The sequence below is a fragment of the Corvus moneduloides genome, chromosome 3 (assembly GCF_009650955.1).
Source record: "Corvus moneduloides isolate bCorMon1 chromosome 3, bCorMon1.pri, whole genome shotgun sequence".
In the NCBI taxonomy this organism is placed as follows: domain Eukaryota; kingdom Metazoa; phylum Chordata; class Aves; order Passeriformes; family Corvidae; genus Corvus; species Corvus moneduloides.
In genome coordinates, this window is record NC_045478.1 from 52,671,660 (window position 1) to 52,815,838 (window position 144,179).

The window sequence follows — 144,179 nt, forward strand, 5'->3', positions numbered from 1 at the left end:
AAAATAAAATTTTTCCCAGTTTCCTCTGGTTGTTTTTTTGGCATTGTATTTTGGGTTGGTTTTGGGACTTTTTTTTTTTGGCTGGCTTTTGGTTTGAACAGACTGATAAGGTTGCTGACTGTGGAAGATATGGTAATAGTGCTTCTTAACATTCAGATGCCTACTAGTAAAAAAACAATGGGCACACCTTTCACTGAATAGGTAAATGTAGGGATCACTGTCTTCATATGCCTGTTCAGTTATTCATTCTGTATGTAAAAATGCACAAATGAAGTTGGGAATGGGAGAAGGCAGCTGATCCCTTGCAAAGCATCCAAGAAAAAATACGCAACACTCATTTCAGAACATTATAACAAAATGATCTAGTGAATTTTATTTTGGGTAACAGCCAAGAAATCTGACATTTTGCCCAATATGGCTTTCTTCTAAAATTAAAAAGTTGCATATACTTACAGTTGAGTCCACCAGCTACAGAAAATCTGTTGTATACATTTTTAATCCATGGCAGCATCACCAGAATACAGCTTTCAGTGGTGTTTTCAAGGTGAATTATATGATAGAAGTTTTGAAATGTGCATTTAGAAGATTTTTATATTGTTTATATGAAAACATACAAATTTTTCATTTATACATATAGTACATATAAAACTCATTGTAATTAGCAAGTATCTTCATCTGGGTATTTACCTCTGTGCATATAGCAAAAAAAGGATGCAGTTTAGGGCTTTAGATGAAATATTAAAGTTCAAAATCTTTGTATACGCTAACTAGAACCTTATTCAAATAACTCAAACATATTTTTTCCTGCTTTTAAAAGATAAGAGATTCAGCTTAAAAATACATTCATAAAACAAAGACAATATTCTCCCTGAGACTACCAGTGTGAGTTAATTTGTGGTAATCTTTGAATGAAAAAATATAAAAAAGACAATAAGCTCTGGTTTTCTCTATGCTGCAACAAATTTCTTGAGCAACACTGACATCATAAAAGGTACAGATTGCGGAATCATGCTCACGAGCTGAAAAACAGTTTCATATATCAGTTTAAGAAAAATTCAATATAGACAAGGGAAGGTAACTAAGTTTTAATGAAAAATCTGTATCTGTAGTATGTATTAATGGGAAAAAGTTGTGTAGTTGGTTTTTGTTCATTTGTGGCATCTGGTTTTTTTCATTTCAGACATGAATTTTATCCAAAGCAAGACTATATGCTCAAACTGTAGATTCTTGATTTATACAGAGATACCTAGAACAGTTTTCTAAATATTTCAAGCATTTGTTTTTGTTAATATTCATAAAAGAAATACAGAACCTGTGGGAACAGTTTCTGCTTAAATTTAATGATAAAATGTTTGATTATAACTAGATGGTGAAGTCTCATAAGCAATAGGTGAGGAGTCAGCCCCCCTCCCCAACAAACAGCTCCTGGTTTGTGGCTTTTTTCATCTTCTATCAGAATCAATCTGCTCTGAAGGCCAGCAGCTACACTAGTTTTATTTAGCATTCTTCCTTTTAAATGTTAGCCAGAGAGGGTTTTTAAACTGCTACAAAGTAACAGAATCGGGATGCATTAAATATATCCTGCCCAAATTGGAGAGAGTGAGAGACACATATTTTTTCTTTTACAATTCAAGATGTATTTATAGTAACCATGCAATTATGTTATTTGGGGGAAAAGCCTTACCTGAAATCAAAGAAAACACATTTATAGGAAAAAGGGGGAAAGCATTATTTTTGTTCTACCAAAATTTATTATGTAGTAATTACAAAGTTTAAAGATTCTTCCATTTTAAATAAAAATAATAGTTATAATTACATATATTGTATAGTACCATGTCAGGTGATTCCAACAAATATAACATGTAATACAGTGCAGTTTCAAATCAGAAAGACAAATACCTCCTCATTCACAGTGTTTGACAAATTACAGGAAAGCTTGTTCACATGAGGGTTTACTTAAGGTCATGCTCTTATAAACAGTCCACATCACGCTGTGCCACAAAAACAAATCATCTCTCAGAACGTGAAGTATCGGGCAAACCACTCCTGGCGTTGTGGATCTGGTGAAGCCACTGGTGAGGCATCAGTCTGAGGAGGGCTAAATTCACAGAAAGAAAAAGAACAATTATCCTACAACTACATGAAAAGTACAACTGCTAGGAGAAGAAAAAAAAAAATCACAGAGAATATTCGGTAAGGAACACAGTCTGTTTTTCCATGGCTTAATTATCAGTGTGCCTTAGGACGTGATTTAATGTCTCCCTATAGAATCTGTGATCATCCACTCCATTGGAGAGCATCAGCAGCATGGACAAGTCAGTTCAGAAGCCACATTACGGGGCGGGCAAGTAATATTTTGGAAAACATAATTTTAAATCTCATAAATAGCTGTAGTTTTCAGGAAGAATAAAAAGTTTTCTTGGAAAAGCACGACTGTAGAAGGTCCTCTTTTAGCATCCTTTTCCTGTGGTAAAGTTAATTTTGAAAAATATGATGTGAACATCATATTTGTAGACATGTGCTCACAAAGACTGGCTGGCAACTGAATAGAAATACACACTGTTGTAGTACTTAACACCTATCACAAATACCACTTGCAATTGTTCATGCACACACTTAAAATATGCCAAAATACTGGGAAAAACGAACTGCTGCACTGCAAACAGCATTTGGCTCCTCTTTGAACACTTAACATTCTCACAAAATGAGCAGGAAAGAATAATTTAAATTTAATTATACAAGTTCCTTTATCAGTAAAAATTGGTAATAAAATAACCTCTACTACAGGAGAATACAGAGCACAAAACAATCTGGAGTGAAAACTCCAGCATCACGGTCCATGGGGTCATGCACATGCATGTTTATAGGTACCTGAGCATACTCATGCACATAACATGCACAGGAAAAAAAAATAGCAACAGTACTTTTTTTTTCTTTAAAAAAAAAGGTTTTCTTGAAAAATACTGTTTTTCCTTTTCTATTTTAGATTCTTTCATTTGTTTCCCTTTATAAGTAGCAGTTGCTAGGTATGTGATCTTTTGCATAAAACCAAAGGAGAGAGCAAACAACCAGCTGTAGGACCAGTAATTACAAGTCACTTTAAGTTGGCAACTTAGAGGCAAGAGATCAGCACCTACTAGATACAAAGTACAGCACTTCAGTGTATTTAGTATGTGCACGTATCAAGCTAAAAGATTACAATCCTGCCTCTAAAACGCCATTTTTAAGTTATTCAATTCCATATATTATTTTGTGAGAGAATTACTTGAGACTTTAATGCTGGTTTTGATTACTGGAAGCTCAGCATTAAGCGCCCAAGCCTATACATTTCCTGTTGCTGTAGTAAGGTTACTCCTATGAAACAATTTCATATAGGTGAGGAAAGAGGAAACACAAAACATTCACCTAGCACGGAAAATAATTTTCTTATATAAAAATCTTTATCACATAATACTAAATAAAAAAACCTCCGTGCTAGTATCAATTCCTAAATGAAAATCAGTAAATAACACAAACATCTAAAACAATTGTTCATATATGTAAACAATTGGAAGCACATGAATTCTGTTAAGGTATTTAAAAGGTTTTCAAAGTTCAAGGCTCAGAAAAAAGTGAGAGAATACTTCACATTTCAACAAGGTCTACAATAAAAAGGAATACTATAAAGAGGTTATAATTATAATGTAAAAATTTAAAATGCTGTAAGAGTACTTGTACCTCTGAAAGGCTGATAAAGCAAATGGGATTCAGCTCAATAAGAATGCAAAATTTTCCTAAGTTAAGGAAAAAAAAAAAAAAAAAAGATTGGTGAGGCAGTGCTCACCTCAAAAACGTCTTGGGCTCTTTGGGTGGCATTGGCTGTGGTAGTGGTTTGCTGCTGTTGAACTCAATATCGTGGATGGGTGAGTTAGGAATGGGGTCCAGGCGGTTTGGATGTCCATTGCCCACCACTCCGCTAGATTCCAGAGCACTTAGATTGGGGACACTCACAAACCTGTTTGTTGCTTTATCGTTCTTCTTCTTTTGCTGCATTAAAAATAACAAACATAAGGAAGGCTTCTTGCACCAGGACAGACGAGGACATTGGCTAACGTAGAAGTTTTAGTAATGGCTGGTTTGGAGGTTTTTTTGAAGGAGAGGAATTGGGACAGATTAGGCTCTTTTTCCAATTCCAGTTTTCTGTTTGCTTTGACCTGAACACCACAAATTTTCACAGAAAAATCGAATTTCTAATCAAGATGATTAAGTTATTATGACTTAGTGCAGTAATCAAAGAGTATATCACATGAGTATATGATCTTTCAATATAACATTTTGGTTATATTGAAACACTAGGTTCTATCTAAACATACATCGGCTCTATTTAAAAATTGGAGACTGACAATCTTGTGGAAGATTTCCTTTCAGTCTGTTCAACCTTTCATGTTTACTTAAATCTTTTCTTAATATCTGTGAAACAGCTCTGCTATCAAATGCAATTACAGCAAATTTCAATGATAAAAAAAGTGGGTCTCTCCACCACATTTCACCCCATCACCAAGGCACATTTTGGTAACTGGACCATGCAACCCAGAAAAGCACCTACACTTCTTTCACAGCAATTACACCCTCACAGTCAGCAAAGCATTACAGCAATACAGCTAAAGATAAAAATATTACCATACAGGAGTCCAGTTTCTTGCACAAAGAAAAGGCCTGGATTTGATGCTAATACAGCTGCCACTTCTAGACACCAGATGGCACAACTGAACAGGCTTCTTTTTATAATACTCTCTGTACTTCTCTTGATAGTATTTCAAGGGACTCAAAATATTGAGGAAATCTATTTTTATATCACTGTTTTACATTCCAGAACACATTATACAAGGGAGTCAGTATTCATCCTCTCTGATTTCATAGATATTTTAATGCAGAAGGATGTTTCAAGTAATTCTATCACTTTTTTTTAAATGGCTGCCTGACATGGTGTGTATGTTCTGACTTCTATCATATTTTTCATGTCCACAATAAAATACTAAAATTAAAAGCGCCTGATTTCCAAAAATAAGAAGTTTTGACATACCCAGAGCAATGGAAAAATCCCTTGCTCAGAAATACAATGAATTATGTATTATTTGAATATATAATAAATATAATAAATAATTTCTTTCAATTACTTATACGCAACCCTAACAAAGCAGCTAGGAGAAAAACCCCTTACGGGCTTATAAACTACATACATTTGAACTAAATAAAGGGAAGGACAAGTGGAATCTCATGTTGTTTGTATATAATACTTTCCAGCAGAATTCCACCTGAAACAGGAGAGCTGCTCTATTTGAGGGTGGGCACGAGTTCAGACGGAGACAGACAGAGTCCTATTGTTTGTTTGCACTTTCTTCTCTTAGGCTCTCTTCTAGCTTTGATTTCAGTGCCTGACCTCTCCAGAGTTGGCAGATGCAAATGATACTAATTGCAGACACATACTCGTGGGTGTGTTTGTCAACACACAGTTAAAATACCCCAGCAATTTAACAGAAAACTATAACAGAAAAAGGTGGGTTTTAAGCATCACAGTGAACGATCATCACTTACAAAGGATTAAACTAAGATTGTCTCATATATGTCTGCTGTAGTAGCTGAAGGAGCAAGAAATAAGAAGAAATAGTTTGGTAAAAGTAACCAACTGTATGTAAAAAATACACCTGCAAGACAATACATGGTGTAATTAAAAGTGTGTTAAACAAACTGTAGTTAAATCCGTGTGCTCTACAGGTGGCTCATTTCTGGAAAATGTACGGTATCCACATAAGTGCTTAGAAAAATACTATGATTTATATAATAGTCTCTATAAAACAATCTTCTGAAGCAGTCAAATCTGGAGAGAGAAAACTGTGTCTATTTTTTCCATGAAATTCATGCAAAGTATTAAGAAATTTTAGATGTAAGAATGTAATACTACACTAAACAGATCCATTGTAGAAATTAGAGAAGCTCTAACACATACTGCAATGGCTGTAATTTTGCATTAATATGCAAAGCCTGTATAACTCATAATTTATGTCTTTTTTTTTTACCAAAAAAAGAAAAGAGAATGAGATTTTCAGTTTCTTTGTAATTCATTCTCCGATAACACAGTATGTGCTTTGACAAAATAAAATAACATAGTCCACAACTCATGAAATGAAAGATCAGAATGTTCTGGCATACAAGACACTTATAAAGTCTAAACATTTTAAGTGACAGAAGCATATTATAAAAATATATGAATTATCACTATGGAAATCTGATGCTGAAGTACTTTTCCCAAACACTTCAGATTTCACACAAAACACAAGGTTATATAATAGATGGTTACATTTCACATCTTTATAAATGAATGGTTCAGACAGACTTCCAATATTTTCAAACAACCATTGAAATTGTATCTGGAAGTCCTGATATTGTCTCTAATGGGCCCACAGTAATTTCTTTTATGCAGTTAGCATAAAAATTAGGCATCCAGATAAGGTTGTGAGAGCTGCTGGGCTTGTAAAAATCATAGGAGAATATTGACATTTTGCAGCAGATTTTGTGCAGAAGTGTGAAATATGCTGATCTGATGTGAAACTGCAGTAAGGCTGGCTAAATAACACAGCCTGATCTCAAATAATGGAGCCAGACCTCCTTTTAAATAACATGAGCCTGAACCTTGATTACTGAAGCTCTTGAGCATCTGAGCTGCTCAGGCTGTGCCCCTTGGGTTTTAGCCTCTGCTTCAGTACCTTCCCAACTTCTTCTATCTCTACAGCTGGGAAAAATCTCTTCCCCTTCCACTCCAAGTGAAATAATCTATGTGTTATCACAAGGAGGAAGGAAATGTCAGAGGACGCACTCCTGAAGTGGTGAAAAGAAACAGTATTTTTAGTTTCCGAACCACAGTCTATTCACATTCCTCATGAAGGAATGCTGCTGGCTTTTTAAGTTGCAGGAAGGCTACTATCCCTGTGTGTACAGTAGCCTTCCCTGGCTGCTCTTCAGCAGGATGGAGAGAACTGGCAAAGGTTGCTACTGAAGTGCTTACACTTGTATAGGTGGTGACAGTAACTGAGAAGGCTAGAGACTGACTTCTGTCTCTTGCAGCCTCCACTGTCCATACTGGTTCGTCACTCCACTTCTCCAATCTTACTCTATGTCTTTCCCCCTTCAGACTCATTCCATGCCCTTCTGACACACTTCCCCTTTTTACCCTTATTCCATTCCTTTTAGTGTCCTCTCTCCCTCTGTCTTTCTAATTCTCTTCCACCCTGAGTGCTTCCCAAAAAGTGCAAAGTGCCCTTGCACTTTCCATAATAACCAAGAAAAATTACAAAACTAAAACCAGTTAGGGGTGTCCCTGCTCTCTATGGCATGATACAGTTCTGCCCTCCATTGCTTTTCTGTCATGTTTCCATTTTAAATTTGCAGTTTTGTGATAAGGAACTGTGTTCTATGTCACGCACGTCAAGCAAACCAGGGCAATAGCATCAGTGGATCTCTCAACAACACAAAAGAAACAAACCTACACAAAAATAAGTAGACAAATGGAAAACTATGTTCCTTGTTTGGAACATGTTTGTTAAGAGTGATTTATGTATAGATGCAGGCGCACACACACACATACACATGTATCTTTTCTTTTTACTATTATCTTAAGTTTAGATTTCTTTTTCTTTACTTTAGCAATGAAGTCCATGGAACATACCTTCACCAATGGATTAATAACACCAACATTAGGGCTTGCATTAAACATTTTGTTGTAGTTAGTCTCCCTGTTTACTAGTTCCAGCTGATAGAACTTTTTGTCCTCCTAAAAAGAACAACAGATAGAAACCTCTTTTTATGCATTTTCAATCAGTTAGTGGCCAAATCTGCCCGTAAAATTTTCTCAAATAAATTTATGTTTACATTTTAAAATAATCTGGTAATTCTAAAAATTTGATTTCATGTTTATATATTATTATATGGAATAATCTATATAATTTCTATTTATGCAGTTCTAAGGTCCTGAGAGTGAGCACAGCCTAATGGATTAGGTACTGCAAAAGGCTCAGTATAGTTAAATTCTGATCTTTAATCAACTTTGATTTCCTCATTCCTTCTTGCTTCTTAATTGGGATGTAATCAGACTAACCCAAGTCAGGGTGTTGTGCTTTGAATTTGGGAAGCTCAGTGGGTCAGGATCTTGGTCTTAGAAACCTTGCAGAAGAGACTATTACTTATATGGCTTGTCCCAGGATTGGAGGCAGGAGATATCTGATAAAGGACGTACCAAAATACTTCTTGTAATAATGTCTTATGCTTGATTTTGGAAAACACTCTGTATCTAATTAGTTCTACTATTATGAGTCATTGAAACCAGAGGAATAATGTGTTAAAGGATATGAATAACGTGCTAGCAGGATTGGGTCTTTAAATACATTTCAAACACTTTGAATCAGATTAACTTTTGTATTTGTCAAGATATTACACCAAGAGAGAATAGAAGTCTTACAATCAATTTCTTTATGAGTTGGTCCCGCTCTGCAATTAGATCTTTCAGTTCTGAGATAAGCTGCAAGTCTTCTGGTCTTGATTCTCTGTTTTTGTATTTTTCTTCCATTTCTTCTAAACTTTATAGAAAAGAAGAATACCCCCTTTAGCCTGATCCAGTATTAAATGATGAGTGAATAGTCACATTTTTGCTAAGTACAAAAGAGAGCTCAGGGAGTAAAAACAGAGGATGACTTTCTTATCACCTTGAAGGAAATTAATTTCTATGTTCTCCTTCCACTTTAGATAGTAAAGAAACAAAACAAACAAAAAAAACCCAATAACCATAACTTTTGCTCCAGCAGCTAATAATCTAGGGAACATTCTAAAAACTTAACATCCTTCCTGTGCATGCACTACTACATTTTTGGAAAAGGCCACTTGGAAATCAGGCTGAAAAAAAAGCATTCAAAACCACAATATGAAGAGCATAATTACAGAAGACATAGCTAAAATTGGTTCTTACATAAAATATAGGGACTACATAGCATTATATTTAATACTAATGTAAATTTTAAAAGCTGGCAATTCACTTTCCTAATGAGGGAAACCAAAAGTATCTTTTTTAAAATTTATTTTAATAGAAGACTACTCTGAATAAAGATGCATTTTTGTGACACTGGAGAAACTGGATAGACAGAAAAAGCTGGCAGCATTTCCTCAGTTCATGTGGAACATACTGGAACAAAAGATACCCAAGAACACTGGAGACTAATAGGTAACTAACTCCTCTCCACAAAAGCTATTTAGTACCATTAGAGATGAAATAAAGGAATGAGCAGCAAAACAAAAGGAGTAACACTTGGATATTAGGATATCTAATGTAACAACTGAAAAAAAAACCTAAGAAGAAATTTGAGATGCCTGGTGGGAAAGCATTAAAGGAGAGAAGTGAAATAAGCCAACTGAGAGAGGAATTGTATGAGTAACTGCATAAATATCCCTTTTTCTTAAAGAACAAGTTTCAAAGACACGACAATTTCAAGAGATTGTGTCTCTTTTAAACTAATAACATGCTCATGATGCTAAATATAGTTTCAAAGGCAAGTACCAAAATATGTGTCTCACATATTCAGCCCTCATGTAGATTAGAGAACCAAGTATCAGAACAGGTTCAGGAAATTTAACAAACTTAGTGAAAAAAAGAAAAAAAATCCCAATCAAATGCTGAGAAAAATCTATTAATTCAATTGAATCTAAATCAGGTCAAGCTTAATTCCACAAGAATTAAACAAACTGGAAGCAGACATAATTTTTCACTTCAGATAAATATTTTCTCTTTGTAAGAGAAACTTATGTGATTTTTACTTTGATTTGCAGCTGAAAAAGCAGTTAATATTAAATTATATAGATAATTTAATAACCTTCAAATAACCTGTAAATATTCTGAGGAGATTATATAATGTATTTACATAAAACAATATGAATGAGAACAACGTCATTGTTTTTACTTGCAGAGAAGGCATTTGACTCAGCAGAACAGAAATAGCCTCAGCTGGCTTAATTTTTGTGTATACACTTTATGCTGGGTTAAGCTATTGTATATAGATCCCCAGAGTATAGTACATAGTTACACACAGCTGTCATTTTATTTTCAGATACTTCCGAGAACTGGGATTTCTTCTGTTTCAAATAGATAATTTGTACTTTAAGGACTTCAGTTGTAGAGCCTAATTAATGACACCCACTCTCAACTATTTGAAGACAGATTCTCCATTTCACAAACACTCATGAGGCCACGCTTTAGGTGAGGCTGAACCTCGGAACAGTTACTTGAGAAACAGATACATAAAACTTCTCTGAGTTGGTGGGGGGGGGGGGGGTGTTGGTCTTTTGGGGTTTGCTTTTTGTTTGGTTTTTTCTTGTTTAGGCTTTTTGTTGTTTGTTTTGGTTTTTTGCTTTGTTTTTGTTGTTTGTTTGTTTTGGTTTCAGTTTGTTTTTTAAAATTTGTTAGCTTTTCTACATAGTTTCCTCTTTGGACACCTTCTTGCTTCAGTGTAAATAGAGAAAAAACACACTGAAAGCCAGCTTAGGGCTCCCTGGATGATGCTTGCTGTTTTAGGCCAGTGGCTGCCTCCTCAAAGCTCTAAATCGAGCAAGAGCAAGGTGAAGAAAACCTAAATTCAGAAAAAGCTAAATTCAGAAAATTCCTGGACACTGAGAAGCAAACAACTTAATATGAAAAACATTTGGGGTAAACAGTTCCAAAACAGTTCTGGTGGCTGCTCATAGGCCTGTTTCTCATACAAGATAAATGCAGCAAACAAGAGGTAGCTTAGACCTAATTTACTGAATGGCAAGGTACCACGTTTATCAGGGCATAAGAATGTGCATGTGGACAACTACAAGGGAGTGAGAACTAGAATTTTATAGCCATTTTATTTGAAGACAGTTTCTGAGGGCTCATTATCCAGAAAAAGCTAGATGCATTTTGGCTTTACTGTCCATTTGTAACTGATACTTAGAAAAGCTTTCTATCAAAAACTTAGAACCAATTCTTCTCCCTGCCATAAATCTTCTGTGCTGCAAATACAAATCCCTCAGTGACAACTTTGTGGCAGGAAGCCCTCAATGTGCTATGAAACCTGAGCCAGAAACTGTGACCAAATGGGTAACATCACAGAGATAGAGAATGAAGGATGTGGAAAACAGTGGTTGGTGACATATTATTACATCACTTCTGCCACCATTAGGTGGTCTACTCCCTGGTGGCATTTTGGCTCAAGAGAAACTCTTAAGCCTTCTGTTATTGTTATGCTCATACAATCCATTTCAGACACTAATTTTCCTTATGCTACCAAATCTGAAAATGTTTGCATCACTCATGTTACAATCTCACTTCTTAGTAGTAGTAAACAGTACAGTAAAAAACCATACTGTTTATAAACTTGTTGAAGAAATTCTTGTGTTCTCAAAAAAGATATATTAAAGTTTGAGAAAGAAACCATTTGAAATCATGTGTTCTCCAACTTTCTAGGAACTACACAGATTTAGTATCTTTCCTACCTGAAATTTTTTGGTCTCAAACCCTTAACAATTTACCTCCTAAATTCCCCTACAGATTATAGAATTGTGTTGCCTAAAGAATGCAAGATTAGGCCCCCTGCTTTATTGAGGTATTTGTACGTCTGCATCTCTGCAGTATCTTCAGGAACTTACGGACACCAGAATAAACTATTCACTCAAATGCAGCTACATACAATTTTTTTTAATGCAACAAAACTTACGAAATTTGTAAAGCTGAATTAATTTCCTTGAGCAGCTCTTGGGTCTTATTAAAATCTGCCAGCATGCTTTGTTTCTCTCTGATGTGATCTGCTGTCAAGACATCCAGCTCTTTCTCATGTTTCTTGCTTAAATCTTGCTCATGCATCCTGTTTAATTTAGTTTTTGTTAAAAAAAGAGTTATTCTAAAATCAGACTTTTTTGTTCATCATGATTTTCTGCCATGCTTCTAACGGCTTTTACATAATATCAGACAACACAGAAGGAATTACTGATTCATCAAAATCCACTACTTACTGTTCTCCAATCTTCTAGCTTATTTCATGGAAAATGCATCTCCTTTAATGCTTTTTAAAATAAACCAACATAATGAATTTGAAAAAAAACCCACCAAAATCCAACACTTGAGTGAACTGCTACTAAAATATGCCAAAATGTGTCACTGAAATGCCACTTAACTGCACAGCATAGTCACTCACTTTACTAGTAAAGGGCATAGCTTTACTGAAGAAGACTAAATGGTATGTGTAACATGACTTGATTAAGAGGATAAATTTAAAACTGAAAATGGTAATCTTTTTTCGAAGTAAAAGAGTAAGTGAAACAATACAGGTTTGAATTTAGAGTGGAAAAATTCATACCTGATCTGTTGGTTGGATTCACTGTGTATTCTAAGAATTTCTTTCCCTTTAAACTCTAATTCCTTTGTCAATGCACTTATATTTTCATGAAGATGCAGAATCTCTTTGTCCAGTTCAGCTATATGATGGTCTCGGTGTCTAAGTTCATCTTGTAGATCTGATATTCGGCATAAAAATTCTTTTTCCTATGATATAAGTAGCAGCAGCAAAAAATATTTTAGATAGGCTTGTTTCTCAGAAGTGATGCCTACAATACCTGCTTTTGGAAGACAATTCAGCTGAGCAGAATTTTCCATCCAATACACAATTTTTTCAGCTTTTGATGCTGACACAAATTATAATCAAAGCAAAGGGCTTTTTTATTGTGTACAAGTATAAAGAAAGAAGAAATCAAAGTTATGTAATAAATGATTTCCACTTGCAAGGAAAGTTAAAACCCATGATTACCATTGCCTGTTAAATTTGGTGTAGCTCATCACATTTTCCTTTTGCCCACACGAACAAGAAAAAATCCCAGGTACCACTAAGATCCAGGGCCTGGGCATTTCCTTTTCCTTGCCTCGTCAGCTTACAATCCAGAGAAACTTTTTTCCCTTACAGCCCCATTCAATGGGAGAAAATTGCTCAAGATGTATGCCCAGCACAAACAAAAACTAATTCAGAAGTCTCCTATCTTCCAAATATATACAAGGGTCATAAATATCTTGCAGCAGAATATGTGCTAAATAGTTTATGTTATATTTATATGGTGTCCAATAAATCAAGAAAAGTCTTTTTTTTTTTTGCATAACAAATTCCAGTGAGGTTAATAGCTGGGAAACTCAGCTGGAGCCCATTCCAATGGCTTTGATAATGAGTCTGCTTGGTTTAGAAATGCCTGTAATGAAAACAGCTTTTTCAGAGTTTTCGATTTTCATTTATTCCACTTCTTACAGTTTCACAATAATTAATGACTGTATAGTTTGCACAGAGAAAATCAGCAGATATTCCAAAGTAGTTTTATGTATAATTGTGTTTTGTGCCTTCATGCCTCCAGGAAATGCAAATATATCCTAGTGCACGAATTTCATAGGGCATCTTTAAGAGCAGACCATTAAAAATAACTATGTATCTCCCTATATAAAGACTATGTTAAATTTATAAGAAAAAGCAAAGGAAAAATTAACATCTACACATTTAAATATTTCAAAAAGTAGCAAATATAATCACCCTGATCAGACCACTCTGCATCTCATTCAACTCTGATCCTGTGAACTGATGAGCATTCTAACACAGGAAACATCAGTAATTGCTTTGCCCTTAGTACAACCAAAGCTCGTGTTTAGCAGATCATTATACTGAGGCAAAAAGTACACACTATTTGGTTGGATCGAACACCAGCTCTTGTAATTTAAACTTTTTTTCTCTAACATTTCATTCAAGTGCCAGACCCTGGACTTAAAACAACACATGACTGAAACTATATCCTCCAAAGCATGACAGCACCATGTTTTTGCCTTTGGTGCTCACACTGTTAAACCAGCAAGGAATAGCTAAAAAATGGCTCACCTTCGACTGTCTCTGGTTTTGGGTAAAGGCTATGTCCAACAAACCCTGTTTCCTCTGTTAATATATTTCTAAACCTACTCCTCGTTGGTGCTGGAGTATCAGTAAATCAGTCTTGAAAAGCCTATTATACAGGCAAATAAAGAAGTAATTTTCCACTCCTCTTATTTCCAGGAGCCTGTCTTTCAATAGACCTTAAACTTTGAATTTTTAACTACTAGCAGAAAAACTGATTGTGTATAAAATGAAAAATAAAACTTCAGTTTGCTGCTGAAAGTAAAGGCAGTTCATACTGGCTTTGGGGGTTTGCTTTTGGTGGGGTTTTTTTGTGTACGTTTTTCTTCAGTTTGAAGCAATCATTTGATTATAAACAACCACTTCTTTTGCCATCTCTTAGGCTTCAAAGAGAAACAGCTTTTTCCTTCCTGCTGGCAGCTGAGGATGAGTACATTTTGCAAGAATGGGCACTTGCCTCCCATGGCAAGCCAAGGTGCTCCCAGATGGCTGCACAGTTCTGAGAGGAAACTACCTTAATTCAGGAGCCTTTTCTAGGCTTTGAACGAGGTTTGTGGAAGGCAGAAAAAGCTAAGCAAGGAAGGTTAGGAAACTGGTAGGAATGCATTAGCTGCTGGTGCCAGATGATTTTGAAGGATTACATGTTTGTTGTTTGTTCACAACAGTTCTTGCCTCCAGCAAAGGGAAAAATGAATATTGATCATGCCATTTCACAGCCAGTTGCCAGCCATGCCTCCTACCTGTCGCCTGCCGAGTTCTATGCTTCTTTCAAGCTCCATTTTTGCAGCTACCAGTTCTTGCTGATGGTTGTGCCTCAGCTGGTCAATTGCTGCTGCATGTTGGTGATTGAGCTCTGAGCGCAAGGAAGCTGGTTACCATAAACAAAGAGAAAAGTTTATTGTGGACGTGTTTACATTAATTAACAGTAACAGTCCAGCTCCATCTAGTATTGCTGCTGACCTAAAACACACTTTACATCAGCTAAGTAATTGTCCTGTATTCTGTTCCTGCTGCTTTTTGAAAACATCAGTTCTCCATCAGGAACTTTGGTTGCTTACTCCTTCCAAAAGAGCCTTAGGGGTGAGATATTTCAAAAGTGAAGAGTCTAGGCTTACCTGTTAAAGATTATAGTGATTTTAAGAGGAACACTTAGGTCAACACGGAATGACTCTGAGAGACACTTCAGTGTTATAATACACACAAACACACACACGTACATGTATATTTGCATGAGTAGAAATAATGGTTTTGGACCCATTTTCAGATTTGAAAATAGTATACCTAACATAGCTTTTCCTTCATCCTCCAGCTCAAATCGTAGAGTCTGAAGTTCCTGTTCCATCTCCAATTTAAAGCCTTCCATGGCTTGTTTGTGTGTTTCTTTCAGTGCATGAAGTTCTTCCGAATGCTTCTGTTGTAAACGTTCTTCTAATTCCTATTAAATTGAAATTGACAAAATTTGTTCTATACCAACTCTGAGAATTTATAAAACATTCTACAATAAACAACTGGAAACAAAAAGCAGGCATTGACATACTCTAGAAAAGAAATGCACTAGTATTACTCATATTTTCTAATCGCCCTACTGTATTATTTCTTTTCAGTGGTTGATGGTTACCAAGATTACCTGTGCACAAAACCCGTTTGGCTCACAGCTGGAAAAGAGAAAAAAAATCAATCCATGGATATATCTACAATAGCAAGCAATGTAATAGGGTGCAGATTCATAGATGGGTTTAATGTGCACACAATACACATTTGGGGACTTCTGCTCCCTAAGGGCACCCATGTTTACTCCCTATGGAATTGTATGAAGCATAATGTTCCGGGTACACATCTTCTGATTTCATTTAGAACAAAAGGAGTGCACTTTGTTTGCTCCAAGACCAGTCTATGATGTGAACCAAAGTACAGTAAGGGCACACAGTGGGGAAAACTGATTGCAAAGGCACACTCTGGAGCTGAACTTAAAAAACCTTAAGAACCACCCCCATTACGTACCATGCGCTACCAAAATTGCAGTTTTAAAGCTGGTTTCATCAAAGTTTTAAAAAAAGTATCTTGTGTGGGGCATGAAAATTATCTTGCAAGTCACAGAACATATCTTATACAATTTTCAACATAATGAAAATATAAAATACACTGCAAAGGAGTCTATTGACAGAAAATACACGCAAAATTAACTATAATGGCAAATTTCTACTCAAAATCAGAACAAGAATATAATATTAAATGTAACAGTGTCAATCTACTGTAAAGAAATGCATGTGTTGATAATAATTTTACATATATACACACACCCCCCCCTATATACGTGCATATAACTCAAGACACGAAACAACGCCAGTATTAGAAAAATTTTCACTATGTCTTGTTCAGATTGAACTGGATAACAGTATTACTGTAATACATCAGCTGAAAAGGAAATTTAGTAGTTATGCAGATACATTCTTTACTAATTGCAACTGTGTACGTAAAAGGCTAACATAGCAATATTCTCTGCAGAGTTTGGAATAACCATATAAACATGCCTTTTGTTCTTGCTCTTTTGTTTCTTCCATGTTTTGAAAGGCAAGGATATGAGCTTCCTGAAGTGACTTATGCCTTTGCTGATGCTCTTCTTCTAATTCCTGGATCTCCTGAGTCAGCCTCTGTCGCTCCTGGCTGAACTGGGCTTGTAGCTGTTGCAAAGAGCTCTGTGACTGGGAAAGCTGCATCTCCAGATTCTGCTTCAGTAAGGAGATCTAACCCACAACAGAACAGCAAATATTCATTAGTCATTGATACTAACATCAGCTGCAAAGAAGACATTCAGAAGAAGAAAACATTTGAAATTTTAGAGCCAGAGCATTAGCTAAAAGACAAGCAATGTCATCCATCTACTGAATTTGTTGTTAATGTTATATTCTATTTAATATAATAATTACATTTTAATGGTTTTGTAAGGGTTATCATATTGGTCAGTTCATACTGCAGCACTACTTGTAACACAATTTTTAAAGGCCAAATTATCAAAAATTATTTAGGTTTTATGTAAAAGATCAATAAAAATGACACTATCAAGGCCTGAAATCAAACACTTGATTGTTAAACTGTCTTTCAGGGGAACACCCATTCTGCAAGGATAATCTTGCACTTGGAATAGGGGAGGACAGCCTGTGACATCTACATTGATTTTCAAATCTTTTCATACGTCATGGTCCTACCTTACTAGTGGTTTTCTCATTTAAAAAGAAATGGTACCACTCAACATCACAAATAAAAAGTAACACTTGATGGATTTCCCATCACACACTTTTTTGTTAGTTCAGTAAGACTATGAGAGTGATTTTTATGCTTGTTTCCAAGATCTAAACAATATGAATCACAAATAACTCATTTTCTTAGAAATACCTGCTTTTACAAACGATGCTTTTCATCCAACAAGTATTATAGTACACTATATTCCTTTTTTGGTCCCATTTTCTTTTTATAATACTACTATACTTTGTTCTTCACATCAGATAGAATATTTTCAGACTGAAAGTACTAAACCTATTTTCCCTTTAAAGCCAAACATGAGAGATACCCTCCAATTCTGGAAACAAGATTTAACCAAAAGAGAATTTTGCTACAGTGACTCAAAGGAAGGAAAATAAAATTGGCAAGTGACAAAGAATTTGAATCAGTAAGGATACTTTTCAAGCCTCAGAACATTACATAATAGGGAATTATAAATGAAAGTCTGATAGTGTCATTTGATTCAGTATATCTTAAAATTAATGATGTCAAATTCGTAACGACATTGCACATCAAGTTTTTGAGTTAAAGAACATTTAAACCCACCAATTAGCAAAAATTAATAGCAGCATACCAAGTACAACTTGTAGCACGAACATTGTTGCTGAACATATGGGTTAAGGTTTTTTTTTTTCAGAAAGACACAGCTTAAGCAGATTTGAAAGAAAAAAGCTACAGAAAAAAAATTAGCAGTAAAACAAACAAAAGAAAACAAAAATCAAACTAATTTAAATGAAATAAGCATAGCTCGTTGTATTTCAGATTCACCAGGTCTTTGTGTCTGGGAAGCTACACTCTAATGTACACTGTATAAACACTATTGTACTTCAGATACCTTTGAAAGAGATTAGCTACAATTAAAGGAGGGTACTGAAGGCCTACACTACATTCTGCAAAACTTTTTACTAAGTACATTAAATATAAATTTCACATACAAATTGTACAGTGTCAGACCAAAGTTTTGTCTGATCTCTGGTTCTGCCTCCAGAAAGGGCTAACCAGGATTACCCTAGAAAAAAAAAGCCAAGACATAAATGTAGGGAGCTTGACTGTAATCCACCTGGAACTGGCAATCTTTCTTAAACCAGAAGAGGTATTTGGGAGCAGATTTATAGAAGAAATAATAACAACTATTATCTGAGCCCATAAAAGCTTTTAGTATCCACAATATCCTGTGTCAGGTTCCATGTAGACTTGCCAATTTGACATGGTGATCTCCAATACTTGCAATGGAAAGGAATCAAGAGAAGTTCCCTTTTCACGTGCTGTATTCTACTCATGTTTCCATAGCTCTCCATCATTTCCCTCCTTACACCCTTTGCCATACTAAACTGCTTTGGCTCAGTGAGTTGCTCCTTGTAGGAACTTAACTTCATATCTATGATCACATTTCTCTACTTTTACCCCTTTTCTACTATTTCTTTTTTAAGATTAGGAGTCCAAAACAGCACAAGGTATTTGAAATGTGAGTAAACTCTATTTTTACATACTGATTTATATGGTTTTACATGTTACGTTCTCTGTTTCTCTCCTACATTCCTAAAGTTTTATCTGCTTTTGTGACTCCTACTGAGCTCTGAGGTGATGTTTTCATGGAATATCACAGTCTCCAAACCTACCTTCTAGTTGTAACAGGTCAAGGTGAGGCTCATCATTTTACAGAAAAAGAGACAATTTTTTTCCTTATGTATCACTTTGCATTTATCTACACTGAATTTCATCTGCCATTTTATTGCCAAGCCCCTTGGCCTTTTGCAGCTATTCTATGTTGAATAAGCTTTTATAAGCCACAAAGCTTCCTACCTTACTCTTTTATCAACAAGCTGTAAAAGAAAATATTTTGAGCATCAGTGTAACTCCACTGATAATGTACCTTCACTGTGGTAACACTTTATTTAATACCTATATATAATATATACTGTATTTTTTCTCTTCACCCCTAGAAACTCAGCCTGAAGTGGTGTGTTTGCACCATATACCTGCCAGCATGGCCAGCTCTGAATTTTCATATATGCATCATCTTCTAGTACTGCAATGTGCTATTGTCTTCCCTCTCCAGGAAAAAAATAAGCTATTTTGCCTAAACTTCCCTTTGGTCTACTCACATCCCCATCTACTCTAATTCAACTCACGTTTACTGCTGGGCCCTTTTCTCCTTTCTGTAACCTCATACCTACCCGGTCCTTCTCTTCATTTGTAAGCCTATTCTCACTTGTCCCTTTCACCTTGTTTCTGTCCCTCAGGTTTCTCACCATTGTCCTGTCCCATTCACCCTGGCCACCAGGAGGTACAATTCTAGGGGAAGTCCTGCTCAGTCCTGCAGAACCTCAGGTAAATGTAATGATCACACTCTAACACACCTTTCATGATAACAGTCAAATGGAGTCAGCCATGGTAACTTAGGCAAATTTTTATTAAGATGACATAAAAAAGAAGTATTTTTGGCTTGAAGTTAAATCAGTCTCTCACTTAAGTTCCTGCTCCAAATTCTGACAATTATCAGTATATAATTTATAAACATGTTGAGCATGGGCCAAGGGCAAAACGATTTTTTCATTTCTGTCTTGGAAATGCAGAAAACATTTTAACTGAGATGACCAAGACAAGTCTGACATCTGGCCAAGAAGCCGTCTTCGAAGAGATCAGGAATAAGCAGGAGCAGTTCATCCTTCCACCAGATTAAAGTGACGGCAAAACCACAGCCTGAAATGAGTCAATGTCTGGAGATGTCTATTTGCATCAATAGACTATACAGAAAATAAAGGACAATGAGGATTAAATGATTCCAGCAAGCAAGTCAGATTAGTCCCCCCTTCTAATAATTTGTTTTGACGTTGGAAAGTACAAAAAAAGTTAGAAATATGACTCTTTTCAGAAGAGCATGTGATTTTAAATATTATTTTGATTATTCAGTGCATATATTGATATCCTTAAGAGCATGTTTTTGAGAACATTAGTGCCTCTTTTTGTATGTCTTTGGACCACCATTTCTGTACACCTCTGTACTAAGGATTTAAAAGAAAACAGCTCTGAACACTATTCTCTGAACTTCCAATACTTTTATCCCAGGTTTTCAGCACATTAAAAACCTCAGTGAGAATTAGAAAAAAAAAAAAATAGAAAGAGTAGTTTGGCTACAATTATGACTCACACTGCAAAACCGCAAATTATAATAGAGCATCGATCCCATGCTTTGTAGAAAGCTCTGCAATACATGTCTGCACTGCCCACAAGCTTGCTTGCATTAACAGTGACATAAAATCGCTGCTCATGTTATGACCACGTACACAGTGTTTGACACCAGTGATATGCACACAGTCACACAGATGAGGGGATGCAGTACACAAGCTTTTGATAGCAGCACATGTTCTCGTCTCAAATATTACCATGTCTCCCATTTCATGGGGTAAAGCTGTATAGCAGTACTGCAGGATATGCAGGTTGATTAGTGCAAGCATGCCCTGTTCAAAAGCTGTAAGTGCAAATCACTTACATTGCTGATAGATTTATGCAAAGCTTCACCGAGACAGTGCCGCTATGAAGGAAAGATCATAGGAATAAAGGGAAACATTCAGAAATCAACTAAGTAAAAGAAAAAGGGATAAGGAAGGAAGGGTAAACACAGAACATTAATTATAATTCCATCAGAGAAAAGTAAGTTGAAAGCCATCTGGAAAAAATATGAGTATGTTGCTTTGACTTAGTCTATAAGCTACTGAACACAGAACAGAATGATGTCGTTTACCATGTTGTGTTTCTGACATACAGTATAGCATTATCTCTTTAACATAATGTTACTATATAGACATATGGTACACAGCTGAACACTTTTGAAGTTATCCACTTGTTTTCTCTTCTCCTTTATGGCAAAATAATTTTGGGAAGAAATCATTAAGTACATGAACAGACACTATATAAGGGCACAATCAACAACCAGCTGTGTCTCTTAAACATCTCAAGCATATTAAATACATCATATTAAAGAGCAAATTTCACTGCTAAAGGGCAGAAAATTAGTTTAGTCTTTAATGAAGACATTTCTATTAAAATACTTCATCTTTCTTAAAATTCAGAACCAAATGGGTACATAAAAGACTACTCCTGAAAGTCTCCAGCAATAAAATGATTTAATGTACCACTTATACGAGTGGTGATTACTAATGAAAAGCAAAAAATCCCAACATATTGCCAAGTAAATGCTCTATGAAATATTATTGATCATACAAATAATATGCATAGTTCATATGTATATAAAAATGCTTGTGTATTTATATATATGAACCATGTAGATAAACACACACACATGCACACACAGAGTTATCAGAAGTTAAGTGAGAACAATTTCAAATCCAGCATGACCACTTTCCCCTTTTGTCACAGGTCAGTCAAGAAAATGGCTTTCTCCAGGAGACAGCAAGTATTTGACATCAGCCTGAAAGCCTATAGATGGGAACTATTAGATAACACTTTGCCAAAAGACAAAAATAAATTGTTATTCAGTCTCAAGAACCTAAAAAAAGGCACAACATAAAAATATATTATTGTGAAATATCCAAAATGAGCTTATTAAAATTACAGGAGAGTTGTAAGCATTAATTTTCTACGCAAGAAAGAAACACTAGGAGGCATCATACTCCAGCAGACAAGGCAAGAGATCAGCATCTTACAGCTCCAACTCCAACACTGGACTTTGATACTGCCAGTCTGAACAAATCCACCCAATTTTTCTGTGCTTCCTTTCCCATCTATTTGATTTGTTTAGGAACAAAGCTGTTACGAGCAGGAATGATCTCCTGCCAAATAAATGTTCACTTTCTAGAACATTTGGGACTTTATATTGCTGGATATATCTATGCAGCACTGTGGTACAACTAAGAAATACTTAGACTTTACACCTGAAGCAGAAAAGTTTGCATTGTACCACACTGAAGAGAAGTTCCAAGTAAAAATAGAATTATATAGGCTAGTCAATTGGTATGGGGGCTGATTCAAGCAAAACGTGTAGCCATTTAATCAGATGCAGCTCCATATTCAAAAGTATGCAGAACACATTCAGAATGCAGAACTCCAAAATAACACTGGTTTAAGTGTTATTAAGAAATTTCATAAAAATTCCAGACATCCTTATGAGTACTTCCACAGCAAGGTACATCCATGTTCTGGAGAAGAAAAATGTTAAGAAGCAAAAAGACTGCAGGCATAATTATCACTGTCTGTATGTCTATGATGGAGAAAAGTGATGATTAAAAAACAAGGAAGAAGGTGGGTTTAACTATCACTCTATTTCTACAGGTTGGAATTCAAGATTTGGTTTGTGATGTTACTGTCGTATTAGAAACTCTTGCTCAATTCTCTCTGAAATCAGGCTTTGTAGATATGGGGTGTGCAAGTGAATTAATTTACTTCTTGAAAGTACAGAAACTTCTGAAAACACATCTCTACTTGGTATATATGTATATAACCTGATTTCACTTGATTTTGCTGTCTCATTTTTCAGTAGAAGTACTATCTTCTCCACCCTCAGCATATGCAAAGCTAAGCTTCAGATGTAACCAAGAGAGCTTTATCATGACCCAGAGGACCAGCACAGGTGCAGCAGAGAATAGAATCTACATCTTTATATGTACCACCTTTAGAACCCACTGATCATTGCAGGCTACTCAGCAGGACTGAAAGACTTTGCAAGCAGTACATGGGACAAGACTGGAATTCCCAGCTGTCTTTCAACATCTCTCCTAGAAGAGCTGAGTTTTCAGTTTAGTTGGGCAAATGTGTGTTGCAGTAAAGAATAGATTTAGTGATTTGAAACTGTTCAAGCTTTGTGTTTGCTTATTGTAATGAACGGTTGTTTGTGTTCCCATCACAGCTGTCACAGGGGCCATTCTTGGTGATGAAAAGGTGTCATTTTCCTTGAGAAGGACATTTACTGCACCAGTGTCATTTTCACATTTTCATTCAGTTACCTTGCTTCCTGCAGGACATTAATTTATTGAATGCATGGAAGTTCTCTTATTTTATGGTTTCTCTGAAATAAAAATTACTTTCAACCAGATTAGAGAGGCTTGACACTGAATTTCAGCATCAGTCTTCGTAACACCCAAAGATCAGTTATGTAACATTTTTCCCTCACTGACGTTTCAATGTCAAATTGTGTCATAATCTGACTTTGCTATACAGTTTATTGAATTTTCAAAACACTGCTGGCAAACGGGAATTCTCACGTAAAACCTGAGACCCTAACTGGGAAAGCGCCTACTTTGCCTGTTTTATCGAAGCAGATCGAGATTGCTACACAGTCTTTGCTTCATTTTAAGAATGACTTCCCAGAGGTGCTGCTTACCGTTCTGAAGAACAAACCCTATGCACACCTATCAGACATTAGTAAAGGAAATGAGTTTCTGAGGTGCCTAGCACAGAAGCGGGAGGGACCTTCGGCACAGGTCCATTTTATCCAGCTAATAATGGCAACAACAACCCTAAAACTCTCCCTCGAGATACGTCTTTGAAGAGAAGGACTGATTTGTCAGCAGATGCACAGTCTCTGGCTGTGCAGTGCTTACGCGGCAGATGACTCCGCAGAGATTTGGAAAGCAGCTGTTTGCTACTACAACGTTTTGTACTTGGCTCGAGGCTTGTGACATGCTAGGAACTGGAGAGCTACATCAAAGTTTGCCCTCTCTGACTGGTAAGAAAAAGCAGCATTTAGAACCCCTTCCCTATCTCAAAACTGAACAGTTTTCTGATGAGGAAAATGAAGTGTATATATAAGGCATTCTGAAATCTTTAACAATGTCTGGGATCTAACTGGTCCTGATTTCCTCCTGGTTTTGGAGCAACCCTGAAGGAAGGTGCGGATATCAGAGGGTGGGAAACTTACCCTCATGCTTTAAAAAGATGGAGTTTTTCTCTTTTCCAGTTTAGGAATCTGTCAAACTTCTAGGCAAAATCATAGAACAGCAAGGGTTAGCCTAGGTATTTTGCATATTTGTATCTGTTTGGATTTTGGAACAAATGCTTTTAATCCAACAAACTGCAGGTTCAATGGCCAGGGAAAAAAACAAGTGCATTTGAATGTCCTGATATTTTTTAAAGGTTTTGGAATGGGACTAGAGCTTCATTCATTTATTTGTCATAATGCTGTCAGGATTTTAAAGATTATATACACACCTTGACTAATTTTTCCTGGAGCACAGAAGTATCATTGCCCTTAACCTCAAATTTTAATCACCTGCTGAATCTCAAACAAATTTTGCCTCATCTGATAAGTTCTCTCTCGTTCCTTCCAGGGTTCGCTGTTCTCATTGGTTTTGAACCAAAAGTAAAAGCTACTCGAGCAAGTACAGAGCAAAGAGGCTAAGGGAAGTGTTTTAAAACTAGATGCTTGCCAGAATCTTTATCTTACATTCAAGGCAAAAACATATATAAACACAGGATTAAAATTTCATTTTGGGAATGGCATTACTATTGGATTTGGCTTAGATTTCTATTTACCAGTTTTGGAAGTGTGAACTTCCAAATCTCAAACTTTTTACTCATGCACAGTACTAAGAATTTAATGTTCTTTTCATCCATTGACAAATAGAACTAGAAGTCTTTCCGTCTTCTCCAGATTTACTGCCAAACAAAAACTTGTGACATTAAATTTCAATTAAAAGTTTAGGATCAGGTAGACAGGTTTCTTTGGATATGAACATTAGCTTCAAACATTAGCCTAGATGTATTTTTTTAACTCAATTAAACACAACACCATGGGAGAAAAAAAATGAAGAAGGAACCAAAAGAGAGATAAAAAAGTCTAGTAAGACATTTATTATAAAACAGAGAACAAACTCACACTTGTTAGTATTCCTACTGCGTCCTATTGAAAATACTTTGAAAACACTGATTTGTTCTGTTGCTTTTATTTGCCTGTTTTGCTGAGTAGCTCTTAATTGTAAATGGTCTTTAATGAATTTCCTCCATTATATTCAGAATCTTTTAAACAAAGAGTAAAATAATGATGAAGGCGTGGGCTGGGCTGAACGAGCTCACCAAAACTAAAGGCTCCTAACGAACAGCTGAATGTTAGGCATTTGTTTTCATGGCCAGACTTCGCACAACACTACAATGACCAATGTGGACAGAACAAATGCACCAACTCATCATCAGGATCACATCTCTGCAGAGAATAGGGAGCAGCCCAGAACAAGAGGGATTCCTTATTGAGAAGCAGACAGTCATGAAACCAGGGGAAGCACCCTCAGTAGCTGGCTGTCTGAGGGCTGCAGTGAGTCTGGACTATGAGATTATCCACATGCTCGTGTGGAGCAGTTTCTAACTTGTTTAAAGCATAGGTTTCCCACTTGGAGTACAGGAGTACCAATTCTTCTAGACCAGTGGTGAGTGGCAGGATGCACACAGACAATGATCTAGGCAGAAACTCCCACATCTCCCCCAATTCTCTGTGAGGCCTGCATGAGTTACAGCACAGTCCCATTAAGACCACAGTTTTGAGAGCTGTCTTAACCTGTCAAAGTTTTCAAGAGTCAAAGAAAGCATGCTCCTTTGGAAAAACAGGTATCTACAGATTGAAGAAGAGGCATAAAACATTACCCTGAACTGCATTCCAAGGTGCCCTCTGCTCTTTTCTCCCTCCTTGGTAAGATATTTCTTTTTATTCTTTTGAATTTCCACACATTAGCTTTTTAAGTGCTTTTTAAATCTTGCCTAACATCCCTTACCATCCACTAGATGTCATGGTAGCCTTACTAGTATTATTGAATACAAGAATTACCAAAGCAAATTAAGAGGGAGTCGTGAAATTTACCTCCACTCTGTTTCTGACAGACAAGCTGTTAGACAGGGTGTTCAGGACCATATCAATTGACAGGGAGCTGAGTAAAATGATTCTGTGCTGAAAGTTTATCTCCCTTCTTTCTGGAAACTGATACAAGGTACGTGCAGGTTATTTCTTGTAGAAATTTCCAGCATCCATTTGACAGGAAGTCTTCTAATGCAAGGATTACCCAGGCTGTGGAACAGGCCAGTAATCCTTGTGCTGGGGAAAGAAAGTAGCATTTCCTGATTTTGCTAATGTGGATGCACATCAGCTCTGCAATAAGCACCTTTACACAGGCAAGTAAAGATGGAGCAGTAACTGCCTCTGAATGAAGCCTGATCAAAAGCCATTTACAGATGTGCACAGGAGCTCAGGGACTTTTCTCAGCACTCCATCAACAGCAGTATACTCACTATTTTTAGACCAGTATGTTAAAACTGAGTTTGTCATTTCCTGAAAACTACAATTTGAATAATAACTACATCAGAAGGAAATATTTACATTTTTATGTAAGTCAAAGTTCCTCCTATATACTTTTGACAGTTTAAAAAGGAGAACACCATCACAGAAACAAACTCTGAAGAGGAAACCTCAACATATTTTTCAAAAAAGAAGTCTTTGCAGTAGGAAAAATAAACAACAGCTACTGAAATGTATGTAGCATACTTTTGTCCATTCTTGCTGTACTACTTCTGATATCTCTTTCTGATATTTTCTTAATAGAAGATGTATCTTTGGTGTGAAAAGTTGACAAAGTTAAGAAAGAAGAATGTCACACTAATGCTTGGCCATGTATGAAGCTACTTAAGAATGGGAAAGCTAAACACGGGAAAAAATAATGCCAAAACCACTTACTTTACTGAAACATGTTACTGAAAAGTAAGGAAGATGGGAGAATCAATATTGATGGGAGAATCTCAAATACAGAAAAGCCCATCCACAATGAGAACCCTTGATTCAGTTTACTGAGAGAAACGTATCACAAGAGGAAACAGATAAGAAGAATACAAATCTTAACCCGTATGTTTCAGAGCCCAGAACTGAAGGTTGCACAAGGCAGCCAGGCAAAAGAGAGAACACGCTCATGCTTTAAAAAAAAAAAAAAAAAAAAAAAAGAAAACTCCAGCTATTTTAGCCCTGGCTGAAGCTTTCTCAGCAGTAAAATGTTTTTAAGAAAAGCGTTAAAACCCCATTATAGAGCTAAGAGGAATGGAAAGGAGCTAGCATATCTGAATTCATTGCATATTTCATTATGAAACTCTCGAATAGATTGACGTAGAAGTACTTGGTGTAATTTACAGGGAAAAAAAGGAAAAGCACGTTCTTTTTTGTCTTCTAGAATAATTTCTCATATCAGAGATAAAAACTACATACTTGGTCTCTAGACACTGATCTAGTTAAAGCACCAACCACATTTAAGTGTAGATGGTGCTTTGCAACCGGCAAGAATGAGTTTAAGCACTTAATCAGCTGAGTAGCATTTTATCTCAAGAAAATTATTTTATTCATAACAAAGCTATACTGTTAGAATAACAATAATCTGACGTGCATTTTGTGGGGGACCACTTAGCATTACTGGTATGAAAGCAAAACTTTTACCTAGCTTTATGCAAGAGCTAGATTCCACCTACCAAACGTGAAACAAATAGAAGCAGAAATTTGTAGATCGGAATTAACATAATTTAAAAAACTCCAATCAGCTTAGTACACTTTATGGGCCTAATTCTTTTGATTGAAACTGTTTGGTTTGGGTTTTTTTTTAATTAACATTTATCTCTGTGTCTCTTCATTCAGTTTTCCAGCACCAGTCAGCAACATTCCCAGGTGGGCATACTCTATGTTGTATTTTTCTACAGTATAGGTAACTATATTTAAACCTGTTTTTTCAGCCCTTCAGCCCTGTATGATTACATAACCATTCCTATACTTCAAGTTAGGCTACACATATCTTTGTATCTTGTTTTTAAATCAAATCAGAGGTGCATCAATACATATTAGAAAATTGCACCTGTATTGATGAGCATTTAATTTCTGAATTCAACCTTTATGAACAGAAATTATACGATTAAGCAACGAACCTCTAGACACTTTCTCAGCATAAAGAACACACGTTGGCCACATTTGCTGTCAAATCAGGATTTAAAAATTATTTAGCAGAGACCCTGACTATTGTTTTGATAAATTATAATACGACTGGTATAGAGCGGACCACTATTTCAGGTGTAAAAATCTGAACTGCAGGAAGAGAAGCTGGATTCCCTCTCCTCCTAATTTTATACAGGCTTCATGCCTTTCAAATGGGTTTCAAATACATATTCCCACAAATTAAAACCAGGGTGTAATAAATCCACAATTTCACAGCCCTACTGCAATATCTCAGGCAGTTCTAGCTCAGGGTAGAATTTCTAAGGCATTCCAGGACCTGCTCATTTCAGTAACTTATCAGTTCTGGAGGAGGAGACAGAGGAGTATCCTTACGGAGTTTGTGGGTGACACCAAGCTGGGAAGAATAGAAGGCGGAGGACAACACAGGGGAATGGACACCATACACTGAAAGATGGGGCTGCCATCCAGAGGGACCTATCTAGGTTATAGGTACGGGCTGGCAGGAACCTCACAAAATTCAGCAAAGACAAACGCAACGTCCTTGACACAGGAAGGACCAAACCTGTGCACTGGTCCATACCAGGTCACAGATCTGCTTTGCACAACCTCATTGATGGCAGGCTGAACATGAACCAGCAGAATGGTGTTACAGCACTGAGTGCCAGTAGCACACTGGGCTGTAGAGCAACCAGTAGTTTGAGGGAAGGGGTCAATGCCTTCAAGTTGGCGCTTACTGCACATCACCTGGAGGGCATATTCTGTCTCCTCCTCCAGCTCATTCAGCTTTGGTACAAGACACATGTTGATAAACTTGATCATATTCAGTGGAGAGCTACCACCAAGAAGGCTAGGACTGGAACAGATATCCTTCTGAGGTAACTCTATTTGCTCAGGCTAAAGAAGAAATGGTTTTGTGGGACTTAATACCTTTCCAGTACCTATGAGGTGGTTACAGAGAAAGTGGACCTAGCCTTGTTACAGTGGAGAACAGCAGAACAATGAGAGGCAACAATCAAACTGAAAGAGAGAAGGTTCTGTCTAAATATAAAGAAGAAATTCACTATGAGGATAATTAAGCAGTAAATTAGATTATTCAGAGATGCTGTGGAATCTTCACCCTTAGAGGTTATTCAAGAGCTGACTGGACAGAGCCTTAAGCAACCTGGTTCTAATTCAGTGCTGACTGATTTGAGCAGCCTCCTGAGGCCTCTTCCAGCCTAAGCAAGTCTGTGATTCTGTGATTCAGGTCACTACAATTCTCAGAGACTACCTTTTTTGTACTGCAGTCAGGAGGAATGTACTACAGATCCATTTCTCCAAGAGTTAAGTCACCCATCTTTTACGCTATGGTCTGGAATTCTCTCTCCTCCAGGTGTAACAGATAAAATACAGATTCCTACTGAGAGAAAGCTTAACTCCCTACTACCAACACTAATTTTTCAATCTTTATTAAATAGCTATTCAGTTCAAATAGTGGTATGGAAAAGCCACAGCTGGATTGAAAAAAAAAATAGTCCTCACATGCTATAATCTCTTTGCATACAGTTCTGATATAGTAAAAGGAATTAAAAAAACCAGAAAAACACAACCATTTTGCATATGGAAACCTTTTCCCATGTCTGAAAATTCTCTAGTAAATTCTCCTTATTACAGTTAGCATTCTGATTCCAAAATGTCTTGCATAGGCAGAAAAAAAAGTACATTTGCAACATACTAATTTTCCATTATGAAACTGTAGGTAAGATTTAACATGGTATTTTTGAAAGGTAGAGATAAAAGTATGTTAAAACTGTGGAAAGTTTAATATGTCCCTTTCTAGGCTTCCCAAATTAGACAGCAAATTAAAAGCCATCCCACAATAACACCCTGGAATCACAGTCATTTAATGAGTTCCAAAATCTGTTACTCTTACTTTAAAATGTGTGTGTTCATTATCAGCTATTTCTTCGAACTGGAGTCAATAAAACCAGTTCTACAGCATTTATGGTTTGAAAAAAGTACAAAGCAAGTATTTTCTTTGAATTATCTAACATAACTGAGATTATGAATTTGAGTTACCATTAAAAAACCTCAGTATTTACACAAAATTATCCCAAAATATTGTTCAAAATCACTTAAGACATAGCTGTAATAAATGTGTCATAGAAACTGAGGGATATTTTGACTTCTGAGAGATTTGTACAGCGTTATTCTAGTACACATAGGAGATTATTATTTTTGTAAATATCGGGGATACCTCTAAAGTCCAAACAACTAGCATTGGTAGATATTTAACAGCACAACAGCTGAGCTCACAAAATCAAAACAACCTTGTAGTGAAGAAGTGAGACTGTCAACATCCTCTCCCTCTTCCCCTCAAAACTGTAAAAAGTTTTATTCACATTTAATGTAAAGAACAACATTCATATAATTAACGTTATCTTCACATATTATTTAAAATATTTGATAGCGATTAGGTTAAAAAGCCCTATGCTAACAAATTTCATTTCAAAGCCAGATATAACAATTGATTTAATTTACTTAGCTGGTAATAAGCCACCAACAATTAAACTGTAATGGCTTTCCAGTTTTCAAAGACACCATAGTTACCTGGTCTAAAAGATCTTCAACCTTTTTTTGCCATCCATCCCTTGCTGCATTTTTCTCACGTTCTTTCAGCTGCAACAGCTGAGTCATGGCTGCCTTCTTGTCCTCTTCATGCTGCAGCCTCAGCTCTTCACGAAGCTTATTACATTCCTGTCTGAAAACAAAGGTCAAATAACTAAAATGCAGTGGGACCTTGTGCAAGAAGTGAGAAAGAATTAAGACCTCAGTAATAATTGGAAAATCTTAAATGACAGAAACCTTTGCTTTATATTTCATTTGATAGTACATTTGCATAAAATACATAGTTCATTTCTTATTAAAAAATATAAGAAAAAAAATAGTACTTGCCGAAGATTTTCTGTCCATTTTATTTCTAAGTCACGTGCCATTCTGTCAACTTTGAACTTTTCCTCCTCTCTCATGGCAGCAATCATTGCCTCGTGCTGCTGTCTCTCCTGATCTAGTTCTCCCTGCAAATACAAACTTTACAATAGAGACTGATCAGCAGCAAAAGTGTATTTCAAACATTGAGTGTATTTAGAATAAAAATATCAATTACAATTGGCTCATAAATTTGAACTACAGCTTCTTCAGTGTGAAATTCCTAGTTATGCACAATTAATGCCTATACATCTCCTGATATTTCTTACTTGCGAAACAGAAGTTTGTATTCCTATAAAAAGCAATTTTCCAATAAGTCATTCTGCAATCTTTTCAAATACCATTACATTGAATCATGGAATAATTTATGTTGCAAAGAACTGCAAAAGGTCAACAAGTCCCATTCACTGAAGGGCTCACTTCAGAATTAGAGCAGGTGGCTTAGGTCCTTGTCAAGAACGCTTTGAATTTTGTTTTTTAAATTTTTTTAAGCATTGAATATCCAGTATTTGAATTTCAAAGCCTGAGCTATCCATACGTGATACAAAGTTCATGTATACCTTCTTTCTGTTTTTTGATGGGACAAGCCTGCTAGAAACAAGGTTTCACAGTCTGACCACAGAGAACACCATCCTTAAAATTCCCATCAATTTCTGCTGAAATTTTACCATACTAGAATAGTATTAGGTACAACCTAGAAATCTTACTTAAATGAATGTTGTTCTGCAGGGCTTGCTTCATTCATGAGAAGCAAACATAACCCTCTAAATTGAATTAATACTTTTTGAAATGAGACCTTTTCTGCCACATTTTGATGTATTTTAAAATCTGTTAAGATAAATGTTATTGCTAGTAACCTACTATATATGAATGTTTAAATGTTTTAATAGGTGAAGAGAGCAATACTCGTTCATAAGAACATTTAGCGACATTATAAAAAATACAGAGGAAGCCATAATCTGTAATATTCTGCACCTCTAATGACTGTAGCTGAAAAAAAAAAATATACCAATATCCTGTTTCAGGCTGGTTTTGTTAAAAAAATATGAAAACAGGCTCAGTGAAAAAAAATTTTTATAATATTTGCTGCTCTACTTCAAACACTTCTTGTGGTCTTGCAAATGTACATTACTTACTGCGGAAACAAAAATGAAATATTTACCCAGTGCTGCAGTCAATGAGCTATTGACAGACTAACTGACAGTTCTATTTCCATCTAAGCCAATTAAAATGACGATACATTTCTGCCTAGGCAAATTAATTGCTTAATGATATAAAGCGGTCACACTTTCGAAGTGACAGTCTCCAAACTTTCAAGATATCATAGCACATACCTAAAAATTATTCTCAAATCTTTACTGAAATCCTAAATTCGATCCTGAAATGAAGACTGTGTCCATTATCCAAGGAAAACATGGCATAGATGTATTCAAAAAACTCATCAAAAAGGTTTCTGTGAATTCTAGAGCTAGTAAGCTCTGGATCTTGTTTTGCATCAGGACATGAACTGTCTGGAATTGCAAGTGTTAACTCATACCCTTTCATGAAATTCTATTAAAACTCTGAACATATTTTTTATGTAGTTTTGGCAGCTACAATTTACATTAACCACACAAAGATATGCTTGCAGCACTACATGTTAAATACTAAAATTGTTCTGAAAACAAAAAACACCCACTCCAAAACAACCAACTAATAAAATAAAATTTTAAAAAACCAAATCCCAAACCAACCTATCCTATTTTCCATTTTTTAAATTCTCTGCTTGAAATAGAAATCTCTTCTTTGATGAAGCCACATTAAGCTCCTTCTATCAGGTGTACACCATAAAACACTTCTAGCCATTTTAAAAACAAGACCAAGGATCGCTGTGACCATGCTTTACACAATTTATTCTCCAACAGCATGGTTACCTCAACACTATACAGTGAATCTGTGGTCTCTCGCAGTCTTGCTCTAGTTAATTCCAGCTCTTTCTGGAGTATTTCCTGAGCTTCTTGAAGACTGGAGATGTGTCCTTCTGCAGTCCCGAGGCCTTGCTCACTTTTTCGTACTAGGTCTTGCAGACGACACACCTGCGACGTGACAAAAAAAGCTGTAATTTCCATGATTATTGCTAATGGCAGCCAAGCCATCCTGGTGTTTCCCGGTGTTTCCTAATTCTGATCTAGACAAGTTTTTAGTTGCACTGCCTGTTCTCTGTTAGTATCACTTAATGCTTCTGTATTTAAAAACAAATTCCTGTAATATTATAAAAACAAAGACTCAATTAAAGGATTTTTACAAGTAAAAAAAATATATCCAATGTGTGTTTGATGCACATTGCAAAGAAAGGGGCTGCATAAAAGATCTGAAATTGCCTGTAACTTTGCCATGAAAAAGCATGTTTCAAGCAAATTAATGAGAAATATTTCAAAATACATAAACTGTAATCTAATATATAACTTAACTTGTGCTGGGGTTTAAGTTTCTCTGTTTGCAGATTGCTACCTGTCCAGTCTGTCTAAAACTCAATCTAACACCTGTAGAGTATAATGTAATAATTTCCTTAACTGCTATGCAACAATACTCTTCTTTTTCTGCCTGTTCGTGCTTCAGCTTCTCATCTGTAAAATGATGATACTATACTTCTTTGCTTCAAATAAAAATATGGGGGACTGAACATAGTTCACCAGCTACAGGAAAGAAAAGCTTTTTAGGTATGTAGGTTGGAAAAACAGAAAAATGGGAGGCAGGGAGTAAGAAAGAACAGCAGCTAATTGGAAATGCATTGTTTGCAGAAGCAATAGTCTATGCTATTGCCTTTGTATGTTGAGATAAATTCATTCACAGAGGGACAAGTGTCCCAACAAAAGACTAGCCTTTGGTTTACAAGCATGGACAGGTAAGAATTATAACCACTCTTCCTTTGGAAGAAGGAATAATTAGAAAAATTTGTTAGAATAATTACATACAAATACTGCTTATAATACACACAGAGACAACCTATGAAGTGTTTAAAAAGAGGAACTCCTCCTTTCCTCTCAGAAAGGAATCCAAAATTTCTTTGGCATGAGAGATTTCAGTGAAAAACTCCACAAACCTGAGCATTTGTCTCTGTGCTCCTTTGAGTTATATTCAAAACAACCGATACTTCCCTACAAAGCACTGCTACCTGAAGGAGAATCCCTACAAGAAAAACTGCCCCCAAAATTGGTATCCTGGCAGTGCACTGCTGTCTATGTATCTGATAGTAGCAAACCACTTGCATCAATATGAATAGCAGTCCTGTAGATCTAAAGGATATGGGAGCAGGCAGGATTGCCACTCATAGGGCTTAAGATAAATTCTGCTGTTGACAAAGCAATGATGGAGGCTGTTTATAACGACCTTTAGTAACACCATCAGAAATCCTTTGCATGGAGACAGCAAGTCCTTAGATGACTGTGCCAAGTAACACAAACATAGCATCATTCTAAAAGGCCTTGGCTGGTCTACAGTGAAAGGAAACAAATCTGCAGCCAGCCTCATCCTGAGACACGTGAGAAAGCCACTATCTTGACTTAACCCAAACTCTCAAAAAAATCATTGGCAAATATTTAAGATTACACTGCTCTTAAATAGCTTAGCACTAGAAGCAAGCCTAATGAGGCTTCAATCTTCTCTCATCCTTTAGCTAAGATAATTGCCACCAGAAAGTCTGTCAAAAAGAAAAGAGGATGGCATGGGTTCAAAAGCAGCTTTCTCAGCAGGGAAGATAGAACTAAGCTAGCATCCAGAGAAAGTAATAAATACAAGCCTACTGTTAAATGACTTCTGTAACTTAAAGCAAACCAAAAAAAGGAAGCAACAGTAGCAATATAACATCTAAGCTAATGATGTGTCAAACAAATCACAGGGAAGTTTTTCTAGGTCAGTGAAGGCATTGAGAAACTGTTGTTAGTTGTCAATAGAGATCTAAGGGTAAGCTGTGGTTGCAAGTGAAGCTTTTCTTTCATGTGCTCAAGATAAACATAGTAATGAAATAAAACATCTCCTCTGTACTACATGGAGTGGATTTACAGACCAAGAATTTATTGCCTGTATGCTTTCTCTCATTCTTTCACTATGCAAAATATACTGTATTACATTTATCCTGGCATAGGATTGTATATAAACTCAAATATTGGACAGCAGCTGGACCTAGTTCCCTATTTTAGTCTCCTATTCCTCAGCTATGCCCCTGTTTGGTTAATTCAGTGTTCTGATGAATTTCCCAAGCCTGAATTTGATAGCAGGTGGATAACAAGAACTCATTCTTAAAATATTTTAAGTTATTTCCTTCAGGGAAGGAGAAAGTTTATTGCTCATGAATGCAAGAGAGATTGATAAAGAATAACTAAATTTAAGCCTACAGTGTTAGATGATGATAGAATGACAATAGTGCTCTACTCAGATCTAATCCAGCAACAATGAAAGTTAATATACAACACACCAGTTAAAGCTAAAAAGAAATAACTAAACTTCCTGTAATTTTGAACTGAAAAATACAGCTGTGTATGATGTTGTTAACATACATAACAAATGCATCATATTTTCATCAATTTGAATGCAGGTGAGCATACTGTTAAAAGAGCAAGTGCAGTTCCAGCTTAAACTTGCACCTTCTCTAAGTTCTGAAGCAAAGATACTGGCAACCCTCAGGAGGAAGAACAGCCTCCTGTTTAAACAGGTACTCACAACTGACTGATCAGCAGAGCTGCTGAACTCTAAAGGTGGGAGGTCTAGCTACTCTGGTAATGTGTAATCTCTGGCATACCCATCTATCTGGTAGGTCCTACTCTGAAAGTATATGTTAATACATATTTTCAGAATATATACCTTAATATATAATAATAAAATACATTATAATGTATATTAATATAGTAATATATCAATATGCTATTGATAGAGTAATATATAATATATTAACAAATAAAATCTACAATAAGTTAATCTATACTTTTGGAGGGGAAGTCTTCCCCATTTAGTATATTAAAAACAAGCAGGTTTTTTTCTTAAGCTAGTTTAGCATTTGTGCAATTTGCAAGTCACCAGAATGAGACACCTGCTCTCTCGATGTTGTACAGCATAGAAAACAGTAATGAAAAATGTTGCTGCAAAATAATACTTAAATTCACGTTTAAGTCTCACTTAAAGCACACACTGAAATCATACATAGGGCTTGCTAAACAATAAAGCTGATGAATATTTTCTTGAAACACAGAAAAAGTTCCAGAGAAAAATGGGTTGATGTTCTTGGTATCAACAGAATGTACTTCTAGGTTAAAAAATACTGTATTATGAAAAGGTGGTGATTTCCAACTAAAAAAAATTAAAACTGTCTTGAGATATGATACTTTTAACATTGATAGCATATATCAAGACATAGCAAATAATTTGGGTTTTACTAAAAGTATTTCTTATCAACTTTTGATGAAAATACATGAAGATGATTTGTAAGCCAGGAAACTGACCAGAATTTATGTTAATCACAAGCGAATATGGGTTTAAACACAGTTAATTTTCCCTCTCTCCTGACGTATTTTGTGTAGAGGTCTGTGTACCTAATGAGAAGATAAAAGAATTAAAAATAAAGAGCTGTTTACATCAGCTGTTTACTACCTCCATCTCTCTTGCTTCGTTAATTTTGTGAAGGACAATAAAATCATTGCTCAGAAGCATCAACTAACTTGCCATGTTTTAAGAATACTCCGCTCTAAACAGAAATAAGGCACTAAACACTCAACAGCACAGTCCTAGACCTGTCCTGGAGTCTAAGCTCACTATTGATGAAATGTGGTAGCTGAAACAAGTAAGTTAACCCTTGCCTCCTGATTGGCAGAAGTCAGTTTCGTTGTCAGGTCTTCCTTCATGTTTTCCAGCTGCTGTCGGAGCTGATTCTTATCATCCTCCAAATGCAGTTTCTCCTTCTCAAACTGCTGCTCCAACTCCTTCAGACACACGCAGGATGGAAAAAATATTAAATACATGCCATACAGTCACTGCAAAGTACAGGTCTACCATACGGAAATTATTCTAGTTGGCATAAATACTTGTCATCTCAACCCTTTCCTTAAACTGTTACAGCACAAATATCTATTTCCTTTTATAACGGATGTCTTCATTTTTCAGTTTATTTTATAATCTAACATCCTTGATTAATCACGAAATAAAGACAAACAGGACTTTCCTCTCAATTACTTCTCAATTATCAAAAGCTTTAAAACTGTATCTACTTTCACAGTTTTTCAATCTGAGTTGAAAGAAGAACTTTTCATTTTTTACAAAATTACACTGATAAATCTGCATGTCATTCAGTCTTTACCCATCTACTTCCCACAAATAATCCCCACAGGAAATAGTAAATCTTAAAATCCAGATTGAGCTCTGTGAAGTTTTTCATCATGTTACAATAAATGGAAAAAAAAAGCCCCACACCATATATCTATAAAATTTATGTAGAACCAAAAGAGATCAACAATTAGTTTTCAAGTTTAACTATATGGAAAGAATCAAGTAACAGCCCTGTTTTCATTCAACCTTTATGGCGTAATAGCCAAATTCTCAAAATAACTGCTGCATGAATTATATTTCTCTTACATGACCCTATGTTATGTGCATGTGTATATATATACAAATGGTAAAAACTTTTAAATTTTTTAAGGAAAATTACAAATTTATACTTCAGCTTTAGTAATATTCAGAATACATTTTCAGAAGAACAATTTCTTTCATAAAATACTTTAAAGGAAACATGTTAAAATTGAGAACTTCATTACGTATTTCAGTGGAATATACTATATAACTTATAATACCACAAGAAAATTAAGGTTGCCAAGCAAGATGCTCCAGAGTCATGCCATACAAGGCTTCAAGGTTTTCTATGGAGCTAGAGGCTCTTAACTCCTTCCTAGAGGCTCAGCTGAAATGCAAGGCTTAGCACTGATTCAGTGCCTTTGTGTAGACCTGGGATCAGGTTTCTGAAAAATCAGTAATATCTCAGAAACAGCCATGAAAATACATAGACCAGAGCCAGCCTGAAACAAAAAGTACAACTGAAGGTATCAGTAAGACTGGGGAAACAGGGAGGAAGAACTAGAGTATTAAAGAGGAAAACCAGTCATGAAAAGGTATAAAAGTCTAAGGAAACCCAAGGTTTCCTGCTGCAAGACAGCAATGTAATGTTATCCAGCCAACTCCAAGAAGCAACAGAGGCCAAGCCTTCCTCATCCAAACCCAGAGACGCCTCAAGTGTTTTGTGGGGAGTGGTAAGCACATTAGGCACACTAAGCAGCTTGTTATTTCTAGCACTGCTTTAGGGTATGCAGTAGGCAATGAGTAATTTCTGCATACACTGCTTGCACGATCTCCTCATTCACGGTAGAAGTTGGACAGAGCGACAAAGCAGAGGGTTACACTCACTAACACATTACTGAACAACCTAACTGAACAAGTGCCTGCCTTCTTCACTGGGTCCACATGAGTCAACATGTGGGATAAATGCTCCTTGCTCAGTGAAGCCTGACCAATTTGTCTTGCTCATGCTGAAATCTGCTGTCTGCAAAATTCCACTGGTGCTATTTAGACCCTATTCTGATATCAGAGTAATTATTTTTCTGATGATACTTGTCAGTACAGCTGTGCAGTACTGCAAAATTATTAGCAACTCTATTTTCATGATCCTCCTGATGCCATTTTTACAGCTCATTTTATAGATGGAAATATTGAAGCAAAAAGAAATGTTTGAGCTATTATTTGACTCCTACTCTAATTCTGCTGAATTCTCTTCTGTTTCACAGATGCATTTCCCAGGCTTCCAGTCCCAATGAATCCTCATATCTTCTATCCCAAGGCTCCTGGTACCATGCTTCTTCCGCATACAAAATTCAACTCTGCTCTGCATTTAAGCCTGACTGTTTTCTTCCTTGGATTATTTGATCACCACATGCCTTGGTGAGACACGTTTGACAGAGGAGACAGTGAAATCTGATTAAGATTTAAGATCAGTGAAATCTGATTAAGATTGACTGAGATCTTGATCCTAACATCTTTTCATATTTAGTTTTTCCTCGTTAAAATCATTTCACATTTCTCACACTTATAGAGGTGTTCCCTATTTAAACTAATTTAACAATTTAAGAAAAAAAAGTTTGTGATCTCCTTTTGTTTTATTCTCCACATTATTTTAATAACAAACAAAACAGAAGAAAAAGAACCCCACATCATACTGAAATAAAAGAAAAATATACCCAGAAACCCTAAGAGACATTGTCTTAATAACAGGCATGTTTAAAGTTGCAAAGAAAAGTAAACCTGAAAGATCAAATGCACATATGTCTCTGAGAACTATTTCAGTTACTGGGTGACAAAAAATATTTTGGATTTATTAAAAATTGAACTAAGAAGCAACATATTAGGAGAATAATTTACAGAAACAAACCCAGGCTGTCTGAGATGCACGTCACTAACTACAACCATGCTCCTTGGTATGTTTCCTGTGAATACATCAAGAGGAGTATAACAAGGCCTTGAATTAAACAATTAATCTTTGTCTGTATTTCCTGTGTAAGGCAAAATTTGTATTTAATGCACATACAATCAGATTAGGAAATAGTAATTCAAAAATGTGCCTCTCATTCTGAGAAAGAAAAGGCCAATTTTGTGAAACAAGAGAAAAGCCTTTCAGTTTCAGGATTTCAGTCAAAGGTAAATGTGTAGCTGCTGGAGAGTGAGTTGCTGTACAGTACATAATTTTATGATGCAAGCTAGGAAGACCTCTTGTCATCTTCTGAGTACACATATAGCCAAGTCCTAATAAAGTATCTTTTTGTACTTCTAGACTGTCAATGAAAATTTTAAATAAATGCTATAATAATATTATCTTTCATCTCCTTCAGAAGAACTGATCTTGATATACCAACCCTTCTGAATATCGGTCAGAAATCCTGGGAAAACAGAACTACAATACTTGAAAATACATTTGTATAAATTGAGAATTTCTGTTCCGTATTCAGACAAATGACAGTATAAGCGTTTGTTTGGAGTTTTTTTCCCAAGGTATTTGTTATTTTTCTAAAGCCTAAGCAGTTTCTCCAGAGGCCTGCAGGTAATTCCAAATTAAATTTGCCATAAAACAAAACCATGCAGTACAAGATGCAAACTGTAACAGTTGCTTTTTGTTTGATTACTAAGAAAATAAGAACATACCATCTGCAGTTTCTTCTTATCCTTATTAGCATTACTGTGTGCAGCCTCAATTGCAGTATGGTGTTTCCATGCTAGTTCTTCTAAGGTCTTGGAATGAGCCTCCTTTAACTGTGCAGCCTCTCCTTCCAATCTTGCTTGTAATTTTACCAGCTCCTTCTCATAATATTCACGTTGTGTTTCCCTTGCTTCATTTACTTTCTATAAAGTACAGGAAAAGAAAATTATTCAATGGTAAAAAAATCTGAACAGTAGGAATAAAAAAAAAATACAAAAACATTACTGATGACATAAAAGTGCAAAAAACTAACTTTCATATAAAAAAATTGAGCAAACACTAAGCACTGGCTACATGATACAGTAACCAAAAAGCTAATTTAAAAAGATCCATGCAAAACAATAAATACTTATTAAAAACCTAATTTTTCCTCTGTTTAATCTGGAAAAACAAAAATTTGGCATCAAGCCTATGGAGAATTTCTGTTTAGTATTTTCAAACAATGTTCAATGCATTTTCAGCAAATGGCATTTTAAACTGTTCTTTAATTATTTCACATTGTTCTTCCTCAGACAGTTTAGATACTAGGCATATACACACAAGGTCATAAATCAAATCAAATTGTTAAAAGATTGTCCAAAGCAGTCTGAACATCTAATCTGACTTCCCTCTAATCTCACTTTACACTCTACATTAGTCATTCTTTGTTGCTACATGAGATATACTTGAAAGATACTGGTCCTAGTCCGGTCATATCAAATAAAAATTAAAGCATAATTGTTTTTTTAAGAGAATCCTAGGTTTTTTGATTTTATTCAACTAAAGCCAATAAGCTGTTTAACCTTCTCCAATGCCAGAATTTGCTGCCTTTGTCGCTCATCCAGACTCTGTGTTTTGCTTTGTAATAAATTTCTTTCCTCTTCCAGCTGGGACAATTTTTCCTTTAATCTAGACTTTTCTGATTCCAAGTCTCTGATCGTAACTTCTTGAGTCATTTGAGTAGCTTGAAGCATTCCAATGTGACCTAAAAACAAAACAGCTCTTTAAAACCTCAAAGCATTGGTTTCATGCAATTGAAGTGCACATTCATATTTCAGTGATAGTACAAATCTGGTGGAAGCTTGCATATGGATCTCCCTTGTCTTCACTGCAATATTTATCTTCCTCTCCACTTCTCAATTGTTTAGTTTTATTGTAAAATGCCCAACAACAGTAGAGCACTTGGTGCCGAAGCTCCTTTCATTTCAATTTTCCTTGTTCCAAGTTGCATATTGACTACCAAAGGAAAGCAGAAGGTGGCAATTCAAAGAACACTGAAGAACTTATCCCACCTAAACCTGCATATTTCTATCCTACAATAAGATACACAACAGAAAGCAGAACACTGATGTCTAAAGATAAACATGTCATTGCTTTATCAAACTCATAATTCAGCTGGCATAGTAGATACACAGCTTTATCTGCTGTAAAACTTACAGAATTATACTTTATTTTGCTGAAGGAATATGACTAAAAGATGTAACTAAACTGTCTCTATAGTAAAGTATTATCTAAATCCTTCCAGGTTGGAGGCCTCCTTTTAATTTCTTTATATATATTTTCGAAAAAACAAACAAACAAAAGAAGTAAAACTTCAAACTACACAATATAATCATCTGTCCTTCACATAACCAGTTGACAAAGGTTTGTGACTTCATAAATTTCTGTCTGTTCTTCTTGATGTGTATCTGTATTACTGTAGGTAACTGACTAAAGCAGTGAAATTTCTTTTATTTTGGGAGAGGCTCTGGGGTGAATAGAAGACTTTTGAAAAAGAGGATGCTTCTAATTTAGTTCAACTAAAAGATGAGAGGTATTGTTTACTCAGAATAATTTTTTACTGATTTTTGTAATCTCAGTTTCTAGGAAACTTTGTTGTTTCCCCTCTCATTTTATTATAACCTTCAAAAATGACAGATTTAATGACAGTTCAGTTTTAATAACAGTATTGCTTTTAAATTTACGTTACTAAGAAATAGCTAAAGAAAGTGGACTATATGCTGTTTCTCACATGACAAAATCACTGAGCTTCATGATTCATTTCCATTTGTCGTTAAAAGCAAGATGTGCCAAAAAGGAAACTGTTTTAGCCTTTGTTGCCTTCTCTTCAGAGAAGGGCCATGAGACAGACAATGAAATTCGGAAATTAAAAATGCCTCAAAATTAATAACAAATTTCATTAAAAATGCACACCTCTAATTGTACTAAGCCCTGAAGAATTCTAAAAATAATTTCAACATTTTTGTTTGTAAAACTGAAAACTGAAGAAGAAAACTTAGGATAATGGGTATGCTTAGGTTCTTAGTACCATTTTTAAAAAATCCTTATTTCAAAGTTCAGCCATTTAAGAAAGGTATTTTCAAAGCCAGAATTTTATAATCTAACAAGGATAATAATACAAGAATTTTCATGTCGTTAGGAGGTATGTCATATATATATTATTGTAAGCACACACACACAGATGTAGAGCTTTTGTCCTAGCAATACCAACACACAAGACAGGTTTCCCATTGCTCATGCTCTACATAAAAGATATGAAATGCAGCAGTTTCCTTACAAGCTGGAAATCTCAGGATAAACGGAAGAAGAATATATTAAATGCCCAAAAGAGACTCAATAATGTTCTAAACTTGCAATATGATGAGTAAACATTCTTTATGGTAATTAAGTATGAGAATTCAGTTTCTTTGAGGCAGGATTTTTGACAGTGTGAGCTGAAAACCAAGGAGATGGCAGTGGGCCAGTGTCAGAAACCATTTCCAAACAGGCTGGCAACCAATTACATCACATGGCAATGGCTTGGTGGCACCACTCCTAACAGGGATCCTGGTTCTTGGTGGGCAGCGATGCGCTGTAAAACAAAGATGTACTGCTGACAGCGCCATTGAGCTTGGCAACAGCACAGACACACTGGGACTTCGGGTAAAGCAGAAAACCTCGGTGCCAGAGGAGACCAGGGCTGGCCTCAATCACAGGCTAGCTGACTCCATGCCATCAGTAATACAGACAAACAGCCTGGGTACTTATTTCCACTACATTTGGGGCGGCCTGGTAAAACCCTCCCATGCTTCTGCCTAAGCAATGAAACAGCAACAGCTTTAGAGCACATGAGAACAGGGTTCATGAGGTTTTTCTATGACTGCCTCACAAAACACCTTTTGGAGGGTCAGATTCCCATTTTACATACTCTCAGCAGCAAGCCTATTCCTTTTAGCTCTTTGATTTAATAGGACCTTGTAGTCTTAGGCTCCTGCTGGCCGCTATATTGTTCCAACATACAGCCTAGACTGTTCCTGGGCTTGTGCTAATTTGTGTGGAAAACAATCAGGAATTGCTATAATTGGTCTAGTTCAACCAGGCCCTTTTTTAACCCCAAGACCCTACCTATTGTATAGTTGTCCAAGTTCAAGTACTGGGGCCATTCCCTACCACTGAAGAGTTCACTAGGGAGACAATGCCAGAGAGAAAAGAAACCTGCATGTGTACAGTCAGGTCTTAAACTAATTTTTGTGCCTTTCCACGTGCCAGCAACTACAAAGGAACAAAGAAAACAGCTATAGAGAAAACTTTAAGGGATTTATTATTCAATAAGCTGCAAATCTTCTGACAGTAGGTATAAAGCAAAGTACCACAGAGTCAGCAAAAAGAAAAGACAAGTGAAAAAAGGTGGAAGAACAGGAAGCATGTCTCAGTGACTATGTGGAGAACAGATACAGAGCAGAATTGTTCTGTATAAGTGCACTTCCAAGGCCTGGAAGATACGTACATGCCATACAAAGTACACCATTCAGACAAATAAGTACACAAAAAAGGAAATTCAGGACAATGCATGTGAGAGCAAAAAAAGTTAAAAAACCCCAAATCTTGTTGGAAATTTCTATGGAAGGCATTAAACAGTCTTTAGGCACTCTAAACCTGCATGAGGGTGACAGAAAAAGGAAAGGCTAGAATAAAAGGATGAAGTTCATTTCCAGATTAAGTTACTGACATACATACTGGCTTTGAGAACAAGATCAGTGGCCTGCTGCTGTAAGCGCTCTCTAGCAGCTGCGAGCTCGCTTTCCACTTCTTTGTGTTTGCTTAACAATGACATCTCCTCCTCCTTCACATCATCTAGCTGTTTTTGAAGAACCTAGAGGAAACACATAATACCTGTTACCATCATATATAATCATGTAAATTTAAATGAGCATTAGGTTAAAAGGTACAGAAGAGACCTTTCAGCAAACAAGTTTTATTCACACAAAAGCTGAAATAGTGTAATATTATTGCCATATTCATTGTGTATTATATGTAATGCTTCAAAAATATTTTTTGAAGAACAAGATAGCGGGTACATGGCATGACAGTAATGCATAAGAGAAACATGACAATGTTCAAAAAGGTATATGAAAAAATAAAAACTATAAAATGTTCCACAGAGTTTGGGGGTCAGTTTTAGAAACATGATTTCCGATATCTGAGAGTTTTTCACATTAAAGAATACATCATGTGTTCACAGCAGTTTATTGTTCTTCATTGCAACTCTGAGTGTTTACTACTGACTCAAATTAAGCTACACATGGAGATACATAAAATGAGAGCTAGGCAATTACTTAAATCAAATGTTCCCCAGGGGTCACTACTGGAACCAGCACTTTCTAGCATCTTTCTCAGCAACACGGGCAGTGGTATCGAGTGCACCCTCAGCAACTTCACTAATGACGCTGAGCTGTGTGGTGCAGTCGACGCGCTGGAGGGAAGGGATGTCATCCAGAGGGACCTTGGCAAGCTTGAGAGGTGGGACTGTGCGAACCTCATGGAGTTCAACAAGGCCAAAAGCAAGATCTTGCAAGGGTCAGGACAATCCCAAGCACAAGTACAGGCTGGCTGGAGACTAGCCCTGGGGAGAAGGACTCTGAGACGAAAAGCTCGATATGACTTAGCAATGTGCACTCACAGCCCAGAAAGCCAATCAGATCTTGGGACGCTTCAAAAGCAGCATGGCCAGCAGCTCACAGGAGGTGATTCTGTCCCTCTACTCTGCTCTTTTTTAGACCCCACCTGCTCTACTGTGTGTCTAGGTGTGGGGGCCCCAACCCAAGAAAAGCATGGACCCGCTGGAAAAAGTCCAGAGGAGGCCACTAAGTCAATCACAGGGCTGGATCACTTCTCCTATCAAAACAGGCTGAAAGAATGCTCAGCCTGGAGAAGAGAAAATTCTTGGGGAGACCTTCGAGCAGCCTTCCAGTATCTAAAGAAGGCCTAAAAAGAGAGCTGGAGAAGGACTTTTGACAAAGAGATGTAGTGATAAGATGGGGGAGTTGCCTTAAATTGAAGGTTTAGATTAGATATTATGAAGAAATTCTTTCCTGTGAGGGTGGTGAGGCACTGCAGGTTGCCCCCAGAGGACTCCCCATCCCTGGAGGTGTTCAAGACTGGATGGGACTCTAAGCCAGCTGGTCTTGGGCAAGGTATCCCAGCCCACGGCAGAGGGTTTGGAGCTAGAGGATCTTTACTGTCCCTTCCAACCCAAACTATTCTATAGTTCTGTGATTCTAAACTTTTATGATGCTTTAAATCAGATGTACTGATTCACAATAGCGTATCTTGAATAGTGTAATGTGTTAACAGCCATGCAGGAAGGAAAAGAAAATACTGTTCTGGTTCAAAAGGAAATACAGATTTCTTATAATTCAAGTTACTGAAACAGTACAGAGTCATTTCAGAAACTAAAGCAGAAGAGAGAATTGGGGAAAACACTGTACAGGATGTGTAATGAAACACAATGTGTTGAGATTATGTATCTGATCACCTCATCCACAGTGTCAGAGTAGGACCTAACTTTAAAATCTGCTGCAGATACTGTACTAGTCTCTTCCTCTTTCTTGGGAACAAAATTCCTTTACCACAGGAATGATCAACATACAACTGGTTTCGCCTTCACTGCAGCTTTCCATAAACCCACCTCCTGAAGGGCCCTTGCAGAAGAGGAGACGTGCGATGAACTGACTGCAGGCCCCCTTCACTATCCCCCTGCATCAGTGTGAGGGAAAAGGTTAGAGAATTGGGAATAAAATTAAGCCCAGAAGGATGAAGGGGTAGGGAGAAAGTGCTCTTTTAAGATTTGGTTTTACTTCTCTTTATCCTCCTCTAATTTGATTGGTAATAAATTAAATTGCTTTTCCCCAAGTTGAGTCTGTTTAGCCCATGATGGTAACTGATGAGTGAGCTCTCCCTCTTCTTATCTCAAGTCAGAAGCCTTTCATTATCATCTCTCTCCCCCATTCAGCTGACGAGGAGAGTGATAGAGCAGCTTTGGTAAGCACTTGGCATCCAGCCAGAGTCAATCCAACTAAATAAAACTGTGTTGGAGTTTAACCTGGTAAGCAGCTAAGTATGACAGTGCCACTTGCTCACTACTGCCAAAGTGGGACAGGGAAGGGAAATGGAAGGGTAAAAGTGAGAAAACTCGTGGGTTGAGATGAAGACAGTTTAACAGGTAAAACAAAAGCCGCACACACACAAGCAAAGTAAAACAAGGAATTCATTGACCACTTCCCATGGGCAGGCAGGTGTTCAGCCGCCCCCAGGAAAGCAGGGCTCCATCAGGCGTAACAGTGACTTGGGAAGGCAAATGTCATCACTTCAAACATCCCCTCCTTCTCCCAGGTTTATATGCTGAGCATTATGCCACATGATGTGGAATATCCCTGCAGTCAGTTGGGGCCAGCTGTCCTAGAGGTGCTCCATCCCAACTCCTTGTACACCCCAAGCATCCGTGCTGCTGGAATGGCGTGAAAAGCCAAAAAGACCTTGACTCTATGTAAGCACTGATCAGTAATAACTAAACCATTCCTGAATTATCAACGTTGTTTCCAGCCCAAATCCAAAACATGGCACCCTTCAAGTTGCTATGGAGAAAATTAACTCTACCCGAGCCAAAACCAGTAACATACAGAAAACGTGCAGTATTTCAGTTGCTGCTTTAGAAAACATTGTTAATTAAACAAATAAATTTAAAATATATATAAATGAAAAAAAATTCAAAGAAGATGACGTGCAAGTATAAGTGATGGGAAATTAAGTTTACACACTCCAATAACCTCAACCTAGCAGCCACACAGAAAGATTGTATCTATAGGAAAAGAAAATTCACAGTCTTGGGAACAACATATCATCAGTCTCACCTGAACATTGTTTTCTGCGGTACCAAGAGCCACCTGAAGCTTTTGGCATTTTTCCCGTAGACTGGCAGCTTCATCCTGGACCATTTGCAATTCAGTTTTAAGCTTTCCCAGATTCTTACGTAACATACTTTCCTGGTTCTGAAATTCTTTTCTTAGCTCCACTTCTTTCTCTTTGCAAGCATGTAGACTTTCTGCTGTAAAAAGCTGCGATCTTTTCAAAGAGTCAAGTTCATGTTCATAGAAGGACTGTGCTTTGCTGAGTTTGCCTTCATAGTCCTCAATGAGCTTTTTTCTTTCCAGCCTTAACTCTTCAACTTTACTGTTCAAGTCTTCCAGCTCCAGTCTATGCAATTCCTCTAGTTTCTCTTGCCCCTTACTTAAAGTAGCATTCTGACTCTGATGAGTCTTCAAAAGTTCTTGAATTTCAAGCCTGTGGGCAGCTTTTAAGTCTTCCAGAGCTGTACGCTTGTCCTTCTCATACTGTACTTGCAACTGTATGAAACTTCGTAGCCTTTCCTCAAATTTCTTTCTGATCTCTTCTACTTCCCTCGACATGGTCACTACACGTTGGACATGCTGAGCTTCCGCACAAAGCTGCATATCTTCAACTCTATCCTTATATGCTTCAAATTCTGTCAATGCCTGATGTTTCATCTTCTTGTGATCTTCCAGTGACTCTTCCAAAACCTGAATCTTTCTCTTGAGATCCATTTCTTCTGCCACTTTATTTTTATACTGCAAGATCTTCTCTCTGGTCTCTGCAAGAATTTGTTGGATTTCTTCTTCATGAGCTTCCTTAAGGGCTTGGATAGCTGCTTCATGTTCATCATTTTTAGTGTTCAAAGCATATATTACCTGAAAACATGAAATAATATTATATTAAGAGAAAACGCATTCTGGTTATCTATTAAATCCTAAGAAAAACATACCTAGGTACTCTGAAAGCTACTTAACCAATCTGGCTTGTTTTCATCATACAAATAAACTACCAAATGTTATTAAGGATGTAACTGCATAAGTGCCGTATTAGTCATGATATTATTATACATCCTGTAGAGTAGAGTAGTTTTTCTGTTCTTAAATGCCTAATTTTCCTAATGAAAGCTTTCTTTATATCCATGTTCTTGCTGTAAATACACTGGAGGAAAAAACACATTTAAAAATGCATTTTAAAACCCCCTGAATGTATTTAAAATAGTTCAAAGCACAGACTAAAAAAAAAAAATTGAACACAAGTCTTCCATTAGAGAATAATACACAGAGTATATACCACAAGAAGAAATTAAACTGGAACAAAAACCATATCTCAAATCTCTCCTTTCCAAACACTACCTGTTCTTAAATATTTCATTTCAGAAACATCTAAAATGCAAACACTAGTTATTTTGGATTGTAAGCTTGATGGTTGCCCAGATACAATTTCACTTTTGACAGCTTATCTAGTAAGCATTCTGCGTATTCTAAGGTCTGAGGTCCCTCACTACATAAATTCACTGACTTCCCAGCGAGTAAGTCAGCTGAACAGAAAAGATCAGGGCAGGGCAGCCAGCAATCTGGGGAGCCCAGGGAGCTAAGCAGTTCAAGAAAGCTGTGAAAGCAGCCAAACCACCAGCATTCAATGAAAGTTTTAACATAACCAGATATATCCTAAGGGATGTTTCAACTGCACCATAACATAGCAGATCATCTTCTTGGTTTTTAACTAGGAAGTTCAGAGAAGTATGTGTGTCTGCATCTGTGTGCATCTACCAATGAATAAACTACTCATGCAATGGTGGGGTTAATGGAATCTTTTGCTTCAAGAAATCCAGCAATTCACCCCACACTTCCTAAATATACAGGCAGCAGAGCTGTAAAACATCTGAACAAAAAAAATGTCTTCTGATCAGTGTAACTTGTATATCTTAAAAATTAACAAGAAACAACAAAACTGAACAACAAAGAAGCAGCAGGGGATTTTCTTTTTTTCACTGAGGACAGAACCTAGACCAGCCCTCCAACAGCATTCAACCAGGCAACAGAGGAAGGTTGTGCCGACTTGCCCTCAAGGCTGGGAAATATGAAGAAGGCACAGAATTGCTCTCCTGACGCCAAGCAAAAGCCTCTACGCTGCAGACTAGGGAAAGTGTCTACAGACTAGTGTTCAGATGAGCTACAAAGCTCAAAAGAGTTCTCATAAGTGAAAGAACAGATTCAAGACTTTGGCCATGGTCTTCTTATGTTTGTTTGTTTGAACAAAGGTCCAGACACTTTACTCTAAATTTTATGCCTGAAATAACATACCCCATTCTGTTATGTGTGCCATAAAAACCCAAAAGGACAGGCTTCAGATTACAATAGAAAAGAGAAAAGAAAAAAGAAAAATGTTCTGAAACAGCATTAGATGTAAAAAACCCAAAACCCCCAGCCTCGTCTTTATATAGCAAGGAATTAACTTAAAAATATCACAAAAACTTATTTTAATTCAATTTTTTAAAACATATGTACATGCTATTTAATGAAAGAGGAAAAAACATAGGTTTTATATAGGTTTGGCAACTTGTTTTTAGTACTACTTACATATCTGCAGGTATCAAGGACAGTTTTGGCTTTCTTCTTCCCCAGATAAATAATTTTTTTTTCCCCTATTTTGACAAGAGTTTCATGGTACAGAGACTCATAAAACTCTACCAAAACATTGCAAAAAATGACAACTAAACCCCATGTACTTCCATTAGCAAAATCACATTGAATTTGAATTGAATCACATTGAAATGCCCTTCACCCAAGGTTTCAACCTTTTATATTCTTATTGTCTTTGGTGATCCAACAGTAACTTCTGATCACAAAGCTTTCAACTCCCTCCTGTTACCAACAAACAGCTTCAGCTATTGGATCCCAAAGGTTTGTTTCCTGTTGTTTTTATGGTGTCTAGTGTTCAACTTCCTTGTTCATATCAAAAATAACTTGAAAACAGAGGGTTTAGCATTTTTGTAAATGTTATGTGCACTATCTTGCATGAATAGGCCTTCCTTAGAGAAGCTGGACAAGGTAGTTTAAAAGGTACTATAAAAAAAAAATAAACCTCACACTTAGGATCAGGTCATTATAATCAGCACTTGCTGAACACTAGGTCAAATCCCACACTCAAAACAGCCCTTGACTCTTGTCCTGGTGCATAGAGGCACCATGATGTTCTTCACTTCAGGCAGTGTTCCAGTCTCAAGTTCTGCAGCACTATGATCTGCAGAAAGTATAAATCATAAAGCATTTTCAAGGGTATTATGATTTAGCAGTGGAAACCTCACTGAAAACTCCAAGTGAAAAATAAATCTATGTGCAATGCCACATTCAGAAGATATCTTTAAATTCTCATCATTGACTTGCTCCTTACTAAAAGCACTGAACAGCAACAAATTGAATTCAAATTCAAGCACGACTCATTCCCTAAATGAAGGGCATTGGTATCTCATGGGAAATGTAAAAATAAAATGCATGCAACTGAATGTTGCATCATAACATAGTCTTGTAGCAGCCTGAATTCCAGCTCCATCAAATTACTATAAACCTCAGTATTTTTAAAGAAATGGAATAGCTGTATCAGATTCTATCTTTGAGACTTTGATGCACTGTATTAATATAGGAACCCAGGGGAAAAAAGTCTGTACTAACTCAAGCAAAAGCAACTTAACAGCACTTCAATGAAATGCAAGCAGAAATTGAAGCACCTTGGAGCAAATGAATAGACTTAAAGTTCTAGCTAAAATAAACAGCTCCTTCTCAAGTAAGTTTCTGAAAGTTGAAAAGCAGTAAGATCGCAAACATTGGAGGTAGGTAGATAAAACAAGTTTTGCACTATTTTTAAATCAGAGCGTGAACCCCTGCTAAGCATGCTTGTAAATGCTAAAAGTATGCTTTTAAAAACACCAACAGCTTTTTTAGTACAACTGCATAATACTAAGAAGCATAAACTGCTTATTTGAGTAATTCATACTATTCCAGCTGTACTCTAACTGCACATAGCAATGCTTATCACATTGCCATGCTTTACCGTATTTTCAGCCAGCATATCATTTCAGAGGTACAGACAGAATCATACTCTATAAAGATACTGAGATTGCCAGCTAATATTTTTTATACAAAACAGTAACATAATTATTAATAAGAATCTACTGAAATACTGTGTGCATTGGTCTGAAGAACCACTACAGAGTAAGTCAGTAACAGTAATCACCTTGTTTATGCCAGTAATTATTGGATTGTTTAGTTATATTCTATGCGGTAAGGTGAAGCAAGTCAGTCCCTGCATTAGCTCTGGTGTTTTTAACTACATGGAATATGAACAGCAATTCCTGTTCCACACTGTTTGTGGCTGAAAGATGAAAGTTTGGCTGAGGAATATTTTTTACCCCAAACCAGATGTTATGGTTTGGAAAGTTGACTAACTCTTTCATGGTCAGCTGTACTTTGGTCATCCGCTCCTGCCAGCAATTTAGTCATGATGGAATGCTTCTAATCACAAAGGTGTAATTCACCTTATTACTAGAATTGAGTGCAAGTTATTTTGCAGCACAGAAAACCATAGTCTACGACTCGATGAAAATATCTCAAAAAATGTACATGGTTCATTTTCTCTAATTTTACATCAAAACAAGAGCTGATACCTAAGAGAAAAATACATCACCACACATCTTACACAAACATCAACCTGACTTTGGTAAACTTCCATTTCAGACTTCATGTGTGGATCCCTGGGTCAGAGCACTGTGTTCAGCCTTGTTCAGCTGAACTGTTGTGTGTTCCAGCTCTCCCAGGGTGCTGCTACCTGAACACCAGTCTGAAACACCAGAGCCTCAGGAGGCATCCCCAGATTTTGTCAGTGCTGCTTGTCTCTTGAGAGAACCACACAAGTACAGTGCCAACAAGAAAATGCTCGTGCATAACCAGCTAGTGATTTGGAAGATGTCTGACCTAACCTTGCTCTCTGTGGGTAGAACAGAGAGTTAGTTATAACGCAGATAAGAGTTGGTACACACAGAAAGTAGTAAGATATACTGAGAAACAGTAAAAAGTGCAGCAGGTTGCAAACAGAAAAGTTCAGTCTACAAAATCAACAAGAAACATTAAAAAAAATTGCAAGCATTATCATGAATTAATTTTATATAGAAATGTCTCCTCTGTGATAGCCCCGAACAATCATATCTTTTTTGCTACAGTGAGTATTGCATTAATTTTTCCCCTTTTCTTCTTGTTGGTCAAATAATGTCAAAAAATGAGATGTATGTTATATTTAAGCACTTAAAATATATATCTTATGATCGATTTAAGACAAAATAAAATAACCAAGTTAATACCCAGAAAAATTTGTTTTACAGGACTAACTTCTTCTCCTTAGTACATGATAAGAATACAGTGATACAGGAAAGTACTTCAAAGCCACTTAAAACAGCCTTTCCTACAAGCTGACCACAATCACAGAGTACAGTCTTAAAAATCCATTACTACATACAAAAGTAGACAGTTATAACAAAAAAAAATCCAAACCTCAAAACCTATGTATGCCCATCTTTCTCATTTTCAAAGTTCCAATTAAAAAACCCATCCATTTATCTAGAAAGATCTTTTGCTCCCTTATGAAATCTCACAATTAGAAGATGCTCTGTCAATCAAGGTCTTTGTGTTGCTGATAACAAAAACAGAAACAAGCGAAGAAATTTAGGCCAGGATTTCTTAGACATCACAGAAAAGGTGGAAGGAAGACACTTGTTCTTCAGCTATCTGGTTCACTGCAAGTCTATCTAAATACCTGGGCCAGTGCCTTAAGGGCACAGCACAATGAGCAGGGAAGGGACAAATATGGTCTGCAGCTGTAAAAGGAGTGTCCCCTGCCAACAGCATCTCCTCCAAAAGGGCTGGTCTAACTATACCAGTCTTCCTTTGAAATAAAATCCACAGAGGGCAAGAGCTTGAAATTTTTTTCCCTAAAAAACACACTTTCACAAGAAGTTTATTATTAAAATATCCTTTATGATATTCAACAGTCTTCATGTGTTAGTTCAATTTATGCCTAAGTAAAATTCAGTATTTTATTCCTTTAGGAACTCTAAAAACAGATACTGGGTTATTTTTACTACGGCAACTAGCTTTCCAAAGCATCTCTAATGACTTTTGTTTACAATTAATTATTTAGAGAATGACACTATGAAGCTCAACATAATTTCTCAGTATTGAGCATGAACAGATATCCACTAGCGCTCTACCTTTGGATAAGAAGAAATTTTTCTTTTTCACACTTATTCCTAAACACTTATAATTAATTTTCTGTAAAAGAAGGTAAGTCCGAGGCCATGCACTGCTCACCAACATCTACACTGAGATTAAAACACAGGGGAAAATTTCATTTTTTATTTTCAGGTTTCCTGATGTTTAATACCATATACAGTAGGTATAACATGTCACAGGGGCCCATACACCTACAGTAGCTTTCTTCACGCTCCTAAATACCTGCTCCTCTGATGTGCTGATAATCCATTTCTACTTTCAGAACTGCCAAGTACAGATCAGTATCAGATGTAGCTACTTGACTTACAATCCTTCCTGGGTTTTGTTTATTTGTGAACGGCCCACACTGAAACATTAACTCTTTAATTGTCTGAAAAATCCTACTGGTTTAAAATATCCGCTTGCATTTTGAGCTCATCATGATTACAAATTATTACAGTGCCTGTACCTTAAAATTTAATTATCAGAAAAAGGCATGCCACGTTCCAATTAATCATGGGGCAGGAGATGTCCTCACCTGAAGAAGACGTCCCAAGCATGCCTTGGCACAGGGACAGAGTGGTCAGCATGGCCAAATAGTTCATTCATTCACTGTGGCCTGTTTCCTTTCTCCTAGAGTTGTACCAAACAGCAAATGAGAGGCTGTCTGGGAGCTAATCAGGAGCTTATGCTACCACAGCCTATCTTGGAAATATGTGCTTTGTCCAAATCCAGGAACAGGGATAGCCTTTATCAATCAGGTAACACAAATCAAAATCATGGCAGCAGGTAAAGCTACAGAGCACTCCGTAATCAGATTCAAAAAGAGGAGCACATTACCTGAACGTCTTTTGATAGCCCAACACGCTGGGCAGAAAGATGAGAATGGAATTCACAAGTTCAGAAGCCAGGCAGTCAAGAGTGGTTTAAACCTCAGGCCTCAGGGCCAGGACACAACAATATGTGATCCTGAAAGTAATTTTAGCAATCAGTAGCAAACCAAGAAGGAGCTCACCCGTGACAAGAGGTCAAGTGGGCAATCAGGCCCTGTTGCTCCTTCTGCTCTAGCAGCTGAGTGCTTCCAAGACTGGGTCTCACCAGTGAAATAGACCTTAGGGGGATGAAAGGGGATTTGACAGAGGCATTAGCACATATGTGAGGCTCACAGAAAGAGATACTTGGGAGCAACCCCATTCCATTCAGCAGTCTTTGACTGAATACAGGGAGAGACGGCATCCTGATATGGTTAGCAGAAAACTCAGTTTTTTTCTTATATGGTTATTTTGGATGTGCTGCAGAAAATGGAAAAGTGGGGTATTTTCCTCACCACAATAAATTATAATGGAACAAAGGAATTTAATAACTGTACCTTATTTTCTGAGGACGAAAAAGAGCAGGTATCTCTTACAAATATGTATCAAAATAAAATTAAAAATAGGAGGGAAAAGGAGGAAAAATTCCTCAACAATATGCAATTTAGATTTTGGAGAACAGTTGAAGCTGTTGTTCCTGCTAAGACTAGGAGAAGACTGAGGAGCAGAAAAAAGTGAGAATCAATGGTAGATACAACCTGCATTACATACAACATACAGACCTTATATCCTGAAAGCTCTTTCCAGGATTTTCACGGTAAAGTTACTTACAAAACAAGCAAATAATTTAAACACTGATGAAATAAAAGTTCTCTTTTAAAAGGCTTTTAAAAGAATCATGACCTAAGGCATGACTGACAGATACAACACTGCACCACCCAAATCAGGAAGAATTTCTCACTGAGAGGGTTGTCAAGAATGAGAATGGGCTGCTCATGGAAGTGGTGTAGACACCATCCCCAGAGGTGTTCAAGAAACAACTGCACATGGCACTTAGTGCTATGGTCTAGTTGATATGATGGTGTTTGGTCATAGGCTGGACTCGATCTTGGACGCCTTCTCCCACATTAATGATTTTATGCCTCTATGAAATATGATACAACCTTCAGAATATATCCTCAGCTGAGGCAAAAATTCAGGTGCAAAACAAGCAGATGTGATGTCAAACAAACAAGAAATACAGATTAAATGGGAAGAGCTATATCAAGATAATATCACAGGGCTATGAGAGATGGGTTGGGTATTCAGTTCAGTAACACTAGACATTATCTCTAGTCAGTGGCCAAGATACCCATTAAAAAATGTTGCAGATGGACAGGCAACTGGCCAGATTGAATTAAACTAATTTTCAGGAGTAGAACACCTTAGAATTATCTGTACAAGCTAGAACTGAAACAATTTTTCCAGGAGGAAAAAAGCAGACTTGAAGACCTTGACAGAAAGACAAGAAGTAGCTGGATAGAAGTACAACTCTTTACTATAAACCAAATTAGGGAAGAGATCACCATTAGTGCTTTGTACGACCAGGCACTTAATCCCCCACTTGGCTACTACACGACATCTATTTCTGAGAGAAATGCTCAGCTGTTCTACACTGGCATTGCTGTCTCTAATGGAGTTACATAAGTTCACAGGATTCACCAATCCAGTTCTGTACATTCACGTTGCGCTATTCTCAGAGCGATTGCTAAGCAATTTATTACCTGCGAGACATTCAGTTTTGTTAGCTGCACATAAGTTTGCTTTCTGTGCCAAATTTAGTTTTGTTAATGGCACATAAGTTTGCTTTCTGTGCCGAAGTGTAAACCAACTTGCAGAATACATCAAAACAGAGTTTAATGTAAGTTTCAATCTCATTATGACACCAAAAATATTTTCATGACATGTTTCAATACAACACAAGAATATTTTGAAGAAACTGTTACGAAAGAGGAAAAAATTGTTTAGAAACAGCTTTAAAAGTTAGTCAGAATAGGAACCAATTCTAGCAGAAAACAGTTTAAATGTTTTGTAATGGCTCCTTGAAAATCAACCCTTATTTTTAAACTCAACCAATATTTGTAAATCAAGTTAAGTGGTACTAAAACTCAAACTTGCTTAAATGATACGGAGAGCTCTACTATACAAATGTTATCAAAATACAACAGTTATTTACAATGCCTCTAAGACTACTTCAGCACGACTTTAAAATTATTTGGTTCATCCCAAATCATCAGCATGGTTTCCGAACTACATTGCAGAGAAAATACAGATGCCGTATTTCCATCTGCTTTAATTACTTGCTAGCTATAGTAAGTTGATACTTTCCTTTTCCAGTTTCTATATTTGGTATCATCAAATTAAATCCTAATGGTTTGTCAAGACACAGTTAGTAAAGCTGGAATTTTTTTCCCAGACAATCTCATTCAGAAATTTCTCTCACTCCATCTATTTTTAAAAGGAAAATATACTTTCTAATTCACCAATTATTCCTTTTCTTAACAAAAAGCAATGCCATATTACTCCTCGAAAAAGCATCCACAGAAGAAAAACAGCCTTTTGGTGCAAAACAGGTACTGAAGAAGTGGGTTGTCTTCAAATGCCTTAAAGGATGACATTCACTGACATTGAAGCAATGAGAGCCTAAAAGGATGAACAGAAGTTGAAATTTTCTGCAAAATATATTTCAATAACAAATCAATCACACTCAGAGAATCTCAATTTAGAGTGAAAAAAACAATCATATAAAAGGGGTAAGATTAGTCAGTTGATTCCGTTTATTGTCTGAAATCAAAGCTTAAGTTTTTCTATTTTCAATCCTTTTTTTGAAAAGGCCACTATAAGTAATGGCTAACCCAGTCATAAGCAATTATATTGACATAATTTATAATTTAAGTCTCCCTTTTTTGCTAGACTTGGCTAAATTATTCTTCATACAATCACATCTGTACTTGCACCTACTTTATTTTCATCAGAAAGAAACATTTAAGTCACGTAGTTATCTGTATTATGTAGAAAAATAAGTCATAACACTCAATCCAAATTCCAAAAAAATTACTGTCCCATCTCCTTCTAAATCTATTTCATTGCTTTGTCATTCAAGCTAATTTTCATTATAGCTCAAGACTAAAAACTTACTCTTAAATCTTAATCCATTCCACCTTCAAGTCTAACCCCCTATTAACTTTCACCAGCCAAAGGGTCATGTTTTTAAACATTTATTTTTCACTAGATGTTTATGATGAAAACCTTTCTGGTCATTGCCTGGTTTTAGATTTTTCCATTCATGGCTTAGAAACATACAGCTTTTTAATAACTAAAGGTATGCAAGCTGAGTTGTCCTCCTTTTTAGGAAAACATAATTTTTGTAGAAGTACCCACTAATATTGGGAACTGACTTTAAATAGTTAGAATGAAAGGGATTTGTTTTTTCTTTTATTTGGCACGTGGGGAAGAAAGGAAAGGAGGGATGATGGAGACAGAACAATAACTGCAGAAATGTAAAGTAAAATAAAGCATCTCCATTTCGAAATCTGCTCTAGAGGATATCCAAAGCAATATTTCTGAGCGTCATCACCTGAAAATGTCACAAGCACTTTCAGATAATTGTAAATGAAGTTGACACTAAAGAAAGATGATCTCTTTTCCTCTTAGTTTGCTTGTAAACCTGAAAGCAAGGCATAGTCAGCATTATTATCACTCATACATGCTATTCATTCTTACTGATGAGTCCTCAAGTGTTGAGCTGATGAAAGCACTAGTAAAAGGTTTTTTCTGTATTCAGTTTTCCCAAAAAAACAGCAGTACTGTATGACAAGCCAGAGAAAAGGTCTTCCCAGTTTCCTCTTCCCCATCAAAACAAAGTTCATTTCTGCACTCTCCCTGCCTGCAAATATTTTCCTCTCAATGCCTGATCTATTTTGAGTTTTATTTGATCAAGAATTTCTGTAGACCCTATGCAATTCCAGTATCTAGTGGTTCCTCCCAGCAGAACAGACCATGCAGATAAGAATATACCACTCAGCCCCTACGGAGCAAAGAAGAAATCTTCACCAGTGTTTTGAAAAGCAGACTGGAAAACAAATCCACTTCTTGCTCATAATTGATTTTCTACTTTCCAGGCTTGTTTAATGAAGTAAAGGCATGGAGCCTTCCAAGCAAGTACGCAGCTATGCAGGAAAGAAATATTACTGAAAAACACACTGCAAGACTCCCAACACAGTATTTTTATCTACAGCATCTTTCCACTTTCTAGAAGGCATTAACTAGAAATCACCTCAGGAAGTTTTAATGCTAAGTGCTAAGTTTCCAGAATAAATAAATTCAATTCCAACCAGAATCATGCAATTTTTAATAACTGCAGAAGAATTTGAGCTACTTTCCCAGAAGGATCAGAAAGAAACTACCTTGAAGTAATTTCTCTTCCCTTCCTCTGGAATAAAAAAATCCAGATTGTAACCAAAAAAATATAATCCATGTTCATATTAAAGATTGATCACTAATTCCACTTTTTAAAAAAAGTTTAGGTTACAGAAACAAAATCATAAAGTAAGCAGAAGGTGGCACAGTCACCAGTTAAGAGTCCAAGTTTATTTTCAAAGCCAAGCCCAAGATGAATCTAGGACAAGTTTGTAGTGGCCTACTGGGATACTTTCCAGTAACCTACAGGTACCTATCAAGCAATGGAAAAAATCTGCAATTCCTAGCTACATCTCAATATTTACACAATAATGACTATTAATTTTGACATCTGACACTCACAACTTACAGATTTGACACAGCAGCTATTACAGAAACACCGTGTATACAAAATCATGGAAGGGCTGATGTTGGAAGACCCATCTGGAGGTCACCTAGTCTAACCTAGACCCTATGCAAAGCAGGGTCAGCTAGAACAGACTGTGCTGGGCCTCACTCAGGTGGGTTTTGAATGTCTCCAAGGAAGACAACTCCTCAAAATCTCTGGGCAGCCTGTGCCAGAACTTGACTATCCTCATAGTAAAAAAAAAAAAAGAAGTGTTTTCTTATGTTTTTGTTTGTGCCTATTGCCTTATGTTTTCATGAGACCCACTAAGAATATGCCTGCTCAGTCGTCTTTACTCCTCACCATCTGGTGTACACACACATTCATAAGATCCCCCTCAGCCCTCCCTTCTCCAGGCTAAACAGCCACAGCTCTCAGCCTCTCCTAGTATGACAGATGGTCCAGTCTCCTCATCATCTTAGTGGCCTTTTGCTGGACTGGCTCCAGTATGTCCATGACTCTCTCACATACAGGGGAGCCTTAGAACCAGACCCAGCACTCCAGGTCTGTTTCACCAGCACAGAGGAGAGGGGAGGGATCACCTCCCTTGAACTGCTGTGACACTCATTCCAGAACACCACTGACCTTCTTTGCCAAAGGCACCTTGCTGGCCCACACACAACTCGTGGTCTGTCAGGACCTCAGGGCCTTTACTGCTCAGCTCTTTCCAGCCGGTCAATTCTAGCCACATCCTTGCTGTGCTGCCCCAGATAGGCCTTCAAAGGAAGTTCCTGTTGGTGCATTCCTCCAGCCTGTCCAGCTCTGAATAGCAGCACAACCATCTGTTTCATCAACCACTTGTCTCACTTCTGTATTGGCTACAAACTTACTGAGTGTGTGTTCTGTCTCATCACCCAGGTCATAACAAAGATGTTAAACAGACTGGCCTCTAGGGCACATTGTTAGTGACCAGCCCTCAACTGGGCTTCACGCAGCTGACCACAACACAAAGTCCAGAGGTTCAGACAGCTTTTAGTCTACTTTAATGTCTACTTGTCTAGCACACACTTGGAAAAAATTCACAGGCACATAACAAAGAACAGTGGAGATGTAACCAATTTTAAATTTCCTTAAAAAACAGTCCCACCAAAAAAAAAAAAAAAAAAAAAAAGACTAAAAACATTTTTATTGTAGTGTCTAGTCTATCTACTTAAAGTTTGTGCAGTTCCTTTCACCACAAGTTTTCTAAACCATTCAATAAAAAGTGAAAAAAAAATTGTGTATGCTTAAGTAGAAAAATCGTAGTATCTCCATTAGAGACCTGCAAGAAAATTGATGCTCTGGTAAAAGCATACAATTATACTGCTTTGTCCTAAAGCATCTCTTTTTTTCATTCATTCCATTAAATAAAGTAGAATCCTGAACACTCAGTCCAACAGCTGTACTTTCTTATTATGGCTATCCAGTTGAATACAAACTTCATCAGTGATACAATCTTCTGGAGAGCTACCCTAGTGAACATTCTTAAAAACTTGTCCCATGCAATTGCAATAAAGGCTTTTACTATTGCTTCTGTTTGGCAGCTGGAATACAAGGAGCTTATTTTAAGAGTACTTATATTGTAAATGATTTTCCAGACTTGCCTCTTTTACAATACTTACTTTATTCCACACAAAATGGGAAACATTAACTCCTATTCTTCAAGCACTTCATCATATAGAATTCTGTAGGTAAGACTGTTCAGAATTTTTCACTTCCAACAAAAGTTCCCACACCTCAAGGGTCAGTCAAATAAGAATCTTCATCAAGACCTCAAGTTTCAGCTGTGATTAGCTACCCTAAGAAGAAAACCTATGATAAAGATGATTAAAGGAAAACCAAGAAGTCTTCTTTCTTCAGCATCAACTACTTCCTTTCTTAAAATTCAACAAATGAGATAACAGTGGCAATCTTAAATCAAGGAATACATATAAATCAAACAAGTAGATTTGGAAGAAAGAAAAAAAAAAATCACGGAGCACTTGTGTGCAACTTCACATTAAATAATTAGCTCAAGGCCTCCGGTGCATACAGGTCTGTATCACACACCTGTCAGTTTACATATATTCAGTCTCATACAAACATGCTTAGTTCTGACTACTACTGCAAAAATCTTCCATTTTTTACACAAAAAGGGAAACAAAAAAAAGGTAAGTTGGTGGCATACTGCAAAAGACGCAATTAGCTAAGAAAAAAATTTAAGAATTATCTATACAACTAATACACAACGAACACACTGAGATATCATTCCAAGGCCCATTTTAAGACTATTCTATGTACAACACAGGTGTCAATACACCAGCTGTAATTCAGTGCAATTATAACTCATGTCTTAACTTGTTAAGAGACAGCATGGAACAACTTGGTTTTCAGACTTAGACATTTAACAATCAACAGCAAATTTGCTTAAGTTTTCCAATACTTTTTAAAAGTTGAATTTCAAATTAGCTAGCAAATGCCATTTAAGCTTTGGTTTGTTGGTGTGTTTTTCAAATCACTTTTACACACTAAGCACAAGTATCTCCAGCTACTGATCCACCACTGCTCCCATTATACAGTCAGGAAAGGTTCTAAAAAGATCGAAGTTTTTGATATTTAGCTCTGTTCTGTTTCCAGCAGATCCTCTCCTAATTTTAATCCATATTTTAAGAGAATTTCCATTGCTTTCTACTTATAGTTTAAGGGTTAAAGAGACAATACAGCTTCCAAAACAAAATCTCTTCCATGAAAGTGTAAGGTTTTTTTACGGTAAGTTCATTAAAAATGAACAGATTCATGCATAACAACAGAGCTATGTACATTTCAGAAATGTCTCATTTTACAGATAAAAAGTTAAACAAGTGCTTGTACTTGTCAGTTTTCCATAGTTTTCATTAAGTTCTCAGTATACCTCCTATATTTTGGGCAGTCTTCAATCACAGAACCAGATATAAAATACACCAGAACTCAATGCAGAGTATCCAACTAATTCATTGTGTATCCCAATAAACGTAAGTATTCATTGTTCATTCAACTGGAAACAACTATTTCCTCCTGTTACAGACTCATGTGGGATGTACTTGCAACCACAAATCAATACCATTGTGCTGGGACAGGTGTGCCAGTACCAACACCCAGTCAAAACCCCTTTTCAGTTCTGGCAACCTCTATTAATCAGGTTATGCCAGAAACAAACGTTACCAATCTGTAGCACAGTAGCTTCAGGAAATTTCCCAAGACAGTTAAATCTTGAGAAACACACTGAAGAAAAAAATAAATAAATAAAAAAGATTTAGTAACAGATGTACAAATTCCCCAATCTCCTTCCCTGTGAGAAAGAATCCCATTTACCCTCTAATCACCTATCTAAACTATAGATGACACATCTGCTATATGACTAGACCTTAAATAGCTGCAAGGAAAACAGGATAGACCAAGGGGCTATTCTCAAGTTGCGTTTGTCTCAGAGCTGCATTTCCTTTCAGATTTATTTCTTGAATATTTGCATATCTGATTTTAGCCGTTCAGGAACATAGATCCCTAGAGATCCTCATTCTACAAAATTATTCCAAACACAAACAAATGAATTTTTTCTCAGGAAAGTAATATCACGTTCAAAACTCCCCGAAACAAGAAGTAGTAACACCTAAGCGGAGGGAAAGAGTGAAAATGGTAGTCATCTTACAAACACGTATCACTGTATTTGGTTAATCACCAAAGTAAGGGGTTTTAAGTAGTATGTTGTTTCAAGAGGCAATTTCCTCTTATTTAGAGGACTTGTGAACCTAAGATGCTTCAGGCAACATCCAGAAATAAAAGACGTATCTTTAGTGAATTTTATGACAAGACAATTGCATTTCCAGCTTCTTAAGACCCTTAAAAGGTAAAAATGCAGTTATTTCGGAACAGAATAAAACCAAATAGAAATCCTGTAGGAATTAATCCCTTTTTTGTTGTATATTCCCTAAGTCAGCTTTAGAAAAATCAAACATAAACCCCTCTTTCAGAGTCCTGACAAAATTAAGAAAATGCTGCTGTTCATTCAAATATTCTCAAACATTTCTTAACTTACTAACTGACAGAACTCTGAAAAATGCCAGTACCTGTTTAAATTTTCACTTCTTTGTCCTCTTTTTTTTTTTTTGATTCTGCTAGGTTTTTGGGAAGTCACTACAAAATGGCATGGCACACGCTTTCAGAGAAATTAACTCACTGCACTTACCTCCATAGTGTTCAGCAGAATCAATGTTATAGCTTGCCACACCGACTACATAAAACATTCGGGAAATCGTAGTTATATAAGCTGGGCCTCTAACGAGATCTTGCCACTAGGGAAATGTACTGGTTTGCATAAACCAAGTCAAACTTTGTTGCTGTTGACACCAGTGCCACTGAGGATAAGACATAGAGGCAGCCCCACACTCGGTACCACAGAGAGCAGGGCTGCTGCCCACCCCCACAGCCACGGGGCAACACGGGGCAAGAGAACAATTCAACGGAGACCCAACACAGCCCATACGCAAAGTGCCTGACAAGGCTCCTCTTCCCAAGAGGAGAGCCTCACAAGTCTCCCAAGAAAAGCACATACAGCCTCACACTTCACTAGATATATACAGATCATGTTCTTTGATAAAATTAGTTCTTGTAGGTAAACCTAAGACTACTCTCAATTCTTTAACAAAGCCACAGGGTTTTTATGCTTCCAAGACCAGAGAATTTTCTTTATTTCTTTCTGAAGCTTTAAAAAATTCTCCTTTTTTTAGTAAGAATTCCTTTTCCATAGGTGAGAACAGATGAGGCTCAAGATTAGTAGTGAATGTAGAGTTGAATATAGCTTGTGAGTCAGGACTTTAATTAAGGGACCAACCTTATCAAAATTTCATATAGGGCCATACAGAAGCTAGAGCTTATGATCAGTATGTAATTTTTTTTATATCCTAGAGTGAGAAGTCATGTTACTTCTGTCTACAACTTTACCAAGCTAACAGATTTTTGAAAGCAGGAAATTTAATTTCCCTCAGGACGAGGGAGCATAGACCTATAAGAAAAAAAAAAACCCCACAGAGACAAAAAACCAGACAAAAAAACCAACCACAACAAAACCCCAACCCGAAACATTTTAAAATTTCCATTAGAGAAAAAGAGTCTAGTACACCAACAGCTTTGACAAAAAAACAAACTAACAAACAAACCAAAACAAAAAACTCCAGCAACAAACACCCCGCCCTTCCCCCAACAATCTGGTATTTGAAATCTACTTATTCTAGAGTATCAACTCACAGCTATGGAAAAGAACACAAACCAACAGAAGCTAAACTTGCTTCAGGCTCTTCACTTGTTCAGAACATACCTCCTAAAACAGTGTCTGCCCAAAACGGTAAGAATTACGATCTCGTGCATTAGATATTTGGAGGCAAAACAGAATATACCTAATACACCAAATTGCCATATATACCTTTTCAATCCACAGTGTGGACCATTCATAAGGTGTGAAACAGAGCACAGAAATAAAGGAAGACAAGACAAAAATCAAGAAATAAAGGAAGACAAGACAAAAATGGGAATAGAAATAATGGCCACAGAACACTTCCAGGTCAGCTCAAAGAATACGTAAACTGAGCTTTATGTCGAAGTCCAGTCTCAGCATAAAGCAAAGGGACATTAGCTTTTAAAAGAAAAAAACAGAGGGGGGGTTGGGGAGAGGACTGGCTGAATTTTATGGCATATAACTCTAAGCTAACACTATAATGTTAGACAATATATGGAAAGCTAGTGAACAACCCAGACAAAATAATGGATCCAAAATTTCAAATAAATTTCTACCATTCTGTGTCACAACACATAAAATACTTTCTTTAATAAATGAGCTATGTTGACAAGACAGGTTAATGTTGAGAAGACACATAGATGTTCAAGGTGTTTTGCCTTTTTTTTTTTAGATATAAACATATAAGTTGATTACTTATTACAACCAGCTACAATAAACTTTAAGTGTGAAACCTACACTTACAATTACATAAAGCAGTTAAATTTAAAAAATCAAGTATTTTCCCTAATCCTTATTAAAGAAATAATTTCCCATTATCTTCATTTGTCAAATTTTAAAAGGACAAAGACAGTCATAGAAGATTACTGAAATACATTTTAGTACAACCCATCCAAACACATCAGCATCCACACTGCAACATACTAGATCTGAGAAGGCAGTGTCAGACAACCTTTACTAAAAGTTATAGCTTTCAATCATGTTGTGAGCAAAACCACTGTTCTAATAAAAAATCTTTGGATTATAGCACACCTGTTTTCTGAACACATTACAATTCAGGTTTATAGAAATTAAATTTCAGGAAACTGGCTGGAAAGATTCTCACAAAAATTAAAATAGAAAACTATTACTTCTCATACTCACCTCATACTACTTCTTGTAGCTAAAAGATTGTCTTTCATTTAATGGCAGCATCTTGAAGAAGGACTTCATGAACTTTTTAACATTAGCTATTTTTAAAAGCTGTCATTTTGATACTAGTCAAGTGACAACCTCAGCAAAAGGTTTTTCTCCTTCCTCCTCCTAGCCTTCTAGATTCAGTTAGAAGAGCCTGGCTAAGGAAACAGAACCAGGTAATATGCATTAAGTAGGACAAGATGGTGAATAGCTTTAGACTGTTTTGTTTCTCCTGGTTATTTTTGGAATGCAATGCCTTTGGTTACTGGTATGACATCAGTCATTAGAAGAATACACAGATGCCTGGCTTACTACTGCCAAACTTGTATCAGCCAAGAGACATATACATCTGATTTCATAATGTTATGTTGAGATTTGCTGGGTTTATTTAGCAGCAAGCCAGCAAACAGTTAGAAAAAGTTAGTGACTATTTTAAGGTAATGCCCTCCTCCTCAATACAGTTCAAAGGAGAACTGGAAGGGTGGAAAACAGTAGTATCACTGAGAAAATTACTGTTTTTATTAAAGCCAAAGCCTGATTTCAGAGAATGAGTTACTGAAGTAATTTAAGTGCTTAGAAGCTACCCAAGGCTAAAAGTTGCTGTACCAAAACAATGACTTAGGACAAATAACACTTCTATGCATGTATTAGATGCAGTCCACCTTTAATTGTACTTCTAGACATTAAAATATAAACTATGTGTAACCAAGAGGTTGCATGACAATACAGAAATATCCAAACATGCAAAGCAATGCTGTTGCCAAATACAATTTTACTGTGTTTGAAGAAAGTACAAAACCACAATGTTTAATATTAAATTGCAATCTGACTTCTTCTAAAGAAGTGCTAAGGCTGTCAATTTGAAACAAATTCTTTGCAGATTCATATTTCAAATAACAACAACAACAAAAAAAACACCACCAAAAACCCACCAGACTGTCTTCTGCTGATCCATTTTTGTATGACTTGTCAAATCAAAACTCCTTACGGGATTGAGTACTTCAGAGTGCTCTGCCCATACTAATTTACAATGTATGAAGTAATTAATCTATAAATACCTTGTAGAGTTACAGAGTTCAACTACTGATTTCCTTTTTCAAATATACATAAAAGACTCTCCAGTTTACAACTTTTACATCTGAAGGAAAGCATTTCAGTATTGTGTTCTTAACTCTGAACTGACACTTTCATCTAAAAAGAAAACGGCAAAAGCCCTCTTTCATAATGCAGTACTTAGCTGAAAACAGTAACAACAACAGAACCCAAAAGCACTAAATATTCAAAATATTTCTTTTTTTCTTTTTGTAAGGTTTATATTGTCCTATATAAAAAGCAGCTAAAGGTTGGCAGATTTTAAACTTCATGGGTGTTGCAGTATCAGGTTTCATTTATGTCCTGAATGTTCTTTCTTCTTTAGTTTTTAAATTTTGACACGTTGTTAACATTGAAGTTTGTAGTAAAATCCATGTCTTTCAAGTTTTTCTTTAAATATCCTTAATGTGTTGATGTGCCGGATTTAACAGCCGAAGTACAGACCAGAGCAATAACATCTCAGTTTTCCAGCTCCTTGTAACTCTATATTATTTCATTATAGCAGTGAATAATAAACAAGAGGATGCATATAGAATCTTAGAGTCACTAGGTTGGAAAAGATCTTTAAGATCATCAAGTCCAACTGTAATCCTAACACTTGCAGGTTGACCACTAAACTATGTTCCCAGCTGCCACATCATGTTATTTATCCTCTCCCACAATTTATTTATCTCTTCATTTTTATTATTCTTTTGGATGGTTGTAAAATGAGGAGGAAAAAAAACCCAAATCAAAATAAAGCTGATATATGCACAAGTGTATTAAAGAGGCATTTTAGACTAGTAACATATGTGAATGTGTGATCAGTTTTTCAACATCACACTTTCAGTTACACATGCATATGGGAAATATCTTTTACACATGCATATGGGAAATATCTTTAGAACACTAAGTTATCAGTGGCCTCAGAAGAACTCTGAGTTACCAGTCAACCACTAAAACTATGTGGGTGGAGAGCAAAGGAATTAATTTGAATATTTTTTTAATATTAAAAATATTTCGTTCTTGTCCTCCTTCCCTCTTTTGATGTCTTGTGATAAAAGACTGTAAAGTCATTGACCTAATTCACACATCACAACACTGAGCTGTAAAATATACCCATATCAGGCCAACATAGAACCCCTGCAGTCTCACCTTATAGGTTTGCAATGATAATGAAGGGAAGAACCATTTGAGAGATATATGGTCCTTATTAACTAAACCACCAAATTCTGTAATTTTTGTCCTACAAACCACGGAAGCTAAGAAAGACCTCTTCAGGTCTAAACTAGAAGCCACAGCTGCTTTAAAGCAGTTGGTAGTGCATCACCTAGGAAGTATCCAGATAAAGACAATAATTGATGATTTTACTGAAGTTCTGAAGAAGATATGGAGAGTTTGAAAGCTCTAGTTACTTCTTCTGAACTATACCAGATAGTATTAAAGACATGACATTTTTACCCAGTTCCATCTTTCTCCTTATACCATCATGGGTACAGGAAACTTCTCTTCCGTGAATACCCCTTGCTAAGACCATAATTACTGCAGAATAAGGACACGGTTGGAACACCACATGGAAAGAGTCTGACAGGGAAGACTGAGAGACTACACTAGCATGATTAAAAAAAGAAAAATCTTGAGATAGTTAGACACAATATTTCTGGAGCAAGTTTCTCATTTCCTACCTAAGAAGTCTCTCCCTTCTTAGAGGACTTAATTCAGCTATCTTTGGAATAATTAACACAAAACAAAATTAAATATCTCCAGAGAAATGTAAATTAATTGAATATCTAATATCACATTTTCAGATCTTCTAATCCTTGCTACTATTTTTAATGTAGTAACATAATATCTATTCACACATTACCAGTCAGAATAATATGAAAAATACTGACATTAAAATATGTACTTAAATCACACCCGCCTCAAAATTTCAGCTCTTTTCATGCAGTCCTAGAACTGTTACAAATACTGGCCTACTGCCAGCGTTAACACACATTGGAGAGATGACATAAGGCTGCTTAAAAAGCTAAATCTCAAGTTTTGTAGAAACTGTTAATGGCATCAACTACAACATGATGACAGCTAACATCAAAACAGTTCTACAGGGATTTTTACATTCTCATGTCTTCCCTGGTTTTAAGGGCTCTGTTTTTAAAGTTTTCTTATAATTTTATGCACAATGAACTTTCTGCAAGAGGTTTAGTTGTTTTGTTTCCTGAGGCAGAATATTTCCAAATAAAAGCTGACAAAGTTTCACTGGAAACATTTTGTTAAGAATCATTAATATAAGTTAAACCTTAAAGCTCTTCCTTCCACAGAACTGCATTCTGTGATAGCTGAGGGACACCTTTAACCATCCCAGAAAAAGAGTACATACAATAAAAAACATAAGCATCTGAATTAAAGATCATCAAATTTGCTCTTCAGTCTTTGAAATAAATTTACTATCTACATCCCCTAGAAACTGACTGGATTAACAACAACATTAATGTCTACTGTCTAAGTACTTCTCTAACACAGGGAGACAGAAGGAAAATAAACGAATTATTTTTTTTTTTTAAGTAGTTTCCCAAATACAGACAAGAAGCTGTTGGAAGAATTAAGAACAGAAGTCAGGTCTCAGGAGTCTCATATTCTAGTTTCTTGTTTACTCAAGGATGATGTGTCTCGGTTAACTTTGTTAATGTCGTCTTTGAACTGAGTTTTCTGGAACCTTTCCAGAACTGAACCATCAAGCTCTAAGTATGTACCAAGGAAAAACATTAGTGTTTTATACAGTTTCTTTTTATTAAATAGACAAAAATCCTAACTGTAGGGTAGAGATCATCTTCATGGCACTTACAGACTCTTCTTCCAGAATCATACAGTACTTTGGGTTGGAAAGGACCATAAAGGTCCGCCAATTCCAACCCCCCTGCCATGGGCAGGGATACCTTCCACTGCACGAGTTTGTTCAAAATTTCATCCAGCCTGGCCTCAAACATTTCCAGGGATGGGGCATCCACAGCTTCTCTGGGCAACCTGGTCTAGTGCATCATCACCCTCTCAGTAAAGAATTTTTTCCTAGTATCTAATCTAAATCTATCCTCTTTCAGTTTAAAGCAAATCCCCCTTGTTTTATCACTACATGACCTTGTCCAAAGTCCCTCTCCAGCTCTCTTGCAGCCCCCCTTTAGGTACTGGAAGGTGCTGTAAGGTCTCCCCAGCACCTTCTCTTCTCCAGGCTGAACAAGCCCAGCTCTCTCAGCCTGTCTTTATAGCAGATGTGCTCCAGCCCTCTGATCATCTTTGTGGCCTCCTCTGGACTTGCTCCATAGCCCTCTGATCATCTTCTGAGCTCTTCTCTGGACTTGCTCCAGCAGGTCCATATCTTTTGTGTGCGGGGGACCCCAGAGCTGGACACGGCACCCAGGTGGGGTCTCAGGAGAGTAAAGCAGAGACAGAGAATCAGTTCCCTTGACCTGTTGGTCACATTCCCTTGATGCAGCCTTGGATACTGTGTTGGTTTTCTGGGCTGTAAGAGCACATTGCCAGGTTATATTTTCTCATCAATCAACACTAGCAGGTGTTTCTTTCTCATCAGAGCTGGTCCAGTTAATGTAAAATTTCTGCAACAAATATCATACAGCCAAACCAATACTGAAGATTCTCATTTTATAATCCCAGCACAAATCATGCAGCTATTCTGTAGAAGTCAAAGAGTTATGTTGATGTCACAAAACTTGCACAACAGACTTTACAGACACACTTAGGATATGGATTTCTCAATCAAAATTGCTCAAACTACAAACTACATCAGAAAGAAAGAAAGAAGAAACAAAACAAAAAAAAAGCAACACCCCAACAAATCCAGAATGAGAAACAAGCCACTTGAACTCTTGTGGGACTCGTGAAAACTAATGCCATTCTCTCCTACTGATGTAAGCATAGCAGCACCTTGCTTTTTGTTTCTATTCCAGTTGTCTTATGCAAACTAATTAAATATATATGCATATTTTCATCTGCAGCAGGCATAATTCAACACTGCATTAGCACTCCTGCATGCAGTAGTACAAACACATCTATGCAATCTCATAATCGCAGTTTATTTCTTGTTGGCTTTAATCTTTGTGTCAGATGCAACTTTATCCCAAACTGGCACACAGATCTTCTGAAACACCGGAAAATAAGGAGCTTATACTGAATAGGAAGGCCTAAAATTGCTTCAGTTACAAACTACCACAGTCTTGGAACATAGCATGAAGTATCATCTTGGTTTTTTTAGACCTGCATTTCTAACCATTTGTTTTAACTTCCCCTGTGAATTAAGCATATTAAAGTTAAATCAAGCAAGTCTTTCTCTCCCACCCAAAAGTAAAAATATAGTTAAGCACTTCAGAAGTGTTTTGCTTAGTGAAAAGGATTCATACCTTATTTCGCCTCACTCTGAATTACTGGTTAAATCTGGTTATTAAACAAATTTCACCTTTTACTTTGTGTTTCTGTATTGTTTTGACTAAAACATCGGATTCTCTTTAAGTAATGCAAAAACATAACTGAGGAATCCTAATTTTGGAATTTTACATTTAATTCATGAGTGACCCTCATCTTCTGTGGGGAAAGCATTTTCTTCTGCTCCTACTCACAGCTCATAATACACACTGCACAAGGATAGGCAAAAATAAACTATGGAGTCACATTTCTTTTGTCAGAAGACAGAAGTTGTCTGGATAACTCAACTGTGTGCATTACTTTGACAATGAATATTTAGATTTCCTTTCACCCCATTATAATGGTGGGTTTGTTTTGACCTGATGAAGTGCCTTCTGCTCTAAACCCAAAGGGAGAGTTAACACATCTTCAAGACACTCTTAGAGAAGAGCTGGAACAAAAATTAAATAAATGGGGACAACAGTTGAAAGATGTGAGAAGTATCTTATATATAAGACATTAAGCAACTTGAGAAGCACAGTTAAGAAGTGGTACTCCTAACAATAAATTCCTAGACTACTGAAGAAGAATTCTATGCACATCTGCTGGCAAGCATTTGAAAAAGCTAGAACAGCAGAATTTGGTCAACAGACCTTAACAGAAATATTGTAAAATCTTTTTGCAACAACTTACTTCAAGGAATCTTCTGCAAAGTGAAGTTAATTCTTCTGTGAGAGTTAAGTCCCAATTAGGGAAATAAAGTTTTTTATGTTTATATTTTTCCCCCGTAGCCTGACTCCTTTCTCAAGGATTAACTTCTGCAGCCAGTTATCAAATCAGGCTTCAGATTCTAGAGCAGATTAGAAAGTTTAGATCATACTTTACCCAGAAGTTTCTATAATTCTTTTAAGCCTCCCTTCCTGAAAGGTCAAGTAATAAACAGAAATGTAGGACCTGAGCCCTCTAGCTACAGAACAGTCAAAATGTGCACCTCTACCTCAATGAAATTCATTTTATGTAATACCTTTAATCTTAATCCTAATTGTTAAAATCTTAATTTTATTGCTGAAATAGGTGCAAGAGACGTATTTTTATATACACCCTGGTTTACATTTAAAAATACTATTATTCACTCCAGACCTTCACTCAATAGAAAGATCAACTGATTTTCCAAGCTTTCTCCCTAAAACTTGAAAACAGAACACACAAACTAAAACACTGCCAGAAGTCACTGGCAAACATACAAGACTCCAGTCCTGCAAAAGTCTAATTCACTTGTAAACTCCTTGTACAAGCACATAGTTTGCAATTATTTTAAATACACAGCAGAAAACAACTCAGCTTTTATTTTCACTAATCTGAAATCTTTGTCAGGACAGACTTGTACACAATATATAGAATTTTAGATGAACCCTACTATGGATCATAAAAAAAAATGAAAAAAAAAAGGTATTTACTTTCACTCTCTTTACATTTTCCAGCATGTGAGTTCAAAATATTTCAGCACCATGCATTTAAATCCATAATTAACTCACATCCACCTCAAGATATCTGACGCATAAGTGAGAGTGCACATGGTACATGTCCAGTGATGTGGAACTCATGGGTAACACACAAATGACTTCACATCAGAATTGGAATGCTGTTCCTGAAATAAACTATAAACTGCTGGGTAATTTCCTAGAGAAAGTAAGGGAAATATATCAAAGGCACACACACAAATATAAGTTGTTCTTCTTTGACTTTACATATTCACCCAGGCCTTACAGTAAGCCTAAAACACATTTAAGGTCTCCAGGTGCTTTTTACACCTTTTAGGGAGCACAAATCTGTAGTAACATCTTTAATGTTTTAATTCATTATTTGTCTGCACATGGAGCAAAACCAAGGAGATTCTTCATCTTACTATAGTCCAACTTTTCTCTTTATGCAATTAGTGTTCCACTGATGTTAACACCAAAAGAAACTGGACTTTGAATTCAAGGACAAGATACCCCTCAGCCATCAGCTTTCCAAAATATTAAGGTGCACAGTGTGCCACGATAAGTACTATTTTTAACTGGTCAATGGTGCATCAACTGTACATAAATATGAACTGTCTCCACTGTGAGACTGCCAGCAGTCTTCCTTCTCTTCACTCTTAGTTCCAATGAAATGTCACCTTCATCCATTTTAGCATACATGTTAAGAATACTGGCAGTTCCCACAGTGCTTTAAAAATACCTTTAAACGTTCCAGCTATTAAATTCCTGACAAAAATTACTTCTGCTTTCTCTTTAATAAAAATAATCTGCTTCTCATTTCGTCAATAATGTTATTTGCCTACATCTTGAGCATCACACAAGAGAGATTACAGCACCAAAGCAATGTCTTTTCTAAGTAAATCACAGCTACAGCCACATCTGAAACATTGGGCCTACCTGCCTTAGCAATAGGCTTTGAAAACACCTCCTAGCTTGACTCCAGCCTCTCACAAAGATACAATGTATTCTCCAGGCTAGGGATGACATAATGAAAACTGTTCAACCAGCAATAGCAGACCAGAAATTTTCTTCACCCTCACCATCTAAGGCATTTAAGCTATTACCAGACACTTTAAATAACAGCACTTCAGCAAGGGGAAGGCAAGCATCACTTGAATTTCTCCGTTTAAAGAGACTCGGAGAAGGGCTTAGAGCTAGAAGAGGAGCTACAATTTCCACAGAATGAATAACCAGCACCAGCCCAGCAGCCAGGGATCCGTTCCCGCACACCAGGATACCTGGCTGTGCCAGGCGGGATTCGGACACAACTAGCGGGGGCCGGTACTGCGGCAGCTCCCGCGAGCGGCTCCTCTCCAGCCCCGCGGCTCCCGGAACGCCGGAGCTCTCCCCGCGGGACCACGGCGCGCTCCTGCCCGCGGCGACCGGGTGATGTTCCCGGGGACCGAGGGCGCTCCAGGCTTGGCCTCCGGGGTACAAATCCGGCCGCATCCCACCCGGATTTGCCATCAGCCCCGATAGTCTGTCCCTCTCCAGGCCCATCGCTGCCCGCATAAAGGCAAGGAGCGAAGGGAAACAGAGCAGAGGAGGAAGACACCGAAGGCGGCGGAGGACCTGACGCGCCTCCCTCACCTTCGTCAGCTGGGCGATCTTCTTGCTCATTTTGAAGTGCAGGTCCGGGCTGTGCTCGGCGCCCAGCCCCGCCTGTGCCGAGCCCGAGCCGAGTTTTCCCGCGCCGGGCGCGGAGCCGCCGCCGTAGCCGTGCTGCGGCTGCTGCCAGCCCATGCCCGGGGTCGCCATCTTCACCGCCCGGCTCCCGCCGCCGCTCGGGCTCCGCTGCCGCCTGCCTTACCGGGAATCGAGCCCAGCGCCCCGGCCGCGATCCACTGCCCGAGGCGGCTCCTCTCGCCCCGGGTGCTTCCTTCGGCCGCCGCCCCCGCCGGGCTGCGGCGTCAAAGCTCTCGGGGACGCTGCGAGAAGGCGCGCCAGCCTTTCCTCTCCTGGCCGCGCTGCCCGGCCCGTCCTGCCCGGCGCCGGGCGGGGGAGGCCGGTGGGGTGGGCCGCGGGCGCTGCGCGGTTGCCGGGGCCGCCGCCGCGCTGTTTACGCCGCGCGGCCCCGCGTCACTCGCCGGCCCCGCCCGCGCGCTCCCCGCCCGCGGCCGCGCGCGCCGCCCAGCGAGCGGGGCGCGCGCCGGGCTCCCCCCCCCGCCCCCGTCCCGGGAGCCGGGAGCCGGGAGCCGGCCCTTCTGCGGGAGGGGGCGGAGAGAGCCCCTCGGCCGCGGGGGCCTGGGCACGGCGCGGGGCAGGGTCGGGGCTCACTCAGCGCTCCCCCTCCGCGGCCGGGCTCGGGCCGTGTGCGCCAAGCGCCCCAGGCTTCTCCTCATGGGAAGCCCTGAGCGTGTGGCGGAGGACGCCCAGGGCAGGGCACTACGGTGCGGGGTATGCGAGTGGATGGAGCGGGTGGGGTGCTGCTGGTCCCCGGGCTTGTACCGGTGTGAGCGCAGGACGTGCCGTCCTCTCGCAGCAGGAGGTGGCGCGGGCAAGGAGCGACTCGAAATTGGAGTAGGTAGCCCGGGACTGCACGGTTAGCTCGGGTTTTGAGGGAAGTGAGGGGTTGGCCTCTTCTCCCAGGCAATTAGCGATAGGACGAGAGGATGTAGTCTTAAGCTGTTCCAGGGGAGGTTTAGGATGGACATTAGAAGGAATTTCTTCACAAAAAGAGTGATAGATGTTGGAATGGAATGTCCAGGGAGGTAGAGGAGTCACCATCCCTGGAGGTGTTTAAGAAAAGACTGAGTGTGGCACTGAGTGCCATGGTCTGGTTCACAAGGTGGTGTTCACTCATAGGTTGGACCCGATGATCTCAAAGGGGTTTTTTTTCCAACTAAATTGATTCTGTGATGAAACGCTCACAAATGCTGGGGTGACCCGGCCAACGAGTTGGGAGGCATCCAGCTGAGCCGGCCGGTCTCCCCTGTGCCACAGCTGCTGCCTCTGCAGCGCACAGCCGCGGGCTGAGGGGCATGGAACGAGCGTCCCCGCCAGAGGGGATTCACGGCTGGACTTAGCGTGACCCTTAGGTTGGGTTTGACTGCTCTCTTTTTCAGTTCCCATCCTGTGCAACTCCTGAGAACTGCCACCCTCTTTAAGAGTTTAACATCTCCTTGCTAGGCTCTGGCCTTGTGAGAATATATATATACATATATGTATTAATGTGGTTGGACACATCTGATTCCCTGATTAACAGCCTCTGCACTCTTCTTTTATGGAGTCCTTGGTACTCTCTGTTGAGTAGTTTATCTTTTCACTGCTATTTTTCTGCTCTAAAAATCTCTTTGCCTGCATTCAGAGGTATCAGAGGCAAACCACAGAAACACACAGCTGTGGTTTTCAGCAATGTTATGGAGGAAAGCATCACTTAAACTTTACAAATCATAGAAGTAGGTGGAATAGTAATGTATAAGTAAGTATAGTAATGTATAAGAAGAGATCCAAATTACAGAGCAATGTGCCTCACTTGCTAATAGAGATTCATGCTTATATAGTATGATAAATAACCAACTAAACCTGAACTGCCAGTGCAAACCTGAGGTCATTGGGCAAATGAGGTTCTTTGATGCATACACTGGTCACTGTCCAGAAGGCACAATTAGATGTTGCTACTTTTGTACAGATTGATTGTGAGAGTACAAGAGAAATACTTGCATCAAGTTCTGCAATTTAAATGCATCAACACACTAGAAAGGGGTTCAAAAAGGTCAGAGGTTCTGGGAAAAGTCTCATCTAATGAAAGAAATAATTAACCCAAACTATTTTGAATAACAAGGAGACTAAGAAATAATTTAATCCGAGTTTTAAGTAGCTGTGTCACTCAGCTCAAACTCAGAATTTGCATTGTCCAGGAAATAATGACACTGATTTTTACTTTTTTTCCCTTCTGAAGTGGCCCATTCTGGCAACAGAGAACAAAGGACAGATGGTGCCTACCCAGGCAGTGATTCATACAGATGAAATACAAGGGGAAGAAAGAATATTAGGAGCATCTGTTTCAAATCTGTGTCCATAGATTACATCCATGAATAGCACATACTGTTAATTCCGTTTTATCAAATTAAAAAATAATTCAGTGCCAGAAGAGACTGTGATTTTTCATGTCTAGGAAGGTGAAACTACAAATTAAAGCAGTAGACTGATTGCGGAGGCTTGGTTACAGGTAATAGCTGTGTCTGTCTGAGTGTATGACATTAAGCAAACTTCTTAATTCTCATGTAAAAAGACACATTCTTTAATGTACCTAAAAATGCCCCAATATGAAGGAATGGCTGGCTCAATTTATTAGTGCTCCTAGAAATCTCAAGAGTTACAGAATATTTTAATTTTAATCTCCACATTTTAAATATTTGGGATAGATTTATTTTTCAAATAAATTAGAGCACTTTGGATTTATTAACATTTCCTCTGAGACAAAAAGCCTTACTGTTTTATTTTCCAGTTTCTTCTAAGAAACCACTTTTACTGTGGTTCATATTGGCCCCAAATCATTGTTTTGAAGCATTTCGAAGTGACTTATATATGCCATGCTTATATATGTTTGAGAGAACAGTCAAATGCATTCAATTTTTGTCTTCTTCTTCTACTGAGATGCAAAACACTAAGTTTTGTCTAGGTGCTATTAAATTAAAAAACCACAGTGATTAAATATTCGTTGTTAATATTTCATGTGCCATTTAGTAGTAGTTAACTTATTCAGATTTTTTCAAACTTCTCTTTACAGATTTTGTACCCTTAGAGCTCAGATGGTGACTGCTAAGCTCTTTTCTTTCAGGTCTGCACATGTAGGATAGAGCCTGTTTTCTTTAAGGTTGCTGCTGAAAAGGAACTTAATGCATCAGCACAGTCAGGATCCTAGTGGGTTTTTCCTTGGTGGGACTTCATGTCTCATCAGTACAGTAGGATCTGTAGGTCTGAAGGTCTGCCAGGGCTTGGGCAGAGGCAAATGAGGAGACAGCACTCAGGGTTTGCTGAAGGGTGCAAAAAGTGATGGAACAAGGCAGGGCTCCTGATGCGGATCATTGCTCCGAAAGCTGCACGGTGAAACCTGTGGTGTCTCTGTCACCAGAGGGTTACGTAAGTGAGATACAATTTGTATCTATCCAGTGTCTCCATGGGATTATGAGCGCTATGTAGCAGTGCTCTTGGTATATGTATGTGGAACATTTTTTATGAATTTAAAAATATGGTCAGTAAATATATGCTTTAAGAATGCAATTTTTTATACATTTGCTATTGGTATATAGCAGCATGTGGGCAGGGTTTCTTACTTTTGCTTTCTCTGATGTAAAATCAACAACACTGCCTATGTGGAACTCTACCTGTGCCTTTTTTTTTTTTTGTATTCTATTGCCTACCTATTTGTATGCATATTTTCAGTTCAAATGTTCTGGTATGTGTGTAATGTTTTCTAAAATTATGAAATACCATCACTGAGGTTTGCAAAACCAGGAAAACACTTCATTTACATTCAATCTGCTGGAAATATTATGGATTACAGATTTCTATGTGCACAAACCCTCCTTTATTTACCTCATCACAGCTCTGACTAAGATAAATGTGTGCAATCACTGCATGCCTTATTTCCAAGCCATAGGCACAAAACTCCCTCTCTGATCCTTTATAGGCAGAAAGTGTTACAAGGGCTAAGCTTGCATTGTGATAATGTCTTTTGACAACTCTGAAGATGTCAGGAAGTCGGCAGCTTTTTCTGAAAGGATAGATAATGAGAAATTTGACCTACTAGTCTTTGCAGGTTTGTGCTATTTAATTTGTAAGCCTGCAGCTACAACTCTGGATGGAATTTTCATTTTTTTGCACATGTGTATGAACAAAGTAACTAAATATTTAAAAATACTTAAATATAGGAACTAGTTACCTAAAATACTGAAATTCTTTAAAAACTCTCTTTGTTTCTACCAGAATTCTAATTAATCATTTATTATATACATACCTTAAGTTTATATGCAGGTTTAATTAGTTTCATATAGTAAGACTTCACCATTTAAAAGATACTATAAACGATTCAAAATAACAACACAGCTTAAAGATATCTGTCATTCCTGCTTTAATTTTCTCATCCAAACAAACCTGGTGGAATATAATAACTGAATAAGCCCATGATGTCCTACTTTAACATAAAAACCTCATTGCTAAAGCTGAGGTTAATCTAGGATGCTGAGGTTTCTGTGTAAGAAATCATGCAAAACCATTTTGTTTTGAAAGTGTACAAGTAAAAAAGGCTTATTCTGTTAGCTATAGATGATTATATACAGGGGCATATTTCCACATCCGTAAAGGATCAGAGTACCCAAAATTGTCTCACTATGGTCGCATATACAGTCATGTAGGATACATTTGGGGAGGAGAAGAACCAAACAAAAATAAAAACGAAATATCCTAATAGTTTTGAAATAATCTCATGACCTTTTAATTTGTGGGCTAGCAAGACTGTGATTTATGAAAGGTAAACAATCAGATCAACATTTCAGGATACTTCATCTGAGTAGTGCAGTCATTACGTTCTTGCCTCTGTGTATGCAGGTAAGCTTTCAGTCAATGTGACCCAGTGATACAGGGTGACAAACACAGGTTTATGACTACCTGGTAGATCTTTGGTTTTTACATCTTTTTGGTTTTGTAATTTTATGGCTCTACACTGACTTGGCCTTCAAAGCTTAGAAGACTAGACCCCTGCAAATTTGAACTAATAAATATATGAAACCTGGCATAAATTGAATTCTTCAGATAAGAAAGCAGAGAATGGTGAACACATATCTGATACAGATAAAGTTGTTGTCTTTATTATTTTGGTCATCTAGGAAATTGTTAGTGTGAGGAAAATAATTTAGGTTACCAAATCCTAAAAGGAATGATGTCATCTCATGGATGTGTCCAAACTGGAACTACTGTCAAGATGTGATGAAGGAGAGGGTATTTTGCCTGCAACTTGAGAACAAACATATTTGAAAGATTGGGGTTTTTTGCTGATTCTTTGGGAAAAAAAATTCCATATACTGTAAAGATGTGCACTGGAACACAGAAAGATTCCCATGAGCAACTATCTCCAGATATTTCTCTCTTTCTTTAAATCCACTTATATCTTTTCTTGCACAGTATTTTTATCTTCACATGGAGGATATATCCTCACACGCAGTTGGAGGCATATGGCTTTTTATTAGAAAAATTAACAATAATCCACTCTTTTGCATCAACTGGTTTTAATCAGTAAAGACATTTATATTATTTTAATTTCAAGCAGAAAAGAGTAGTTAAGGATGGAAAAGTTGAAGAAGACCAATAAAAAAAGTATAAGGCTCTATCTTCCTTCTGATACAGCTCTCTTTTCAAATATTTCACTCATAAGTTAACTTTGTTTTTAAGCTCGTGCCCACATTTTTTTCAGCAAAGAAGTTTTATTTTAATGAAAATAAACAAAAATTACAGAGAAAACACAGATTTTTTAATAGAAAAAGCAAAAAAAACCCCAAAGCGGGAGAAGAAGCAGGAACAAAACTGATGCTTTGGAAAAAATATCTCACTGCTTACACCTGACTGTCCTTTAGAGAGAGAAGTCACATGAAGGAAGTGTTGGTTGAATCCTTCAATGCTTTTCTGGAAGTTGCTGAGATACAGCTGAGTAAAAGACACTTCAAGAGTCTATCTAGTGTAAAATATTTTTTCTCTTGTTTCAGGAAAGATCTCACACATTTGTGTTGTCTTCAGCTGCACAGATGGGGAAGACTGGATGATTCCTTGGTTAAGTATGAATCCTACTGTTTCTGTTAGTTCTCATAACTTTTTCTTTGTCATGTACTATTTCAGTCTAGTTGCTTTCTAGTTTATCAGAGCAGGAAAGCATTTGCCAACATCAAGAAAGCAGCCACACACATAAAAAACCAACTCTCTTGCTTTTCCCATTAAAATACACAACTAAACCTACCAGTGCTCAGCACTGGACAGAAAATTAATGTGACAACTGGTCCTTACTAAGCCAGAAAATTCATGTAAATGTTAATAGTACATGTACAGAATATTTTGTGCCATCCATGTGCACCAAGATGCAGCATGTAGCCCGATGGAACGTCTCAGTAACAGGCTTTTAGTAATGAGTCACTTCATTTCCGGCTTAGAGGCAGTATTTTGGCTGACAAAATATACTTTTTGAAGTAAGACTTGTGACTCTAAATAATGTTTCATTTTGCCTTTTCTGAAGGTTTTTGGGTTTGTTTTTTAAGATATGGTGCACATTTGGTTTAAGTTGTCGATGAAGTCCTTCAATAGGACATGATGGTCCTTGTTAGTCTTCTATGCCACCTGCAAAGTTAATATTTAAGCTACTGCTTCAAGCTTCTTCTTAACAAGTTTTTTCATTTTTTGTTGTTCTCCTTTTATAACTTTTGGATGTTTTTCAAGTATTAAAAATTAGACCTAAAACAGGGAAGCTGAAGGTCAGCCAAGGGCAAGTACCTCAGAGGAATGGTAGATGGATGGGAGGAAAGGAACAGAGGGGTCTTATTGTCTAAGTTTGGGGCCTCTAGGGAGGGTTGGCGTTTATGACAAGGAATAAGAGGCCAAAGAACTTGATTTTCAAATCAGGCCTGCTCAGCAGGACTCTCACAGCAAATTTAGCAGACATTAGAAGAACTATCACCCTTTTCTGCACAACTTGTGTAAATCAGCCTGGTTGATTTCACTCCCTGAAATATGTCAAACCAAATCCTGACCTTAATGTTTCAAATCAATATTTCTAGATTAATACTACAAATAAATTTAGGGATGCAGAGAAAGCTTCATTTAATTTGTCTGTTAAAACTAAAGTTGTAGGCACATTTCTGCACATGAAAATGCAAATTTATCAATATATGTTAAATCTAGCATGCTTTCTATTATGTGGAATTATCTACTGCAGAGGAGATGTCCTGTCTTGCATTCCATATTGGAATATAAATCTAATCATCTGCCTAAGGCACTTTTATTCAAGTAGGTTAGAAAGCGTTTTTGGTTTTGCTCATGGACAAAATAGCAGATAGAACAAAATTTGATGTATTAAGTAAAGTTGAATTTGAAAGTCTTAATCATTAGTCTGACTGTTAGTCTTTTACATTCTTATGCTCCTCTGATAATAACTCATTAAGAAGACTGTTCAGATTAAAAAACGAATACATTTCACTTAATTCAATTAATACAGTCATATTAATCTTTGTTACAATGAGAGCATTCCTATTGAAAGGAGCAGTGACCTTTGGTGGACTATTGGAGTTTCTCCCAAGGATGCATTAAGTAATCTTCTAACTTCTGTAATGTTCCTCTAAGTATTTAATTAAATGGAAGGGAGTGCCGTGAGTGGGGCTGCCTTGTTTCTGATGCAAGTGCTGCAATGAGCTCAGAAAGGAGACAAATACAAGGAAATATGCATGGCCTTTTAGTAGCAACTGGTAAAGATTACTTTGGTATATTAATGTAACTTGCTCAGCTCAATCCTGACATGCCTTTAATATGCTGGATTTGTTGTACAGAAATGTAATGCACTTACTCTCTGGAGGAAGAGCAGCTTTATAGGTTAAAATATAAAAGTCATTCTGACCAATAAAAATATTATGGATTAAAAATATGTGATAAAAAATCCTAAACAACTGTGATTGAGAATAAGACACTGACCTCCCTGGGAAAATCTGGCTGGCTGATGATGTTTGTTTGATTTTGGCATGATTATTGCCAGTTGGTGTTTATCACCAGTTGGTGTCTGTTGTGCATTTTGAGGAAAAAATCCTCAGTAGGAAAAAGCAGCTAGAGAGACTGTCCCCAGCTGCTGAATTTTGCTGCTCTCAGCAGCTTGATCTAACATCACATACTTGTCCGTGGGTGAATGAGGTGCTGGACATGACCCAGCAATGTGCGTTCCCAGCCCAGAGAGCCAATTGTATCCTGGGCTGCATCCAAAGCAGTGTGGCCAGCAAAGATGATTAGAGGGATGGAGCACCTCACCTATGAGGAAAGGCTGAGAGAATTGGGTTAGTTCAGCCTGGAGAAGAGATGGCATAGGGGTGGCCTAATTGTGGCCTTGCAGTACCTTAAGGGAACCTACAGGAAAGATGAGAGGGGCTTTTTACAAGGGCATGTAGTGACAGGACAAGAGGGCATGGCTTCAAACTGAGATTAGGTTTAGATTAGCTATCAGGAAGAAACTCTTTACTGTGAGGGTGGTGAGGCGCTTGAAAACTGGTTGTCCTGAGAAGCTGTGGATGCCCCATCCCTGACAGTGTTCAAGGTCAGGCTGGATGGGGCTCTGAGAAGCCTGATTTGGTGAAAAATGTCCCTGCCCATGGCAGGAGGGTTGGAACTAAATGATCTTTAACGTCTTTTTCAACCCAGGCCATGCTGTGATTCTGTCTTGATAGGAGCACAGGTGCAGAGTTAAGCAGGGCAAGGATTTAGTTCCCTGCTTTTTATGCTGGCATTCATATTGTCCCGTGCATGTATTCATTCAGACTTCAGGATGCCTATAAAATTCATGTGGTCTTGCAGCAGGCATAATGGATGAAATGTAGATTTTTTTTTTCTTCTTGAGGTCATCAGTGGAAGATTGGATGGGACAGCTGAAAGCCACATTGAGTGGCATAGTTTAACTACAGTGCATGTAAAGGCACCAAAAGCACCAGGACTGCTCAGGTTTTCCTTCTCCTTTAGTACCAATGGGATCACTTGGAAGCAGCCACAGAAATACTCCAGTAGGAAAGTTCAAACAGATGGCTGGTGTAGCTCTGATCCTGCCCTCAGGGTCATTCTGCAGAGCAACGCAGACAACATTTGTCATCTGTATTTCTCACTGTGTTGTTATTGGAAATGGAGATTAGTTGCTTGAAGGGTTTTACTTTGAATCTGGCTAATTAATCTCCAACATTGGTTCAGGATTTTCTGTTCCACATACTTATCTCTGGTCTATTCCTTGACACATACAAATTCATATTGCTGTATCTTGCCAATGTATTTTGGGGGATTTGAGCATACAGATTTGGAGACTAGAGAGGATTTTGGTTATGCTTCAAGAAGGAAGAAAGACTGGCGTATTTCCAGAAAATTGACAGTTGTGCTAAAACTGTGTTGAAGACCCAGAAGCTGTGCACAATATTCAAGTAAAAAGGCTTTTGTAAAGGTTTTGTTACCCTCAAATAGGCAAAGGCTTCTTTTGAAATTAAATGTATTGAAAACTGCAATATTTTAAGATTTATTTGCATATGCAGGTTGCTGACTGAAAGTCCAATTTTACAGAAGTGTTCCGTAGAAATTGTGGTTAAGGAAGGATAAAGAAGAGTTCTTATAGATTATTGCTGGTCTTCAATTAAGCTTTCAAAATCAAGAAGCATGGCTCTTGATTGTAGTGTAGTCTAATGAAACTGATACAGTAACTAGAACCATCAGGGGTAGGGGAAACAGAGCAAAGTTATCTGCCCCAAATCAGATAAGCTGCAATTACTCTAAGTTCTAGTGCCCATGCTTATTATCTGGTGACTGTTCCATTATTAGTCACAGTGGTGGTGATTTGAGACCTGCTCGCCAGACATCCAGATTTGAATTGAAGGGTGAAGAATTGTCAACTATCTGGATTAAAGTGCATCAGGCCTGAATATGTCCCATTAGGCTCTAACTCAAATCAACACCAACACAGCTTGCATTCAGCAGAATGTAGGGTTCCCTGTTCTTGACAGGAACCTAACTCCCTCAACAATATTTAAAAATTTGGAAGGGATCAGGATTAGTGTCGCACATGCTTGGTTCTGTAAGAGATTTACTTTGAGAAAGGGCTTCCCTTGAAAGCTAAAATCCATTCTACCTCAAATCAGCATAAACTTGTGTTTCAGTATGTCATGTATATGCATTTCATAAAGTGCATCATATCCTGTTTGGTGCATAATCAAGCTGGTTTATAAACACAGAAATATCAGTATTTTTGATTATTATGGGAAAAGGTTGTTTACTTACTGAAAAATGTTCTTAAGAATAAAAGATACAGATAATTTCCGTGACAGAATAGTACTTAAATTTACAAACTATTGCTTATGAAGTTTAAGAACAGGCATTTTAGAAAAAACAAGTAAGAACTATATTTTTCCTCAAAAAATGCTCATGAGCATCTTTTGAAATTTATAAACACTAGGGCAAAATTGTAAAGATTATATATCACTGATAGTATTTTTTCACATCATTATTCATTTTTACTTTACATCTTAGTTACAAGTGCCCTTAATTACTATAATAAAATCTACTTTACTTGCTTGTAAACATATCCTGTTAGATATCAAGAAAATAATTCTGAAATAATTATTACAACTCTTTGTATGCTGAGCTAGTTACTCACAACAGTTTATCCGCTTTCACATAAATCCATGTTTTGAACATTAAAAGTTTCACGATTTGTAGGACTAGAACTACATAAAGCTAAATAAATATTTCCAGCACTTAGAAAGGAAAGTAATAAAACAAGTCATTTTAATATCAAGAGTTACTCCACAAAGAATTTTTTAGAGTCAAAGAGTGTGACAAAGCAATGTGCTGTCTCTGGAGCAGAAAACCTGAAGGGCAAGAAAAGGAATTCCCTTCAAGTCTTCGTCCACTTAGACTGAGCTTGGTGATTAGAGCCTCAGTCCAGCAGGTGCATTCTTGGCTTTGAATATTCGAGCCCTGTCTTTGAGATCAGCTTTCACTTGGTCAGTCTTGCCACACACTCTACCAGCCAAATACAGAAACAACTTCTATGAGGAATTTTTGCTGTCTAGTTTTTTGTGCCTACCATAATGTTCAGGGAATTTTAGAATGAAAATCAGTCAGAGAAATAAAAAGAATTAAATCTTTTAGGGGCCCACTTCCCAGCCTATGTTTAGTCAAACAGTTTGTCAGTATTTCACAGGAGGATAAAAGTTTTTTGATTTTGTTTTAATCAGGAGTATCATTTCTCCACAGTTAAATTATCCATGCCATTCTCTAACATCATTCAGGTATGATATTCTTAGGGCTTAATCTTAGTCTAAAGTTATTTGGTTGGGGTTTTTTTTTCTTGCCAAGCTTATCAGAACCAGTTGAATTATTTGGGACTGAAAATCTGAAAAACACAATAAAGTTTCTAGGAATAATAACACCTTAATCTTTTGGAATCTAAAAACCTGTGAGCCCTTGAAACTTAGTATTCAAAACAAACTTCAAATAAAATAATTCGAAAAATTCTAAAATAATAAAGTAATTCTAATATTTATGAAATGTCCAGTTTATCTTTAAAGCACCCTCATTTCTTCTAAAGTACTTTAGGAAGTATACCTGTGCCATTTCTAGTTCCAGGTTTCTGCATAGTAACTTGAGGATAACCTTTCCTTTTCTAAAACCAGAGCACTGTTTTAAAGATCTCCCGTAATTAATAAACCCCATCTCTGTCTTCCTATAGGCTGTGCAGCTGGTTTCTGCACTGTTTGCCACAGAAGCTTTTTGATGCTGGACTACATGTAACTACTTAATGACTACCTACAGACTATCTTGGGAAATTTCCTGGGGAAAGAGGTCATATGCTAGTTCCACACTTTTATTTTCTAAATCATATCAGCCCTCATAAAGATATCTTAAACCTCGAACACTTGGTTTATTTCAGGGTAAAATAATTTGCCTTTCTGAACCTTTTTTTCTAAGCCAGAGCTTCTGCTGCAGCACAAATGGGTCCATCATAGTTGCAAGCAGCTCTCAATTTGGCATGCACCCAAAACAGAGTGCAAGGCCAACTAGATATTGAGAAGTAAGTGACTGATTCTACCCCATGTAGCTGTCATACAGTGTATTCTCTGGAGAGATGTCAAATTTGCCAGAGCAGGAATTGTAATAAAAATAGGCTCAGATCATGTCCTGCAGATATAGTGGAAAAAGCCTTGATGCTCAAAGATAAATCTCTATAATATACTAATGTTAAAGAACACCTTCAGGATCACATGTAACCCATATATGTAAAGGGGAAGAATACTAACTTGTGCTTGCCTGGGTGGAAAGCCACTCTAATGAAACAGTGATTTCTATTATTGCTCATAACTATGCTATTTAAATTCACAGATAAATGCAGACTTCCAGTTTAAATTATAACCTACTTGACATGCACAAGAATATGATACTTGTGCTCTAAAATAAAATTCTTGGAGTAAAAAGACTGTGACACAATTCTTCCTCTATTTTTGAGAAACCAGAACATCTAAGTCTAGTAAAAGATGTATGTGATATTTAGGGAAAGAATATAGAGACTTTGCTGTCATCTGGTAGATGCTCAAAGTATGGAAACTACTGGAAAATCTGTACACAACCGTTTTTCCGTTAAAAGAGTATTTTAATTCTTCATGCAAGAAATTAATATTTATTTGATAATAATACATAATTCAGCTGCTCAACTCTCATCTAACATCACTCAGGGATAAAAGTGCCTGATTCAGAAATACTACCCACCACTTAAACTCATTTTTCATCACAAAACAGTTCTTTCAGAATTATCAGTCAGCCTTACAGGATTATCATGCACTTCTCTTTGTGTTTGGTTTGTAAATTGCCTTCCATTTATTTTCCTTTGCAGTCATGAAGAATTAAGGAAACTATACTACTGCCTATTTGTGATTCTAGTCCTCAATTACTTTAGCTAGTCCATAAATATGTAGTTAAATTGACTGAATATTTCTTGTTGGGTTTTTCGTAAATACTTTGTTGCCAACAGCTGGAGAGTTCAAATCAGTGTGCAGGTTCATGCCCTCTGTGGTGGGAAAAAGAAAAATTCATTTCAATGGGAGTGCATAATGGTATTTACTTCTATGCTAGACCTCCCCTTGGAGAAAGAAAAATATAATTCCAAGCTGAACCTGAGAGAACTTGCTTAGCCTTGTCAGATAGTAGTATTTAGGAAAAAAATATCAGTGAACATACACTAAAAAGAATATTAAGATGCTTATTTTCAATGGCTTTTCTTATGAAAATATGAGGGACTTGTTGTTTTTACATATTACACCATCAGTAGGCTATCAATGCCTTCATTTATGAGATGTTTTAAATGTATTTCTTTTTTATTAACAAGGTTTACAGGTGATTATACCTCTGCACCCGTGTATAAATAAAAATTCACTTCTATGTGTATCTCTTAGAATTTCTATAATGTGCTACGTAGCCCATTTCTGTCTTCCTCAGTATCAGGTACCCGTGCCAAAGAAACAAATGCTATGCCAAACACCAAGTAATTTAAAAACCAATTTATACTAAATTACTTTAAATATTTTATGGAATGTGCCATTGAAAACATGTTCTTCTCTCACATAATTTTAATAAAAATAAAAGAGAGAAAAGAAAGCCATATGCAAAAAAGATGCATTTTTATTCATGAGAGATTAGTTCTGCATCTCCAAGTATTTCCATATTTGAGAAACTAAGTATGAAAAATATAACGGGTTTGACATGGCTGAAGAGAAAAATACTAACCTCTGTTTGAATTCCTTCAGCTTCTGCATTTTATTCCTTCTCAATGAGCACAGTTCTGAAGTTGCCTTCACCAGATACTAGTCCTGGACTAGAGGAGTAAGCCAAACAAAATTTCATTCTAGGAAAGGACCAAAATAAACTACCAGCATTGAGTTTGATAGAGAGATGATACAGAATCCTACTGAGAAACCTCTTTAACTGAGCCCCAGCACTTCAAAGAATCAGTAAGTCTAATAGTATAGATCTAATTTAGAATATAGATGACATGGTTATTTTTTGGTTTGGCACGATATCAGAACATTAGTGAGACTGAACATCCTTCTTTTTGAAAGGCAGTTTCAGATCTCCAGTTCAACCTGAATCACCTAGATAAAACTGTTTTACAATGCTGTTAGAACTTCTTACTGATACCAATTTCATGTTATGTTTCATGGGATCATGTTATGATCCCAAGACAAGTGTACAGAAGAAGAACATAATACTAATTACGAGAAATTACATAATACTAATGTAATCAAGATTTGACATCCTAACAAGTGAAAAATCCACCTTAATAATTTTACATAACTTGTCCACCAAGTATTGCTCCATCACTATTATATAATGAATCAAAGATCTCTCTCTTTTCTTGGATCCTTTCAAATTCGTTGTGACATTTTCTATACATCCCAAACACTTCAGATAGGAACAGTGCCTCTGTACTCTGTACAGCAGTGCCTTTGGACTGCAGAATGTTACTTTTCAGTCTTGCATGCATATATTAAAAAATAAAAACCAAAAACAAACCACAGTGGTAATGAAGCAGTCATCCATGATTTACTTCTAAGATATTTCTTTCATTAATATTTCCTTTCATTTTTCTCCTCTGCAGCATTTAGTGCCTCTGTCTCCACTTGAAAACTAAGATATTTTCACACAAAACCTACAAATTTAAACTTAAAATTCATGGATCAGCTTTAAAGAAATGCACAGAAAGTTATATTTCAAATCATTTGAGAAATTATACTTGTAATGTTTTCTGGTAAAATGACTGCTAAAAAGCAGGATTACATATCATAGAAGTAATTGATATATGTCTATGTTAATCCATTTTAGCATGACTTACTCCTCATAGTTCCAAGGCAATAGATGTGTCTAATAAGGAAAGGAATTTCATGCATTATTATATGCAAAACTAATTTCATGCATTTTACTTCTCCACACTACTTGCAAGGAAAAGAAAGGGTTACGCATGGAAGGCCAGGTGTTAGAGCAAACTGTTTTTTACTGATGACAATTCCATTCTCTGCTAGCTCTTAGAATGTCTTGTGGAATCTTAATATTAGACATGAAGTCAATATACCACATCATCGAAAAATCTCTTTATTAAACCAAAAGAAAATTTACTTCAAATATTTTTCAGCTAAGTAGTTACAACACAAAGTAATCACATCCAGAGAGGTTTGTAATTCTAAGCATTGCTAGAGTAATTGAGGTTAGGAGGGACCTTAGAGGGTCTCTGGACCAACTTTCTGCCTTTAAAAGGCTCAGCTGTGAGGCCAGGCTTTGTCTGGTCAGGGCTGGAAAACCTCCAGTGATGGAGGCAGCACAACTTCCCCTGGCAGCCTGCTGCTACACTGCCTGACTGTCCTCATGGAGAAAGTTTTTCCTTACATCCAGTTTGAACCTCTCTTGTTTCCATCTATGCCACTGTCAGAAATCTTTCTGCCATGCACTGCTACAAGGCTCCATCTTCTTGATAACTCCCTTGTAGGTATTAGCACATTGGTGTTGGATCCCCCTGAAGCCGTCTCATCTCCAGGCTGAACAAGCTCCAACAATGCATTTGCAAATCCATTCTGACTAGCTTCAAAAGAAAGCATTAGGAACAGGCACTAGCTTGCATTATTTATGGTTTTGGTTTTGGTTTTATTTAAGGGTTATCTGACATGTCCCTCCCTCCGGTTCCTTTCTTTTGCTAGGACTGGTTGAACTCTACTTTTGGCATGTGGCTATTGGGTTAACCAGCGTTATATACTGCTCCAGCATTTATCCTGCAACCTTTAGTACATCTTATACTAGCTGACTCATTATCCTAAGTGATTCTCTCTTCCTACCAAAGGACAATATCCAAAACAACAGATGATAGTCTTAAAATAATAAAATTAATAAAATAATAGTTTAATAAAACACAGCTATTGTCTGTGACTTTGCTTCTCTTAATTTAAGAACTGAGGTAATTCCATTGCTAGGGTGTGAGGAATGAGAGGACAAGGAGAGCAAAAATCAAAAGATGGATTGTTTTCAATTGTATCAAGTCTTATGGAAAGCTTTTTTCTTTTAATTTTGTCTGTGTGGGAGGTGGAAAGATGATGGGAAGAGTTCTTTCTCAGACAGATATCCTGTATGTGTAACACAGAAGAATGTTATACAACCAAAAGAAGTGCTTCCTTCCCAGATGTGCTGGATGATACCAAAGTGAAGCCTGACCTGGACAGCAGAAAAGCTTTCATATAAAGTCATCATGTAAGGTGCTTGATGCCACTTTCTGTAGAGCTGTTGCTTCATAGCCCTGTATAATTGCTAGATAGCCCAGAATCCACAGGATTAAATTAGGCCTCTAAAATAAGGTTACCAAAATAAAATCTTTCTCATCAAGAAAGTATTGTCATAAACAATCCTCCACAACAGAGATACTGGAAGAGTCACCTGCTCTGCTCTCTCTTGGCAACAGAAAAGTGCAGGACAAAGCTAATAATGTTTTTCTAACATATTAAATATTGTATTGGTACACTATGAAACCAGTTACAGCGTGATGTAAACTTTCTCCCTTATTTTTATAAGGTTTTGGCACAGGAAATTCATAGTAGCAATATCACCACAAAGTAGCTGGGATCTCTCTGATAGCTTTGGCTGAGACACCTTGTCAGCCTCATGTTGCTAATTCCCATAGAAGCAAGAATTAACTCACTTAGGGATGTGAAGAACTGTTGTTGACTAACAAAGTGTCCACTTCAAACATTTGCAGTGATAAAAACCCCTCAAGTTTTTTCAAGGTAATATTACAATATTTTTCTAAAGTAATTGTGTCATTTGGCTGTCTCTTCCTGCTATAAAACTTATTTACCACTTTCAAATTTCAGTCTTTCTTATGACTTGTCAGAGAATTTTTACTGCTGCTCTGTGGTGAATATATAGGATGAAACTAGGTCACTTCAGTAACCTGGGGCTGTCTTTGCTCTGTCTCAGTGAGCATTGTTGGTCCATGGTGAATGAATTATTTCTTTCCTTGACTGACAAGAGAAGAAATTATTTTAGGAAATTTTATGCCCATTTTAGACTGGTTATATATTAATATGTAGAACACCAAGGCTTTGAAGACTGGAGCAGAATACAGTGGGCATTGCTCAGTGAAGACTACATGGGAGAGCCCCAGAAAGGTCAATCTTTGCTCTATATTTGTATCATTTTTATGTGAGCAGAAGTAGACAGATCTTGAACCCAGGTGCCACAGAGGTGGAGATAACACTGGAGTTCATCTCTCCTGACAATGAACAGTGATATGACAGCCATCAGGAAGGCAAAAGGAAGGAAATTGAATAAATTTTTAGCCACAATGAGCTCTTTGCCCGTGACACCCATGAACAATATTTTATATTCTGCATAGAAGAAATGATGGCACCCTGGGTTACAGAACTGACTTCATCTAGAAAACAATTATATTGTGTCCCCACAGGACTTCAGCACTGGATTGTACCTGAAGCCAGCAGTTTAGGAAACGGCCTAATCTGTAACACTTATCGATGACAGTGACTACTATGAGCAAAAGTAGCCTTTCGCTATTCTTGACACTGGTTTCCTTCATGAAGCCCCACATTAGGGTTTCAGTGCTTATTTTCAAAGTGCTTACATTCATAAGATGCTTGTGGCTATGAAAGTTCTCAGCCAGATTTAAAATAAAACTGCAAGAGACTTTGTTTAGTGCCATGGCTAAAGCTTAGTGCTCCCTCCAGCCTCCCATGGGAGGCCCGTGCTTCTGGCAGGGACTTGCAGACCTGTGGAGAGAGGTGCCCATGCTGAAGCTGGTTTCCTGATTAGGACTTGTTACCCCATGGGAGACCCATGCTGGAGCAGCCTGTCCTTGAAGGACTGCACCCCATGGAAGAGTGACCCATGTTACAGCAGTGTGTGGAGGGCTGTGCCTGTGGCATGGACTCACACTGGAGTAGTCCATGGAGAACGGTCTCCTGTGGGAGGAGACCCATGGGGAAGGACTCCTCACCCTGGGCAGTGGGAGTAACAACCTGTGGGGAGCTGACCATAACCCCCATTCCCTGTCTCCCTGTGTGACTGACGGGGGCGGTAGAACTGGGAAAGAGTGAGGGTTGGGGCGCAGATGTTTTTGAGGTCTTATTTTACTTCTCATTATCCTGCTCTGATTTTGTTAGCAATACATTCAATTCATGTCTCTAGTTCAAGTCTGTTTTGCCCATGACAGTATTCAGTGAGTGAATTCGCTCCATCCTTATCTCAACACGTGAACCCTTTGTTGTATTTTCTCTCCCCTGTCCAGCTGTGGAGGGGAGTGATAGGGTGGCTTTGGTGCATGCCTGGCATCCAGCCAGGGTCATCCCACTACAGTGGGAATCCTGCAAAAGCCTGTGTGCTATGGATAACACTTCCCAAATGTGATGGCCGTAAGGGCTGAAACGAAGTCCCTGTCCAGTCATGACTTGCTTACTCCAGCAAAATCCTTTCCAGCACCTCTTGTTTCTAAACAGTAACCACCAGGTCCATCTGAAATCAGAAAGAAGTGGCAAGATAGTGAAAAGAAGAGAAAGGAAATTTTTATGAATTCAGGACTGTATCTCCCTCTGAGCTGAGGCATCCCACACAGTTTTAGCACAAACAATTGAAGGCTTCCAAAATTTGTTCTTTGATTGCTCATTGCTGTAGTACACTACAATTTAGTTTGTTCAGTCATTGCTAAAGACATCCACCCACTTACAGCCATTCTTATAGAAAATAGTGTCCTTGCCCACTGATGCACATAATTTGTATCTTCTGATAATTGTACATCTGATGCATGGAGAGAAGACAACAATAGATAAGGGCTTCAACTTGATTTCTGACATACTGCTGAAATAAAGGGGCAATGGCTTTAGTTAGTGTGTGCATACATTTTGCCTGAACAATAAAAAAGCAAATTGAAAGCTTCAATTGCACTATTCAGTAGAGTCAGTAATGTTCTGAGTTAATGAGTGACTGAAATGCCATCAAATGGACATAGATAAGCAGTCACAGGCATAATGATTTTGCCTGTAAGTAACTTGCAACTTGTTTAAAACTAAAAGTTAAAAAGCATGTCAGACTGTAGAGATGCAGTTAAGAAACCCAAACTGCAAAATAAAATGCGGCATGAAATAACCTTAACAAATGTATTTTCTTGTTAAAAGGAACATTAGTTTCTATTTGGTAATAGTATAAGACTTCAAAAAGTATGTGTTACTTATGCATTTTTATCTGTTCATCAAACTAATGAAGCACACAGTTACAAAAAAGAGACTTGTTCAAGCATTTGGAATTCAGATGCTTAGAGAAAGAAGGGAGAAACAAACAGAACTATAAATCACAGGGGTTCGGAGGCTTGGAAGAAGTTTCTGGGAACTTCGGGAAGTACCTAGTGACTTTTGCAAAGCAAATTAAAAATCTGAGGAATTGAGAGAAAGAATGTCAAAATGAAGCTCCAGAATGATGGAGTTATATATTTTAATGTCTACCTATATCAACATGGACTACTTCTGTGTTCTATATTCAGCTGACATGGCTGAGGATAAAGCGAGCTGTGCCTCCATCTCTCCACACAGCTGCCTGACCACCAGCTTGTGCCTTGCTTGGGGGCTGCCTCTGGGCAGAATAAGGAGGTGTCCCTGACACTGTGCTCACTTGTCAGCTGCGTTGGGGTGAATCCAATTCCTGCAAGCCACAGGTAGCTCCAGCCAGCCTGAGTTCATGTGTGTAAATTTGAAGTGTACAGACCTACACCTCAGAGCTGCCTTTGGCAACAGGGAAAAAAGTTTTTACTAGAAAGTCCTTTGCATCTTTACATGGAAGGATATATTGTATGTTTACACAGATATCAAGAAAAACACATCCTGTTGTCAGTATGTATAATCATGCACCCTTTGATTTATGCACATTCCATTAAGTCACCTATTTGTGCAAGTTAGTTTCACAGTTCACTGCCTAAGCTCTTGCTTTTTTACCTAAGGAGTGTTGTATAGCTAACCCAAAATGAATATGTGGTACTTAGGCTGTGTTAATGTTATGTAAATATATTCTTGAGGAATGAAATTGAGAGTAATACAGCTAAGTAACAAGAAGTACACTGGACCATTAACGCAGTGAAGTCAGTATAGGTATACAGGATTAAGTAATCAGTATAAAATGCCTCAAGTATGCTTACAGTTATAACAAATGCCTAGCTGCATTATTTTACAAATGCCATGCAGCCATATCTTCTAAAACTGCATTTTAATGTAGAAGCTAAAATGGACTTTTTGGTGCTTTTAAATTTTAGACAATGGATGTTAAAAAATATTCAAAATATATTCCTTGCATATGACAGTAGGGTACTACTTCAATATGTAGCTTTCTGATGAACTCTACTCACAGAGTTCTTGCTGTGGAGGCCATACTTTTTAATGAAAAAAATACAACACAAGTCACCGTTCACAGCAATACCTCCCAGCGTGTTCCTGCCTTTCCAAGCTCTCACCCCAGTCTCTGGGACATTAATGCTGTCATCCACCGAGCAACGTGACAGGAAGAGGGGAGGTTTTGTTGTCCTGGGAGGGAAAGTGTTCTGTGACCTGTGTACCTTCCTGCAGACTGCAGGCCTGGCTGTGTTTCTGACTCACTGTCTGTAGGCAAAAAAATTAGGCGCACCCTTGAACATACAAGTGCTGACAGCTACAAACAAGGCACTTTTTTCCAAAAAATCTGTCTTGTGAGCAGTGTGGCTTCCAGGTACTGTAAGGCTTCCTTTTAAAAAGTGCCAATGGACATGCATAAACATGCTTATGCTAAACATACATAAATAAATTGCGTATACAGTAAGTTAACTGTAAATAAGCACAAAACAGAAAGAAATGAAAAGGGAAAATGTGTCTTTCTGGCATGAAATAATGTTGGGGAGTGAATCTGATATGTTTATGTGTTTCTAAGGGATCTAAGCATTTTGCTGGAAAAGCATGTAAGATATACAGAATTTTAAGAGAAAATACTTTCTTTGTATTTACTGCCTCATACATACTAAACCACAGCTTCCCCTGAGGCTGTTTTATTTATAAATTCATAGTTATAATTTCCATCGAGTTACTCTGAAAAAATTACAAGACACAGTAAGAATAATTAAATAAAAATACAGTAATTTTTACAGGAAATACAGTGAAATAATACCTGCAATTGCCTTATAAGCTACCCAGTCTCACAGACTGTATTCAGAATATAAATAACACTGAAATTACAAATGTGGGAGTATCAGACTTTATCTTTTTTCAAAACATATTCCCTGGGGAAGGCGTGTGCTGCCCTTCTGCTGCTCTTCACAGCCAGGGATACCTGTGCTTAAACCCATTAATTGGTGTCGTAATGAGGCTCTGATGAAGAGCCTGGGGGCCTCAGAAGGAACCAGTTGTTTTGTTTTCAAGGAAATTTTCTCAGAAGTCTGTGTCGACCCAGAAAAAAAGTAATTGCATTTTTGCATCTGCAAATATGTAAGCAGGAACCTGTTTTGTCTACCCATAATCTGTTATGTGTGACAACTGTGGCACAGGTCTGTGTGTATGCTGTGTGTGTCATGATACCTTTCCTTCCACCATTTTTAGGTTGGCATTTCTCAACTGCCGTGTCAGGGGTGCGCATGCTGCAAATGAGGTGACCGAGGGTCAAAGACAAAAAGGGACAGAGGACTGACCCAGTAAGAACAAGACTGTAGTTTTTAACAGGTTTTTAACGGATTTATTATAATTTTTGAGGCATATTTTTTTCCTTTATCATTAATTCCACTTAGGGTGCCCACTGCTTGGGTTTGTCCTAGTCGCTTGGGCTCTTGGTCAGGGCACTACAAACACAGACACACATTCTCTTTTCCCACTGCTGCTACTGGAGCAGCATACCCTGGCACAGGGACAGTGCAGTGCAGAGGCTTTGGATGTCCCTGCAAGATTTGCCAGAGGCCATCTGTCAGAGCCCAAAGAGGTAACAGCTGCACAGGGCAGGGTGGAAAATTTTGAAAGAGAGTGAGTACTGATAAGGAAAAAGGACAGCAATTTTTATCTGCCTAGGGCAGCAAAAAACCTTGCATCAGCTCTACGCAGTTTTAATATAGATTTTATTCTGGTTTTGTTTAGTTTTCCCAGGGAATGTTGTGATGTGTGTTTGCATTGCATCTGCTCACCTTATTCAGTTTAGGGAAAGGTATTCTAAGCAGAATACATTTTAGAGTTGCTTTTCAAAATGTGAAGCATATCAGCCTAATGAATAGCCTCTGGAAGAGTCCTGCATGCAAAAAGCCACATACACTGGTGCCTAGCAGTTGGAAGGCAGTATTTAGAGGAACTAAAAAGGTCACTGGTGCTAAAAAACATACCAGGAAAGGGATTAAAAAAAAAAAAGTTGCCTTTATATACTGAGGGAAAGGTACATATCTGAAGATTGTCAGCATTCAGTGGGAAGGTTTGACAAAAGTTGTGCTTTTCATTCCTTACCAGAGCCCTGGTGTTTACTGAAAAAGCTCAAGTCTGTAACTTGCAGGATTATTATAGGATGTAAAACAAGACAGTGCAAGTTCAGTGTAGAGACATTATTGTTAATGATCTTCAAGAAACTGCAGTCTCACAGTACTGTCCAGTGAGTAAAAAGAGTTGTCCCTTTTGTAGTTCTATCAATTTGTTCAACTTCACGCCGATGGAAATAAAAGCAGATTTCCCCAAATGAACCTTAAAGATGTTCAAGATGCAGATTGGGTTTTTCCTTGAATGTGCCATATCACACAGCGATGACAGAAGTCTGCACTACCTGCAAAGATGCTAATGAAACTTCAGAGCTTCTTATTTCTCATTATCTACTCACGATGAGTCCTTCCTACAGCACTGCCACAGCTCTAACGGGAGGAGTAAGGCCTCCTTGCCTTTCTTTGGAGAGCTCATATGGAAGCTCTTCATAATCAAATATAAATACTTTTCCTGTTTTTTTTTCTTTTCTAGGCTCAGTGAGAGCTGCTTGCTCCCTATGGGAACGTGAGCTGGGTCCTGAGGGTTACCCCAGTGCTAGCCGTGCCCTCATGGGTGGGTGTGTTTGACCACTGTAGGCAGAGCTGGGGGAATTAACAGGGTTCAGTGACAGCCCCTGAGATGGAAAGTGAGGAACCAGGGCCTGGGTCTGTCCAAGAGCTCCTGTCAGGAGCTAAAGAATAGTGGGCTGGGGGCAGGACCTGAGACAAGGCTGTGACGAAGGGTCCAAAGTTCATCCCAAGAGACAGGGCCAGAGACTGGAAACAAGCTGCAGCATATGACCACAGAGGCCATCCAGGAAGAAATGGGTCCATGGGCATCCAGGTGGCAGGGCCAGAGACAGAGGTGGGAGATTGGCACTGCTTCCACAACACCCAGGCAGGGATTGCCAGCCCCCACGCCAGGCTGAAATGGGCCTTCTGGGCCCATGGGCAGGAGTGGAGAAAGACCTCAGATCCATTATAACTTATGGGTTCCCACAGGACCCTGGTATTTCCAAAGGAAATCTTCTTGAATTGTTCTTCCCATCACTCTCAGTAGCCACCCAAAAGACATGGCTGCTCTTGTCTTTCACCCTCCTCCTGTTACAGAAGCAGCACTGACATGGTCAGACAGAGCTCCCAAGTCTCGGTTCCTGATGGACTCTATCCTCAGAAGTTATGCTGAGGCAAGATACCAAGAAAAATTGGATTAAAAGCAGAAAGCTTATTTGGGAAGCAGCAACCCCAAAGTCCTGCTGTGTTTCTACCAGCATGCTTTCTTTTCATTTGGGAAGAGAAAAATAGGCTGTTGCACCAATTTTCAGAGAGTCACTGGGTTTCAGATTTAGTATGAAATCCTCACTGCACTAACTTCAGCAGCAGTTCTGAGATTGACTTGAATATTTTTTTCCACCTGTTATCTTCTTATACTTAACAGGATGTATTTGGTGCTGAGGAAGCTGCAAAGAAACCATGCATAAGTGCTGAGAATCAGCCCATAGGCCTGTTTCTCAGATGATGGGTTTAAAGCTCTGTTAAATGATTTCTGAAATCAAACTGGATTTTCAATGCACAAATTGCATTTTTATAACGCTTTGCATCATGGGTAAGGCACACTAAGGCTCCTGTGATCTCTTGGCCATCAAGAAAGAAAAGACAATAAACCTAAAGGAAGTTTAAATAGAAATACTCATTGTGCTAGGGAAAATTATAGGTGTGTATATAAGAGGGAAAGGAAGGAGCTGAGGTAAAAGGGAACGGAAAAAAAAATAAAGAAACGTGATCAAATAACCTACAACAATTAACTTTGCTAATAGTTACCTTTAACTAGTACCTAATGGTTTAGGAGAGAGTGGATATATGTCTTAAATCTGTATAGGCCTGTCTGAATATGAAAAAAACCTATATTCAACAGCATTGACAAATAGACGTTGGCCTGCCTTTCAGTGATACATGAACTCAGGGCTCCCCCTTTATGAGAGGATAACAAAAAAGAGTCTTAAATTTCCGTCGTGGGTTAAAATATGAGACCTGATTTGATTAGTGTTTACAGCTACATTGTCTCACTGCTCCTTTGTTTCAGTGATGGACTGAATGTTGCATCTCTACTACCATAAGTTGTCTCAGAAAAGTACAGAAACAAAAAGGCAGATGTTGGAATGATGAGACAAGCATGTCCTCATAGCCCAAGGCCATGAACCAATTTCATATATTCACTCATATATAGTCTAGGAAAGCACAATTTAGGCTGCATCCTGGGGTGAAACGTCTCCTTGTTCTTCAAGAACACCTTTTCACTAATGTACTCACTGAGCTGCTGGGTTTAGACACATTCAGATCATCCTCGTGCTCTGTTCCAAGGGTCCTGCCAGTGGTACATGTAGCACCTCCCCAGCTCAGTGATTTCTGTACAAGCCCATCCCTCGCTGTGGTCCATGCATTCTGTCACACCATCTGTTTCCCCTGTGAGGCCAGATGTGGATTGTCTCCCTTGGTCTGCTCCCAGTGTGCAGATGTTGAGGCCAGTCTTCTGGCCAGAAATTTTGCTGGTTCCATTTTGATTATTATTTATCTCAGTAACAGTGTCCTCAGTAGATGTCCCCCAATTGTTTTGAATTAAATAATGAGGCAAGGACACATAAGTGTCCTGTTCTACCAGACTTTCTTCCTTCTGCTGCTGACTGCAGAGCTGCAGGGACTGCTAGAGGGCCTGGCAGAACGCATGGAGAATCTACAGCCCATGCTCTCTGTCATTTTTTCTGTGACTTTACGCAAGTGATTGGCATCTTCACTGGGAGAGCTGTCAACTCTCATCATCCTCTGACATTTGGATGTTTCTAAAAAATTCTGCATGTTTCTGTGAGCTGTGTCACCTTCTAATTTAGCAAATGTGCTCTTCTTTTAAAATAGTTTTATTTCTAATATGCTAGAAAATGTTTTTTCTTCTTTGCATATGGATCAAAGATTACCAGGGTGAGGCTACAGATATATTTGAGGGTTTGCTGCCATCTGCAGTTGAAATCTAATATTAATACCAGTTTACATGAGTGAATCTTCCCTGCCTTCAAAGACTTCAAAATCTCAGCAAGCAACAAAACATACAAGGATGAACTATCATTCGGTTTTGACTACTGAGTTCCTACTCCGGCAGAAGGAAGGAGAAGTTAAATTTATGTAACTCCTTCTGGCTGTAAAGTTCACTGACAATCTGGATAGAGAGTAAACTCTGGTAGTCATCTCTTCAGCTCTCCTTTTGGTCAATTTGTTCAGTTTCTAGTCTGTACACCCTCAAGACACAATCCCACTGTTTAAACTTTGAGAGAGAACTTTTCAGAAACCTTTCAGCCTTAACACAGAACTTGACTGGTTTGGGAATGAGTTGACCATCTGCATCTTCTGAACTGGACTATCTTCTTGTTTCATCTCTAAAAGAAAGACAGCTGCTGATGTAAGATATCTCTTCCCACATGACTGTATTGGAGTTTATCATTGAGATATATGGTGGATTGTAGTATAGAAGAGAAAGGCATTAAAGCTTGCTGTGTAGAACAAAATAAGAAAAGTAACTTCAATAAAATTTACCTCTACAGTACTGAAATCATTCTAGGCACCAAAATATCCTGAAAAATTTAAATGTTTGAGAAAATTAGAAAAAACCTAAGCAAATATCCCCCAAAAAACAAACAAACCAACCACAAACCAACAGAAAAACCCTAAAACACCCCAACATGACTTAATATTTCTAAATATTTAATGATTTGGTAAATAATGCATATAAAATAGTAGGAGAATAACTCATGAAGTTCTTCACACATCCTGCAAATAATTACAAAAACATGTAAATAATTACATAAAAGAACAGGAATGGCACAAGGGGAGTGAGTAGATGTATTAAATTGTTGTTTCATGAACAGTTTCGTATTTTTTTTTTCAAATTAATCTAGTCAGGCAACTTTATTGAGGTCTTAGTGTAAGAAATTATTTTTGACTCTCTGCATAAGAAAGCAAAGTATTAATTTCTATAATGTTTAAAAGTCCTTCCTGCACTCCACTAAAGGAACTGCATCCCATTTTACAGGTATTAGTTCTCACTCCTCTATTACAGCACATTTACCAACTAAAAATCTCTTTACTCATAAGGATGTAATAAGACAATCTCTTCTGATTTTCTTATCTCTACAAACCATAGCAAAATTAAGAAGTATTATACCTGATCCTCAAGGACCATAAATCACTGTATCTCCTTGAAGCCAATGGAGCAGCATGGATTTGTAGAAACAGAAGATCTAGCCCTAGATTTTAAGTGTTTCATAAACACTTAACTCAAACTGAGAGATATGAATGATGATTCAAATGATAGTTTGCCTTCTGCATATTATAGTTTATGTTCTTTTGTCCAATTTGCAGTACCTAAAGTATCAACAAATATAATAAAGTACAATATAACACTGAACAGCATGAAGTACCTCAAATTACTATAGTTAAATCATTGAGTGAACTGCCAGCTTGTTTTTGCAGTCACAAAAAAAGCAATGTCTTAAGCTCTTCTGACAAATGGATATTGTTACTTATGCAGAGGGTGAGTAGATGAAACATGAGTGCTCAAATTTTGCCAGCGTATCTTTTCCAAAAGAATGCTTAACAGAGCAATCCTAAAGTTCACATAATAAAAAACCATTTCTGTGCTGACATCTGGGTCAGGAATTGTAACCACTGTCAATCCAGTTTCAACAAATTGTCTGTATGGTTGAGGCTTTGTAAGTAAAGCATTTTAAGGGATCTGGGAGTGTTTCTGTTCACTAGGGAAATGGACTTCATCTTCTTTGGATTTATTTTCTCCACTTCCTGCTCATGGGAAGATTTCACAATCCTCAGATGTGCAGAAGTGCTCAGGTTTCTTATTCAGCATCTGGGAATCTTGGGATCAGGTCTGGGCTATCTATTATTATTATCTACTGTTGGACTTTGAGCACATCACTTATCTTCTTTTTAGTGTTTAAATTTAGGTATTAATTTTTTCACTAGAAAGTCAGTAATATCAGGGTGACAAATGTATTACAAGGTTGATTATTTCGTTGATGAAAATGTTTTAAGGATTTTGACTTAATGTCCCTTAAAAGCCCTTACTACAGAGTACATAATTTGTCTATTGATGAGGACGTTCAGAATTCATAGATATAAAAATTATCTTCTGTAAAACTATGATAATAAGTTAAATTTTGTATTGTAATGCATTCAGACTGTATCTTGAAAAAAGAATGGTGCAAAACATTTTTGCCAGCTTGCATTAGTGAAGAGTATAACCACAACAAATAATGAAAGCAACTTTAGCTTGCCTATTTCTTAAATTACTGGTATACTTCAGAGTGCTCTGCAACAACCTATCAATAAAAAAAATCCCAGGAGGCAGTACCTTTCATTCTGTATCGCACTTCTTAGTGACTAAAACTGATGTTGTTTTGTCTAGTTCTGTAATACAAAGTTTAATTTGCATACTTTCTGAGAGACCATAAAGGTTTAATTTGTAACTTGGTTCAAGATGTGGTATCTGCCATAAACTCAGTATATGTGTTTTAGAACTTCAGCTGCACTTAGATTTAAGCTTTAAGTTTTGGCCATGTGTTCTGATTGTTGAATGGGGAAGAATTCCTGCCTTAAGAAGAGGTCAGTAACTCTTATTTCACATAAATCAAGCAAAAATCTCCTTTACTTCTTTTGTGATCAGGTGCAGTTGACAATGTACATGACAAGGGAGAGAACTAGGGAATGAAATATTACCAGCTCATTTCAGAAAGTGGTGAGGTTGCTCCCATTCCTCCAACACTTAACCAAGGTAAAGAAGGGAGGAGGGGAGGGAAATAAAAACAACAACAAAAAGTTCTTAAGCATCCTCTGACTTGGAAGATTAGGAGGGAAAAGTAGCATGAGCTCTTAAAATTGTCCCAGTGGTCTGGGGAGAGAACATAAGTTTGAGTAAACAGTTAGAAGCAGGAGTTGGGAACAGTATTGGAGAATGTTGGAACTTAAAGGCAACTGTGAAATCCTGTAACATATGTAATGGTGAGACTTTCGTATTGAGAGTCAAGGCACTTGGTTTAATGTCCTTGGGAATATAAACAGGCTTTGTCATGGAGCTAAGGAGCAAGGGGAGTTCAAAAAGCAAGAGAACCAAAATGTAACCAAAATTTAGTTTTGCAGTGCCATGTTTTCAGGGCCCAGAAAGCTGATAGAAAGTCACTAGAAACTGTGTCCATATGAAGTCTGAAGACTCTACATGTAGCCCAGGCCTCTTGGGAACTAGCAAGTCTCTGGAACAGCAGCTCTGACCATGTGATGGGATAACCAGAAGCATTTTTTGGGCATGTAGCTTTGCAGCATGTGCTCACCTAGTCTGACACCCCTCAGAGCCAGTGCACGTCCTGCACATGTGCTGCAGGCAATGGAAGACTCTGCAGTGCATGGTCACCATGTCCACCAGCCTTTGGAAGCACTAATCTGGCTGTGGAACATTGATGGGCATAATTGTGCAGAGGTATGTCGACAAGAATTACAGGAATAATGTTGTAAAGTGGTGGGCACTGTTGATGCCTGCGGGCCTGGACTGAGCACCCATGCAGTGAGAGCAGGGCGCTTGGTCCACCTCTCTGGTTACACTCTGCATTGGCAGGGAGAGCATCCTCAGCATTCCTGACCCTTGCTGTGTAATTAGCACAGGGTGTTTTGTTTATTGTCCTGCTCCAGCTGGGATGATCAAGTGTAGGGATGCCTGACAGGTACCCCCATACAGCAGCAGGCTCACGATCAGGATGTTGCATCCTCCTTTTTCCTGGTCCCCTGTCCCCTGCTTTGCTCCTGGGTGAAGAAAATTTGCTGGTTTGTTGTGTGATAGTGGGTTTGATAAAGATTTATTTTCCTTTTGGGAGTTATGTGTTATGAATAAACTAATAACCTTGCAGCTGACTTGATGGGACTCCCTACTTTTGCTGATAGAGCTAGATGCTGAGGGTAAATGGGGCAGAGCCAGCTGAGGGAAAAGCTTTAGAAAGCCAAATAGCTGGCAATTACTGAGATGACTGAGGAATAGAAAGCAGTAAATAAGGATGTGTAGATGAAATTTGTTCTTGCTGAAGAGGTAATTATCTTTTCTGAGGGTACACTATTTTATCTGTGTGGGGTTTTGCTTGGTTTGGTGATAATTCACACACTGTTTGAGAGCTGGGTGCTGATGTAAAGGTGGAGTCTTTGCAGCTGAGGCATTTGGAGGCATTTTATCTTTGGCAATAATGGCAGGACCTGATGAGTAAAAAGAAGGGGAAGAGCTGAACCAGGTAAAAGTAATTAAATCTAAGGTGTAAATAACTAATGTGGCCTATTAAGTGGACTGGCAGGTGGACAAAAGTTGCTGTAGCTGGTGTGCTTTGAAGGTACAGTAAATAAAGAGAAGGAGGGGTGATGTACTGGTACTGTGCAGTAGAAATGGGCTAGAAATTGGTGTTAGCATGGCGCCAGCACAGAGAGAGCAATTTGCCTTAGTTTTTAGTTAAGTAATGCAATAAAGTACAGTTAGAACATAGTCAAATGAGGCTAAAATCAAAATTTTCTATGAGACTGTTTGGAAAAAGAAGTTAATCTGATTTAATAAGCTTTGATGCTATCCTAAAATAATAGGAAAATAGTACATATGCTACTAATCAAAGAAATGTAATCCATATTGCTACAGGCCTGTTTGACTGCCAAAATATAGAAGCCTTTTAAACCAACTTTGAAGTAAGAATACGTGTGAACTTGCACATAAATAGAAAACAAGATGAAATATGATGTATGTGTTTACTAGCAGTACCTTGTGTCAGGCTGATGTGCTGTTTTTTATTAGTCCTCAACTTGATTGTATCACTTGATACAAGTCTAAGGTGAAAATAATTATGTGAGAAGACAGATTAATAGAAAAATGTGGAACTAGTGGAAGGAAGACCACACCTAGAAGTGCACAGTGGTAGGAGGGTAGGTGAAGGACACATACTGCAACAAGAGAAATTCTAATAAGATGCTATTAAGTGTTTCTTTCAAAGTGAGCAGTGTCAAACACTGGATCAAGTTGTCTGGAGATAAAATTCCACTCTTGAAGAAGGTCAGAATTCTGATGGAGATGAGCCTGATCCTCAGGTCTAATGTCCAAGTTGACCCTGCTCTGAGTGAGAGATGGGATCAAATGATGTCTAGATATCCCTCTTAAATTAAATTATTCTACAGTTCTTTGAAAGATCCTTTTCCAAGGCAAAATTTATGAATGAAAAGATGCTATCAGTGTATTTTTGCAAGCCTGGATTTCTGGGACTCTTAAAAGTGTTTTCACTTATTCCAGCTGTAGAAAATTTGAGAAAATTTTCTGAGAAAATTTGGGAAATACTGCCTAGTATAGGAAGATTAGTATATAGATCAGAAAAAACTAAAACTGTAGTTATAACAGTGAACCTATTTTATGCAATGCTATGTAAAAAGCTGGGAGCAATAAAACTTTTTAAGGGATGAAACTGATCAAATGAGGATGTATTAGGTGATTGTCACCTGACTAGGCCACCAGCACTGATACAGTCATGGGAAAGGCAGATACAGTTCTAAGATGACAGACAGGCACTTCCAGTGGCCATTATCAAGAAATATGAGTTCAAACCTAAATAAATTAATCAGGCATTTAGGAATTGGAGAGCTATTCTTGAAAGGACTTGACTTAGTTTAGGAAGATTAGACCGAAAACCAAAATGTTTAACAATTTGAAGTACATCAAAGTGGTAATCTTTATGATAGAAGAAAGCCTGTTTAAGCTACAGGATAAGATGCTGGGCTCAGAACTGCTTGAGATAAGATTAGTAAACATTGAAGAAAGTTACAAACCACCACAGCATCCAAGTTCTGAAATAACTTTCAAGAAGAACTAATAGGGCCTTGGCTCATGCTTGATCTGTTGTTAAAATAAATTATTTGATATGGCTGTGGGGACAGCAAAGGACAAGAGTTGATGACTTTGAAACATAAGACTGGAAAGGACATAGTCTTTCTAGAAATATAAGCAGAGCAGTTTGATGAAAAGCCACAGTAAATCACTCTGGTTCTTAAATGTCATTAGTATTAAAGGGTTGTTATTTCTCCAAAGGATCTAGGACATTCCCAGCCACTGAAAATGTAAGAGATATTTATTACCAAGGAGACTTAGACTCAAGAGCTGCCTGCACCAACATCCATACAGCTGTCATGGCCCTCCACTCTGAGAAGCTGCATGGTAAATGGTTCTGTTCAGCCTTGGCCCAGGGGTAAGGTTCTTGAAGTATTGCTCTGCTTGCTGGTGTTGACAGAGGCAGACTGTGTACAGGAATCCCTTTGCCTGAAGGACAGACTGCATCTGAACTAGATCTGTTTTAATAGTTGGCTCAGCCTTGTCCATTTAAAGCCATTACAAGCGTCCTGTCCTGCCACAGGGATAGTGACACCTGTTGAATGCATCTAAGGAAAGCCGAAAGCACTTTTGAACACAACAAAAGATAATCTGCATTTGGCTTGTTTTCATCTAGTCTAAGATCTGAGCATCTATCAGAAATTATTCTAATTATTTAGTACTTAGAAAGTTTCCCTAAATTTCATTGGTCTGCAGTGCTCATGTTCTTATATACATCTCTTGTTTGCAAGGATCGCCTTCACATTTCCCGAAGGAAGATTTCACTTTTCTATCTGAACACCAATTTTTTTTTAATATAAAAAACCTGAACTTACACCATGGCTGACTGAAACATGTAACTGTACTGTTTTTGAAGCAGCAGAAATCAAAACCCTTGCTTTTTGGAAATGGCTACAATAGTAGTCCTAAAGTACTAGTTTGCAACATCTCTGTTTAAGAGTTTGCAGACACTGTTGTGAAGTACTGTAACTTATTTTATTTCATATAAATGCATGTTATTTGTATGCAGTAGCACTGAAGCCACCTTTAAAGAGGCAAGCATAGAATACAAGTATGTTCAAAGACACATTTGCTGTGTTGTCTGAATGAAACAGTGTAAGACAAGATTTTGGTGAGGGATGTGGTGATGTTTTCAAAAGGATTATATTATATTTATTTTTCTTTCGGAATAAATTATAAATGTCACAGATCTTCACAGCTGAAAAGACTGAATTAATTAGTGCGTCACCTGAGAGCTTTCGCCCTTTCTGGAAAGGAATGAAGTGATTTGAAAGAGCACTGGAAAAGGCCCTCATCCTACTTGACCTTTCCAGAGATGCGGCAGACAGATCGATAGGGAAGTGACTGCAGTGAGCTGGCACCTTGCAGAGAGGGTGTACTTGGAAGTGCCAGAACAGGTTGTAATAACATGGAGGCCGACTGCTTTGTTTTATGGAGAGGCTCTCCCTTTCTTTTGGTTAAGGATGAGGTAGCATCCAACCATTTTGTCTGCTCCCTGACTTTATTTTTTTAAAAATTGTTTGCATCTTCATCAAAATCAAATTCTTCCTCCTTCTAAAAGATTGGTGGTGGGAATTTATGATAGCTAATTGAGGGAGGTGAATGACCTGAGAAAATTGAAAATGGCTCCCTGAGGTAGAAGTTTTAAAGACAATATGTTTTCCTCATCTTTTTTTTTTTTTTTTTTTTTTTTTGGCTCAATATCGAAGCTAAGTAGCACCACTGTAGAAAGTCCAAATGTGCCTCACTGGTGTTGGTAAGAATTGGTGATGACCACAAGCACATACCCACACTGCTGCAAGGTTCGTGCTCCCTATGGGATATTGATGCAGAGGTTTGCTCCTGTGATCCTTGGCCAGCTGTTTCCTTGTGGGCAGAGGAGAGTGGAAGAGTGCAGAGAGGGGAATCATTGTCATTGAAAATGTGCATGCTAGATCCTTGGACTGAGAGTGAATTCCACCACAGCAATCTTCTCTCCCAGATATTTGTCTTTCAATGTTGAAGCCCAGTTGTAAGGAGTGATGCAAAATAGCAAATAACATGTGGGTTGAGAGTGTGCCACCTGGGACACTGCTCCTGAATCCCCTTTGATGAGCTTTCACGTAGTGAGGGTTTCAAAATATTTAGTTACAGGTGTCAGGGAATCCTATTTTCAGAGCCTGCCCTGCCTTCTTCACTTATTTCCCAACAAGTACATTTATATATTTAATGTTTTCCTTTAATCTTTTTCTTGTATCAGTAGGCTCAGAACAGCTAACTGACCAGGAAAAAAAAAAGTGCCAAGAGATGCAAAGCAAAACTAAGTAATTACGTTGATGATAGTAGACAAACCAGGTGTATTTCTCCTAATCACTCCAAAAAAAGACATGAATACCAGAAATGAGTCAGTAAAGAACCTTTGCAATGTCATCACCTTCCTAAAATTCAGTCTTCCAGCAGCTCTGAAGGTTGTGTCTGCTACACTGCTCTGTATTGCTGCGTATATGACTGGCAGAGAAATGAGTGGACGGGAATCATAAATTGTGCCTATACCAGCAGTAGCAGAGTAGCTGAGAAAAGGCTCTTGGCCAGGCACAAGAAGTAGGACACGGTGATTATGAGGATGATTAAGATTAGATTTGCAGATAATAACACTATTCAAGTATTGCAAATGGTGTATCTCAATAACAGCTCTACTGTCCGTTACGTGGATTTTAGAATAATCCATTCATGGTCCCTCCTGTTGAGTCATGAGCTTCAGAGAGACACCCTCGCTTCCTCAGATTTTGGGGAAGTCTAAGTGTGGCTCAGTTCTCAGGCTTAGTCTGAGATTTATTCAACATTTTGTGACTAAAGGGCTATAATATAAACAGGTTCAGCTAGAAATGTATGGGTTTACAATTTTTGGCTGTAATCTTTTGCTCTAGCTGTGGCTGGTCTGAAACAGCTATTATCACAGAGAATAGGCTCTGGCATTATTTAGTTTTCTGTGTAGGAGCAGCCATCATCTCTTCTAGGAAATAGGAGACAAGCTGAAGCTGACCAAAATAACAAACTCTTTCAACTGTTGTCTAATGTGTGTAGTGATGAGGTCACTCACTTGCAAGGTGATGCTTTAAGTTCTGGTCTTTGCTTTGAAGATTTTCTGTATTGAAATTAAACGATTAATGGAGAAGGTGAAGAGAATGAATCCTTTCCCCCAACAGACTTTAACTGTAGCTTACAGTCAATGTAGAGTTGCAGTCTTTTATGCTCTTCTTCTGGCTCATTTAATCTTGATTTGCACTTATTTTATGCTGAGTGACTTGACCAGGAATAATGGACTGAGTCTTTACTTACAGACATCCTCCTATACTGGTGATTAGGGCACTTGTGTGAAACAAGGATTTATAATTTATTCATGTTCGTGCATCTAACTCCGACAAATTGCCTCAAGGGGTAAGATGAAGGATGAAGCTGAAATTACTGGATTTTTAGGCCGTGATTGTATTGATCAGTTTAAAGTTCACTATTCTGTGATCCAATGTAGGACAGAAAGCTTGATACAGGAGGCCTATGGAAAGTGAGTTATTTGTATAAGCAAGCATACTGTGAATGCCACTGGTTATGGCAAATCCCACTTCTGGTGTGGCACTGGTGGACGTTTTCTGTCTTATCTATTGAGAAATGATTGTTAATGGCTACTGCCTTTCCTACAGGCATCAAATACTCCAAGTAAACAGTTCTTGGAATAATATGGGTACCAAGGGAGAAGGTTTCCCTTCTTGCCCCATCTGTGTACCCTCCTTGAGCTTTCCATATGCAAAGCTGTGACTCTGTGTTGCTGTGATTTCTCATCTATCCTATCTCCTAAATAATCACCCTAACTTTGAAACCTGCTAAAGGAGGTTTTGTGGGTGCTGCTGCCTAGGAACTTGTCCAACTTACTCAGTGTTGTGCTTTGTTTTGTGGTCTTGCCCTCTTCTGGGGGTGAGGAGGGCAGTGCTGAATGACTTTAATCTTGAATTCCTCTCTCTTTAAAAAACTAAAAAGAAAGATGAAAATATTTCTTAGAATTTGTGCAGTCTTTCTCTTAGGAGATCTCTTTGACGATAACATATCTATATTCTGAGACACTGTTTGCTATAATTTCTCTTGCATTGAAATGGAATCTTTCAGTTTTAATCATGAAACTTGCTCCTGCTGTTCTGTCAGTGAGGGAGATAATCTTCAGTGATCTGTGGAAATTCTGCAGAAAGCAGAGAGTCTATTAATGTCCCTAAAGTCCAAATTATTGCCTGAAAGAGATCTTGGCAGAGAAGAGAACTTGGCCTTCCGTGTGAAAACTATTAACTTACGGCATGGAAGTTGCAAAAGTGCCTGAAAATTCTTGTTATAAACGTTCTTGCCTTAATCAGGCAAAATGGGAAATAACATGAATTGTTTTTTTAAATGTGGAACAGCTTGAAGTTCTGTTTAAAATATAGAGTGAAGAAGTGGTGATACTTTCTGACCTGCTGGAGAACAAAACATTCTATTTTCATTTTTCTCTTAGAACTTGACACATGGTCTGATAAAATGTTAATAACTCCTCCAAGGTGAAATGTAATCTACCTAAAAGTCTAGAACTGCTGCATGAATACTGCACAGGTCAGTCACTGTGCCTCACATGGATTAATTTTTAACAGGATCTTCTATGTGTGGTGTTCCAGCTTAGTTTTCTAACTCACCTGGTTTCAATTATTTTCCAGGAGTTAAAAAAAAAATCCCCCTTGGTAAACCGTCAGATTGTTATTGATAAGCTAATAAGACTGCCTGAAATAATCCAACATGTCCAGGAGCTGCTGTTGCATTGGTGACCTACTGGCAAAAAAAAAAAAAAGGGAATATTTGACTTGGACCTAGGTTCCTAGGCCTTTCAGGTGATGCATGGTGCTTAAGAAAGATATTGTTGGGCACCAGTGGAATCAGAGAAGCAAGGTATCTAAAAATGCCAAGGATAAATAGGTACCTAACTAAGACAAATAGGTACCTACTTCCACATGTAACTCACAGTTGCACACTCTCTTGGAAAGAAGGCTGGCTTGTCTCTCTCATAGCATGGCAAAAGCATACTGCGTTCATTGCAGTGAATTGGGCAATGGTCAAATCTTTACTCTGTGGTATAGAAAACCTGCCAGAGGAATTTTCTAAATACTGTGAAATCTCGCACCAGATGACTGCTCTGTCTTCAGGATTTATGGATTTGTATAAATGAAGTGACTCTCTTTCTTCCCTTCCTGCTCCCCCCGCCTTTTTTTTTTTTTTTGGTTACTTGTTTTGGGGTTTTTTTTGTCTCATCCAACATGTCAGAAATGCTGGACAATAGAAGCAAATATATTGCTCAGTCCATATAAAGTTAGAAAATTAGAGAATTATACTGAAGGAACAGGGAGACTTCCCCTGTGATGTAAGAGACTAAGGTTTGTATCTCCACTGAAGAGAGAAGCTCTGACCTCAGATTTTTTAGTATTATATGTGAGCAAACATAGGTTAGACTGGCTTGGAGAGAAAATACTGAGATACTAGAAAACCCACACTGACTCATGATGTCTGTGCTGGGTTTTGGTGGGATAGAGTTAATTTTCTTCATAGTAGCTGGCCTGGTGCTGTGTTTTGGATTTGTGCTGGAAACAGTGTTGATAATTCAGGGATGTTTTAGTTGCTGCTGAGCAGTGGTCGCACAGTGTCAAGGCCTTTTCTGCCTCTCACACTGTCAGCAAATAGGCTGGAGGTGCACAAGGAGCTGGGAGGGGACACAGCCAGGACAGTTGGCCCTGACAAACTTAAGGGAATTTTCCATACTGTAGGGCATTGTATTCAGCATATAAAGCCAGGGAAAGAAAGAGGAAGAGGGGTTGTTCAGAGGGATGGCATTTGTCTTCCCAAGTCACCATTAGTGTGATGGAGGCATCCTTTCCTGGGGATGGCTGAACAACTGCCTGCCCAGGGGAAGTGGTGAATGAATTCCTTCTCTGGCTTTGATTGTGTTTGAGGCTTTTGCTTTAACAATTAAACAGCCTTTATCTCAACCCATGAGTTTTCTCACTTTTACTCTGCCAACTGTCCGCCACCCACTGGGAGTGAGTGGCTGTGTGGGGCTGAGTTGCTGCTGGCTGTGGTTAAACCATGTCTCATGCTGTGGTCTAAATTGCAGTGCCACATAGTCTTGCTGTGTTTTAGTGGTTGGGAGCATTTTAGGTGCTTCTTATTATTCCCAGCTTGAGTCTGCCATTTCTACTCTCTCATACAAGTCCCTAAAGTGGCACTTGTCATGGAGCAGGCAATGACTGTGAGAAAACAGAGGTCTTGGGAGATGCATGAAACGGACTTTGTGGGCCTTGAAATGCTTTCCTTAATTTGGTGAAACATTTTGCCATTGATAACTTGCCAGAGACATATATTTGGGCATGGAACTTACAGAAATAGAGGCATATCTGGCCACATGCTTGTTTACAAATGGTTGACAAACACATCAAAATGTTTAAACTGGATGCACACCTTTTTTTCTGGTTTATGTATCTGATGTGAATATCTAGTACTGAGATAGCTCCAGAAATCCAATAGGTGAGTGCAGATTGAGTGTTCTTAATTTGTCTCTTAGAATAGATCTGATTTTTAAAAGCTGTCCTATAAATCAATGTCCTAATAAAACTAGAAGAGTCTCCAAACTGTCTTTCTGGATCTTGTGTGTTCATGAACTGGACTTTAGCAGACTGCAGTGCCAGTTCTATTAAGTATTCAATAACAATGTAGGCAGTGCTTGCTATGCAAAAGCAGTTTTCCCAGGCACATAAATTACCAGGCTAAAGTGCAAGTATGCTTATTCTGACAATGAATTTAAATTATTGCCTCTAAAAATGGTGCATCTGTCCAAAGCTGTGAAACACCTAATTTCTTTTTTTTCCCAAATTTTCATGGGCAAAATAAGGTGTGTATAAACTGTAGTATTACCTTCATCCATCCTGGTTTGCTAATTTTTACACTATTCCAAAAGAAATCACAGATAGTTCTTTGGCTTCATTTCAGCAGCAGAAAAGAAAAATATTTAAGCCCTCTTTTGATATTTAACCTCCTTTAGGATCTAGAAAGAAGGATAGGCTTGTGGGTAAAGCACTGGTCAGAGAATTTTTCACTTGGCTGTAGCCTTCCTGAGTTACTGTGGGCAAATTAATTTTTTTTTCTGTTGGGATTTCTCTAATATAGTTACTTTTCTGTCTTCCCTCTTCCCTGTGCAGACTATAACTTGTTTGAGACAGAGACCATCTGTTATAGGGTCCATACAAGATACACTGATGCCAACTTCTAAGCAGGCGACAAACTAGCTTGTTTCTGCTGCTGTTCCTTTTCTGGTATGTTTTAACTGCGCAGGATTTAAAGTTCCTTTTGAACACATGAACATGGTATAGCCTGTTGGAATTTTGTTCCCTTTTTAGTGAGGAGTTGCTTTATCCAACCCTGAGGAACATAAGCGTGTAAACTGTGAAAAAAACATGTCAGTTTTTTCCTTTTTTTTCTTTTCTATATGGGCTGGCCTTTGCCTCTAGGAGAAGTTATATTCACTGGCATAGCTCTTTTCAGTTACCTGCACCTTGAGATTAGTGTGGAAATTGGTTATCTATTCCTTTTTTATTTTTCTTCGTCTCTCTACTTTAGAAAGACACGTAATTTTCCAGCCTACTCATGTAATTCAGAGTAAAGGAAATTTGCTATGACATCCTCAAATTTTTGGTTGTAAACCTTTTGAATGTAAACTTAGAAATAAAAATGACTAATGAATTGAAAATGATGGCATACAAGGGGACTCTATATCTCTAGAAATGCAGTGTGTAGAACCTTCCTTCTAGTTTTGTGTAAAATTGAAACCTTCTTTTTGTCAGTGAAACTTTGGGGCCTTGCAAATGATCTCTTAGAAATTTGACAGTCTTAGAGGAAACCCAATTTCTTGTGAAGCAGAGGAAACAGGAAGGACTTGCTTTGCTTATAATTGAAATCCCTTTCTACCGCAGAAGACTTTGCACAAAGTTTTTGTTACACTTTAGGGTCACAGCATCAGGTACTTAGATTTTATTTCTTTTTCTGCTGTTCTCCTCCTTCCAAAAATCCAGACAGAACCTTGTTCCAAACTATTCACCTAAGAATTACTGACATGGCAATGACATAGCTACCTTTAGGATGCTGTGTTTGAATCAAAGATCTTTTAAGAGAAGAGCAACAGGGATGTCTGCGAATTGTTGCCCAATTTACAACAGCCCTAAATTTTCCTTCAGCCCTTCTATGATCTCAACTATGCCTTTCCACAACTCACTCTCTTTCTGAAGCCTGTCTACACTGATTTCACTGGGAGTTTCATCAGAAACAAGAAGAATCTTTAAGAGCATCAGCAGCTGTAATTTGCTTCTACCCATTCACATTCAGAGGCCCTTCTGGGGTTTCCATAGGCTTAAGGGAAAATACTATTACTCTGCTCTGATTCAGATTTGCAGCGTGAAACCTTCACTCCACTTACACACTGCACACATTTCATTTTACAGCCATTGTCTTGATTACTGAGCTGCAATTGATTTACTAGACAGCAAATTGAAAAATTATCTCTAGACTTCTCTGTAAAATTACCTCTGATAGCAGGAGCATTAGGCAGTGCCTTAGTACTAACAGGAGGCTGTCAGGCTGTCACCTTCCCTGCCAGCTGACTCTGACCGATGGAAAAAAAGTCCGGCCTTAGAAGCTACAGCCACTGGCAGATTGCCTCCTAACAATGGTAAACAATGGGGTGGCAGATTGGGAGGGAGGGAGACTCACCTTACTATATTTGAGCAATTGGGGTGCTTGGTTAGCCCTTTAAATAATGGGGATTAAAGAGTTCTCACGCCAAAGTTGGTGGGAAAGACCAACATCCTTTTTATTTCAGCATCTGTGGGTTGCATACATATCTCCTGTAGTGAACTGCTACTCATGTGCCTTTTTGTCCCTCTCACCAGGAGTAAGAGAAGAGACACACCATAAAACTCAGGCAGTAGCTTTAGAGCAGAGGAGACAGTAGTCTTTCACACAAAATATGATGAAGATGGAGGCCTCACTGCTGCAGATGTTGCTGGAGCTCAAAGTACAAATAATTTTGCATGGATGTGTGAACTTTTGTTTCCTTTTTTCAATATGTTCATGGAAGATAGAAGGTTGAGAACAGGTTTTTGACCCACAGGGAACAATGCACTCAACTGTCATGACCATGTCTGCGCACATTTATGAATAAGGATGTGATTGAGCAAACAAATTGAGACAAGGTAAAATAAGTTAAACCAGACCAATACAAACTTCAGTAAGGAAGATGCCATCTGGAATTTCAGGAGGGATTTTGGTGCTGAGAAGGCGGAAAGCTGAACTGCAAAGAATTAGATAATAAGCATGATAGAGAAATGGCATTGAGAGAGTAGTTGCAGATAACTGGTAAGACCAGTGGAGCCTCAGGTTTGTGTTGAGAGCCAGAGAGGAAGGAGTATAAAATCAGGGCACTGTCTTCATGCTCATGTTGTACTTTGTGGTTTGATTTGGAAAACCAATATATTTGCAAGGAGAAAAACCGAAGGAGCTGTTCTGTGTCAGAGGGCCAGGAAAGTTTTTGTCTTCTTTTTTGTCTTCTAAGAGTTATTTTGAAGCTGCTGTTGAGCAACAGGAGGAGAAAAGCCATGTTTTCTTCTTTCTTAGGGTCAATGAATACAGGGTATTTTTATACAAGGCTTTTTATTTACCTCTAGGAGAGAGGCTGTCATTGCTGTAAGTGAAAATGTTGACTCCCTTCTGCAGAAAATTTTATGTACTAGTGGGGATGCAAGAGAACACATGCATTACTCACATCTCATGGGGCTTTCTAAGGACTGTGATTTTAAGGTCTCAAACTGGAGTCACACCTCTTACAGTTTTTACAACATGTCTTGAACCTCACAAGTCCATACATAGCTGGAATGTCTTTAGATCTCACCTTTACCTGTATGTGGGTGTGTGCATGTGTGCACACACCTGTCCACTGCTTGGTATGGCCCTTACAGCTTGTGATAAAGCCACAAGCACCAGCAAAAGTGACCTTCCTAAATTTAAGATGACAGTGGTTTTGTCATTCTGCTTGGCGTGACTGGGAGCTGTAGCTGTGAAAGGGGAATGTCTGCTTTTCTGTCCTTCCCTTCCACTTCCCACTCAAACAGAGCTCAGCAGCCTGATGATGGGAGGCTGGCTTTAGCAATTGTGTAGTGACCCCTGGCCAATTTATGACATCTCCCCTGCCCTGGGAGGGAGAGGCTGACACACTCCCTTGTGTTTTCCTTGAATTCTTTCTGCTTTGTTTTCTTGCCAGACACTTTGACACCATGACTTATTTTCACACTTACAGCCACTTTCTGCTGAGAACCTAATGAGTGCAAAAGGGCACTTATGACTTCCAAACTTTGCAAGGCATAATAGTGCTGTGCGGGAGACAATCTAAAAATGAGCAATAACAGCAAAACACTGAAGGGCAAGCAGGATACTGCAAAGCCATCTAGAAATAACTACATACCCTGGAATGACTTTGTTCTACCCTGAAGGTCTCACTTTCCCCCTCTTCCCTGTAGTTTGCGAAGCTCTGCCTAGATGTTTCAAGTGTGCCTAGAGTCAGGCTTTACAAAGTATTGAGGCATTGCTAACACCGTGTAAAATCATCTCCATGTAAGCTTGCTGCTCTGTGGTAGAACAATGTTAATGCTTGATGACCTTTTAAGAAATAGCCAGCTTTCTCTGGACTCCAGCTCATTGTTGTAGGTTACGGTCTGTATTTTCCCCTTCCTGTGGAAAAAGAACACAGAAGAGAAAGTCCTATTGGCATTTCTTTTCAGCTTAATGATCAGCTTTATGCACTCCTTTCAGAGCAGACAGAATCCTCAAAAGCAGCATTGGCAGTTCTTATGGAAAAGTGAGTTTAACAGAATGAGGATGCTATTGGGCTGTTTGTATTCTGCTCAGGTCTCCCATGCCACCAGCCACAGGGCTCTTTTTCTTGCTGTTACATAGCTAGGCTAGAAAGGTGTGTATTTGACCTAGTTACTACTCAGAGTTTATTAATCTGGTATTTCTTGTCAGGGTTCTTGATTTCTTGAAGAAATCTGCTTAAACATGGAACGGGAAGAGTTATTTGGCATTGAGTTGAAGGGTCAAAGCCAGGCACTCTCTAGGCAGGAAGGTGGAAGTAGCTTTGCCATTCCTCTTGGTTAAGATATTTCCCCATTCCTTTATGGTTTAGGGTCTGTGTTGTTTTGCAATTCTCCATCGACATTAAGAGCTCCACCCTCCCTTACAAAGTGACAAACGTGCAGTTGAAATCCTTCAAAAAGTCCAGCCTGGGAGACGATCCTGTGGACAAAATAGCCTATCTCTCAATTTCATAGAAAATACCCAGGGCCTGTCAGTGTGGAAGGGGAGATCCAAAGCTTCTCTTTGCAGTGACAAGCCTTGCAAAGTGGTGGTCCTTTGGGACATTTTGGGACGTGCAAGGGAAAGCGCCTTTCTCCAGTTGTTTCAAACATGAGTCATACTGGATGAACACACCCTGATATCCAGGAAACATATGAATGTAACAATACCTACGTTTATTTTTTTCTAAAGGCTATCACAGAGTAAATATGGACTGATAAAGCAGACCTGGTGACCTTAAAGACCTAAACAAAATCACCAGAGCAGAATTGGTTGGGTCCTTAGGAGTGTGGGGTCAGCTTTGGGTTTTGCTCCTTTTTTGACATGCTGAGTGCAGCTGCAGGTACTCACAAGCTGTTTCATCAAGGCTCTTCCTCTGAGCTGGGACTTTTTACCACAGACCACCCAAATGGTTCTGTAAACACAGTGTTATGGATAGCACAGAATGCTCAGCGAGCCTTAATATGCTTGGGAAATGAAACAAGCTCTCTCTCATTCTCTGATAACTCATGAGCTGCTTGTATGATGTAGATTTTAACCTTCCCAGATTCCCAGGTTGAAGAGAAGTTAGTATATACCACCCCAATATGAATTGCTGATACTTAGGAGGGCTGAGGACAGAGGGTGGCAGCACAGCCCTGTCAGAGCTCACCCACACACACTGTGGAGGCTGTGGCAGTGCTGAGTGGGTGTAAAACATTTCACACACAATTGCTTCTAATTAAATGTACATTTTTTTTTGGTTTGCTTCACAACAGGGCAAAAGTAACTTTTGTTTTCTCAGTGTGTTCTGGTGTGTTTTAAGCTGTATCTTATTGTTTGATTTAAGCTTATATGATGAAGTTTAGAGCCACAAGTTGTCTGTCTAGTGTATGCATGCAGGGAAAACCTTGCCTCAGAGATCACCCACTGATCTTTAACTTATTAAATGCCCTAACTGACACTCTTGCTGATTGTCCTGACAGCAACTAAAAGGCCATTTCTTAGTGTAAGAAAGAAAAGCAAAAAATCATGGTACTGAGGCTATAACCAGATCTAGCTTGGGGGCAGAGTGAAGAATTTTGGTACAAATCATAGCAGTGAGGAATGAACCACATTTGTAGAAGGAGGCATGCTTCCAGGAGCCCTAAAAATCTTCATTTTGAATTTTCTCTCATTGGAAAAACTGAGATAACAAAGTGCCTAATATGCTGCTGGACCAGGTTGGAGTTTTACAGTGTTGAGTGCAGGGCTAAACCAACCCCAAACCCACCAGCCCCTAAGCCTCCTCAAGCCAGATCTATGTACCTCACTGAAAAACTGATACAGTCTTCATTCCTCTCGCACATTCCCAATTAAGTGCGATGAAGGTGCTGGGCTGTTGATATAAATATATATAAATAAGAATATGCATATATTGAAAACATTATTCTTGAACCCTCTTTGTTCTTTGATGAAAACAAGTAGGGTTACTGAAGGATCATTCAGAGTTCTTAATAAAAGGTTTCCTGAATGAATGTCAAAAATTATCTTTTCTTAAAAGAAGTTAGCAGAGCATTGAAAGGAAGCCTTGCCCATTTCCTTCATTAACAGGAATAGTCTTTGTCTCACATGTTTTGAATGAGAGGTCAATTTTCAAACAGCAGACCAAAGTTTCTGGGGCACACTGGTCAAAGCTCAAACACAAAAGTTTTGTATTGTTGAAAATTAGTGGTGTGATTGTATGTTTTTTGGTGCTTGTATTGTGCTTATTCATACTGTTACAAAGTGGTGAAGTGATCTGGACCTGTGTAATACATTAATGTTGTAGCTTGAAATCCCTGTAAATCTGAGATAACAAACCTAACTACAAAATGATGGTTACTGGAACCCTATGAAAGCAAAATATAATTTATTTATGACTTGTGCTATATTAAGAGCTTCTTTGAAAATGAAGAAGCAAACAGACAAACACCGGGCCACTTTTACAAATGCCTTTGTCCTCATTCATTTTGTTTAGCTCTTCAACAGTTCACTTAGATGAGATATTATGTCTTGATTTTACATCTGTTAGTTTACTTAATCTTGTCTTGCTGGGCTCTTTTGGCTAATCAGGAAATGCATCACAATCTGTTTATTTGTGCAGATGAAATAATTTTATGTCTGCTAATTTCAGGAGAGGCTATTTAAATTCTGAATTGTCTCCAGAAGTCTTAAGTAGCTTACTGGGAAACAGGACCAATGTTTATACCTATTTTGTACTGGTCATAATTTTAGATCAGAACAATGCAAAAGAATATTCCTGAGCTGAAGATATAATACGCCTTTTTTCAGCAGATAGAGCATCTGACTTTAAAACACCAGAGGAGAACATCTTCCACCTCAAGTCTTTTTGGATGTCAGCTCTCTAGATCTATTTTAAAAGACATTAAAAATCCTTGAAAGGACAAAGGTCAGATCTGAACAGGCTAATTTATATATAAAAGAGAAAATGGTATTAGGCAAGTCAAGACCTGATTGATAGAAGTCACAGCACACATTTTCATTGGGACAGTTCTTTATCTTTGTGAAAAGAACATGAAATATTACTGAGAGATCATTTCTAATTACACCTTTAAACAGCAGTTTTATAATCTCAGGCAGCTGTGCTAACATTATTGCCAGAAATTTATGCAGTTTTTTTGCTGACCTCACATTTCTTAATAAGTACACTCTGATCCTCACAAATCAGACAAGATGTTGAAAGAAATATTTACAATGACCCATTTTCTGCAAAAAAAGTATTGTCTGTATTGTCCTGCCTACAAGCTTTGTTTCAGAAAAGCTTTGTCTGCCAGAAGCTGGATCCGGGGTGTGGGAGGGGTCTCTCCAAAATATGCACAAGTTGCAAATTGTATATGATGATACACATTTAATTGCCCTTCCATTTCTGCAGGCAAGGGCTGCACAAAGTAGGGAAGCCCCTGATTTTGGGCAGGTTTGCTTTGGAACTGTTTGGTAGCAGTAACATTGTCCTGACTTGAAAGGTGGGATCCTCCACCCCGGGGAAATGCATTTTTGGGATGGAAAGGGATGTGAGGGACACAGCCACAGGGTGTGATATGATGATGATGGCCAGGCAGGTAGGTGAATGTATCCAGCAGCCATCTGTATTCCTTTGCTGCAAATAAGATTAGTTCCTCGGTAGGTTCAGTTTCTGCTGGGAGACAGAGCAGCTCCCCTAGAATTTAGAGAAGTCATTGAGCCAAGTTCAGGAAGACTCAATAACTGTGCCCTTAGGTTCTGAAGAGCAAGAAATGTTTTGAAATAATTATTCCCAGTGGAAGCTGTAATGAGGTTAGGTTAGACATGACGAATAATTCTAATTCCTTACTGTGTAATGACACAATTTAAAATAGCATTTCAGACGTGGGCCTCCCAGGTAACTGGGTTAGATCAGTAATCTCCTGCTCTGATGGAAATTCTTCTACTCATTTCTTAGTGTTGTCTCTTTTTGTGACTGACTGAACACAGGCTTCGTGGGTTTCAGTACAGCAATCTATCAGACTTCCCTCTATGACTGTACATATAGACAAGATGCTTATTTGATGGCAAGGTAGAATATAGTTTTCAATATAAATATTTTGGTTGGGGGAGAAAAACAACATCCTTGAAAGTGATTCAGGGGAGGAAGATCTTTTTGAGCAGCTGTATCCAAGGTTAGACAGAGTAGCTGCAGCACCCTACCATATTGTCACCCTGGTAGCTGAAAATTTTTTTTTACCAATGCTTCGAAGTCTCCTACCTCCAAGTAGTCTCTGCAGGGAAGTCAATAAAACAGTATTGTCTTCCAAGAGCAAAGATGTGTATAAACTTTACAACAGAGAAAGTAAGTTTATCCACAGCAGTCATGAAGTCTATGCTCTTAACTACCATAGTATATGTGAAGGGCTCCCAACATGACTGGGTCTTCCTCATACAAGCTGCTTTTATCTATCATCTGCCCTCTCAAGCATCATCCTACTCATGCTGGTCATGGACACTGAGCCCTGGCCGTGAGAGACTTTAGGTTCCAGCTTCCTCTCTCAGGCATCAGTTCCTCACTGCTCTGCAGGGACTGGCTGCCACACAGGATTAGGAAGTCTAAAACTATGAAGAAAAGCTCAGGTGGTAATGGTTCATCCTTCTCCAAAGGAAAGCAATTAGGAAATAGTGAAAGCACCTGGAGCACAGATGCAGCTGCCTCAGTAAATTACACAGGCATGAGGGCCTGACCGGTGTTTGTTAAGTACCTGGAAGATCTGAGGTGTCTCTTAGATGTGAAGCCAAACTTCAGTTGAAACAGAGCTCATTTCTTTCCTCCTGGAAGAGATTGTGGAATCATCTCTGCTAAACTTGAAGGTAGTGCAAGGGTTGTAAAGAGAGCTCTTTATGTGGAGAGAGAAAATGACTTTAATATTGCCTCTGTTACCCTAAGTATTCAGGCAAGTATCTGTTGATGATCTCCCTCCTCTCTTTCCTGCTCCTTATTTCTGTTTGTGAAGTTTGTTTGTATAGACAAAATTCATCCGTGTCCTGCACGCCACAGCTCTGTAATAATGGGCAGGCCTGGCCAGCTGAGCGAGTCAGTGATGTGACCTCTATTTGCTACCTTGGAGGCAAGCTTAATGTCCTCAGGATCTGTAGTTTGCTGCCCAAGGTGGCACATCAGTTACATGGCAGCGTGAAGAGTGCCACATCTTCTGCTTGGGAAGGCAGTATGGTCCTTGGCAGGCTCCCCAGAGGGCTCATCTAGATTTGTATCTGTTTGTCCTCACTGTACTAATCACTTTGTGATTAGTGCAGATGCCTGGCTTAGTCTCCTTAGTATGGTCGGAGAGGGAAAATGTTTCAATTCTCCTTACTCCTCTGTTTTCCTAGGTTTTCTTGGCTTCACAGGGGAGATAACAGCAGCACTGAGACAGCCAAATATTTGCTTGTATGAGTACATATCTTAATTAGCACAGTCCTTTGAAAAACTCTCTGTGGCAAGTGTTCCAACAGCAAAGAGGAATCCTTCATGCTATAAAAAGCCTGGAATTGTTTCCTCTAGCGTTTACTCACCTCTCAGGATGGAGCCACTAATTTCTCCTCCTCCTCCTTTAACACACACAGTATGTAAATAATCCTAACAATAAGCTGTCTGGAGTATTTTATTGCTTAATTAATATGGTTTCAATATTATGAATAAATAACATCACATTCAGATTGTGAGTATAGTAAAGTTAAGGGGGTATGATCCAAGAAGGAGTTTCAAATCCCTTCGCATCTGTTCCTCTATTTTGTTGGATTAATTTTATGTTCTAAATTAAATTATTGTTATGAATTTGTTTTCTCTGATGTTCTGCCCTCCTCCCCCCATCTTTTCATCATCTGTCTGCTCAACACCTTTCCTGCTCTCTCGCACAGGGAAATAAAAGCCACTTTACAGCCCAGCTGGCTGAGCAGGTCTGTGCTGTTCCTCTCCATCCCTTGTGGGGCTGCTGAATGTGATGGGTTTGGAAAGCTCTGGACTTACTAGTTTCTGTTTTCAGATGAATGCAGGCTTTCCAACTGGCATTCATTGTTACTTTGATCCAGGTTTTAATTAAAAACTTGGGAATTCTAAATCCATTGAACTGGAGTAGACTTACTTTTTAGTAAAAGATCCTTTTTTTCCTTTCTTACCTGCCCTTAAATGAAACTCAAAGCCAAACAACTCCCAGGGCCTTGCTTGTTTCTGCTTAGTGAAGGAGAAAAAGTTGTTAAGTATTTCTCTTCTTTATAGGGCTCTTATGAGGATTTTTTTAAACTTTTGGCTACAGAAATGCTGATGTGACTATAGTTTCCAAGTTATCAAAAAAGGTAAGAAACAGCCAGAAAAAGGTCACAAGACTAGGTAAACAACAACAACAACAACAATCTCATAGGCATAAGAGATGCTTATTTGGTAATTAAGATTTCATTTTGTTAAATTATAAACTGTCAATGGAGGGAGTCTCCTCAGGCTGGGAGAAGGACCTGGCACATTTTGGGCCTTCTCACAGGGGAAAAATAACTTGGTTGCAGGTGTAGATGCTAAGGATCTCCTTGTTCTCTTTGGCTTAAAGCAGAGTTTTCCTTGAAGGTTCTTCCTTACAGACCTGACCTTGCACAGCACAACCTGCTAAGTTCCCTCCCTGCTGCCTCCAAATGCTCCTGCCTCCCCATTCCTCCTTGATGTCCCTCTTGCTGAGAGCAGCCAGCAGTGCAGCCATGAGTTACTGAAATCTGACTGTGTGGTTCCTATTTTTCCTAAAATGAGCAGCTCCATATTCCCAGCTGATTTACCACCACCACCACCACATCTGATGGGATCAAAAGCTGTCATAAATCCCCTCTCCTTTTTCTTGATGATGTATTTTTACTGTGTGCAATTATTACTGGAACTGGAGTACTTTATCTCTGGATAAAAAATTGTCTGAAATCAACCTGAGAGGTTAGAAAGCCCTTAGAGAGGTACAAACCAACATGGCCAGACTATTAAATCACTATTTAGAAATGGATTATGGTTAGAAGTCTACTGTTTTTCCAGGAGTGTTGTCAGACCATGACCACTTACCTGCTGCCCTGTCTCGTTATGCATAGTGAAAGATGAAGACCAGTATCTCCCAGTACCCCTTTGAGTATATCTTTGCACCTATTTATTTATAGATATTCTTACACTCTTGTGTTACAGACTCCTGATTGCACCCTACTGCTGATGGAGCAATCTGTATGGTGAGTGCCTTTTCCTCCTTCCCTCACAGGGAACGCAAAGAAAGGATGCAGGGGGTGTCCTGAGTCAGTTCCCACATGTTGAGAGATGTGTGCTGTGCTTGTTGCTTCATGGTGAGGTCTCTTTGAGTCTGACTCCTGAAACCTTTTCCCATTTAAGGCATATTAGCCATTATCTCTCCACCGCTAATTTTTAAAAATTTTTTGTTTGCTTTTACTACTTGCACTTGTCCCTTCTCCAGCAGTAGAAGAAACAGCAACTTAATGCAAAGTAAATCATACCTGATTTATGCTTGTATAAACAGCGTGTATCTCTTCACGTACAGGTAAACGGAATTATAAAGACATTTGTGAATAAAATTTTGAAAAATGAGAGAGTTCACTGGTAACTCATTTACCGTGACAGGAGATGAATAGAGGTAATTTAGTCTCATAAAAGTAAAATTGGCTCATGTCTTACATGGGGATGGGAAAAAGATTATTGTTTAGCAGCTGGAAAGCTGAGTGGAGTTAAGAATTGGCAGCTGTGCTGAGGGGGTTTGACTGCCTGGCTCTGTAACCTCGGGTGAGTCATTTAGTGTGCCTGGTGTACATGCTGCCTCCTGTAAATACAGATCTAATTCTTGGCTAGTTTGTAGAGGGATTTGTTCTCCCCAAGTGAGGCACCAGAAAATAGGACTCTGGTGTGGTGCTGCTCTATTGCCATGTTTGAATAAGAGCATTTCCTCCTCTCCTTCTTGTGTGGCTGATAGATTTGCTCCATAAGTGCATTTCAGTCTTCACATCTTTCCTGGGGACAGAGTGGAAAGTAATCCTGAAAGAAAAGCAAATATCCTTTGGTTTTAAAGTTATATAATAAGATAAAAAGATTAGGGCCTGTGGGAGCAGGCATTATGAGACTCGGATGAAGTACGTTATCTTCTAAGGTACCTACCCCGTTGGACAAGTAAGCTGGACTGAAGGCACAAATGAAATGTGCCTGGGAACTTCCTTCCATGGCTTCCTTATTGAAAATGCAAAGCAAAAAGGAGATTGAGTAAAACAGGCAAGAAAAAATTTCCCCTTGTTACTAGTGAAAATGTTGTGAAAGTCCCTGAGTAAAAGGATGGTCAGGGCTCTGCTCTGTGGTGTGGGCTGAACAGCACCTCCCTCTCAAAGTCTGGAGATGGCCTGAAATGAAAGACTTGGGCAAGGAAGATGTTAGGAAAAAAAAAAAAAAAAAAAAGGCATGAAAAGAGCTGAAGATGTTGCACAGCTAATTTTGGAGGAGCACCTTGTTCTGCCACTGTGGAGAAGAAAGACAGGAGTGGTGGTGTGGGTTTTATTTTTGAAGGTGGAGCAAGAGAGGAGTTCTGGATTGGCTCTGAGATGGCCTCTGGCTTTCAAAAGTTCAAGTGCATGCTTTATAAAAATCTATGGGACTAGTGAAAGTGCACTGGTTCCGCAGTGTGGGTAATGTTTGTTTATTGGTGTGAATGGATTAAACCCCACAAAATGTCTATTTTCGCCTAACCTAGTGACTTGCAGCATTTTTAGGCTCTTAAGAAAGCTAAGCAAGGAGACTGGCTTATTTCTGCTGGCGTTTTGTTTCCTAAGAAGTGTTTGCATCAGTCCTTTTGAAGCTGGGCTATTATAATATGAAATGGAGCTGCTAAACCTTACATTATCAGTAATTAATATAATGATTATGTTTCTCTTTTCATTTTTGTGGGCTTTCTGGTTCCTCTGAGTGGTGATGATGTGCAGGCTGCCCTTTCCTAATGAATTATTTACACATTATGGCTGGTAACTGGAGACAGTAAGATACTTTGTGCCTCTTTATAACATTCCCCTAAATTACTCCGTTGTGTCAGTACTACCACACATGCTACTTCTGGGCTTTTAATGGGCTCATCATGCTGCAGATCTGTGAATACTGTTGTTTACAGCAATTTGGGGCTCTTGGCTAAACATTACGAACAACTTCAGCCTGGGACTCGCTGAAGTCCCCAGTGATCGCTTGAGCCTGAGTGCTAATCCTTGTGCTTTGCAGCCTGGGCTGGGATTTGCCACCAGGATTTTAAAAAAGCCGATTCAAATTTAGGAAGATGTACAAATGCTTGAGGTCTGGGTAGGCAGGGACGAGCTGTGTGAGTTCAGGGAAATCTCCATCTCTCCTAACCTTTAAAGGTCTGTGTGCATCTCTAGGTGATTTACTTGAAGAATGCCTTTAGATTCCTACCTCCCAGCAAAAGGGTAAATCCAGTGAGGGGTTCAAGTGAATGTGAAGTGTAGAAGCTAAGGACAGAGTGTTAATAAGCCAGGAAAGGAAAGCTATGCACAAGTAATTGCAACTTTTCCTGGTGTTGTGGTTTACCCCAGGCAGCTGCTCCCTCATTCCCTCACCAGCAGGATCAAGGAGAGAATTGAAGAGTGAAAGCCAGAAAACTTGTGGGTTGAGATAAAGACCCTTTAATAGGGAAAGCAGAAGCTGTGCACACAAGCAAAGCAAAACAAGGAATTAATTCACTGCTGCCCATGGGCAGGCAGGTGTTCAGCCATCCTCTAGCCTCCTGTACCATGGGGAAGCATAGAGATACATAAATACACCATGATGAGGCAGGGGAATTTTGGAGTTGTGAGAGGACAGGAGGCCATCCTGCAGTGCAGGGCAATACTTGGGGAATGGTTTTTTAATTTTTTTATTTCTGGCTGTAGTAAATGTTTCCAGTGACTGATTTCAATGTATGGTTTTCAAAGCTGGTGCCCCTGCAGATGCAGAACAGGCACACTACAGCTTCCCTCTGTAGCGTGTCTGTTCTGTGAGCCTCAGTCCTTGAAAGGAAGCGCTGTTTTTCAATTCTTGGCCTGTCTGAAGACGATTCTTTTGAAGTGCCCAGTTTGTGAAACATGCCCATTATCTGATTCCTTTTCTTCCTCCATTCTGAAGTACCTTACTGTTCTCATGGATCATCTTGCCTGGTGTAGCAGTTCCTGTTTATAAGTTATGTCATTGTCTCTTCACCATCTTCCTTTCAACCCAATGCTTTCAGTGACCCATTTTGCCCTACTCTTTTCACCACTGATCTCTCTATGCCCTTTTCATGTTTGAATAATTGCCCAGTGACTTAATTTTTACAATAAAGGTAAATCTTTCACGAAGAGAATGTGTCTACATAACTTGCTTTGCCTTTATGGCACTATAGAGTATAACTGGTCGTTATTAATAATGCATCTCAAAATGGTCTCTTGTTTGACAAGTGTACCTCTATTTTAACATAATATTCATGTCATGCTTGTAAGTAGTCATCAGAATATTTCATAAAATTAATGGAGTCCCACAAAATGGGAACTCGCTACTGTGTCTGGCTGCCAAATTTTTGCTGAGAAATGGAAAGAGGCTGCAGGATTTTGTACGCAAATTATGAAAGCTGGAGATTTGGCTTTGTGTGTATTGGAAGCCAGTGTTGGAAACAGAGTGGTATATATGTAATATATTAAAACATTTTAGAATGATAAAGAAAGCTTCAAATATTGTTGAAGCTATTCATGTCAGGACATGCACACTTTAATTAAAGAAGCCAGGCATCAGTTGAATCAGTCACTGATTTGTTGTCACTGGGAAAAACAGCTCTGATAAGAAGATGGAGAGTTTGCTTAGTGAGAATAAATTCAGACATGGTGTTTATTGTCTAAACCATACTTCAGAAACAGATAATCTGTAGGATATTAAAAAATAAAAGAAGGAAAAGTGAAACGTAGCATGTCTGCTGCCTTTTCCTCAAGCCTTCCTTAAGCTGTATCCACTCCATAAGTCTCCATGTAAAATTCTATTAAATCATTTTCTCTGAGTGAAAAATTGACTTTGCTAAAGTGAACAATTTTGCCACTAACTTAAAATGGAGCTGGTTTTCTTGGTATAGAAGTTATTTTTAGAAAGAAAAATGTTCATTGATGCAAGAAATTTTTCTCTGTTAGCCCATTTTGGTGATACCCTGCACATAAAGATGGAAGATTGCCCAAGCAAATTGCAACTGTGACCAGCCAATTAATGCTTTAATGGAAAATATTCATATACTTCAGTGTGACCCTGTTGCCTCCTCATTTTTTGCTTTGGAACACAGAGAGGTGAGAATTAGATACTGAGAACTATATTACAGTCTATCAAATCCTATGGCAGAAGTGGATAGTTGTAAGGTTTGCTTAGATCTGTAAATATATAAACACAAATAGAGTTTGCATGTTCTCTCACTTTTTCTATTTTAGTGACAAATGTTCAGGTTTGGGATTAAAGTAAGACATGGACAATAGTATTTTTTTTGGAGAGGAATGTTACAGTACATTAAAAACACACTGCCAACTGGTGGTTTTTCTTTAACTGGAGGTGCTCAAGACTAATAATAGCTCTGTACTACTTTGATGTGAAAGCAACACACAATTGGAATGAAGGGATAAAATATTAATAATGAGAGGGGGCCTGTAAAATGCCAGTATGGGAAGGTAGAAGGCAAACAACCTTCCACACCTTGGCCACAAAATGTGCACTGAGTTTGGAGAGAGTGTGAAAGTTTTAGAGGGGTTCCCAGTGGGAGGGTTTATTATGGTGAATTTACAAGGTGAGTGAGAGCTGGTGCAGATAGAGGAGCAGATACCTGAGACATGAGGGTTTTGAATAATGCTGAATGCTAAGAGCCTGCTGGGCTCTAGCTGGATTCTGCAGATGTGGGACTTGTTCCATCCACCGCTCTGTGCATGTATGAATGCATAAACCCAGGAGAGAGCAAAACCTCATGATTTATCTCTTCTTGCAGTATGCAGAGTGGAACTCTGAGTCTCAGTGACCATTTCCTGGGTTTGGCAGTTTGCTTTTTGATGTATAATCTCTCCTCCTGCATTTGAGATCAACCAGGACAGACTAATCCCAAGATTAAGGCGGATCAGATGAAGGGCTGTTTCCATAGCAGATGCTGTCACGTGAGCACTGAGTTCCTCTTGTGATAGAGCAAGGCCATAGGGCAATGCAAATGGTGTAAATCCTGTTTGTCTTGACTAATTGTCAACTCAGTCCTAGTCCCCTTTTTCCCTGCAGAAAACAAACCACACCAAGCATCCAATTAAGGAGACTGAATTGGTTGAAATTCTAATCCAGGCTTGCATTTACATCTCTTCTGCATCACAGTCTGCAGGAAGGTTTGCATTAGTTCAAGTTTGCCTTGTATGTAGCACTTTGTCCAGTCCTGGAGCCAGTGCAGGAGGGCACTGTCTGCTGACTGCCCCAAGGACTGCATTGTGCAGCTGCACAACCCCAACTGCTGACAAAATGTCACAGCTACCCTCAAAAATTATTTAAGCAGGTCTAATGAGTAAGTCCTTTGACAGAAATTGATACTACTGAGACTGTTCTGTAAAACCACAGCAGTTTATTTCAGTATTGTCTTGGGAGGAGGCTTTCTACTAAACAGAGAAAACAAGGTTATCCAGGAGGTGTAGCTGTTATTTCAATATTTAGATTGGAAATCTTAATGTCCTTCTGAAACAAAATATAGTTACAGTTCCTATGACAACTGTTTCCCTCTCCTCTGGCGCATGGGCTAACAACAGGATTTCATTACATGGTCATGTAACACTGGACACTGTGACAGCCTTGTCATCGCCACTGAGCTGTTTGCTCCTAAATGCCATTCAGCTTTGCCCACTTGTATTGTGCAGAACATGAATTGTAGTGACCGACCTTCACTGTTTATTGCCTGCCACCTCCCAATTCCCAGCTTCTCTCTTTTCATTAGCAGGCTCACTTTCTACCAAAATACATTTAATATGCTGAATTTTGTTGACAAAAATTCATAGAAACTTATTTCAGTGGTAGAAATTCTATACACTGACATTAATTAAGAACAGCATCTTAACAAGTACAGAGAGTACTGACAAAAATTTGTGAGTACAGCAGCCAAACCAGAATATGCAGCAGAATCCTGTAGTTACTTCTCCAACACATATAAGAAAAACTATAACCAGTTGAACAGATATATTAAAAGACTTTATTCACAATAGAGAAATTTTTACAAATATAAGTTCTTAAAAATTAAGCATCTTGATCTATTATGTATTCCATAATTTCAATTTATATAAAGATGAAAAGACTAAATGGAATATGTACAAATCAAAACCAATTTAAATACATGATAAAAATGGATATGTATGAAGTCACCATAGAAACAGTGAGCCATTGGGCATTGCAAAAATTTGTGTATAACTAACACATATGCAATACTTATCTCACAATCAAAAACTTTTTTTTCCTTGTGAAACAATGTTGGTGCCAGTTAAAGTGGGACTCAACATATGCAGATTTAAATGCATTATTATGCTACAAGGAAATGGAAGAAGTGTGGGCAGTCTTTATGCAATAAGATAATCTGTCCATATCCCTGTCTTCTCCCCTCCCCCCCCAAAAATAAGCAATTTCTTTTGCACTTACAAATGACTGGGAACACAAAGTCACCATCACTAGCCACTTCCATGAAGTTAGTTAAGTGAATGAGAATTAAAATGCATGTTATCTTGCTGATCTAATGAGCAGTGGTAAATATGGACTGTTCCAAAATGATTGCTCTAACTTTGGTGTTTTGGGGTTATTTAAAAAAAAAAAAGAAAAATTGATATATTCTCAGTTTATGAAAAGTTTTTTCTTACAGTTGGCAGATCTACATGTTGTACAATCTTCTTGTCTACTTACATTAGTTTACAAAAAGTACAGTATAGTGCAGTTTGTACATACAACCTGAATACCAATACCAGTCACATCAAATTTGTGCTCTTTCAAATCACCCTAACTCCCACACTAAGAAAAACTCATATGAAATGTCTGTATTACAAGGAAACAGCCATGATGCTCATATTTAAGTCCATAAGACCCAATACACACAGAGCTGTGTGATTGGAGCCTGCTTTCTGAAACATGGAGAAGAGCTGTCTGGTTCTCTACTCTTCCCTTCAACTCGCTATGTCCCAGCAAGATCACTAGAGACAGCTGGGGGTAAGCAAACCTTGCTTAAGAAAACCATGTAGAAAGTGGCTTAGAAAACACACTTCTCAAAGACTGTTTCTGAGTTTTTGCAGTTATGAGGTCTGAAGCAGCACATGCAGGTGGGAGGCAGCAGCAGCAGGTGACCCAATAAACATAACTGAGAGAAAAGTAATTATTGTTACATGTTAAAAAGAAAAAAAATCTTGGTTTTATTCACAGCTATAACTTGTGGTGGAAAAAAAATCTCCCTTATAAATACTTTTTATAAAGAAATACAAGGAAGTATAGTCCTCCAATGTTACAAATTCTGGAGAATCAAAATCAGCAGAATTTCTGTTTAGAAAAGAGGAGAGAGCCAAGACTTCATCCTTGCTTGGTTTATTTCAGAAACCTGCTGTAACATAAGGGAATCCATATTTAAAAAAAGAAAATAATAAAAAAGATCCCAGTAAAGCAAAAAGTTGTGAGCTGCTGTGCTGGCTCTGTGTAAGCAGGCTTTTACCTGCCAGTCCATTTCTATCCATTCTCCCAGTGCTGGGTGGCCCAGGCTCACCAGGCTGCCCCAGTAACTCCCATCTAGGAATGCTCAGCTCTGCCAAGCCTGTGCTGGAGCATCAGCAGGTCCTTGCCTTGCCCCCTACACCAACGTCTTTGGCAGCTCATGTGGCATGTGCCATCTCCTCTGTCAGCAGGGAAGGCAGACAGGCTGAGCTGTCTTCACTGACTCAAGGGCAAACTCTATGGGTCAGCTTCCAGCTGCTATATATAAAAATGTAATTAGTTATTTTTGGCTTCTACTTAAGAAAATGTCCACTTCATATTTCTATCAGTATAGAAAACAAAGTGAAGATTTAAAAAAAAAAAAAGGTAACTCTGTAAAGCCTAAACAAATGTGTTCCCTCAGCTGTGATTAGCAATGCTGGACATGTGAGCTATCTTACTAAATACCATTCAAGATGGTCACTATTCAGAACCAGATTTGTTTCACTGCAGTCCAATCAATGAATATGTTCTTTCTCAGAATGGGAAGCCAGGTGTTTCCTACCTGAAATGTATGGAAGTCATCCCATCACTAAATGAAAACACAGGTAGACTCAAAAATCATGTAAACCACTTCAAACCAAGTAGAAACAGGAATTAATCATGCCTCATTTCTTTTTCCCTTTGGTGATGCCACAGAGCAAAACATTTTTGGCAAAGCTCTTACCTTTCTTAGTAAGCCAGGCCTCTAGGGAATATTTTTTAAGCACATTGCATTTCCGTTACTTTAAACAAGACAGTGTTGTCAGAAAGTTTTAGTTCAATTCAGGATAACTTCCTCTCTGAATGACTTATCTTTTTTGAGGAGGCAGGTTTTCTTCAAGGCATCTGAACATCTACCTTTATTCATACAGATACATTAAACTGCTTTGTGACAATTAGCTATCAAGCCTGGTGTCAAGTCTGAACCCACCTAAATCTTTACAAAAGTAACAGAAAAACCAACAAATTGTATCTGATATAATTCTCAGCTTCCAGGAAAATGTCATTGAGTATTTTTTTGCCAACCAACCAAATGAAAACTACTGGACTAGATATATAAAGAAGGTTAATAGTCCCTTTCTTAATATGAAATGGCTACCTTATTTTATTCCATAGTAGCTTGACTAAAGACATAGGAATAACACCACTTAGAAAAGGGAGGAAACAATTTCTTCTATTACAATATTCTAATCAAAACCTGAAAAACTAAGGTCTGCTAACTAATGTGCTAAATCCATAGAAACTAGCTTAATCTAACTTCAACTTATACTGCAGTTTCAGAGTTGTGTCTGCATGAGATGAGAATACCCCTATGTAGACTTCATTGACAATGAAATACATCAGATACTTTACCAAGTAATGATAGACCCGCATAAGAAGAGGCTGTCACAGTCACAAGATTTGTCCTGGATGACACACAAAACAACTTAACATAGAACAACAAAAAACCAACAAACAAACAAACAAAAGAAAAAAATAAAAGGAAAAAGCTCTTTATACTTAATTCAATATGGCTTTTTGCAACATGGCAAAATATTACAGCTTAAAGCATACATCTCCTCACAGAGGAGAAAAGAATTTTGCAGTCAAATTAAAAGCATAACAGGAAACTAGTAACATGCAGACCCTCTGCTCTTTTAGGCCAAAATGACACTGCAGCCTAACAGAATCTGGGAAGATATCCTATTTCACTTCTAAGAAGTTATTAATCTGAATTAGAAGATTGAGGTTTTATCATAATTAACTGGGTCCATTCATAAATATTTACTGTTAAAGAAAACAGACTGCAAAACACTTGATTTAAAAATTTAACTCAGGAATTTAAAACCAAATCATGTGCCCAAGTCCTGGAAACAAAAGGAATGAAAAAAGTATAAATTAATCTTCATCTATTTCTGGTTTTCTTCTTTATTCCCATCATCTTTGCGAAGAACAGGGAAAGGATGAGCCTCTGTGTTGAAGACCCAGTGCTCAAATGGAAGAAGATCATCTTCAGAAAACAGCAAGTACAGGTACCTGGCAAGAAAAAAAAAGCAGGAAATGAGACCACATCAGGGAAGTTATTTTCAGGAAAACATAATTCATATTTCATTTACCTGAGTATTAAACTTCCTGTTGAGATGGCATGACTGATTTTTTCTTGCACAGCAAAAAAAAAAAACAACCCAGAACTGAAGAGATCAAGACAAAACTTTGACCTCGTTAATGAAGATGATGATAGATAATGAAAGCTTTTGGTTTTCTCTCTTAACAGACCCTGCAAGCTTTCCATGGAAGTTGATTTTTTTTCTTTTTTTTCTATAGTTTTAAAATGAAAAGTATGCAATATAAGTCTGGTAAGTTCTCTGTCTAGTCAATTTGATTAGTGCTGGCACATATAATTAGATCCTATCAAAGATATGAGATGCAATTTGGCAAAAACTATCAAGTACCTTTATAAGAAGTAAAGAAAATTTCCAGAAGTCAGGGAATTTAATTTATTGACACAGATTGGGAGAAAATAAAAGGCAATTTGGCCTCCTGTCACCTAAGAAGAGCTCTGCTATTTCACTCAGATTTTGTTATGTGAGTGCTAAGGGTAGTAATGATAAATACTTATCTGTAAGGATGATACATAGAACTACTTCACATTAATGAAAGTCAACTTTCTTAACTTACTTGAGCGTCTCTGAAAGGAAGAAACTTTGCTGCACATCGTCATGGCTTTCGTGATTGTTATAAACATCTCTAATGCCAGAATAGCCACCATCTACTCTGCAGTGTTTTTCCAGTGCCTGAAGCAGGGAAGAAAACACCCAAACAAGTGGGATTAATAAAATTAATAATTTGACAGTTTTTCTTTTTTTGATAATAAAATTAGCAAAAAACAATTGCCACAATTTTTTTGATAAAGAGATGAAAACTTGGTAAAGCTCTAGATAGAAAACTCTTTAAAAAAAGACATGGGCACACCTGTCTAATTTTACATTTAGGAAGCGAAGAAAAATAATAAGTGAATAAAAAGTGAACACAAACCAGCTTTCAGAAGGAAAGCTATATGGATATAAGGATTTAAAGACATGGATTTAAAGACATTTAAAGATATGGACTTTAACTTATACTCTTTTTCCTCTTTTTAATAGGAGTAACAATAGCCTTTCTCTCCCAACCTCTCAGCCTTTGGAAATTGTATTACCTATACCTTTCCTGGTCATATTTTGGTACTTAAAATGATTGTGACATAATTGTACACCATACTAAAGATCAGTCTTTTTCTTACCTCCTGCAAGTCCCCTCAAAAAAAAGGAAAGGCAACTCTCCATTTTCTGTGTAAGTTGTATGGCTTCTCTTTGCAATTATTTAATTTTCCAATGGGAAACCACTGAAATTGGGCTCTGACTGAATTTCTTTTTTGGAACAGTCATATTTTTCTTTGCTACCTCTCTGAAAAAGCTTTGTCTGTTACACAGGAGTAGACAGAAAGCCAGGACTTAACACGCCATAATTTAGCTGTAACAATAACAATGTGTTTTTCTGTAGCTAGTTTCCAAACTCTGTATTCAGTTAAAAGGTGTAAAACAGATGACTGATTCCTATTTCACAATAAAAAGGAGTACACGGGCCACCTAAAAATACAATTTCTTTTCTGCCCACAGGAATGTCCTATATTTTGAAGGAGACATATTTTTGAAGGAGAAAAAAGATCCAATGAAGAGTGTATATAAAAGGGTAAAAAAGATGCTGGAACTGGAGAAGATATATACAGTGAGACTATTCAATAAACTTTGTAGCTTTTCTTTAACTTAGACAGGTGTTTGTATTAGAAAGGTGGTACCCACGTGCCTATATATGAGCCATAACTTCTTTAAATACACTGCTATCCAATACCTTGGTACTGGATATCTTATCACTACTATATTTAAAAATACTAATTAATCTTTTTTTCTTTATAACTGACCTATTTAACAAGGCTACAAGTATTGTTACTCTCTTAATTTTTCTTATTCTGTTTTCCAATAACTCTCTGGTATCATGCAGTATAATGAAGGAGTAGAGAGAATTTAAGATGATTATATTTAGAACAACTCTTTATTCAAAAACAAATCCAGAAAATGCTACTTAACCCTAAATAACTTCTGGCAATGAAAATGACAGTAAGGATGGTGGATTACTACATTCACTCAGGACCACACTACTTTGAAACAGGGTGTTTGCTGTGGAGATGGTATTGGAGCAACAACTTTAAGGCAGAAATACCTGGGGCTTTATCCAACCCGCAACAGAGCCAGGAGATAACTAGTTCCTCCCTTCCTGAAGTTACTACAAATACCACTGAAGTGAGTACAGGTATGTAGATTTTATTTAGGGAAAGATGCTGCATTTCAAAACACACAAGGAAAAACATGGCAGAGGATATATCTAAACCAGGCAGAGTAAGTATTTTCTGATGGCAGATGGGACGCAAAGTCACTAATAATTACTGAGGTATTCATCACCTTCCCCTGCTCTAAAGACTCTTTAAGATCCGTGTTTTGCTGTGAGTAGATATGCTAAACGTCCTTGATATTCCTGGAGTCCCTGTAGCTGTCTGCACACATTTGGCTTGCATGTTAGGCTCTCCTTAGTTTTCACTAGAGAGTAAGCTGCCTATTGTATATTTAAAAGGGATTTTTCTCCAGAAGAGATCCTTTAAAATATAATAGCCTATTTATCTTTTCTTATGTGTCCTTAGGTTCTTTAATTTTCCTGGACACTTTTACTAAATGACAAATATACTTAACTTTAAAGAAGTAATTTCTTCTGGCTGGTATTCCTTCCCTCTTGTCTACTGCAATGAATTCAAAATGCTGCATCTGTGTCTGGATTTTCAATGTCAAACAAAAGATGATGTTTTTCAAGGCACAGCAGAAGCAGAACTTGAAGGATAAGGCTGCTATGCAAGGAAATATCTGCTTTCTAAACAGGGTGAGGTAAAATAAAAGCAAATTGCATTTCCATTCTCTAATGTATTTAGAGCCTTCTTTGAGTTCAGAGGCATCATAAAGGTACCTGAAGGCATTGCTATGATGTAAACTAAGGGGTTAACTTGCCCCATGTTGGCTTTCTGGTGGTATCGATGCAAATATGAAGCATCTCATCCCTCAAAGCTACTTTCCACCTAACTAAAGTAAGAGGACATCCACCTGCAGGATTAGTAAGATAAAAAGGCTCTAGGTTGTCAACCATCCTGGCAGTGATGGGCTTTTGTGCCCTTTCCTGCAGTTTCAGAGTACAGTGATGTTTACAGTGACAGGGGGTAGTGGTGGGTAGGAAGAAACAATCAAACACATTTTAAATTAGTAGTTCTCGGAAAAGGAGGGTGGCTAGGATCAGTTATGCTACAGTAATGGAAAACATCAAGCACAGTGAAAACTGGCTGACAGACTCAAACTATCATAAAGGGGAAAAACAAAGGAAGTGTTACGAATTTAAAATATGTGCCACATTTATAATGCAGAAAGGGAGGCTTTCATGAGCTAAGCTGATAAAACCTTTCTGACTCAGTAACAGTGGATATTGCTGGTGGTCATAACTGCATTTTCTCCAGCTGCTGAAGTACATACAAAATTATCTTGGACTCAAAGCAGCAAAGCAAATTCACAAAGCAAAAAAGGACAGGCTATAGCATATTTTTGGCCTATAAAGTTAGAGAAAGACTTAAGAGACTTGTCAGAGAGTTTAGAAGTCATGACTCTAAAACAGCCTCCTTTTCTACTACAAGGCTACTGGGAAACAAACCTAATGAGTTCGTATTGCCAGAGTAATGAGTTGCAAATGGACACAAAACACCTGAAGAACAACTTTTTTTGGACAAAACCCAAATGGTCTGATTGTTCGTTTCCTCTTTTTTCTTGTTTCAGTCTCAGGTTCCCTTTTGTGCAACAGGTGCTGGTAATTAAACCAACAACCTTCAGTGGTTGGGAACTTCCCCAAGGACAGAAAGGGTGATGTGCTCTTTGGGGCAACATCAAGGAGCAAGAGGGAACAGAATTTATGAAATAGTTATGGTAAGGTAGCATGATATGTGCTGTAACAAAAAATACTATATCAGGTAGAGCTGTATGGCTATAAACACCAGGAGAGAACAGGAAGAAAAATTATTTTAAAGCTACAATTGACTGCATAACTTCTGGAAAGCTGTAAGTGCACCCAACTGCACATTAGGACAGTGGAAGAATCCTGGGCAGAATGGGACGAGCTGCATCTCCCACACACAGGCTGTGTTAGAGCCAGATTGAGAATAACCACAAGAATGTTAAACAAGGAACACGCGAGGAGTGAGAAGAAGGTAAACAAGTGTACCAACTTGAAAGAAACAAACAAACTGAACCAACAGGGTAAAGAATAATAATAAGGAAAACATTTCAATTGTTTATAACAATGTTATCAGTGTGGGCAGTAACAATGAGTCAGGAAAAACACCTCCTGGAGAAGGAACAGTTGGCATTGCTGAAGCCTGATGGGATGACTTCCATAAACAGCCATTGTAAATATGCCAATTATAATCTGCCTGGGAAGATTCCAGCAGTAAAATGTGTGCCTATGGGTGGTGTTAGCAAAGAAGAAAGTAAGGGAACAGCTCTCTAAATTAGAGGTTTTAAAACCCCAATTGCTTCGGAATTATTAACTCAGAAGCACATTGTTTCAGGACCACAGAGCCAACACTTGAGGGAGGGAAATACAATGCCCTAAATAACTACACTCTACCTAGCTGAATACAGTGCTCACTGTAGGTATGGAACAATCATGAATATTCAGACAAAAAGTTTGAGAGTATAAGTATAGTTAATACTACTATTCTTTTTTGGAAAGCAGATTTTGCTTTAAATTTAATTCCTCAAGGATATCTAATTACAAAACTTGAAACACCCTTTTTTCCACAATGCTCAACAGCATTTGCCCAACATTTCTGATACGATCAGTATCTACACAGTGAATACTGAATACATTTACAGATCTTGGTTGCCGTGGAGGGATTTGCATTTATGGGGTAACAGCTCTCTAGTAGGGTCCCTTAGGGATGAGAAATTGTAGGACGCCAAGTCTACATGTTCTACCCTTTGAGTAGAGCAGCCTTCTGTAACTACTGGTGTAAGCCCCTTCAAGAAGGTTGTAATCATACACTTCTAGAAGCAAGAGGTGTTGGGTAAAGTGACATAGAGGACATTTTTGAAATCCTGGAAAGCAATACCCCTGCACAGGAGAGGTCACTGTGAACAAAATATTGCAGAGAGTTTGGATTTTTTTTTTTCATTTTTCTTAAGTATGCAGAGCCAGAAAAATAATGTTCTTCAGCTTGCTGTACTTCCTATCAGATCCCAGATAATTTAGCAAGAGCAACATCAGTGTGAGGAGGACACAAGTGAACTCCAGAGGAGTGTAATAAGGACCCATACCTGGAAGATGAAACATGGTAAATCTAAAGGCTCTCTACCTTAACAGTAAGAGTAGATTAACTGCTGAAATAAGGGAAACAATGGATTTGGCAAGCCAATTTTTCGCAGTGCAGACTAGCTGCCCTTTTGGAAGGCTTGTGCCAGACAAACACAAATAGCTCGGTTCAGCATGACTGGTTGAAGCTGAAAGGCCAGCAGGACAAAAAAATTCAGATCTAGAAGAGATTGCTATCATTTAGGGAGTTTTGTCCAAACAACCTATGCTTCTTAAAAGTGACATGGTTTTTAAACGTTTGGTACTATCTAGTCTTTCATCCTGGCCGTTGTTACCTTAATTAAAATCACCTTCATACAATTACTGAAAATACATTTCATAAAACTTATTTCCATATCCAAGGCTCAAATCTGACACACGTTTGCACTTTCCATTCACATGCAGCAACACTCAACATCTTAGACAGTACACCCAAATGTGATCCCTAATCCTAGAAGTATTTAAGGAGAAATCACAAGGTACTTTTCTATTATACAATATCAGCAGTATTTGATTTTGTCAAAATGATGTTAGTTCATCTATTTAGCAAAAGAATCCCCGGAAATGTGAATTGATATCACTGATTTAAAACAAATATTTACTCTGCAACTGCTGAACAATATCCAGGTATCATTCAATAGCTCACTTAACAAGATTACTAGGATTTAACAACAAGAAGTCCAATAGAACATTACCTCAACAGCTTCCCATCCCCACTGCCTGTACTTTGGATCGTGAGTGAGCCGCCACATGTACATGTAGGTCTCTATGACTTCTGGTCGTAGGATGTAGTATTTTTCATTTTGCCTTGTAGCAATGGCCTCAACACCACCATCAAATCTGAAGGCTTCTGGTCCCAGTTTCATGCCTAGACAATATAAAAGCGCTGACTAAAATAAAGGCATTAAAAAAGGTTTCAAATCATGTAACATACCAAATCAAACCCACAAAATTACCAAATCACACTAGCCTTCTATGAGGCACAAAGCCGTATACCCAAAACCGTGTAATTTATGAAAGATCCTGCAGCACCTCCTGTTTTTAATATTTTATAAATAATTTGGAGTAGGAGAGAGCTGTTCTTCACCAATGCTTTAAATGGCAGCTACAGTTTGAATGGCAATGCTAGCATTTCCATTCTGGAAGACTTCATGTAACTAGCAACAAGTGAAATTTTGCTAAAAAGATGAGGATATTTACTTTTCTATATCAAACTGGAAAATACACGCTGGCACCTGAAATGCTGCCAGGGTTATTTCTATAAGACGACAATAAAATCTAAAGAAATTTCCTGCACAGAAATCCACTTTCTTCATGCAATTCTATTGTTTGCAGCATTGTATGAACAGAACTGAGTGTAAAATATTTTTGTGCATAAAACACGAACAACAGCTATATTGATGCATAAATGAACAGATTCCAACTCTTACTTGTATTCAGCTATGCAGAAATTGGCATAGTGAAAAAAGCTTGTTAATTACTATTATGTAACTTTCATGTTAATTACTACAGGTGCACAGAAATTATTTACAAAACAGAGCAGCCATTTAAAAAGTTACTCTTAAAGCAAGGCAGCATTTGCTCAGAAAGGATGAACAGCTCTCACCATGCAACAATTTTCATTCAGCTTTATGCAAAAGTACCAGTGACTGCCTTCGCGAAGGCAAGCTGCGCAGCCAAAGTCTGCAATATGGAACTCACGTGTACGATCATAGGATTCATGGCAAGTCCTGGCAATTTCAGCACCCAGCTCGATGTGATGGCCTGTCTTGTCACTGGGTGCTCCGTCTGCTCCCAGAGCAAACATGCCTCCAGCAAAACAAGTGAGGTGTCCCATCTTGTGTTCCAGCAATCCGCCCTTCCACTCGGCGATGTACGTCAGGCCCCCGCTTGACTTTCGGATGAGGTGGGTCTCTATGGCCTGCAAAGGGACGTGATTTCAAACCAAAGGTCCGTTTGGTTAAGTGCAAAGGACAAAGCTGTCTTTTATGTTGGTTGTTTTTGCTCTGTCTTGCCTTTGCTCATAAAATGCAATGGATAATATGAGTCAGCATAACTTCAAAGTGAAGCCAAAACAAGGCAGATTAACATACATCAGTAAAGATGACTGATTTTGCTTCAACTTTGAGCAGTTTACAGGGTACATTTTACAAAAATGTTGGAAAGACCTACAAAATACACTTCAAATTTTGAATTATTTTAGTTTTTCCCCTTTCTACATTGAGCAGTTTCAGGTAATTTAACTTTCAATGGTGATTAGCCATCACTTCAGATTCTGTATTTCCCATTTGAATTCTGACTTAAAGGAGGTGGTTATTGATATAACTTCACGTAAATTATATGCAGTCATAACTCATATTCAAAACATTTGACTCAGTGCGTGCAGTGAATGATGTGAGGCGTCTGAGTCTAGATGGCATTCCCAAAGTCCAGTGGGTTTCCCCTCCCAGACTGAAATCCTCTACTTATCAATCAAGAGCAAGGTCTCACTGAGATCTCTGTAAAAAAAACCCTAAGCAGAATAAAAATACACAAATCCAGAGAGAACTGGAAGTTGGTGATGTTATCACTGTATGGTCACTAATTACAAAATCCAGGAAGGCAGCCTTCCCTTGTGGGAGGAACAGAATTCAAACAACAGAGGAGATGCAGAAGAGCACATTAATTAGAAGCCCACAGAGAAAGTAAGGTATTATTCTTTAAAGGGTAACGGAGAGGAGATAAATAACTCTGTCATACATTCAGTTATCCATCAGTGCTCTGGTCCTTCTGCTAAAATTGTAAGATCCAAAACCAGTACTCAACATGCATTATGCAAGAGAAGAACCATTAAAAAATATCACTAGAGACAACTATTAATAAAAATGCCAGGATTTTTAAACAAGTTTTATACAGAGAAAGTAGTGATTGTAGTTACTTCTCCCCACTTAAGCATTTGTAAAGGTTGTTCCTATAAGCATGAAAAATCCTCTCTAAATTAGAAGCATCAGCTGAATAACTGTACAATTTTTACATGAGTATTTTTTTTCTGCCAAGAACATTACATTGAAAACTATACTTTGTTTTCCAGTAATATTCGTGCAAAGCACTTAGTAAGGGTGTTTTCTGCCCAGATCCAGAGCCACTATTAGCTCAGAAAACTCCTCCACCCCTTGTTTCCTCCTTGATTGTATGTTTTTAGCACTATGTACCTACTGGAAAACATACTTAAATTTTAGAGCAGAAGTAAATAATGAAAATTCCTGTGCTTTAAACAAATTCTGCTTTAAAAATCCTGCATAATTTAACCTATAAAAAGAGGAATTAGATGTGAAAGGGGAAAGGTGAGAAAAGACACAATAATTCTGTGGGAAATAGCTTTCAGACCTGTTTGGGCATTCTAACAGCAAGCCACCTAAAACCAAGTTCAGAAAGCAAAAACTTTAATGACATTTCATGTAACCTTTCAGCATGGTATCTCCCATCTCACCAAAACAACGGTTCTGAAAATAGGCAATAACTCTACTGGTCACTTAGCTGTTGGGTCAGAATTTATTTAAAAAATAAACAACTATAAAAATAGATTGATAACTAAATTTACCTATACTGCATTTTTTTTAGAAAGTAATGGCTGAAAAACAGAATCAAATATTACTGTATCTGACAGACATAAGAGCAATGATGCACTTTTGAACTATCTGAACTAGATCAGAGTTGACTCTTGTAGTATAAAAATGGATTTTGTGATATCAATTAGTATTTGTGAGGTTTTTTTCCCCTCTTTTGGCTCAAGATTAGAGTTCAGGCTAAAAAAAGATTACTTCCAAGAGTTTTAAAATTATTCTAACAAACTGGTGTTAAGAAACTAACAAATTGATGCTGATTGATACCAAGAACGTCACAAAATAAAAATATATTTCCAATTTAAGTATTTGTGTTTAGTAAAGCAAATCATCTCGGTTTTATAAATGAGGTCTATTAAGAACTAGTACATATGTCTATTAAAAGTTATTTTATTACATAACCACCTTATTTAAAGCTACTTTTATGAGGTAGTTATTAGATATATTACAGCCTCTCAGATTGCCTTGCCATGCTTTGTACAGTCCTGGGTCCCTGAGTGCTAGATAATACCTATACCAATGTGTATGTCTTTATTAATGGCATGCTAGGTCACTAAGCATTTGTACCTAGACATGAAACCTGAAGTTTAAGAGCAGGATGGGAAGGAAGGGTTACGTCCCCATAGGGAAATGCTACTTGCTGTCTGCAGTGCTTTGGGTGTAGTTCTGGCAGGGAAATCAAGTGAGTAAAACAGAATATGTAGTACGGTGACAAAGATCCACCCAAGTGAAAAGCTCTGTCTGGTACAATTGATTCTGAATTTCGTACTTAAAATCAATTTATTTTTATTTTGATATAATTACATACTCATTTCAAGGGACACGTTTATTTGAATTGCAGGTCTACTGCAACTTGCTCCCCAACTACAAATAATTCCTTCCTGCACTGTTTTCAGATCAGGTAGAGGGAGGTAGCACTTCTCCCATGAGGAAAGGCTGACAGAATTGGGATGATTCATCCTGGAGAAGAGAAGGCTTTGGGGTGACCTAGTTGTGGCCTTCCAGTACCCAAAGGGAGACTACAAGAAAGATGGAGAGGGACTTTCTACAAGGGCATGTAGTGACAGAACAAGGGAGAATGGCTTCAAACTGGAAGAGGATAGGTTTAGATGAGATATTAGAAAAAAGTTCCTTCCTGTGAGGATGGTGAGTCACTGGAATTCATAGCCCAGAGAAGTTGTGGATGCCCCATCCCTGGAAGTGTTCAAGGTCAGATTGGATGGGGCTCTGAGCAAGTGAAAGCTTTCCCTGTCCATGGCAGGGGGATGGAATGAGATGATCTTTTAGATCCCTTCCAACCCAAATCATTCTATAAGTCTGTGATATTTATCACTATGGAGATTATTATTTCTTCTTACTGTAATTAATATCCTCAATATAAACCAGTATACAGTATCTGAAAACAATCAAAAAAGCTAG

At 38.0% G+C, this 144,179-nt stretch overlaps 2 protein-coding genes across 9 annotated transcripts in view; both read right to left on the reverse strand.

Moving 5' to 3' along the window:
• Positions 1 to 337: 337 nt before the first annotated feature.
• On the reverse strand, positions 338 to 74,873 carry FAM184A (family with sequence similarity 184 member A). Of its 8 annotated transcripts, XM_032101565.1 has the most exons (19): positions 74,428 to 74,873; positions 47,536 to 48,390; positions 44,363 to 44,498; positions 41,170 to 41,351; positions 40,333 to 40,530; positions 36,954 to 37,076; positions 33,039 to 33,200; positions 31,093 to 31,214; positions 30,748 to 30,898; positions 20,728 to 20,769; positions 16,487 to 16,699; positions 15,237 to 15,390; positions 14,696 to 14,823; positions 12,396 to 12,580; positions 11,757 to 11,903; positions 8,492 to 8,609; positions 7,703 to 7,807; positions 3,824 to 4,026; positions 338 to 2,098 (listed from the first exon to the last, which is right to left on the reverse strand). In XM_032101565.1, exons 1-19 carry the CDS (start codon positions 74,593 to 74,595, stop codon positions 2,017 to 2,019), a joined length of 3,474 nt encoding a protein of 1,157 aa, XP_031957456.1. In that variant the 5' UTR covers positions 74,596 to 74,873; the 3' UTR covers positions 338 to 2,016. The 8 variants fall into 8 exon arrangements, with proteins under 8 accessions (XP_031957456.1, XP_031957458.1, XP_031957460.1 ...); XM_032101567.1 differs by lacking the exon at positions 20,728 to 20,769 and having other exon boundaries at positions 74,428 to 74,595; XM_032101569.1 differs by lacking the exon at positions 11,757 to 11,903 and having other exon boundaries at positions 74,428 to 74,595.
• Positions 74,874 to 130,178: 55,305 nt separating this feature from the next.
• Positions 130,179 to 144,179, reverse strand: part of MAN1A1 (mannosidase alpha class 1A member 1) — a 142,990-nt gene continuing 128,989 nt past the window's right edge. The window contains exons 9-12 of the mRNA XM_032101574.1: positions 140,860 to 141,079; positions 139,854 to 140,026; positions 134,368 to 134,483; positions 130,179 to 133,725 (exon numbers count right to left, since the gene is read on the reverse strand). Coding sequence (XP_031957465.1) covers positions 133,599 to 133,725; positions 134,368 to 134,483; positions 139,854 to 140,026; positions 140,860 to 141,079 — 636 coding nt within the window. The 3' untranslated portion in view covers positions 130,179 to 133,598. The remainder of the gene's footprint in view (positions 133,726 to 134,367; positions 134,484 to 139,853; positions 140,027 to 140,859; positions 141,080 to 144,179) is intronic.

Bases quoted from the DNA above. Each gene is read 5' to 3' on its own strand.
- FAM184A (XM_032101565.1), bottom strand. From the start codon at position 74,595: ATGGCGACCCCGGGCATGGGCTGGCAGCAGCCGCAGCACGGCTACGGC. The intron at 48,391-74,427 runs GTGAGGGAGGCG...TCATGTTTTCAG, and splicing joins AGATCGCCCAGCTGACGAAG to GTAATATATGCTTTGAACAC. The intron at 7,808-8,491 runs GTAAGACTTCTA...TGTTCTTTTTAG, and splicing joins AACTCATAAAGAAATTGATT to GAGGACAAAAAGTTCTATCA.